This window comes from Epargyreus clarus, unplaced genomic scaffold (assembly GCF_041222505.1).
Source record: "Epargyreus clarus isolate Ecla_fem2 unplaced genomic scaffold, WU_Ecla_fem_2.2 ptg000012l, whole genome shotgun sequence".
NCBI lineage: Eukaryota > Metazoa > Arthropoda > Insecta > Lepidoptera > Hesperiidae > Epargyreus > Epargyreus clarus.
Genome location: NW_027332220.1, coordinates 1 through 103841, shown reverse-complemented (window position 1 = coordinate 103841; position 103841 = coordinate 1). Strand labels below are relative to the sequence as shown.

The window sequence follows — 103841 nt, the reverse complement described above, 5'->3', positions numbered from 1 at the left end:
TGCTTTCAGATACATTATTAAATAATCGTAAAAAAATATATTTTGAAAATAACATTTTATTTGTTAAAAGTTAGAGTTTTATTTACAAAGCTTGTGTCATGAGACGTTATGCTACTTGAAGGAGCTCTAAGCGTTTAAGCTTATTTATAGATTGTCACTTTTGAGTTTATTTTCATGTTTAAAATATATAGTAACAGTTGAAGTGCGCACATAAATATAAAACAGAAGCTTTACGTTCTAATTAGAAGTACATAAATACGATAAAAATATAAATCTACATATGTATTATGTACCTATGCTTAGATATATGCAAATATGTTTAGTATTTTTTGTAAAATACTTTTTTTTTTAATTTTCGACGAAAAATAATTATTTGGTTTTCTTCTAAGGCTTTTGCTTATTTAATTATTCTACTTTAATGAGTAATAAGTAATTTGACGTATCTTACAGCTTGACTGTGCATCCCTAGCAAGCGTAGTCCTTATGGGATCTGCTATACCCATCTATAAGTACGGAGTGAGCATGCGGATGCGCCGTCGCGCGGCGGCCATCGCGCGGAGGGAGGGGGGGACCGGCGCCGGCGGCCCGCGGCCAGCTGCAGCCGCCAGTCCGCGCCGAACACCCGTCCTGTGTTGTTGTGTGTCGTTGTGAAGTGTGTGTCCCGTGGTTCGCAGTACTGTTAGCACCAGGTCATCGACCGCGCGAGTATGAGAGCTCGCCCGCCCGCGGCTACCTCCACTGACTGACAGAACAGGTAAGTCCCACCCTCTAGCGAACCCGAACGATAACGAGGGTCCCGAAGAACCTGCACAAAAAACGATTTTGTCCTTAGTGTGTTGCAGGTACTTACAAAATACATAATACCCAGTGAACAAGTAAGACTGGTTCTGTTAACTGTATTAATTTACCCGTTTGAGAAATATTGTTAGAACTGTCTAGTAACCTCGTGAAAAAAATCAAAACAAAATGTACACGATGTAGCTGATAACTCACAGTGGATATCTTATCTATATTACAACAAGTAAATGCACTTTATTTGTTATCTGTCAATATCGCCTGGCTGGTCAAAATCAAATTCTCGACTTGGCGATGGCACTGCCGTGCCCCCAAAGAGATAATTTGGAACTTCAATATTTTGGAAACCCAACTTCAAGCGCAGATAAAACTGTGTGTGGATAATCAATTATATTAAAAATACAATTGCATATTGTATATTTAACTATATTAGGAGTAGTCGATTACAATTCATTGAAAGCTATTTAATCGCTATGTCCTTGTTTCACCACCATGATACTGTCGATACCTTAAAGAACACCATTACTGTAATATGCCCAAACTGTAATATGAACACTGTAGACTCAGAACGCCCTTTTCAGTAAGTCTTTTTTCAACTTTTATGTTGCTTTTTGCATTCGCTCCTTGCAGTCCTCCAGTCAACATGTGGCAACATTCTGAACGACTCTCCCGGGGATTGTATCCCTATTTGAGACACGACGCCAAGTAAAACGGTAAAAGAATAAAAATATTAGAAACATTTAATCTTTATGTTACCATTTAAAATAATTTGCATCTTTATCTAGCGTGTTAAAATAGGTAGCAGACAGTATTTGCAAAACACCTCATTAGTTTAAAATAAGGTGATATGAACGTGACAATAACTAATCATAATGTTGCACTGTGCACCGATCTCAAGGCCCTTCTCCGATTCTACACGTAATGTCGGAAAAACCTAATCTGAGACGCTACTATTACCTGCAAACAGTACTGCAAAGTGGTTTATAGATAAGGATAAAGCTCCGATCGATATTACTAATTAGGAGATTACAAAGATTATGACGCAGGCTTAATCTAGTTGGGAGATACCATTACCACTTGTAGTTAGTGACTGTAATGTACCTGCTCCACGTTGTATGGGTAAACGAGGGACGATGAATCATTTCTCGCTTACATAGACAATAACTCTTTATAAATAACGGTTTTCTTATGGGTTTAATTGTTATGCTATATTCAAACATATCACATTAATTCGGTAATTATGCAGTTGGCTACTTTTCTGAAAATCAATGCAATAATTTTTTTTTGCATGAGTGGCTTCAATTAGTCACCATTGATGATATTCCGTCGGGGGAGGGCTAACATGACTGACTGACTGACTAATTGAAGCCACCCATGCTAAAAAATAAAAAACCTAGTTGTTGCAATGTACTAATAAGTACAAACACAAGATAAATAGTTTTTATTTTGTAGTACAAATTACTGAATATTTTGACGTTATCTCAATGATTCTATTGTACGTGATACGTCTTTTGAACGTTGACTAGAATGATGATCAGTGATTTGGCAAAGATTACCTCAGAATAGCTAAATTTATTCCATTTGTAATGTAAAAGAATCGAATCAGAGCACCAGTCCTACCCGAAGTCAATTACAGCCTCGCAGGTTTCACCCATTAGACTACCCTTAAGGACTAAGAGCTAATGATCTCTATTCCTCATAAGTCGCGGCTTTTCTAATTGATGTTTACTCTGTGCCTTTATTTCTGTCTAGTTTACTTACAGCCATTAAGAGAAAAAATTAGAACGTCTATCATTCCAATTATTTACTGATGGCCACTGATCCGTGCGTCACGACACTGAATTGGTCGTACGCAGGCTTCGCTATGTAAAGAGGGCGTAATTTACTTATAGTTACATCGTTAACTGTTTTTGTAGTTATTTCACTTGTGTTGTGTAGTTGCACTTTCACATAAATTTGCATATCTTTAGATGGAATAGATTGCGGAAGCTTACTATATATCTACCATTTATATATCCTCGTTTATATAAACTACTAATTTAAATAGTATCTTGCGTAAGTTTGTGTTTTTATAATAAATTCATTTTCAAGTGCGGATTAGCTTCGCAACGAGCCCGAGATATTAGAAGATATTAGATGTTTTGCTACCAAAGAAATTGTCAAATGTCAAATCTTTGGTAGCCAAAAATTGGTTTATTGACTCCTCTAGTGTTGCAAATGTCCATAGGCGACGGTGACTGCTTTCCATCAGGTAGCCCGTCTATCTCATCATTTAGGTATAATTGTAAAAAAAGGACCCGTAGAACCTGAATTCAATTTGAGGTTAGTTACTGATGCCTCTAGACTTTTTTCCAAATGTTCATCAGAGGCAGTGACCGTTATCAGATAGGTTAAATGATATAAAACTTGACCTAACATCCATGGGTATGGTTTATTTTTATCAATATTTAAAACGTTAATATTTGAGTTGAATATTGCATTACGCAAACTATGGGATAATGGAATGAGAAGATTTTGGCTCTTACATGTCTGCCGGCATCACGATCAGCATACCTTCAGCTTGATGCAACGGTATTGAAGCGAATATCGCCGCTATCATCTCTCTCACGCTCCGTCCATTTTATTACATGAATGCCTTACCTCCTTACATCACCGTTCATCGCATTTAACTCGTTCATTTTACTATTGACTATATCGTATGGTATTGAAGAACAACCCATGCTACTGGCATTTAAAAGGCATTTGAAGAAGCATTCGTAGTTGTTTTGCTAACAAAAGCAATGTGTAGTGGTTCTGGATTGAAGGGTGTTGAAGGAGAGACGACATAAGGCGTTCCAAATTAGTCCTCAGAAATAGAAATGTTATTGTAGTTGAGCTTAGGTACAACTTCAATTTCATTGGGATTACATTTGACGTGTGCTCGTTTGCTATTTAAATAGCATAAAAACATTAATAAGCCATTTACTTGAAGCAGGTTTTTAAAAAGAACGCACACAAACAACTTCAAAGTTGGCAACACGTTGCAAAGTGTAATTGCAATTATCACTGATTTTTGCAATGTCCATATAATTACATAAACTGCTGATCGAGTTTTAGCGGGGCCTTCGTGCAGATATACGCCCGATATTAATATATATAATAATTAATCTATCCATTATTTCGCTTATCAAATCGATCGAAGTATGACATTTTCTACCTCTTCGACATTGTAATGATTCGATGATTGGTTGAAAAAATTGATATAATGATTATGAATAACGATTAGAGAAAAAGAAATAGAGACAATTTTAAAGAAAATACGTAATATAAGCTTTGGAAGTCTGATGTTAAAAAAATACTTAAAATTGGTTAAATGGACGCAAAGGCGTAACTTGTGTGAGTATAAATAATGTTAGGGTAATTTACACTACAAATTACGTTTATCTTTAACAATTAAGTGTTAGTCGTAAAAAGTATGTAACAAAACGACAATGGTACAGGAAGGCGACAACAATCTCGCAGCGGCTATCCTTCGGAACTGCACGACACCTTAATTAGCCCAGCTGCTGTCGCCCCGCGCCTTTCTAAACTTTAAAAAGTACTACTTTTGACGAGTTATTATAACGGTTCCGAACTCGCCCACGTCAACAACTTACGTTTTACGCCCCGTTTATCACATGTTATTAATAAATCGATGCCATTTTGCCTACTAATCTATGTCAAATTATACTTTCCTATACAAAGTGTATTAAAATCATAATACGGCCCCACGCACACAGGTCTAGAAAAAACCAACTTGGCAGGATCACTGCCGTGCCACTTGATGTTATTTGGTCCGCCACGCCCCGTGTCTGACACGTTCAATGTCTGGATGTAATAAAACTTTAAAAACAATGTTGACATATTTATTGAATACAATATTTTTTATATTAATGCATAATGTAAGTTTTAATATTATTGTATTACTATTACGTAGACAACTAATTTTAATTTTAATTTTAATTTTAATTGTAATTTTAATTCAGAATATGTTATTCGCCTAATATACAACACTTTGGTCCGCAGCAAACTAGAGGCCAGCTCATGCGTCTGGAACCCTCACCAATCCACCTATGAGCTTCAATTAGAAAAGGTACAAAAAGCTTTTCTTAGGTACCTCTATAAGCACAAATTTGGTTTTTACCCATTCATGTACCCTACAGCGTTTCTCCTGGGATGCCTCAATTATAACTCGCTCAAGACCAGGAGAACAAGCGATCAATTGGTCACGGCTCTTAAAATTATTCGAGGTCTAATCGACGCTCCGCAGTTACACAATGATTTGGCTCGCTTTTATGTCCCAAACTACCTACGACGAGCTCGGAAGCGCAAATTATTTGCTGTTCCTTCTACTCGTACAGTTGCACATACCCATTCTCCCATACCACGAACCCTGTCTGCTCTCAATGCACTTATTGAAACCTTTCCTGACTTCGACTTGTATGCGGACGAATGGCAGAAAGTTTTGAATGTGTGCCTAAGTTTCAGTGAGTTCCAGTGAGGGCAACTAAATAATCTAATACTGTTATTAATTCTATCATTATTGTTACAATTATTATTTATTTCCAAAGATTAATTATTATTATTTTTGCAATTATTAATTTATTATTATTATTATTATATTTTAAATTGGAGATGTACTATTGTTATTTGATTTGTATCTATTATTTATGTTGACATCAAATTGTTTTATAACATCATTTAATTTGTGTGTGTGTCAATTAGTATAATTGGTTCTGCGAAACCGTTCTATTTGACAATAAATAAATAAATAAATAAATAAATAAACTATTCTGACCAATTGAGATACTCCTTCTTTGAAGTCTGTAAAAAGATGACATTGTAATACAGTAATATAACAAACAAAATTATTTAATTCGGTCTCAATGAGTCAGGGGCTCTGTCATTAGAGATTACTTGCAATGTTGGGTTAGTAAATAAGCGGTCATGGTTTTAAATGCCATTAAAGTCAATTAAAATAATTTATAACCGTAGAAAATTGATGGAAACGGTAAATTAACATTAACCTACTTAATGCGTATACATATAATTTGTTCCTTGCACCATCGTATTTTAACACCCGTTATCAATAAGCTATCCAAGTTTTGTCTACAACAGTAAGATCGAAAACTATCAATGCCTAGTATAAATAACAGGCGTAAGACAGACGATAGATAAGTAATACCTTACAGGCTTAAAGTTACTAAGATTTATAATTTTTTTTAACTTATTTCTTTTAAATTATTTCAACTATACAAACACATTAGTATAATATATATAAATATAAGTTTGACATTATTAGTATGGTTATTTTTAATTTAGTGTGCATGATGTTATTGCGTTAAATAACATCAAAATAACGTTTTATTAAGCAGGGTGACAAATCGACAACAGCAACTATAACTTTTGTTGACAAAGATTGCAACAATACAAAATTCCAAAAAAGTAAAAAATAATCAAATAAATAAATAGGATGCAAGTATAGATGATCTTGATAATATGTATATCAAAAATATTTATAATAACGAATATATTATAATACTTGTAATAGCGAACTTAAATAACGAAGGAAACATTGATCTTGAAAATAAAATCATTAACTCAAAACTCGCCAGGCCGTAACTTCCGAAACGCATTCTCCAGCGAAGCACAAATAACAATACCACAAGCCAGTGTGGAAGGAAACATTAAAATATTTCCCGCCTCGAGAACCAGTATTGAGACCTCAATAGCTCCGAATTAACATAAATACCATGATCTGGCATGGCCGTTGGATCACATGATTCTACCGAAGATATAAATGCCAGTGAATGATCTAATTGAAGTATTATTACATCGTCATCGTAAAGCCATTGTTTCCCAATGCTAGGCAGGAATATCCTCTTAGGCTGAGAGGGGTTTAGGCCCTATGGTGGGCCAATACCAATGTGGGCCAAGGGCTAATTTAATTGGTAAACATCACATACTTTTGAAGCCCTATTATCTATAATTATGTAAATTTAGATGATATACGAGTAGAACAGTAAATATTGATATTGAGACTTTCCGATGCTTTGATATCATATAGACAAAAAATTACATATCGATAGCGAAAATTCTAAATATTGTATATACTAATGTAATCGGATTAGTTCGAAAATAAAAATCTTTGAATATTGTCGACAATAAAGGTCCTCGTACAACATTTTATTCATTTTAATTCATAAAATTTCCGATGTTTAGAACTTTCGATATTAACATTAATATTTCCAAGATTTTGCATCCCTACTTAGAAGGACCACTCTTTTCCCTACTCTTTCCATACATTTCCGAGGCGTTCCAGCTTAGTCCTCAAGGGTAGCGGCGCATCTGTGGCCGACCTCAGGTAGGAATATCTAATCCTATCTGGGGTTGATTACAGATGTCTATGGGCGGCAGTAGCCACTTGCCATCAGGTGGACTGCATGCTCGTCTGCTACTCCTATATTATAAAAAATACTCTAGGGCGGGCAGTGTGACGGTAATACGCCAGCGGTGTGTGCACCCCGCCACCACTCACCACACTTATTATGTAAGCCGTGTCGCCGATGGAACAGTAAATTGACCCCATGTCTTACGTAACCTTCCGATCTTTTGAACACTCCATAATTATGCATACTTGCTTAATATGTACTGTTTGTGCAAAATTTACCGTAATTTATTATGTGTTTTATATTAACCATAAATATGAAGAAATAAGTATACGAAATACCAATTAAAAGTTATTATGTAAAATAATTAACTAATGTTGAAACGACGAGAACAATGAATAAATCTATCTATAAATAAATTTATTTCATTAAATTAACGGTCCATGCTTATGATAACGATAATATTAAAATAACAAAGTTATATTGCTAACGAGGTCCCATTAATAATTAGTAATCTTGTGGAAAAGTGCAATAAAAACAATTTCACAATACACCTAAATTGCAATGGCCACTTACTATCAGGTGAACTGCATCCACGCTAGCTACATTACAAGCAGCTACAAGAAAATATCTGTAACGGCTACTACAATAGTCCATAGTATCTTTAAACCATTTCTGTCAAACAGTTCTATGATTTCCCGTTTAGATTGATAAAGGTTTAGGCCATCAGAAAAGTCCTAGGTTCAAACTTCAGACAAAAGATCTGTCTCCGGTCTGACCACTGCTTACCAAAGTAGGTCACACACTTACAGCTAAGACTCGTTACCTAACCTGAAAGTAGACGCTTCGTACGAAGATCTGAATTGAATTGAATGATATGCTATTTATAGCCAAATAGAATGTGAACGGTACCGCCGCTCGAAAAACCGGACCAATAAAAAGTCATTCATACGGATATGGCGATTAGCGGTGTCTGGCGATGTGAGCTGAATCACCTTCAGTCGGGAACTGGAACAAATTCAGACCAGTACACTACAATCAAGGAATATTATTCAATATACTCATTATGTCTCATTGCTAGGTCTGCTGGGCACGGGTCTCCTCACAGAATAAGAAGTAAGGTTTGCAGTTGACCAAACTAGCCAAACGTTGATTAGTCGATCTTCCGCAGTTTCAAGAATGTTTTCGAAAATTTAAATAAAACAAAATAATAATTTTTAAAAATAAACTTTAATACAGTTACGTGGTCTTCCATGGTGGATCATGGACATGGATATCTAGCCAACTACATATAGATCAGGGGTTCTACCAAAACCGGGTAGAGATTCTGTGAAATTTCCCCGAAACGCAAGAAATTTAATCTAGAAATATCTAAATTTCACGGTTGTACCCCTCGGCTGAACCATACTAGTTCTACCACCTTTCAAAAATCATCCTTTGTGACTAAACGACACTATGTAAACTAATGCATTAGGCATTCCGTAATCCTCACGATCCTCACGTCACCTGACGTCACACCTAGCAACACATCGTGATGTCAGCGACCTCAGGGAAGCAATTTTTATTTGGCCTTATCTGTTTGGGATACAACGACCAATTAGCTTTAGAATTTGACTCATCAAAATCATTACTTAGCAAGTAATGGGTACAAAATATTTTTTAGGAAATTCCTTAATATGACTCACGGTCAATTTGATAGCGGAAATAATAGTTAATAAATGAAAACACAAGTTCAGAATACCTCCGGCTTAAAGGTGTACGCTCATGAGGCCAGCGGAGGTATAAGCTCAATTGTCATCAGTGGCTTTGTGGACTTTGGTGACGAATGGGAAGTAAAATCCCAATTGAGAGTTTTGATGTGCTGGACCATAAAGGAATAAAAATAAATTCAGCGAATTCTTAACAATATTTTTTTCATCTCTTCTTCAGTCACCAAAAGCTGAAATAACTTCACAATATACAACCACTTATCTCCTGGATTTAAGCTTTTCGCAAGCTTACCTTGCAATCTTTGCGCGTGTGAATGTATGTCGTTGCTGTCTTTCCTGTTTAATATTTGTAATGAAAAGTTATCACTTTGTGGTTACTTAAGAGGTGATTGTTGCACTCTTGCTATTATTCAAAATTTTCTGTAACTACTTTTAGTTCATGAACTTCCGAACGATTTTTTATGTTAGTGACGAAATCTGATTACAATAATTAAATGTGCCTTTTACTTTGATTCGAATGTATCGTGAATTTAGTTTACTAATATATTCTGAGACAGGATTACAATAACTGCATACACTGCAGTTAATATGGCTTTCATAACATCCATAACTTGATTGCTTTCCAAAAACTTGACAACGACTTGTTTGTTGGTTTTATTTACCGTATTTAAAGAAGCCAAGGATATCTTGTTTCAGATTTTGTTACATTAATTACGACTCGCGCCGTGATCTTAATTTTTAAGGGGATAAGAGTGAAAATAGTTTAATGTGTACGTCTTAGTGAGGTGCATTGGTTTTATTGCAAATGTCACGGTTTAATAAAATGTGTGATTGGCAGCTAGTGGATGTTTATGAGCTAATTGCACAAGGTGAGCTGTAGCTCCGCGATAACATTGTTGGATTGTACGCATCATGGAAACTACCTATTTTGATCGATGTAAACATAATAAATGTTAAGCCATCATGAAGAACAATGTCGTACCTTGTTTGCACTGGCTTTAATGAAATACTATCTGCCATGTGTATTTTACTAAATAATACGTAAGTGACAATGACAGTTAATATTATCGTTCATCCTCGTTAGGGCATCTTTCTGCCAGGGTATTTCTATTCACCACGCAAGATTTTTTGTGGATGCCAACTTACAAATAAACAAGGCGCCCATCTTCTTCTTCAGGAGTAGTAACGTATTTGTAGACTGAATTCAGGATACCGGATTAAGGTAGAACAACTCTTCTATATGTATTTGAGTACAAATTTCCGTTGTCATCATTGAGCACTTGCCATCAGATGACCTGCTTGCATTTACATACACAATTTTAAAAAATATGACAACATTTAAATTATTAGTACATTGAAAAAATATGTATTGAGTATTCAGGATGAGATGAGAAATAGATTGAAACTCGTAACAGAATTCGCGCTTAGAAATCAGCAAACACTGCAATCATACAGATTGATCGTTCAATTTCAGCAGCTTCTCTGCTCGCTCTCGAATGTTATGTGTGTTCTGTATGATTGTGCACGTGTGGCGAGTGTGTGGCAAGCGCCCGTTTCACTGATCCCCGAGCGTCGCGACGCTTCCCTGGAGACGGGTCACACTCGTTTCACTTACATACTGCATCGCGCTTGGACATCTATTCTGTACATTCATCAACAACACATGTGGTAAAAGTCTTCAAAGTATCCAATAAAATAACTCTCATATCGATTATTATTTGAAAAGTTAAACAGTCTGATTGGTTTGCTAATTTGGAAATTAAGTACTTGATTAAGTGCTTCAGACTAGTAAATTCCCGAAACTTGAGACAAAAATACATCTAATTTTTTACGCTCTGTTCCTTGTCCATGTTTGCATGAAAATGCCAATTTTCAGCAGTTAGCCACGTGTGGATTTCTTTAAATACCACACGCATTCCTGATGTTTCAAAGATAACGTACCGGTACAAACCTATTGTTTGTTTTAACGAAGCAGCATTGAAAGGTTAGTGTTAATAATCCCTAAAGTCTACAAACTTGCACGTTCAAGCCATGTAGACTCCAATCCTTATTTTGAAAGCCCTTTGCTCAGACAGTTAATGGTTAACGATGATGGCATAGCATTCATCCAATTCAATGATCTCTCTTCAACGAGTCTGTAGTTACGTGCGCGTTACGTGCGCCGCATTGTCCGCGCTCTCCCGTCGACCTGATGCTGCGATAGCCACGCTCGCTTCCGTGTTGTGATCATCATATTCGTAAATCTATTTAGATTTGATTCGACTACTGTAATTGAATATTATGTAAGAAGTGATAGACTAATGGTGTGAACTTTGGCTTTTGGGTTTTAACCTCAAGTTTGGGAATTTTGTAGCTATGAATCCGTTGTAGTTATGAGATTGATTAGAGAGGTAGACACTGACCTGATAGGTCTGTGGTGTAGGTCATCAGTAAGCAAGAAACAAGTTCACAGTTTTATTTACTTAAAACGTAAATATTTATTAAATCATCTTATACACGTAAAATTATTTTTACACTTCATTACACCGTGGTGTGAAGTCAACCTTATTTATTTTAGCACTCAATTCTAAAGAGATAAAAGCAAATCTGCATAAGCTTAACAGTATTGAAATTACGCAAGTGCACTTTATGCTTAAATATAATTATATTAATAAACTTAGAAACGGCCTCGAGAGCTGATGCGGTACCAGATAGCACAGATACGATGCGAGCGACTGAGTCACCATGCGACCGATTGGGTATTGGATAACGAATATGAATCTCAAAGCTTATTGATAGTTGATCTTTTGCTGACGTGCAAGTAAAAGTTTAGTATAAGTGTAGTATAATTTGAGAGTTAATTAAAATTTTAACGACCAAATGACTTGGAAGAGAGTACATTTTGCACAATCGTCGATCAAACTGGTATTGAACTATTGTAAAGATTTATTAAAAATTACCCCGCCCATCTCCCCCCACCCCATAGAAACCCTCTTATCGCAGAAACCCCATACATATAGTCTTTCACCCCATAGAAATTGCAAAACTGGCAAAAAACAGCTATATATTAAGTAAATCTTAAAATTTAATCAACAAAATACTTTTCATCATTTTCTAAAATTCCCATAAAGTTTTAGAATATGATGGAATGGATGAAGAAAATTTATTCAATGTTTGTATTCAATGTTTTGAGTATTTCCACGAATTGAAGAAAACGTGTCGTCATATACTGCATCGGAAGTGGATAGTTATTGCGAGCAGAAAGTGCAGTCCTTAAAAGTGCTGAAGTGGGTCAGCGAGTGGACCGGTCTACGCTCTAGTCTAGAGCGACGCAGTCTAGGACACGGTCGGCGACTGGCCGCCTAACGTCGCTTGTCTAAAGACTCTTACGCCCGTTGATAATAATAAATCCGAACCATTTTTGCGTAACAAAGTTCCATATTTGAGAATTTTGTAAACTTTTTCGAAATATTCGCAATTCGTCGAACTTTAGTAAGCTATCTAAATTGCTTTGGTTACCATTTTCTGTAACTGTGTAATCACAGTGAGAAATTGCACTAATTATATTAACGTATATATAACATTTAAGTACCAAGCGTGTCCGTAATTCACCTGATGGTAAATGTCTGCCTGGTAAATAACTGTCGCGTATGACATAATATACATATATCTGTAACCAACTCCATATATAACAGGAATTCTACCTCAAGCCAATCGGATTTTGCCGTTACCTCTCTTGAGTACTAAGATCGTCGTCTTATATGTAAGTCAGCCGCATCAACGCCCTTCCAAGATAGATGCGGTGGTAACTTTCCGGTCGAAACACTTCACAAATATTGCAAGTACCCTGTCTGAGATAAATTCGAGACCTATTTTAACAACAATTTTACTCATAGAACATAGCATCACTACCTTTATTTTGTGGTATCACGTATCTCCTCTTTAAGAGGCGCTATCAAAATTTATTTCGATGACTAGCCAATGATAACCGGTTTAATTACCGGTTTAATTAATTAATAGTTTCCTTACTTCAGAATACACATGTGGGCTTATAAAAAGTTAATCAGTTTTTGTCGATCCAATAACATCCTTGAAACCTATGTTTTTGTTTCATAAAAAATGAAACTAGTTAAAAGTTCCTTGTCTGGTTTTTCCATTTTTTGTCTCGAAAGGGCATACAATATTTGTTTCGAAGAATACTTTGCATTGCAGACTGGTTTTGCTAAATGTCAATAAAAATTTAACTTATGCTTGATTGACTCTTAAGTTTGGTTAATTAAAAAATAACTGGATTGTTTTCTTATCCTTCGCAGTCATACTTGCGGTTTTCATCATCAACCCATTACTATCACACAGCTGGGCAGGCGTCTCTTCTCAGAACGAGAAGGATTAGACCATAATCAACCGCACTGGCCAAGTGCGTATTGGTAGACTTTACATACCTTTGAAAACATTTTTTAAAGAGTTCTCAGGTATGCAGATTTCCTCACGATGTTTTCTTTCACCGTTTAAGCAAGTGATAAATAATTTCTTATACGCTCATAACTTTGAAAAATTAGAGGTGCGTGCCTGAGATTACAACCTCTATCACCGCTTGCAGTTTTGATGCACATAAATCAGCGGGGCCCATCTAGTATTCCGTAATTGAGTAGGATGTAACCTCAGGTCTAGAACTGGTATAGAATCAGTTCCCAGTGCATATTTCAGAGGATCGTGCGCTTTCTCCTACCCCCCGACCTCTTGCGTGACGGCATCCACGCCAATATGATCTCTAACCTCCTCCGCGCTGTAACCACATTCCGTCGCATGCCTAAATGTCAATGATGGTCGTGTCACACTGTCGTGCTGATTTATAATATCGACGACCGTAAAATATACCGTGAGATAGATTGATAGAGGCGCTGGTAAAACAGTTTGACCATATTGGACTGTTAGTATAGAATTTCAAATGTTTTCGAGCTTATAAATAAAATGAATTCTGTATAATGTCACTGGCGCTTTTAGCAATCATCGGTCTTAACCGACTGGCTACCGATGTTCATAATTTGTCAATTATTGGCTAGAATAATTAGCAAATTTCGAGCGAAAATTGTTGGCAATAATTGGTTATGAATTATTAATTAGGAACAGCCTTTTGACAGTCCGTGACAATAGATATATTAGAGACAACTCGTACTCGTACTCGTCGAGAGCTACAACATATTATGAACAAATACAATCAAACCTGTATACATCTGTAACAAACATTTGATGTTGTATCTTCCAAGAATCGAATACTGATCCTTATAGCCAGCTCGTAATACCGACAGTATCGACACCTGTTCCTTCAATTTTCTCTCGAATCTAGTAACAGTACAGTGGGGATGGATCCTAACGGTTGTTGCATGGGACATTGGAGACGTGTCGGACACTTCCTGCGACATCCGAACCGGTTGCAGCCATCGGTCTTTGTGTGTTAGAGCTATCGCATTATGAATAGCATATTGAAACGTGTCGACTGTAGACACTTCCGTCACATCAATTATACACTGTGATAGGTAATATTAATGTTCGATGATTCTTGTTCTTATTTCATGTATAGCATTAATTTAATTCGTGGCAACAATAAGGATTACGCTTTATCCATTCATAAGGTTTACATTTTGAAATGATTTACGAGTACATCGAAACGGAATACCGGGTGACATAACAATTTTTGCCTAGCAAAGATCGAAAAGTGATGTCCGGTATTGCCCGTTATGATCTATCCAATTGTTGCCTACCAAAGATTGGCAATAGCTTGTATGAAGAAATTGTCAAATGTCGATCTATGATAGGAAACATGGAATGTCCTATATGGAGTTGTTTGTAGATCCATTGTCCGCAGTGACCATATACTATCATGCTCGTACACATAAAAACAATGTTAACACAAGAAGCGAAATCTCCGGCGTCGCTGGTGGCTGCGGATGCGAAACGACACACATAGTGATAGTGGCGACCACCGAGACCACTCGTGTTGGTTTAATTAGCAGCTTTCCACCGCCGCCCGCGCACTGACTCAGCGGAATGAGAACTGGGAAAAGTGAGAAACTTAACACATTTTATGACATTAAAAACATGCGTGTAGTGCAGAAATAACAAAAAATCTGCGTGTAGTCCATCTGATATTTATTTATTTAATCAAACTTACATCTAACATTACAGGCTAACCTAATACGTTAGTGTAGTGAAATAAAACTAGTATAGTATAGTTATTGGTAATAAATTAAAATTACTTAAAAATTCAAATTTGGCAAAAAATCATTAAACATCAAATATTAAATTAAACAATAGTCCAAGAATAATAACAATATAAGAATCAAACATAATGTCAAACTATAATATCAATTCAATAGACAAATAATAAAAAAAATGTGACCAACTCCGTACAGAAGGGAGGGCTAATTACATAGGTATGCGTTGTTACTCCTGAGCACTGATATGGTCGCCTCATAAATATATGCTCGACTTGGAGGCGCACTGCTGTGCCCCCAGATTATGAGGCGTCAATCAACCTCGTAGACGGAAAACCTAAGTATTTTTTTTTACTTTTGATAATTGTTGAAACACGCCTAGTCTAAAGATAATTGCGATTATTTCGAATCACTATATTATAATACAGCGACTTTTATATTTATGCATTTGCATTCTATGGCGTTTGTACACTAGTACAGAAATAAAAACGTGTTTATAAAGATCTATATGAAAGTCACAAGATTATTTCTTAACATCACGTTGTTTACATCGCCCTCTCGTCGCGACGCGAATCTTTATTTTAGAACACATATATTATACGTGGGTGGTAATCAACTGGTGACGTTTTCTCCGTTTTGCTGGAAGCGAAATATGAAACGATATTTGTGTAGAACATACAAGGAAATCTGCAAATTACTCTTAACAAGAAAATGTAACCAGTTTTGAGAATTGAAATTGTTGCGTAAATTAAGTTTTGCCAAGTCTCCGTGCTAAAATGACCCCAAAATGTTTGAAATACTTATATCTTTATTACGTAAATTACGTAGTATTAGTTATTTATACGTATATTTTCTCTAAAAAATGTTTTTTATTTGTCAAGAATTCAAAAATAGCAAATCAGCGTTTTTTGGCATCATCTAATTTCAAAACGTTGAAGTATATCAAGCGAAAACCAGTTACTTACGAGAACAATTCATGTAAGTTTAGCTGGTAAGAACTTAAGAATTAACTACATTCATTGCATTTGTTTCAATCGTGACCAAAATCGTATGCGATTAGAATAATACATGGGATTAGTATGTACAATGTGTTACGTAATCTAACTTATACTTCGCACTTGTTAAAGTGCTTCTTTAATGTGCTTCTGAGAGTCACTTCTTTAATAGAAATGGACCCTTAGTATGAGTTATTACGATATTGCCAAAATTACTGTATTTGCATTTTTTTATTATTTATTTGTATTACAAATACAAATACAGATATATCTATATCTGTATTTGTATTTGTATTTCCCATACATTTCCAATCAGTTCTGATACAGTCAGCTAGAGGCGCTGAGTGGAATTGTATGGGCAAATACGTAAAGAAATACAAAAACAGTCATTTTTGTAAAAACTCACACTAAGGGTAAGTGTGCATATAGAACTAGGAGTCTACCTTTATCAATTATGTACTTAGGATCGACCCACACTATCGGTGTCGGTCGGCTATCGTCCAGTCTCAAATTCTTCAGATTAGATTATATCGTAGTTCAGCGGTAGTGTAAATTCACGTTATACCATTTAAGAATTTGATCGGATCGAGAGTAGGGACGCCTTACATTTTCGTGTACAAAGCCTAAGTATTTCAAACCGTTAAGTAGTTTCTTCGCAACGGGAGGTATTGCACCACATATCTTATATATAAAATTCTCATGTCACAATGTTAGTTACCATACTCCTCCGAAACGGCTTTACCGATTTTCACCAAATTTTATATGCATATTCAGTAGGTCTGATAATCGGCTACTATCTATTTCTCATACCCCTAAGTGATAAGGGTTGTTCACCCTTAACATTTTTTATTTATATGACAACACAACGGTTGCCGGGTCAGCTTTAATTATTTACAGAAAAGATTGTCAATAGATCCGTTTTCGTTTGAAAATAAATAAAATAAAAAAGACCATTTTCTTTGCAGTGTGTACAAAATTGAGGTTGGCGTGAAGCCAGATTCAAAGTAATATAATATTCGCTACTTCGACTATGAATGTACGTGATAAGTGTAGTTCTCGAGTGCGGTGCATTCATTGAACACCACACTAAATAGTTAGAGACGATTTCTTGTGTTTACACATTTTTGTGTCGCAGAAAATTACATTAATTTTAGAGGTTGGCAAGACGCCATCCCGTAAAGATTTACGCACAAATACTCGTATATATCAAAGTAAAATATTTATTTTGAAAGAATATTTATATACTGATTTATTTTGAGCGTAGTTAAACGGCCATAACATCTTCAGTTTCGTATATCGTGGTATTGTGAAACTACACCTATTTTTGTAAATATTCGGATTAGTTACATTTCTTGAGTCAGTTAATCAATAAACTTAAACATAAACGCTTTCTACACTCACAGACCCACACAGAGCCAAATACTCAAACAGACCCAGAAACCTAAATTCATCATTGAGGTATCTGTTTGGCCGGGGATCGAACCCGGGATCGTCTGCGCGTGAGTCCGGTATGGTGATCGTTCCGCCACGCGAATCGTCAATGCAAACACATTGTATTAAGTTGAGCTACTGCTGCAAAGCTTCGTAATAGTGATAGTAAAGTTGTTCTTATTCTGTCAGCGGCTGGCGGGGAGCCAACGGTTGAAGAATACTGACTGTTTGTTGGTTTAAGGGTATTGTATCCGACACGCATGCATGTTGGGTTTAGACAAACGACCTGGACTCCGGGGGATACGGAATGAATCAGTCTTAGTGTTCACAGATCTTATTGTTTGCAATTAATTGTAGTGCGTCATGACAAGTATTTAATCTATTATCTTAATAAAACTACCACAGATAACCTAATAATTTAAACTGTATCTTGAAACTTTGAAGCATTTAATTTGACATGAATTAAGGAAGTTATGTCCAAAATTCCGCCTTCAATTAACATAAGGATGTTAAATAGATAGTAAAATAAGAATCAGTTTTTGTAAACTCTAAAATATTTTCGATCATAGAAAGGGCAAAAAACTTTTATAACTTGGTTGTTTATCGTTTCCACAATTTTAATTTACATATGGCTGTGATCGCTCTTAAGTTCTGTTTTAAACTATAAAGCTTATTAGGTCTGACACTAAACTTTAAGAATCTTGATTCGCCGCTACATATTGCCCAAACTGTATACTTCATTGTTGCCTATCCTTTGTAAGCTGTGAATGCCACTTGTACTCGTATCGAAAGTGATTGATCGCCACTCGGCGATCGAGTTAGGATGGAACGAGTACTTATGCCACTATTTAAGATCCGATACGGCTATAGTTGGTACAAGGTCATTAGAAATTATAGAGACGGGTGTAACTAAATAAAACTTAACAAAAGACGAGGTGATTTCAACTGTTTGAAAGCTAATTTCGATTTATAATGGGTACCTATAGTATTCAAAACTTAGTATAAATTGACTTTCACATATAAAGATGTTAAAAAAATTTATACAGTGGCATGAATCCCTGTAAAGGTGTAGCAATTTATATTATTTATAAACTTAAGCTAAGGTAACAATAATTTTAAAATTTCAATTAGTATTTGTTAATAGTACAGTTTACATTTTCATATGCTGATACCTAATTACAGTTACAATAACAAATACATTTAAAGCACCAAAAACCATATAGTGTGAAAGGTAACAATTATTCATGAGAATTGCAAATTGTGATCCAAATTTGGACTACACTTTTTAGGGTTTAAATTGTGTCAACAGAACTCTATTAGTATGGCTCCGCTGTATGTCCGTCTGTCACAGGACTAAATAAATGTCGACACTTAAAAAGTATATCTATTATTATTTATTAGAGATCCCGTAACGACAATAGTAATAAGATAGAAGGATAATAATGAAAGGCTTTGCTGTTTTTACTCGATGCGAATAATGACAATATATTTAACTACCTCCCTTCTTTATTGCTAAATTCTTTTAACCAACTTTTCAAAGAAATTGATCTATTCTTCACGTAGATTTTAATATAGGCACTCTATCCCAGGTGCGTTATCGACCTCGGCTGCCATCTAGACATAATCTTTGAAGCAAGGCGTTGCACAGATTTATGTACCGGTTAAACAAGACGCGAAAATTGCCGCGACAGGACACGGCGGGGGGTGCGGGGGCGGGGGGCGAGGAGAGGGGGGGTTGAGGGGGGGTGCTATTTCTGTCTGCGCTGCAACACTCACGGCCACCGTTGACACTTGCACGTCGAACGGCTTGAATATACGAGCTTTGTGACCGCATGCGAGTGCTCTATTTCGAGGGTGTTAATAGCCTTGCCCATATATGTAGATAAACGTTACAGATATCCTACGTATAATTGAATGATCTATAGATCCTCCTATTTGAACACCTCAAATAACTTTTCACTAAAATGTACCCAACTAAGTCTCTCTCCGATGTGGTGATATTATTGAAATATTTTGAAGAGTAATTTTCTATCCGTCAAATAATTATTTATGTAAAATAGTAATATTGCTTTCTTGGTGATTTTGGTAACTTAAATAGCTTTAGAAAAACTTTTTGCTTAACCAACCTTTTGAAAAAGCTTTTGTTTAACCAGTTTAAACAAAGAGATTGATACGGTAGAGTATAATCCGCCCAACACATTTTCTGCAAAAAAATGGTTCTGAATAGCAGTTTAATTAACCTTTATAAAATAATTGTTAAAAATATTATACTTTAATGGAACCATGTATACTTAAATTATATATGTACTTAAGTAATACTTTAACGATAGCGTAATTACGTTGAAAGAAAATAAATGAATTTAACTAAATTTTATTATGTTTATATTCTTTTATTTAAAATGGATTGACGTTTATCTTTTATCTTTTTATTGCCACAAATGAATTAAGTTGTAAAGTAGAAAAACATGTAAATTAATCTTTCCTTCCGTCTTCACTGATAACTTAAAAATCTTATAAATAATGATTAGAAATAATCTCTTTGCGATTACAGATATCAGGTTATCTATTACAAATAGGCATTTAAAAGTTATAAAAACTTAAAATAATATTTGCAATTAAAACATATAACATTATGTATTAATACAAAAGCGACATAATTTCGTGCTAATCCTTGATTCTGTTATACTGTTAGAAAACATTTCTTAACAGTAACTAGATTAGGCGCTGCTGTGTTCCGGTTTAAAGGGTGTGTAAAGCGAGAAATACCTAATTATGAGGTTTTCAAATCTTCAGGGGTAGCATCACATCTGTAGCCGACATCAGTACATTCTTATCTGGAGTTCAATATACATGTCTATGGACGACAGAAATCTATTTCTATCATTAGGTGGACTGAATGCTTCTTTGCTAAATATTGATTGTATTCTATTCGAAGCCTCAATTCATTGCAATGAGTTGCATTTTACCCTGTATTAAGACAAAACCGCGGATGATATATTTGTGGTTGTTTACGTATAAAATTTCGCGCGACGAATGTCAGCGCAAGTAGGTCATTAGTTCGATTGCGTAACGCTCGCGAATAACGCCCGCTCGCTTTTCCATAATGATCGTATTCAATTTACAATGCACTTAACGCCTTACGGCATACAAAATGGTAATGCAATGAGATAAATGATAATAAAACATCCTCTCGAAACTTCGTGTTAACAAATTGATAATGTTTAATGTTACTTAAATGTGATCATTACATGAATTAACTGTGCATTTGAATTTAATGTTTCGTCTTGTGTATTTATATAAAATCACAAATTTTAGATTTTACTTTTTTTATTATTGAAGACACGTTTGGGCCGGAAGTCTAGAACTTTTCGAGGCTGGAATAAGTTGAGATTTGGTGTTTATGTGACTATTGGTCACCCTTTGATAAATCCCCGCGAGTGATATTCGTGGCTGCGCTCAAAAATTTCATCATCATCATTTATTACTTTATCTCATTTTATCTGGGCAGCATATTTTCACAATATCGAATATTTCTATTTTAAAATTTCAATGTAACCTTTGTTTATGTTTTCGCATCTCTACTCTGACCGTATTAGTGTGGTAAAGGAGACATACTTATCCGAGGCATTTCCGATCAGTCCTCAGGCGTATCTGTGGGTAACCTCCGGTAGAAATATCTAATCCTATCTGGGGTTGATTAAATGGCCTCCATAGGCGGCGGTAGCCACTTACCATCAGATAGATGCATGTTCGTCTGCTACTCTTATATTATAAAAAAAACTGTGTGTTTGACTTTCAAACAATCTGTATTTCAAATTTAAATGTTACTGTACTAGCTACCACAACATTAATAACATGTACCGCTTCTTCTAACTTTAATTATTCGAGAGATTGTTCTGTATAATTAGAAAATAGATTACGCAAGTGTACGCAATAGTATGAAAGTGCAATTTCTGATCGTTACTTTTATGCATCGTGGTTAGCGATAGTGCTCATGCATGCACTGTACGGGCTGCGTGGAACGCTAGGATTTCATAAACCTAGCAAGTTAACAGCCTTCAACTTCGACCCCACAAGGTATACCACTTCTGTGCACGGATCTCCTGAGTGAGAGTGATTTAGCCTATCGTTTACTATGCTGGTCAAGTACGGATTGGTAGATTTCACAAACCTTTGAGAACTTTCAAATAATGTGAAGGTTTCCATATGATAGTTTCCTTCACCCTTAATGTAAATTATAATATCCACGTATCTTGAGATAAAATCATACGTGCATGTCTTAAATTAAAATTCAGACTCCTTTTGAGAGGCCGAGAGCAACAATGTTTATTTAATAATATTATCATCCTAGAGGGAATTAAGTGATTTAGTCATTTACCATTCCAAAAACTGTCTGGGGAAAAAATCCCTTTACCTTTTCCTGAAGGTCTGAAACACACTCACACTTGTAGCAGACAAAAATATAAGATTCTAAATTATAATTCCACCACACTTTCATATATCAATCACGTCCAGTTTACTATAATTTGGTGTAAAAGTAACGATGTAGGCTCTTAATGTACCTGCTGGATGTGCCATCAACCAGCATAGTCATATCATATGTATAATGAGCTAATGGTCGTTTGTCTCGTAAACTGACACAGCTCTACGTTACGGGTCATTGTGTATTCGACACCGCCACAGCGCGCAAAATGTGCGCAAGGCATGGCGCATATTTTGCGCGCTATGCCTTGATTTAACAATGCATAATGTTTCGTGTTTGCATTGCATATAAACTTTACAGATTGATATTAGATAGAAATAAGTTATATTTTAGAATAATAATATACAGCCACTTGTTATATTGTTTTTGCTTATTTACGTCACTTGGCATCATATAGGATCCCTATGTCATCACATATCAAAGGACATCATAATTATGTCTTCGATAAAGTCGCATCAATTTAGTTCAATGTGCCATTATTTATAGTGATATTTTCGTTAAAAACAACAAAATCGATATTTTGATTAAATAAAATAGAGTAGTACACTAGTAATAAACTCTACACTTATTAAAAAGCAGTAGTTGCATTTACATTCGTAATTTTTTTTCATCTAATACAGATAGTTATATCTTAAATAAAGTCTAGAATTACTCAGATTTTTCTGATCTGTCACTCATTATAATAAACTAACTAGGAGTTTCTTAATGAAAGTTTTGAAGGAGTAAGTTTTATCGCCCTTACACATCTTTGTATCTATCTAGATTTATCTGATCTCTCTCATCACAATAACGTAAAGGTTCTTGTAAAGTGCATAATGCCATCTGCTCTATGCCTTGTATTTCGTAAGCAGTGGCGATGTGGCAAGGGACGGTTCACGCTCTATGAATGCACTGTCAATTGACAACCGGTTCATCATCGACACACAACTAAGGATTTCCACTACATAACTATACACACATACGAAGGTAGAATCATTCGTGGTTCGACTCCGGCGACACCACCGCCACACCTATTTCTGCCTAATAACAGCAGTGTTAAAAGCGCTGCTGTGTTCTGGTTTGCAGGGTGTGGTAAAGGAGGTCACTTTTCCGAGGCGTTCTAGCATATTCCTCAGGGGTAGCGGTGCACCTGTGACCGACCTCAGGTAAGAATATCTAATCCTATTTGTCCATGGATTAGATATTCTTACCTGAGTCCATGGACAGCAGTAGCCACTTACCATTATCTGGACTGCATTCTCGTCTGCTACTTCTATGTTATTAAAAAAACACACAATCTGATTTAGGCAGTTTATCACACGAGGGGCTTCATTTCCTATAACAATTTAGATTCCATGCTACCACGCTTTTTATTTAACAATTTTAAACAAATTATTACGAAAACAAAAAACCCGACCGCCTAATTAACAGAAAAGAGGAAAACAAAAATAATTAAACCAATAAGTTCGGAGTGCGTTACCGAATTAAGGTATACAGTCATTACCATAGAAAATATATAAATATAACATAAAACGTAGTTTTGGTACGTTTTCTCTAATCGTTAATGTAATTAAAAGTTACATTCGCCCGCTTTGATTTTATTTATTTCTATAGTTTATTATATTTATTGTTACAGTAACTGTTATTTTTAAAAGAACCGTCAATTCAATTGGCTTCTAAAACGTCACAGCTTTTAGGGTAAAATTAGTGTCAAATGCAAAGTGATCACCAAGTAAGGACGAAGTTTATTTATTAGCCTGTCACTAACATTGGCATGTGTGGTTCTTTGCAGGAAATGCGCACATCCGACGCGTCCCGCCGGCGCCACGCGTGAGGCGTGACTGACCGCGCTGCATAGCCAACGAGTGAGTAGCAATGTTTATCTACCCTCATATACCTTTCAGAATATATTAGCTCTTTTGCACACCTCTGTTAACGGCCCGCATGTGGAATAATAGGAAATGCATTATCTTAACATTCATGTGTAAACCTCATATTATTTTGTACTAGTTTTTGCCCGCGGCTTCGCCCGCGTTTAAAAGAAAATAATATGACATACTAACATACATAAAACTGAAATATCATACCTTCATTGGAATGGCAGTGGCCCCATCTGGCGAAATTTGGTCGTACCAACTCTGAAACCTTCGTGGGCTCATGGACAACAACTTTGCTAAAGATCATCATTTGATCAAATGCATAGTTTACTTTTCAATTCCTACTAATATCGATTAAAATAATCGAGTTTTTTGGTCCAAAAGATCGATTCTCCGATTTATCGATCTTAGATCGCCATCCCTACTTCCCGTGGGATTTCCGGGATAAAAACTATCCTATGTCCTTTCTCGGGTCTCAGACTATCTTTGTACAAAATTTCATTAAAATCGGTTCAGTGGTTTAGGCGTGAAGAAGAGACAACCAGACAGACAGACAGACAGACAGACAGAGTTACTTTCGGATTTATAATATTAGTAAGGATAAGGATGTCAGCAGTAGCGAATGAGCATAAAGTTAATTTATAGAACGAAATATAGAACGTGGTTAAGATTGATCTCTCTACTTATGAGTCAGAGTGCCTTTAGAACCCTTTGAAATAAGATGAGGAAGGGCTACACTGATGTTTTACTAAGAGATTAAATTTACCTTTTCGTTTCGTTGAAATACACGCTATGGTAGGACCCCTGCACTGTAAAATTTGACTACTATTTTAGAATGAAAGTGACATAATTCAAAAACAGTGATCAAAATCAATGCATTGTTATTTAAAATATGTATCAGATAGTATGTAAAAGTCATTAGTTACAATTAGCTCTACACATAGATATATTATACTAACAAATGCCATTAGGATAATATATCTATGAGTTACCATTTCATTTTCGAATTACCTGTAGTAAGGGGTAGACATTTCTTGCCTGAACTTAATCCGTGACAACACTAATTCAAATTTAAAAAATACGTACACATTTCATTGTTAACCAAATTCTCCACCAAAAAATACTAATTCCGTATTTCTGCGGAAGTGTGCTTTTTTCTCTCGCCATTCTAATCTTCTTTAATGTGCGCTCTAAGCATTTCTCTTCAGACCAACCTGTGTAAAGTGATAGCTGTGTAATTAACTGCCGCCACGTAATGATCGGCCGCAGCCGGCGATGGTACTGTTATCCAGAGAACATGCTATATTCTAATTTGGTTACGTCTTACCTAGATGTTCCACTGATAGTTATTAGCTATAAGCGATAGGCATCCAATGACAATGTTAGGTTAACAAAAATATAAATGTTTCGATAGTGGTTTGGATAGAAAATTTTATGGCAGTGTAGCGATACACCTATCTGCCGTAATGTAGTGGTCGCGATACTGTTTTCGGATTTAATCCGCGTGGTAGCATGTCTTAAATGTCGTACATGTTCACAGTTAGAATTCCTGTTCTATTTCGATTTGGATTTTAAGAATGTTTATGAGCGGCAGTGATCAATTAAGACCATATGCTTAAAACAAGCCTTTTAAACCAAATCTCTAGGGTATATATTGACATTTACCGTATGATGACTCTCAATAACAACTTTCTTTACAAACCCACCTGCTAGTCATAAAACTCATCGTTATTCAATATAATTATATCATATGAGCCATATCGCTATACTTAGCGCCAATAAATCAAAACCAGAAATAATAATCTTCGCTCGACTAAATCTAGAGGGATACGCCCGCGATAAGACAAGTTCCTCAGAAAAAACTATGAATAATTTGATGTTGTATTAAATTATTACTGCGTCACTTTTTAAACCATTTCTTATAGATACATATAATATCGCGTGTGCCCCAATTTCCCACCGCTGATGTTACTCGCAATCTGTAATTCATTATTATCACTGACGACTTATCGAGATGCATTCATTAGCAGAACTCATTGTTTATTGTGTTGTAAATTGATTCATCAAAAGAGTAGAACGTAATGAGTACCTAATGCGGTTTTTCGATTCGGGTATACATTTAATAAAATTGAGGGAGAAGGGAAATAGAAAAAATATTGTAACTGACAATTTGTAAGTGCCACCGTTGGCCTATACAAAATAAATATATTTCATTTCATGTCATTTCGTTTCATTTCTATACTAGACCATGCAGGGTTTATCTTTGCACATAGATTAGTATGTCTTTGCATGGAAATGTTGTGAAGTCAATTGTATTTTTTTTATAATATGTAGTGTCTCCCTAAACATATTCACCAAACTGGAATACAACAGACCTAAGCACACATAATGGTTTTGTCTCCAAAAGTGAGAAATTTGAGAAAAAAATGCATAGCAAATTTTCCAAAAAAAATAAATAATAGTTGTCAAATATTTAACTTTTGTTGGCCATTTATTGATTGATATATTGTATTACTAACGGACATAAGTCGGCAGTAGTTCGACTATAGAATAGTCATAGATACTCGTTTAGGACGTACATGTGTACGTGCGTGTTCATAAAGTTCAAGCAACGTGTTCGTAACATGAAACACCACGCAACTGTAAACTAAGATCTAGTCCGGCTGCTAACGGTCACCGAGCGGACACTCGTTTCTACGTCTAAGTAGGAAGATACATTATATACCGTGTTATCTCTGCCTATGTACCTATCTGTTTCGAATGTAGCTATGATATGTCCATGAATATTTCAAAGAGGAGCGGTCCTATGCGTATGGGGCGACCATTTTAGTTCTCAGAAGTAGCAACCTGTACCCTTACCATGAGTTTTCAATACATCCCACAATTTTTCGTTACGTTTACTCAATCCATTATTCTGTTCCGTTTGCTTCAGTAGGATGAGTTGTCAAGTGACGATGAACTTTTTGTCTTAAAAAAAGAGAGACAAAATACATAAGACTCCATTTTGTCAATTTATACGTTTAATGTTTCGTTACTGTACGTTTCGTTTGTTTCGTGTACTACAAGGAGTTGGATTATCAGATGTCCACGAGCAGCAGTGGCCACTTATTATTAGGTGAAATATGCTCGTTTGCATATAAAAATGTTATAAAAAATCAATGTTATAAAAAACTTCTCCGACTTACAAAGCTTAATCTTTAATCAATGGAAAACAAATAAGCTATGTGTATAGTTCTATATAAATAGCCTATTCAAGAAAGTTTTGGAGTGTCTAAATTTAAAGCAGTTTTCGGACGGATTAATTATATTCCATATAATTTAATCATTGTATCAATTTAATAAAATTATTAGGTTAAAGTTATTGAATCACATTGGCTTCTAACCACCATTTAAGTACAGTTTAGCAACAAACAAAAATCTACACTAGAGCAAGCAGTACAGAATTATCCAAAGCGTCGTCAATTACAGTTACAAACAACAACATATTGAGGAAAATGGGGAACCACTTGTAGCTTAAGCATACTGGAACCGGATCGTACTTTACCGTATTATTTATCATTTAAGATTGTTGAACGTCGCCATTCGTTCCGCTAGCGACTGCCCACTTAGCTCTACTTAGCACTGTGTAACTACATACATACATACACACACACACACACACATACATACATACATACAGGTATTAGGTTCGTTAGCGTGTAGGACACATATGTGATAAATGTGTAACTGTGTTGTTTACTGCCAGGTGCGTGTCTTTGTATTTAGTTGAAGTTTCAGATGCTAAGTCATAGCTAGAGATGCATTGGTGCCAATAAGATGCCAGGAGATGGTCCTTGTGTATATTTGCTGGTTTAAACTAACTTTGTCGTCAGAACTGATAACCTAGTAATTTGTGGGGTAGCAAACTACCTAAATCTTGTTTTTGCTAACCATGAAGCCAGTTTGTACCATAAGATATATGTATGCAGTATTAACCGCTTCATAGAAGGCAATCTGCAATCGTATTTTTTAAAAATGAGTTTTTAGAATACGCCGACACGTTTAGTTTTAATTATATTTTTTAACAATACATCAGCAGTATGCAGTATAGTTTCATACAGTCAATTTAATTAATATAGAGAAACTCATGAGAACACGAACAACATGTCTTACAATTTGTATTTTACGTTTGTCGTATATTTATAAAATTAAATAGACAACATAAATGTTGTGAAGTAATGGTGGTGATTACGAAAAATTGAGCCAGAAACCGAGAAGAAGATAATTCAATCTTGATGGAAGGTAACAGTTTTAAGCAATTATAAGGGCGGCGACGATTTTAAGGGTACTGTACCCTTACCATGAGTTTTTACGTTTTGACAAATATGACTGTTTTGGTATTTGTTTACGTATTCGCCCATACAAATTCCAATCAGCGCCCCTAGCGGATTGTATCAGAACTATAGTGTCAGTAACGTAACATTAAATGTTTAAATTGACAAAATGGCGCTTTATGTTTTGGTCTCTTTTTGCGAACATGTGAGGCAGACAAAAAGACTTGAGCACTTACTTATTGTTACACTTACTTAGTCTACTGAAGCAAACGGAATAGAATAATGGATTGAGTAAACGTAACGTAAAATTGTGGGATGTTTTGAAAACTCATGGTAAGGGTACTGTACTGTGACGTAAAGTCCTCGGTAAGATGACGTAGGTCAGCGGAGATGCGGCGCGCCGTCGGGCGAGGTGCCGTTGTGGCCCGCGGCGGCCGCTAACTGTACCACTGCCATAGTTCTATTGTGACCAAACAGTTATATATTATAGGTTTTCCGGTGCATTCCAATATTAATGTTTAAACATTAATGCGATGCTTGGACTCTTACTTTTGTATGATGGGTAATATTTATTTAGCAAACAAACAATTCATAATTTATTGTTAGTATTACATACGAGTAGATGTAATAATAACCTCTCTTCCTTTGGGCAGTCGGTTAAGAAAGCATACATCCAGTTGAAAACAAGAAAACAATATCAATGGACATAAACTAAAACGAACTAAACTGAAATGACCTAAGAGTCTAAAGTAAAAATTATTCGTATTGTAGTTTGTTTTACTGGATTTTGTTTTGATCTAAACGTTATTTTTTTATCTTTTTAACAAGTTTTATTAGGTAGATTGCTCTCAACTTAAGTTTTTATACTGTGCAAATAAACCACAATCTTAAACAAATACTGCCGATGCTACACTTGTTTATATTAAATGTGAGTTATTCTTTACTATTTGGTTAATTTTTGTTTTGTAGTTCCTTAATTTAACTAAGAAAATAATTTAAAACATCCAAGAAACTAATAACACGTATTAGCGAATCCTGTGACTTAGACATGCCTCTTCGCATAGGCCTCCGATAGCTGTTTCCACTGCTTCTTATGATATTCACCGTCCATCCGTCCTCCGTGGTCCATTTTATTACCAGCTGTCTTCCTTTGTTCTTTTGCCGACTAGGGTACCATTTCCTTTACTATTATATCCTAGTGGCTCATCATGCGACTATTATTGTCCTAATAACGTTGAAGCTCTAGTCATTTTTCTCATGTTATTAAAATTTCAAACATTTAAATCTAAGCAGCATGTACACTCGTACGAGTGTCCGTTATTTTCGCAACCCGAAGCTTTATTGCCCAACTGGCGAGTGATGATCCGGCGGCGACTGGCGAAACAATAGTTTGGAGCAAGGCTGTCGATCGCGGCCGGCACATTTCACCAAAGAATGTTATTCCATCTTCGTATATTGTTCGTGGAACTTGGCTCGTATGGTTTTTAACTGATAAGTAGTTTATTAGGCAATGAATGTAAGTCGAGGGATATATGGATGACCGCTTCTGATTTGGACGCGTTAAGTCTTCAGCACTAGTTATAATGACTGGATTTCGATCGTTAAACTTTGTATTCAAAGTTTTTATTGTTCAAAAACATCTGACATTCGGTAGACATTTTAATCATCACCATCATCATCGACCCATTATTGTCAACGAGAAGGATTAGGCCATAGCCCACCGCGCTGGCCAAGTGCGTATTGGTGGATTTCGCATACCCTTGAGATGTTTTTTATAAATCTTTCAGGTATGTAGGCTTCCTCATGATTTGACGTTTTCCTTCATCCTTTAAGCAAGTGATAATTAATTTCTAATACGCACATATTTTTTGAAAAATCACATTTGAATTTGGGATTTGAAACTCGGACCCTTCGATCGAGAGGCCAAGTTTCTTAACCACTAGGCTATCACTGCCTATGACATTTTAATATTAGATGATAGTACGTCGAAGTACGGATAAGGTGACAGTGACTAAAATCTTCCCGATAAGACTTATGTTGTTTCGCTCGTTTTCGTAGTAAAAGCGAAATTCCCAAAAAATGCGAAAGCCTGTACAACATCTCACAGAGCTAACACAGGCTGCACTCCCCTCTTTTATATATAATATAAAATATAATATATGAAAGATAGAGATTTCTTTGATGTAAGTGCAGTGGCACCTTTCCGCTTTCTAGCACTAGCGCTGCTATTTTTGCCTAAACCCACAATATGAATTCTAATTCTTGTCAATGTGAGTTCTTGTATGGAATCCGTGGAGATTCTCCTATCCGTTCCAATTGCTATCGGAGTTAACAATTAGACGGCGGTGCCGGCACCAGAGCGTGACTTATTCAGCGTTTAATTAATTTAACAGCTAACTTGTTTATATATCGTAAATATTCTAGGTATTTACGGAGCGAGATGGCGAGATACACTGTTGGCATGCCCTCATGCCAATTTTAAAAGGAAAAAAATGGTGGGTTATAACGGGTATTTGAAGACGAATTTTCCTTAACAAAAATAAAAGGGAAAGTTAGTTTAAATCGAATTATTAAAATGAACCTTTTCACATCAATCATTGAAAACTTAAATATGTAGAGTAGAAAAATGAGAGTTTTAATAAGAGATGAGAAGAGTTAATTACTGATCTGAATTCATACATTATAATATTGCATTATATTTTTCTCTCTTCTTCTTAGTTGTTGATTTCAACATTGCCACTTTATAGTTTTATAGCAACAAAAGAAAAATATAAATCACATATAATTGAGGAGAACTACAAGGAAACTGGGATTGTCGATGGGGGGATCTTTAAAGGAACATAAGGAATTCCATTCTAATCACGCTTAAACCGCAAAGCGTGCCTGCCAGTTGTAATCATGACGTAGCAACCTTGTACGTGACGCGCTGCTCAGTCCACGTCATCGCTGGCTGTTTACTGTTCTAAGGGGCTTGTCTTACTGTCTAAGATTAACGACTTATGACCGTGCCAGTTTATTAGAGTCAAGCTAATGTCTGTGTGCTTTTGCTGAAGCGTGATTACCATTCGAAAGTTTTTCTTTCTTACCAATGTCAGCTGCTTCAACGATGTAGCAATCTCGTTGTGAATACATTTTTACTCGTTATTAAACATATTTTTGTTAACTTTAAACATATGCCCCGTAGCTATTTTCATTCTAGATTTTTAAATTTGTTTTTGTCATCCAAATACAGCAAAGCTCTTTCCGCATCACGCTGAGATACTCCGCTGCATAAACTTTGAATTGATCTGTGAAATATCAATAACAACTTGTAAAATAAGAACGTGTAAGAATATTTTTTAAGCTGCTTTTCAGATAAGTAAAATATATATTAGCCTCTTTCAAGGTCCCTACAGGATTACAAATTTGTACAACAGTGCATCCTTATGATTTCCAAAAACAAAGATGTCCCGAGTAAACTCAAACATAGATTATACTCCTGTTAGTTATTGTTTAGTAGTAGTAGTTATAGTTTACTACTCTAAGGTCGAACTAGCCATCAAGGTGTGGTATGCTCAATCGGTATAATAGCAGAATGCATTCCCGGTCAGAAATAGGTCAGCCGGCCGTTTGGCGGTCGCGCGCCACTCGCCACGGTAAGGATGGCGATCTGAGATAGACTAATCAAGGAATCGATCTTTTGGACCAAAAATATCGATTATTTTAATGAAACCCCAGTAATGGACCGATTCAATGAATAGATCTTTCATCCAAGAATATCGAAAGACGATCTTTTCGAAGTGGGTTGAATGTGTTAGAGACATTTTTTTCTGATGGATACTTATTTCAGTGTTTGTTTGGTCCTGATGACCTTTTTTCTGCTATCTCCGTCCATTTTAGCTCCAAAAGATCGAAGATCGATTTTTTGGACCTCATTTTTTGTGATTTATTACACTTTGATTCGAATCGATTCAAGAATCGATAATTTTTGGAAAGAATCGCCATCCCTACGACACGGTTCCTATGTTGTGAATAATCGAGGCCCAATCTATTGGTCTGCTTTGTCACTCGTTTTGTGTCATTAATTTCATTGCGACATCCTCGTATTGAAGATCGATTGGCGTGAGGTCGGAGCTTTCTCGAACCTTCTATTAAATTAGGTGCCGCTTTTGTATCACATCTAGATAATAGTACGCCTTAAGCTTTGTTGAGTAATTGAGGAGAATGAATGAGTCATTATCTTAATTTATTCAATACCAACACCCAAGCCGGGGGCGTAAGACGTTAGACTTTCCATTGAGAACAATATCTAGCTTTTTAATTGTGAAAAATCTTGGATTATTAAAGTTTCAAATTACTGATTCCTTCAGGTTATCATCATTTGTCGTTTTGTTGTCTGCAATATAATTTGGTTTGTGGTTATATGCACAGAGTGCGTTACGAAATTTATAATAATATTGGATATGTTTCCTTACCAGTGCAAGTGCAATCCACCCGAACAAAAGTGAAGGGACAGTTCTTTTCACAGTCATTGCGATGACGTACTTCAGTTCCTTTCAAATTCGCCAATGAAATTAGTTCGTGACCCACAAACATGTTTACGTGTTCTTTTATATCTCGCATCATTCTTACGCAAAGCAACATGTTTTGAAAGTGAAGCTTCTTTAATCCACATGTTCTTATTGTGGTGCATACAATGTTACAGTTACCATTACGTGGGCCGTGGGTTGCGTCACACTACAACTTTTGGCAGCTCGTCAAAGCTTGCATATTGCAACGCGCTCGTAACTGGCTACTTTATTGTTATCTGTTATCTGTATATAAAAGCGAAAGGATACTTACTGACTGAGTAATTTATCACAGAACCTAAATTGCTCAAGCTGGATATGAAGGACAACGGGCTAGTTATATGATTTAGGAAAAATCGTTTGAAAATCTAATAATTTCGCAAGAACTATGAACATAAGTATTTGGCTTTTTGTAATGTTATTGTTTATGTCTTGATTTAAGCATTTTGGAAAATTAAACACAAATCAAACAAAAATTAAACAAAATTAACAAATAAACTTAAATGTTTTACTATATTATTTTAAAGTATGTTCGTTTGTTCGTACGATGTCACCCATTGTGCAATATTTCAGAGTTATATGTTAAAACTTACATGCATATGCTAGAAACTTGCCATAAAGCATTTGATTGGTGTCATTGCCAAAACTATTGTGGTGTTATTGCTTGCTTGGGGAATCGTTGAATTTTAATATTTAAATGACACAAGTTACAGCAACCGGTTTAGGTTTGCTACTAACGCAATTTACAATTAAATTGATACTTATTTTACATGTAACTGGGTAATTCAAGGGAGTGGTAAGGTAAACCTTTGAAGATCTTAAGATAGAACGTTTGGCTTATTCAAAGGCTTGTCTTATACAATCTTTGTTGTATATGACATTTTAGTAGATGAATTGTGAAGCAGTGGCGGGTCCAGAATGTTTTGGGCTCGACTTAGCTGAAGAGTGAAGTGAACTTTCCAAGAATTTGTTGTCAAAAAAGGCTTACTGTATAAGAAGTTTTGCAGTATCCAAAATTAGTCAAAAGTCTGTAAAACATCTTGTTTTTGAAATTTAACCACCTTTAGAATGTGGACTTAAGTAGGTACATGATTTTAGATTTTTTGGGATATTTCAACCCAAGAATCCGCTACGAGTATGAGCTTTAATTGATCTGATTTCTCTCCTATTTTCAGTGACGTAAATCCTAAACACGATAAAATATTAGATAATAAATTTAACCTTTAGTCAGATCCGTGCTCATTTTAGAATTAGAAAACGTGCAAGATGAGATGAGATAGAGGCAGTAAGATAAGATATCTGCCGGGTGTTGGGGCGGAAGTTGCACTTCTTGTAAAATGGAACAATGCAGCAATATATCACCTCTCGCGGTAGACAGTACGAGGGGATCGTAGGTAGGCTTTCGTAACCAATCGCGAGGTTTTCATTGAATATAGCCGTTTCATCTTTGAATTTTAAGTTTTTAAATGTCTCGGGTAATAAAGGGCTATAAGTTTTTTGTCTAAGTGTGATATAACTCCAACCAAATTAAGTGTTTTGTTTTCAAAGCTGATCCAGTAGGATCCAGTGCTACGAGTAAATAATTTTTGACGAAGATTTGTGACAAATATAATGGCATCATTGTCTTTTCCATTGATTGCGCTTCAAGCAGTGTTCAACAGTAAATAAATGTTACATGATAAGTTTGAAGTATTGTTAGAAGAACGCGATTAATGAGTGATTCGATGCTTCAAGTTACATAAATCAAAAACAATTAAAGATTCGTTTTGACGGCTAGATATTGTGTAGGTATGTAAAGGTACATGTACAATACTATTGAACTTTCACGGGGCTTCGTGTGCGGGCGGAGGGGCGGAGGGGCGGGGGAGGTTTGGTAGGGTGTTGTGACGTAACTAGAAAGCATTGTCACACCATTGTCGTAATCCGATAGTTCGATGATGCGCGGGCGCAATGCTTTTGTATCGCTATTGCCACGCCTCGTGAGGTCGAAGGGTCGAGCGCGGTTCGTGCGCACAATGACGTTCTTATGCAAATTAACAGATTGGTTATTTAATTGCGGTTTAACTTACGATAAATATTATAAAATAATTTGATGGGTATATGGTATGGGTTTATGGGTATATGGGTTTATGGTATTTTTTTAATATTTATTTTTATAGTAGTACCAAATGAGCACGCAATCCATATGATAGAAAAGAGCAACTTCCAGGGATATCTACAATCAACCCCAGATAATGTTAGAGTTCTATCTGAGGTCAGTCATAGGTTTATTGTTGTCCCTGAGGACTAATTAGGAAGCTTGAACGCATTATATGATTATCAGACAACTCTCTTACCACACCCTTCAAACCACAAAGCATCAGCGCTTATCACTATTGCTATTAAGCAGACATACCGATACATACTTAAAGGTAGAACCACTCAGTTTTACCTTTAAGTATGCATCAGTCGTGTAAATAAATTATGGGAGAATGTGTAAAGTGAAACAGAATTTATGGCATATGCCGGCAGGCGGCGTGCGCGTAAAATGCGGAGTCAGTAACTAATTTATGTATGTAATTACAGGGCGCGTAAAGAATGTGTACACGTGCATATGTGATGCAATACGATTTGTGTAAATAATTTATGGAAAATCGATGTTAGGATACGCAACAAAATATTAATATAATAGGAGTTGGTACTTCAATGTACTTTTGACAACTTGTGTCGTATACTGATCTCACAAACGGTGTGGTTCGGGTTCAATCTCTGGCTTGCCCTCATGAATTTAGATAATTTCTGATCTGGGCCAGAGTGCTAGTGTATTCGTCATTATGTAGGTCAATAGCACCCACGACACGGGAACCTAAGTGTGGGGTGTGGGGCTATAAGGGTGGAAAGTGTTAAACATATATTATTTTCATGAAAATAACTGTTATCCTTCGTGGTTTGATTTCAGAGTCTTCAACGCTATACTTAATCCAGCCTTATAAGAACCATGTTAAATATTGCTGTGTTCTGATCTGAAAGACATAGTACCTAAGGTACAGATAATATGAGGCGTTTGAACTTAGTCCTCAGGTAGCAAAGCATCTCTACCAAACCTCAAATAAGACTTTGATCATATTCATAGAGAACCGTGGACAGTAGGTGCCACTTAAAATTCTTTGGATTGTTTCTTCATTCGCTACTTATCTGGTATTAAATAAAGTTTACATTTATTATGGTAACTGTGTGTCGATCAGCTATTACTACATAAAATACTATTTCTCAATATCATCCTTCGTACTTTACTAAAGGTAAGTCTTGATCTATGCCCGAATAAGCATTGTCATGTGGTTGGCATTTGAAGCAGTGGCCAGCCTCGACGCGGGTGAAAGGTTACGTCAGCTGTGAGATATGTGACTCTAAGCATCTTTGTCGTCTGAATATGGCATTTGTATTTACTGTGGACGATTGACACATCTTTTTGGGCAGCTGTTTTGAGTTTGGTTATGTCTTAACTTGAAATAGAAATACGAGTATGTCATGATTTGAGGACTTTTTGGGTCAAACTGATCGTGACTTGGAGATGTTAGAGACCAACACCACGTCATAAATGAAAGAAAGAAATATTTATTTGTAAAAAATACTACAACATTATGTGACGTAAATAATAGTAAACATAACTTTAAAATCAGAACATGGCAGCAGTAAAATTTAACAAAGATGAGTGTGGACCCTCCACACTCATCCCCACCGCGGCGAACCACGTCCACTCACCACTGATTTTCAGTGTGTCCCAATTCGACGAGTAGTTCGGTCGGGTGGTGCGTTTGCAAAATGGAATATAAAGAAAAGATACAATGACGGCGTATTGGGTGCAACACTTTTTAAATCCCAATGCTGAACATATGGCTGGATACTAATATTTGGAAAAAATCGTGCCATAACACAGCGGTCATCTATAATTCTAACTGTAATATGGTCTATAGGTCTATTTTTTTGCTGTGTGTTTTATTCAAACTGAATGTTTACTTTCTAATAGGAAATATAAGAATTGATCTTTACCATGAATTAATAATATTTTTCATGCAAAAAGTTTGTGACAGAATTCACAGATGTTTGGCATGGATAAACACGCTAAATAGAGACCAAAGCGCTTGACATACAAACAAAATTTACTATAGCTAATATTAGAAATACAGTAAATTTAATCTTGCATCAGTTCTGAACCCTTAAGTCCCCGAACTACCACAGCAGCTTTACTGCAGCGGTTGTCAAGTGCCAGTCGCTACTGGGTGAGGCAACGTGCAGCGGCCCACTGCCCGACTGCCCCACTTGGCAGCGCTGGCTCCAACGCCTTACGTAACGCTTCCGCAGGATGGACCGTGTCCTTGCTCGGTCACTGAGACTTGAAAATCTAATGTGGTTTTAATACACCGACGGATGTTTACCCACTAATCGCGTTCAAATTGCCAGATAATTACCATTTGTCTAAATACAGTCAGGTCGAGCAATGGCGACTATTCTAAAACTTCAAAACTTAGTAATGAAATGAAATTACAGTATCTATTGCATCATTATTGTCCCACTAATGGGCAAAGTCATTTTAGAATAATTTGGTCATATACCACCAGGTTTAGCACCAGCATCACACATTTTTGAGATTTTTTTTAAGATTCCTCGGGTGTGTAGGCTTTATTTAGTGAACGAGTACATTGTAACTACGTAGTTCACTTTCTTTGGCTGAATATACTCGTATGTTTATTATATACGTATTTACTTCAAAATAAACCTATATTTCCTGCCGTACCTACTACGATGATGTCACTTTTTGTGTAATTTATAATAATCTAACTAAATTAGTTACTTAATTAAATTTAAAATTTAATATAAGTGGTAGAAAATTAAATTTTACTTATTATTACAAAATTTTAAATTAATTCACTATAAAGTTAATTCGTGTGCCGTATTTGACTTAATTGCCGCATTTAATTAAGTTGATTGTCGTTTTGATTTATTTTGACTGTTCCACGAAATGGTGCAATTGTCTTACTAATTTATTTCCCTTGGCAGGTACTGTATAAATATTTTATGTCAAGATAGCAAACACTAATCCTGGCCACAGCATGTTAGAAGCTAAGAAGTTCCTTGTGAATAAAACAAATGACACTGATATTCTACTTCATGTTCAAACTTCCTTAAGGGTTCGGACTCCTTTTAAAAATCGATTATGACTTTGTTAAATGGCAACAATATTGTGCAGAAACCTACATGCATGACAGTTCTTAAAAATCTTTTTAAGAGTGTGTGAACTTCTACCATATGCACTTGGTCAGTGACAGTGGTACGTTCTTGCCCCCTCTCACTTGAAGAGGAAAGTCCAGCAGTGGAATAGTTATAGGTTGACGACGAAGATGCATCTTACTCCGAAATAAAATATACTCCGAAATATCAAAAGTGCGCATATGGCGTTCAAAATCTCAGACTCCTTTGAGAAGCCGAGTTTCAAACTATCACTTGTAAGCTCACCTCAATATCAATAATTTAATTTCTTTACGTCGATTTCTGCAATTCGCAAAAATGACTCAATCGCAATCACAGTTGGTGTCGTTTCATAACGTTAATCGCATTTGGTAACTGTCTTATTAGTGGTCGGTCTGCTAAACCTTGGATAGTCGTGACTACAGTCCATATTATTATATTGGGTGACTGTTTTGATGTTATCTTCTGCTTGTGTCATGTAACATTGAACACATTGTTATGTTGGAAAGGAAACATTTCAGATTTATTGAGGTTAGTAAAGTATTTGTTAAACAGCACGTTATCGATATAAAAAGAAATCTCTTAGGTTACTAGATACTTTCGATAATTCTATGATCATTCTGTTACCTTTTTAACACGCTTTTATTAGCTTGGGTTGTATGTATGTATGTGCTTTTCGAAAATTGATAAGTGGAGCACTCCACGCTTTTTTCTCAATTATACACTTGGGTTATGGGCAACGAAATTAAAAACAACGATTGTTTGGAACTAGTAAAGACTTTATTCTTCCTCAATACAGCGACAGACATTTGCAAGAACCATAGACCAAGGCCATAGAGTTAAATTTTATTTTTCCTAATACTCCCACTACAATTTAACTCCATTTACAAGTTAATAACAAAAAAATCAATTGACATCAAATAAAATCTGATCTCTTAAACAAGTAAAACTTTGAGTGGGTAATGCTTTAGTCAAAATGTCTGCTAATTGACAATTACTTGGAACATAATTAATTTTAACTAAACCCATATCAACGGTTTCCCGTACAAAGTTATATTTGACATCTATATGTTTAGTTCGCTTATGAAACCCGGGATTGTTTATCAATCTGATGGCACTCTGATTATCTACATATAATGTGATACAATCATAACTTTCACCTAAATCAGACAATAACTGCTTCAACCACAATATCTCTTTAGTACATTCACTAGCAGCAACATATTCAGCCTCTGTAGTGGAAAGAGCAACGGTCTTCTGCTTCTGGCTGGACCATGTGATTGGTCCCCCATTCATCATAAACAAATATCCTGTAGTGGATTTACGTGTATCAATATCATTAGCAAAATCTGAATCTGAATATCCAACAAGATCATTGCTTTCTCCACTGTACTTTATACACAAATTTTTAGTCTTCATTAAATACCTAATTACACGTTTAAGAGCATTTACATGTTGTGGACCTGGATTGGTTACATATCTGCTTAATACATTAACAGCAAATGAAATGTCTGGCCTTGAGACAGAACACAAAAACAATAAACAACCTATAGCTTCTCTATAAGGAAAATCAACAACAATTTCATCAGAATTCTTTGAAATAATAACATTGCTATCTGCAGGAGTGTTAGCAGGATTTGCATCACTCATACAAAACTTCTCAATAATCTGATTAATATAATTTTCCTGATGAATGTATATATTGTTATTAATATGTTCTATTTGCATGCCCACAAAATATTTGAAATTTAATATTTGAATTTGAAAAGCTTGTTTTAAATATTCAATTATCTCTTTTATAAGTTGTTCATCTGATGATATTACAAGGGCATCATCAACATAAATTATTAAGAATACTTTAGTACCATTAAAAAGGCCTATGTAAATACACTGATCAGCCTGAGATTGGACAAAACCATATTTAAACAAGAACTCGGTAAATGTTTTGTTCCAACATCTAGGTGCTTGCTTTAAACCATACAGTGATTTATTTAATTTCAATACAAAATCACCTTTAATTGACAAACCCTCAGGTATATCTATAAAAATATCCTCTTCAAGATGCCCATTTAAAAAAGGCAGTCTTTACATCAAACTGTTGAATTCGTAAATTATTCTTTGCAGCAACAGCAAGTACAACTCGAATAGAATCATAACGGGTTGTTGGAGAAAATATTTCTTGATAATCAATATCTTTTATTTGATTAAATCCTCGTGCACATAAACGAGCCTTATAGCGCACAATTTCATTATTCTCATTCTTCTTTAAGGTAAAGACCCATTTCGTAGTAAGGGTTCGTTGATCAGACCTTTTAACTGCAGTCCAAGTTTTATTTTCTTTATGTGCTAACAACTCTTCTTTGATAGCTTCTGACCATTTGTTCTTTTGTGGACTATTCAATGCCTCTGCATATGTTTGAGGCAATGATAGCTCTACAAGATTTGCTTCATAATTTCTATTGATACGTGGTCTCAAATTAACTGTGTGTGCTGTTGTATCTAACAATTCTTGTGATGGTTCATAGTCAGGGTCATCAGTGTTACTCCCATCACAACTAAGCATGCTATCTTCACTATCTATTGCCGAACTATTCACTAGAGTATCATCTATTAGGAAAAATAAAATTTAACTCTATGGCCTTGGTCTATGGTTCTTGCAAATGTCTGTCGCTGTATTGAGGAAGAATAAAGTCTTTACTAGTTCCAAACAATCGTTGTTTTTAATTTCGTTGCCCATAACCCAAGTGGTTATGGGCCCAGGATACTCTGAAAATAAAAATACAGAAGAAAGTTGCATAGAAAAAGTTACAATCGTATTTGAAAGAAATTTGACAGAACAAATGCAACATGGATTCCACGCGGGCAATGAATCTAGAAAAATTTGATGGAAATAATTTTCGTCAGTGGAAGTTTCAGATAAAATGTGCTCTAAAAGCGAAAGGAATAGATATTTCGAAACCAAAACCTCATGGAGAGTGTACAGAATGGCTCAAAAATGATGGCATGGCAATGTTCATCATAACCTCTTCGATGGATTTCAAACAGATAACTCTTATAGAAAATTGTGAAACTGCCGCTGAAATTATGTTAAAATTAGAAACAATCTACGAACAAAAAAGTGAATTGTGCAAAATGTTAATCCACGAAAAATTCTATCAGTACAAGATGTCACCATCTGACAGTATAGCTCAACACATTTCAAAAGTGGAAACCTTAGCTAAACAATTGAAAGAAAGTGGTGAAGCTATCAGCGACATGGCAATCATAACTAAGATACTGGGAACTTTACCTTCGAAGTATAGAGCACTGCGACAAGCATGGATGTCTTTGGATCCAAAACAACAGACTATTGTTAACCTAACTGCACGTTTATTAGATGAAGAGGCGAGCTTAGCAGGTGAAGAAGAGCAGGAGACAGCTTTCCTTGTTGCCAATAAAGGATGGCAAACAAAGCCAAAACAAAGTAAACAAGTAGCGAGTGACAGAAATACAAGTCAGAGTAATAAGTCAAGTAAACATAGGTTTGAATGCTATAACTGTGGTAAGAGGGGGCATTTCGCTAGAGAATGTCGTGCTCCTAAAAAATCCAATACTAGAAAACCTCGGCAAGAAGGTGCAGATATGTTAGCGTTTTATGTGGAGAATAATTCATGTAATACTGAAGAGAATATTTGGATTTTAGATAGCGGTGCCTCTGCCCATATGACTTTTAGAAAGGATTTCTTTTTGGAACTCTCTGAATGTAACCAGAAGACATTGACATTGGGAAATAAACAATGTGTGGAAGTATCTGGCATTGGAAAAGTATTGATACAGAGATATGTCAATAAACAGTGGGAGACTAGTGAACTGCATGATGTGTTATATGTTCCAAGTTTAAGAAGAAACTTATTCTCTGAAGGGGTGATAATACGAAAATTATACTCTATTGTGAAGAAAGACACAAGTGCACTGATTTACAAAAATAATAAGGTTGTGATGAGGGCAAGTATTAAGGAAAACAATTTGTACGAGTTGAATATAAAAACAGTAGTTCCAGATACATGTAACTTAGTTCAAAATAGTCAAAGTGATATGAAAATGTGGCATGAAAGGTTAGGACACATTAATCTTAAACAAATTAAAAACATGAGTGCAAATAGTGTTGTGACAGGACTAAAAATGATTGACAATGGACAAAGTAAGTTTGTGTGTGAAGCGTGTGCATATGGGAAGCAAAGCAAGTTCCCATTTCACAAATCTGAGCGAGGTGAACTACAGCCTGGTGACCTGGTTTATTCCGATGTTTGTGGACCTATGAGTATCTCGTCTGTTCAAGGTATGAGATATTTTGTACTTTTCAAGGATGCTGCAACGAGTTACAGGCATGTATATTTTATTAAACACAAAAGTGATGTCTTGGAAGTCTTAAAAAAGTACAATGCTATGATTAAAAATAAATTTTTGCATAATATCAGAATATTACATACCGACAATGGAACAGAGTATGTAAATAAAGCTTTTATTGAGTATTTAGACAGAGAGGGGATAGTTCATGAGCGTACTGCTCCATATACTCCAGAACAAAATGGACGGGCAGAAAGGGAAAATCGTACCATAGTAGAGAGTGCACGTTCAATGTTATATGCGCGTGATGTTCCATTGGAGCTTTGGGCAGAAGCTGTACAATGTGCTACATATATATTGAATAGAATACCCTCCACTCAAACTCCAAATACAACAGCTTATGAATTGTGGAACGGGATCAAACCACAATTAGGACATGTTAGGGTGTTTGGTAGTATTGGCTATGTTCATGTTCCAGATCAATTAAGAACAAAGTTAGAGAAGAAAAGCAGGAAAATGATACTTGTTGGCTACGACAACATCAACTATAGAATGTATAATATGGATACAAAGAAAATAACTATTTCTAGAAATGTAGTGTTTGATGAACATCATATTCCAAGCATAAGGAAAAATATTGCACAAATAAGTATTATTGATGAAGAAGATTCAAATATAAATGGAAGTGAAGCACAAGAATCTAATGCGCATAATAAATTGGATGATACTCTAGTGAATAGTTCGGCAATAGATAGTGAAGATAGCATGCTTAGTTGTGATGGGAGTAACACTGATGACCCTGACTATGAACCATCACAAGAATTGTTAGATACAACAGCACACACAGTTAATTTGAGACCACGTATCAATAGAAATTATGAAGCAAATCTTGTAGAGCTATCATTGCCTCAAACATATGCAGAGGCATTGAATAGTCCACAAAAGAACAAATGGTCAGAAGCTATCAAAGAAGAGTTGTTAGCACATAAAGAAAATAAAACTTGGACTGCAGTTAAAAGGTCTGATCAACGAACCCTTACTACGAAATGGGTCTTTACCTTAAAGAAGAATGAGAATAATGAAATTGTGCGCTATAAGGCTCGTTTATGTGCACGAGGATTTAATCAAATAAAAGATATTGATTATCAAGAAATATTTTCTCCAACAACCCGTTATGATTCTATTCGAGTTGTACTTGCTGTTGCTGCAAAGAATAATTTACGAATTCAACAGTTTGATGTAAAGACTGCCTTTTTAAATGGGCATCTTGAAGAGGATATTTTTATAGATATACCTGAGGGTTTGTCAATTAAAGGTGATTTTGTATTGAAATTAAATAAATCACTGTATGGTTTAAAGCAAGCACCTAGATGTTGGAACAAAACATTTACCGAGTTCTTGTTTAAATATGGTTTTGTCCAATCTCAGGCTGATCAGTGTATTTACATAGGCCTTTTTAATGGTACTAAAGTATTCTTAATAATTTATGTTGATGATGCCCTTGTAATATCATCAGATGAACAACTTATAAAAGAGATAATTGAATATTTAAAACAAGCTTTTCAAATTCAAATATTAAATTTCAAATATTTTGTGGGCATGCAAATAGAACATATTAATAACAATATATACATTCATCAGGAAAATTATATTAATCAGATTATTGAGAAGTTTTGTATGAGTGATGCAAATCCTGCTAACACTCCTGCAGATAGCAATGTTATTATTTCAAAGAATTCTGATGAAATTGTTGTTGATTTTCCTTATAGAGAAGCTATAGGTTGTTTATTGTTTTTGTGTTCTGTCTCAAGGCCAGACATTTCATTTGCTGTTAATGTATTAAGCAGATATGTAACCAATCCAGGTCCACAACATGTAAATGCTCTTAAACGTGTAATTAGGTATTTAATGAAGACTAAAAATTTGTGTATAAAGTACAGTGGAGAAAGCAATGATCTTGTTGGATATTCAGATTCAGATTTTGCTAATGATATTGATACACGTAAATCCACTACAGGATATTTGTTTATGATGAATGGGGGACCAATCACATGGTCCAGCCAGAAGCAGAAGACCGTTGCTCTTTCCACTACAGAGGCTGAATATGTTGCTGCTAGTGAATGTACTAAAGAGATATTGTGGTTGAAGCAGTTATTGTCTGATTTAGGTGAAAGTTATGATTGTATCACATTATATGTAGATAATCAGAGTGCCATCAGATTGATAAACAATCCCGGGTTTCATAAGCGAACTAAACATATAGATGTCAAATATAACTTTGTACGGGAAACCGTTGATATGGGTTTAGTTAAAATTAATTATGTTCCAAGTAATTGTCAATTAGCAGACATTTTGACTAAAGCATTACCCACTCAAAGTTTTACTTGTTTAAGAGATCAGATTTTATTTGATGTCAATTGATTTTTTTGTTATTAACTTGTAAATGGAGTTAAATTGTAGTGGGAGTATTAGGAAAAATAAAATTTAACTCTATGGCCTTGGTCTATGGTTCTTGCAAATGTCTGTCGCTGTATTGAGGAAGAATAAAGTCTTTACTAGTTCCAAACAATCGTTGTTTTTAATTTCGTTGCCCATAACCCAAGTTCATCCAATTTATTATGCGCATTAGATTCTTGTGCTTCACTTCCATTTATATTTGAATCTTCTTCATCAATAATACTTATTTGTGCAATATTTTTCCTTATGCTTGGAATATGATGTTCATCAAACACTACATTTCTAGAAATAGTTATTTTCTTTGTATCCATATTATACATTCTATAGTTGATGTTGTCGTAGCCAACAAGTATCATTTTCCTGCTTTTCTTCTCTAACTTTGTTCTTAATTGATCTGGAACATGAACATAGCCAATACTACCAAACACCCTAACATGTCCTAATTGTGGTTTGATCCCGTTCCACAATTCATAAGCTGTTGTATTTGGAGTTTGAGTGGAGGGTATTCTATTCAATATATATGTAGCACATTGTACAGCTTCTGCCCAAAGCTCCAATGGAACATCACGCGCATATAACATTGAACGTGCACTCTCTACTATGGTACGATTTTCCCTTTCTGCCCGTCCATTTTGTTCTGGAGTATATGGAGCAGTACGCTCATGAACTATCCCCTCTCTGTCTAAATACTCAATAAAAGCTTTATTTACATACTCTGTTCCATTGTCGGTATGTAATATTCTGATATTATGCAAAAATTTATTTTTAATCATAGCATTGTACTTTTTTAAGACTTCCAAGACATCACTTTTGTGTTTAATAAAATATACATGCCTGTAACTCGTTGCAGCATCCTTGAAAAGTACAAAATATCTCATACCTTGAACAGACGAGATACTCATAGGTCCACAAACATCGGAATAAACCAGGTCACCAGGCTGTAGTTCACCTCGCTCAGATTTGTGAAATGGGAACTTGCTTTGCTTCCCATATGCACACGCTTCACACACAAACTTACTTTGTCCATTGTCAATCATTTTTAGTCCTGTCACAACACTATTTGCACTCATGTTTTTAATTTGTTTAAGATTAATGTGTCCTAACCTTTCATGCCACATTTTCATATCACTTTGACTATTTTGAACTAAGTTACATGTATCTGGAACTACTGTTTTTATATTCAACTCGTACAAATTGTTTTCCTTAATACTTGCCCTCATCACAACCTTATTATTTTTGTAAATCAGTGCACTTGTGTCTTTCTTCACAATAGAGTATAATTTTCGTATTATCACCCCTTCAGAGAATAAGTTTCTTCTTAAACTTGGAACATATAACACATCATGCAGTTCACTAGTCTCCCACTGTTTATTGACATATCTCTGTATCAATACTTTTCCAATGCCAGATACTTCCACACATTGTTTATTTCCCAATGTCAATGTCTTCTGGTTACATTCAGAGAGTTCCAAAAAGAAATCCTTTCTAAAAGTCATATGGGCAGAGGCACCGCTATCTAAAATCCAAATATTCTCTTCAGTATTACATGAATTATTCTCCACATAAAACGCTAACATATCTGCACCTTCTTGCCGAGGTTTTCTAGTATTGGATTTTTTAGGAGCACGACATTCTCTAGCGAAATGCCCCCTCTTACCACAGTTATAGCATTCAAACCTATGTTTACTTGACTTATTACTCTGACTTGTATTTCTGTCACTCGCTACTTGTTTACTTTGTTTTGGCTTTGTTTGCCATCCTTTATTGGCAACAAGGAAAGCTGTCTCCTGCTCTTCTTCACCTGCTAAGCTCGCCTCTTCATCTAATAAACGTGCAGTTAGGTTAACAATAGTCTGTTGTTTTGGATCCAAAGACATCCATGCTTGTCGCAGTGCTCTATACTTCGAAGGTAAAGTTCCCAGTATCTTAGTTATGATTGCCATGTCGCTGATAGCTTCACCACTTTCTTTCAATTGTTTAGCTAAGGTTTCCACTTTTGAAATGTGTTGAGCTATACTGTCAGATGGTGACATCTTGTACTGATAGAATTTTTCGTGGATTAACATTTTGCACAATTCACTTTTTTGTTCGTAGATTGTTTCTAATTTTAACATAATTTCAGCGGCAGTTTCACAATTTTCTATAAGAGTTATCTGTTTGAAATCCATCGAAGAGGTTATGATGAACATTGCCATGCCATCATTTTTGAGCCATTCTGTACACTCTCCATGAGGTTTTGGTTTCGAAATATCTATTCCTTTCGCTTTTAGAGCACATTTTATCTGAAACTTCCACTGACGAAAATTATTTCCATCAAATTTTTCTAGATTCATTGCCCGCGTGGAATCCATGTTGCATTTGTTCTGTCAAATTTCTTTCAAATACGATTGTAACTTTTTCTATGCAACTTTCTTCTGTATTTTTATTTTCAGAGTATCCTGGGCCCATAACCACTTGGGTTATGGGCAACGAAATTAAAAACAACGATTGTTTGGAACTAGTAAAGACTTTATTCTTCCTCAATACAGCGACAGACATTTGCAAGAACCATAGACCAAGGCCATAGAGTTAAATTTTATTTTTCCTAATATATACAATTTACTGTTCCTTAATTGATTCCTAGATTGAAAATTATTTTCTACTTTTTAGTTGATTTTATCATAAAATCGTGTTTTTTAGTTTTGTGAGCTATATTTATTCTTTATGAAATTGAAGTGGTAAATAAGTATTCAATCCGCTTAGTGGTGTGTGGTCACTATCATCCACGGATATCTGTAGATAACTCCATATAAAGAAGTGGTTCTAACTTAAGTCACTCACAAATGCGTAAACACTCCTGATGATGATGATGATAAGATGGTCGCCTGATATTTAGAAGCTCAGCTGTCGTCCCCACTTTTCCACTCAAATCAAAACTGATTCCCGGTAGAAACAAATGTGGCAACAGTACCTCCTCCGGCCCAACTTTACTAGGATTACAACCTTACAAGTAATTAGAAGAAAATCAAGAGATGCACATAATATACATATTAATGTATCATGTAGATTTTTCAAATACTAATAGGTACGTTGTATCTTGAAGAGGCATTACGCAAGAATTTAATATTGATTTATAATGATTAATAGGAAATATGTTTTAAACAAATTGATACGACAAAATTGACAAAGATGTTTATCTTTGCCATTTAAATGTTACAAGCATATAGTTAATATGCAAACAAATAACATTAGCAAATCTTCCAAGACTTCGATAAATGCATGCACGAAGCATGCATAATGTTCTTTCACTAAATTTCATTTACAAACATTCTTGTTAAATGTTGTTGTAAATTGAATTCTAATGTGTGGACGTCTAGTTTATTACTGTGTTGGTAGCCGGGTTCGTGTCGTCACGATCATTTCGTTAATTGCATACATCCGATGTCCGTGTACGCATCGGTGTTATTTTATGAATAAAATGGTATTGGTGAATTATTTACAAGTGGAATATAAATGGCAAGACGTAAAATAAGAGATAAATAATTGGTTCGATAGTTTTTCGTCTGGTTAGGGTTGAACCTGGTTCCTTGCATGATACACCGTCATAGTAACTACTTTGTGGTAGTCGGAACATCGACGTTCAACGACAAGTAGTAACACGGAGAATCGGAACACAAATTATATTTAACATTAATTATTAAAAATATAATATCATTAGTACCTAATAATACATTGATGAATATAAATAAAACCAAACAAACCAAACAACCAAACAAGACTAATTGAATTTACATACAAATAATGTAAATACATTTCAAAATATCCTTGTATCTCTTTGGTAACATACTATAAATGTAACAAAATGAAAACATTATATCACCAAAAGTAACGACCTCATGAACAACCCATTACTGTCCCACTGCTGGGCACGGGTCTCCTCTCATAATCAGAAGGATTAGGCCATAGTCCACCGCGCTGGCCATGTGTGTATTGGTAGACTTCACATACCTTTGAGGTTTTTTTTTTATATAAATCTCTCAGGTATGCAGGTTGCCTTACGATGTTTTCCTTCACAGTTTAGCAAGTGATAATTAATTTCTAATACGCACATAACTTTGAAAAATTAGAGGTGCGTGCCTGGGATTTGAACCTCGGATCCCTCGATCGAGAGGCCGAGTTTCTTAATAATCCGAGACGATTTATAGTAACGACCTATGACCGTTAAATATCGAAGTCAATTAGAAGGTAATAAAATAACTGCATTCCTAAAAATACATTCTAATAGACAGTAATATAAACATGTTTAAAAAATCTATTGTAGCATACATTATGTAATATCGATTACTCGTACAATTACAGGATTTACTTAATCGTAAGAAAGTTGTAGAACCACTAGCAGAGGTAGAAAGTGAGAAGGCAGTAGATGATAAATACTTTAAATTACACTTGTAAATATTCACGTATTTAGTGAATAGCAAACATCCTTAATGTGATTCCTTAATTAATTACATCGACATTTAGAAAACGAAATCATATTAATGATCTACATGATATGTAAGAGAACAAACTTCCGCATTGAATACATTATTTATGTCTAAACACGTTTCAGGGCTTAGTACTGTTGTGTGGTAGAATAACATGGAATAAATGTGTGGAAAAAGGGATTCTTGGCTGTTGGCCTTTAAGGTTCATACACTATCTCTTTTAGAAGGAAGTGCTTTCCTCTCACAGTAAACAAAACAAAATACAGCATCAATTCTGGATGTCCCACATTTTTAAAGGAAAAGGTACTAATATGGTTCGACCGGGGAAGTGCTACTTACCGCCATGCCTATTTCTAGCAAGAACCAGGTCTTATTTTAGTTGAATTAAAACTGAATTACATAATAATTATTATGACGCGACTCTCGTAGTCCTCAGGAGTAGCAACTAATAAGTGATCGGCTACAGGCAGAATACTTGTTTTATATAAAAATGTTTAAAAACGTCTATTAGATACCGTGAGATAAACTCCAAGCTCATTTTCTGCTTCAATCCTACAAAAAAACATGTGTCGGCTGTTGAACCTACTGTGACCTATGTAAATGGTTTATGTAACATCTACAACATTCCTAGTAATATATTATTTAACACTTACGTTCCGAAGTAATATTTTGAAGAGTCAAACATGAACAGTAGTTATAGAATGTCGTCGAACACGGAAGCGTACGTTCTCTGCGAAGAAGGGATATGTGTGCATAAAGGTCGATCCCCACTTTACTGCTGGCCGGCTCGATACTTTCCTAACAATTCTATCTACAAATAGATGTATAGAATTTAGATGGATTCCGTCAATCTTAGACGATAAATCCTTAAAACTTGATGTCTTAAATCGCTACTTGTATCGTCTATGTCCGCGTTTCCCAACCGCGGTGTAATCTCCGGACCATACATAAATCGCTCATTAAATGCAAAAGGGCCGCAAAACGAAAAATCAGCAAACCAGTTTTATAATAAAAACGTGATCTAGTACACGGTATATTATAAAATTAAAAAAGATGCATCCAATGATGTATAACACTATTATTAATCTATATAAAAAAAATTTTTTTTTTGCTCTTCATTTTATTAAGGGGGTCCGTGAAAACTGTGCTTGATTTCCTAAGGGTCCGTGGACTGAAAAAGGCTGGGAAACGCTGGTCTATGTCATCATAGATCCCTCCATCCCCAAAGACTTCGCAGACTTAATTTCAGTAACGCCAGTAATGCTGCTATAAAAGGCTCTATTATAAAATTGATTTTTTTTCGGCAAATCTGACCTCTACTTAGTACCAACTAGGAAGATCAACCTCACGGAACAACGTTGGCATTAGCTTAGCAGCATGGGATTTAGCTTGGTTGTACTTTGTGCGTTATATGCAAATTCACATGCCTACCGACTGTGCTGTGTAGTAGTTGGGCGGACTGAATGAAGTCTACCTTATTTCATCCACCCAATATGTTATATAAATATCTCACTCAGACATGTTATAGGTTAGCTGAGCTCGTTGAAGTCTAATGAAACTAATATAAGTCTAATGAATGACGTTGATGTTAGGATGTTACGTATCCCCAGGACAGCTATGAGAACTAATGTGTCAATACTCAAGGAACTCAAAATCTCAACTAGACTTTCTACAGGGAGTCCTTGAGTATTTCGGCCATATTGCCCGGAAGAGTAGCGACAATCTCGAGAAGATAGTCATCACTGGCAATGTCTGGACTTTGCCGGTGATGACTATCTTCTCGTGATCTTTCCCTGGGGAAAGAGACCGCGCGGACGTAGTCCGATGCGCTGGTCGGATCAAATTCGCACCACTCTAAATAGCAAGATGCATGAAGCCATCCACGTTGCTGAGAACCGGCACCGTTGGCGCAATATAGTCCGGGACAAGGTGATCCGTGGAGGGGGTCACGACCCTCAGCATTGAGGACATCGACGCAAGGAGGAGGAGGAGGAATGACGTTGAAAACCATCAAAATATCGTACCGATCTGGACCGGAACGGAATCTAGGATAATGTGTACGGGCCCTACAACGACCGCTAATTTGATTCCATGCAGAGGCGTGCGACCGCCGCGACCGGCCCCGCCGTCCCGCGGCCCCTCGCGGGATGCTGCGCTCTCTGCACTCAATGCTAAATACATGCATTGCTGACTATAATCATAACTAATATAAATGCGAATGTGAATTTGTTTAATTCCAATAATTCTACGGCATACATTAGCGGTTGTCTTAAAATTTTGTTACGTTGTTAGGGGATCTGAAAAGGACATAGCATTTTATCCGGAGAATAGTACCAATCCTTAGGGGAAGATAAAACCCTCCCCACATAACACACACACACACATACAAATATATGTGTAGATAAATGCATTTGTATGCAACAAGTTTTTTTCCCGACGCTAATTTTTTCCGGGCTATTTTTTTTAGATGATTTTAACATCCGAGATGCAGTGGCCCTGTCTACTTTTAAATAGTGGGCATAATTAAGCAGTCGGGGTTTTTGTTTTTTGATAATTCCCTATTTTTCAACGATACATTTGTGAAACAGATGTTGATTTTTTATATTTTTATTTTCCTATATTGTGTCTTATGAATATTATTTTTAAAAGCACTTAACACTTGTGTTGCAGCTCCAAGGAGTTATAACTGTTTAACGACCCATTCTCCATGTTCCGCCTTTTATGGCTGCCTTTGATGAGCCTTTATGTTCCGAGTAGCGTTCCCTCCACATTACTCATAAAACATCACAAAGTCGCATAATTTACATCATGGCTTCTAAAAACAGCTTGCAAGGGTTTCTGTAGGTTCTGGTAGGGAGGTTTGAAAATTCGATAATATTGATACTTATATCGATACAAACACTTGCCGATACGATATTATCATATAAAATTGAAATATCGATATAGAAAATTTTATACAGCACCTTATAGGGCTAGTTCGGTATATAAAAGGTCATTAAAATTTCTAAAAAGGTCACCTTTGTAAGCGTAAAAAAGGTTCTCGTAATTGTATTAATACACCGCTTATTGCGCTCTACTCTGGCCTGTATGTATTATTTATTTTAAAATTCGAGTGAAAGTGCTGGCAAAAGGAGTATTTTATTCTATTTTGTGAATTATCGATAATATCGAACGTGAAATTTCTGATATGATCATCGATATTTTCAAAATGTTTCATCCCTACGTACTGGTTGCTAAACAAATACGGGAAGACATAAAATATAGTCGTTAAGTTGGAAGCATCTATTCGTATACCTTTTATAGGGAACCATGTTAACTCTGGTAATAATATACAATACGTGTAGTTTCACATTTACTGTTTGCTAACTAATCAATAGAGACGCCCAACGCAAATAGAAAATCCATCGACTACGATTCACTGAGTTCTTAATACGTATATTTTTAGGGTTCCGTACCCATAGGGAAAAATGGAACCCTATCTAGCCTCTGTTGGTCAGCCTGTCCGCCTGTCACAGAGCTTTATCTCGTGAACCGTAATAGATAGACAATTGTTTTTTTTTACAGATTATATAGTGGCGCTATAACAACACATAATAAAAATAGAAAATAGAACTTGTAATTAAATGGAGGTTGCCATACTAGAAACCGCTATTATTCGGCGCTATTATTACGCTTTATCTATGGAACAGTAATAAGTAGACCGTTCAAATTTTTACAATGTCACACTCCTAAGGTTGCTTTGATACGAAAGACAAAAATAAACTGTGGTACGGAACCCTCCGTGTGTGAGTTCGACTCGCGCTTGGCCAATTTTTTATAGCAAAATTATTTAAATTGATTTATTTTGCATATACCTAACAGGAAGTTCCGCTTCCGTGAAATATTATTTTATGTGAATACACTTGAATAAAAGTGCGTAATGCTAAAGAATCGCTTTTTTCTAAATATCGTAACTGGATAACTAGCATGAAAGTTAGAGAAATTATCAATTTACATATCGATATTTATATCGAATGGCTAATATAGATATATGCATTACGGATCTGATCGACAATTTGAACTGATATTGGATATATCGATTTTCAGGAATACTCACATACGAAAACTTTTTTCGCCGTTTTTCACAGATTATTAATTTTAACGTCGTTTTATCGAAATTCTAAAATATTCTTGCTGTCCTAGTCGGACCAAAGGTTTCGATATTTTTATTTATATATCTCTTTATAAGAGCTAATCTTGAGAACCCGTATAGGTATCATCATCAACCCATTACTGTCCCACTGCTGGGCTCGGGTCTCCTCTCAGAATAAAAGGATTAGGCCATAGTCCACCGCGCTGGCCAAGTGCGAATTAATAGACTTCACATACCTTTGGAAACATTTTTTAAGATAATAATATCTCAATTATGTTTCCTCACGACGTTCACCGTTTTAAGCAAGTGATAATTAATTTCATATAGGTATATGGCATAGATTAGTAAAGATTACTCACTCCTAACAAGAAAATGTAAACAGTTTAGACAATTGAAAATGTCACTGTCTTCTGTTTACGTGTTTAAAAAATATTAAATAAATGTAGTTTTTAGAGCATTTAAGAATGAAACGATATTTCTCCGCACTTTTTCTCTGATTTTGTGTTGTGTTGCACCACTTACTTTCACATGTCGGCATTGTTCCGCGTAAATTACACCATGACAGTCGGAGACGTTATGGGAAAACGGTCAGCCATTTTACATGTGTCAGCCATTTAAAGGATTCCTTCAATTACAAGGTGGTGAGATATCTATACTTATCTATGGTATACGGATACAATATGTTTATACACGGTATGGCATCTGGTGTTCGCAGCATCACAGCAAGACTTCTGGTATTCTTTGATCGATAATGAAGCTATTATTGGTTCGGATTCTTGCTGTAAACCTCCGTCTCGTGAAGTATGTCTTTGTTGTTCGTTTGTTCTGTGCATAGCTAGATTGTTGTTATGTTGTCCAGTTGTTCTCTTAGCGAGTTCCAGCGAGACAACGATAAATGGCACTTATCACTTAGCTAAGTTTTGTTTTGTTTGTTCTATCAAAGTTGAAGGAGGTAGAACTTTGTGTAGCGACGGTCACACCGTCACATCTATTTCTGCCTCATAGTTGCATGTTTGTGTTGCTATTTATTAAGTATTTTGTAAGATTCTTAAAATTATTGAAGGTGGTAGAACCCTTTGTGGTTTGTGGTTCGACACACCTATTTATGCCTCATAACAGCAGTGTTAGGCGCTGCTGTGTTCCGGTTTGAAGGGTGTGGTACGGGAGACATACTTTTCCAATTCGTTCCAGCTTAGTCCTCAGATGTAGCGGCGCATCTGTGGCCGACCTCTGGTAGGAATATCTAATCCTATCTGGGGTTGATTACAGATGTCCATGAGCGGCAGTAGCCACTTACCATCAGGTGGACTGCATGCTCGTCTGCTACTCCTATATTATAAAAAAAAGCTTATTTCCACCTAATGGTAAAAGCCGAACGCACAAAACGCCATAATCTATTCATGAATCAAAATTCATCATTTAGTTATCTGCCTGAGATCGAACTCTGAACCTCTGTAGCCTCTGTAATCTGTATATCAAGCCGGTAGGTAAAGTTGCTTCTGTACCTCCGTCACGCGGATCTTGTGCTACTATCCCTACTACTATACTATAGTTTTTAGCAAAAACTAAAATTGTCTGTCTTGTTTCAGTCGTGCGTGACCGGGGCGCGGCGGCGCCACCCTCCGCACCCTCCGCTCTGAACGAACGACCCGCTACCACTTAGAGGTAACTATCTACAATTTGTATCCAGTGTTAATTTATATCCAGTGTTGTTACTATACCATGACTTGTTAGAAATTACTGTGGCGTCCCTAACCCCGGTACTATCAGAGTAGAGGGCGGCACAGTAGAAGTAGCTGGATAGGATATATGTATAAGAAAATAAACTTTCTAACGTCTATGTCGTTGCGTATAATTTCGTCAAAATTAGCTTAATTTTTTAGGAGGTTAGAAAATAACAGCCAGTTATTTTAGTCTCATTGGTTTACCAGCGTAGGTCTGCCCACTACAAAAAAAGTGGAAATCGTTGAAAACATCAGAAATAAAGAATTCTTTCTAAAAAGTGAATATTTTAATACTCTTAAAGCTTCACCAATCTTAAATCATCTGAAGAAACAGGTTGTAAGAAATAATGGCTACTGTCAACTCTACCACTTATAAAACAGACTTCAAAGCGAGATAGTCGTGTAATCGTTCAATTCGGCTCAATTTGCAGCCGTGGCCTCGCAGGCCTCGTCGTCATAATAATACGCAAGAAAGTGAAAACACTCCACTTGTGTTTACTGTGTAGTGACTCCATGTCTTACCTTGTACGAGGATAGTCCTGTTAAATGAACTTTATTTCTTACAAATTTGGACATTCGCCTAAGACTCATATAATACCTTTTTTTTAATATATGAGTGGTAAGTGGCCATTGCCACACATGGACATTTGTGAATAAATCCAGATAAGCCTAATTTAACACCTGCTTGGGTTTGGATACCTTACTAGCTTTAAGCAATAAATTGTAACGCTTCGAACAAATATGTTTCCCTTAGCACACCCTTCAAAATGGAACTCAGTAGCGGTTAACGCTGCTGTTATTAGTCAGATGTGACGGCGGTGCCTTTGGAATCGCCTAACATAGGGTTCTACCACCTTTGAATTGAACCTATAGGTACACCTGTTCGTTTCCTGTGTGTATTACACGTGTAATAATATGTGTATGTACCTATCGTGTATTCAATCGCAATTTTAATAAGTCCTCTGTATTTGTCGTTGTCAACACACTCAACGATACAAATACTAGTGTCTGTTAGAATAGAAAACGTTTATCCGTTTAAATAAAACGTACCAAGCAGGAGTGTTGAGTTTTAATTGCCTTAATGAATTTGAACTCAGCCGAGTCATTGGCGGCTCCCGACTGACCTCTGCGGCGAGGTCGCGCGGGAAATGTATCACACTCGGACAGTAAACTTATACCGGATATAAACCTGTTTTTATGTATCAGTTCCTTTTGTAACACAAAAATTACAAGTAACAAGAATGTCCCTTTGATTGTAAGTGGCCTATGCCGCCCATGGATATCTATAATCAATCCCAGATAAGATTAGAGCCCTACGTAAAGTCGACTAGTTCGGAACACCGATGTTATGTCTACCTTACTGCACGAAATATCTGTAGCTTAGTAAATCTATGAACATTTATTAAAATCAACCAACTCTAAATAATATCGAAATCGAGACAACGCGAAACTCTATCACATTATATCTAAGTGTCAGAAGACAGTTATGATGTCCTAAATATTCACATGCCATCATGGTTACACGAATGTGTTGTGTGGAACTTTTTATCACATTACTGCAAGTTCTATAACACACATAATACACGTTACTTCAAACAATACAATTATCACAAACACATTTCGCACGAAACCAGTCAAGCATCGTACTGCGCGCAGTCGCCAGGGGGCGCGGCCGACGACCTCGCGCAGTTTGCACGATGTAGTATATGTTATACCATAAGTTCTAAGAAAGGTATTATAATACTAAAATGGACCGTTTATGAACCGTCTAGCATTTCTCTAAACTAAGTTGTTTTACCTCTAAATTTTACAGTGTGTGCATTTGTATAGTAGTATACTCGCCTTGCAAATTGGTTATTTCTTGCTTCCTTGCTTGTGAAGAGAGTTCGATTCCCGGTCTAGCAACACCACATTACCATAAAGCCTTTATTATACTACTGCTGGGCATGGCTCTCTTCTCAGAATAAAAATATTAGGTCATAGTCCTCTCCACTGGCCAAGTGCGGATTGGTACATTACGCACAACTTGATAAAACTCTCAGGCGTTGTTTTCATCACGATGTTTTCCTTCGTCGTAAAAGTATGTGATAATTAATTTGTAATGTACGAGTACACAAAACTTGGCAGTGCATGGGTTTTGATCCTCGGACCTAGTGCGGAAATATAACATACCTACTACTTGGCTATTACTGCTTATTGCAGACACCAATCATTTAAAAAGTGTTTTTTTTGTTTCAAGTCTGGGAGTTTGTTTATTTCTTTTTATGTATATCCATGGCACCCACGACATAAAGAAATTCATAGAATCCTAATTCCAGGGTATGCGCATTAGACATCCCATCATATTAATACATTAACTTATTGGACTATGCCAAGTCAAGTTCACAGAGAACAAATTTGTTCAGTGAAATCCTAACCAGTCTATTTTAATAATGAATGCACGCTCATTGGAAATCATGACTTCATTTCTGGTAAATTAATTGACGTATCCAATTTTATGAAACAACGCTTACTTGCGCAGGCGCATGAGATCGCGTCACATTTCTCATTTATTAATTGACTCCCGTCGTGTTGCAGATGAGCTTTTCCGTGCGACTGCACTCGTAAAATGTAGCTATTTTTATGCAAGAAATATTGTTAAGTTTAAGATACAAATAGCCTATATGATGCTTTGTATAATTCTCTATATGCAAAAGAAAGAACCCAAATACGGAGATATTGGTTTAAAATAGAACAAAATATATTATAGAACTAGAACTAGAGAATTAGTATAAAAATAAATTCTCGACCTTATACGCGACTCAAAAATGTCGGTAGTCTATGTCACTCCCAGAATTAAGACGAATCTAACGTTCATAATACACATTGAAATTCGCCAAGCTCTTTGAGTTGCAGGCTGTAGAATGAGACGTACTTGCGTTCGAATAAGGGTAATGTTACTCGAACGCATCCTCAAAATTTAAAGGACAATTATTTAAATCTTCTAGAAACTACAAGGATAAATGGGTATACATAGATAAACTATCGCATTTATAACTTAGTTTCCGCTATTTAGTTGAAGCCGTTGTCATAAAACTGCTTACGATTATTTTGTCATTACATCATTTATCGTTGATAGCGATAAGTGTTCAGATAACAATAAGTACCGGTAACTAAGGTACCTCTCCTTCACGAGAATTGAACCATTGAATTGATTAAATGATAAATTTCAATTCATTGAAGTAGTTACGTACAGGAGAGATAAGAAGAGGATGTGATATTGAACATCTGTTCTCAACCTCAGATAAGATAAGATTCCTACCTGAGGTTAGCCACAGATGCATTGCTACCCCTGATTGCAATGTTGGACGGCCTCGAATACGTATGTCTCCCTTACCACACTCTTTACAGTGGAAAATAGGAGGGTTTTACTACTTTTATTAAGCAGAAATAGGTGTGGCGGTGGTGTCTCTGGAGACGAACCATAAAGAGTTCTACCACCTTTTTCTGTTAATATTTTTACAACAGAATAAGTAGCAATGTTAAGACTCTAATACCGAGTCGCATGCCAATACAAAAAACTTATTTATTATTTATTTCCCATTTTCCGATAATGGAATGTTTTCTTATAAATACACGGTGTTTAGTCAGTGATTGAGAATTGTGATTTTCCAGAAGTATAGTTAATTCCGTCACGCTAAATAAGCTTGAAATTGTATAACAATTTGGTTTTTGCGACGAATCTCAAGGCATCTTCACAAAAAGTGCACAGACTCGAAATTAGTGGGTATTATTACCACTGAATAATGTATTTATACCTTTTAGAAATAATAATAATTATATAACTCCCCATGTTATGAAAATGCTTTGCTGTGGTACATAATAAATGGCTTACAAGTATTTAATAATAATGAGAGAAATAACGCTTTCTTTTTTACAACTCTACACTAGGATTCCCTGTAAACACACACAACGACGAATATGCAACATACACCTAGACCCAGACGAGAAATCTAAATTCATAATTTATTTTCTGGCCAGGGACTGAACCCGGAACTGACTGCAGTCAGACCGGTATGGTGACCGCTCCGACACGCGGGTCCAATTGCCTAAAGATTTTTAAGTCGTTGCGCAGTCTCATTAAACGGACTGTACTTGATTGTAGATTTTACAATGTATATCTATGTATATGTATTGTAGGTATGCCTTTGATAAAAGAACAACAATGTAGCGCGCACGACATATGTATGCGCAACTGACCATTGCGAGCTAGCAAGCCGGCAGGGGTCTACATACGTCACGCATATCGCAGTGGCGACTGATTTGTCTTCCTTGATCCGATGCAATAATTATGCCACTCGTGAATGTAACGAGAAATGCGGTTCGCTTACGTACCACCACTTGGTGGGGACTGAGGAATAATGGGGCAGTCAGCTGCCAATATTTGTACTGTATGTGTCACAATCAGTGTAACCGATATTTAAAGTATGAAGTAGCTCCAGCTCCAAATGTACCATTAGATTAAGTTTACCATTGTAAATATTTTTATTTTCTTAAAAGATGTGTGTTATGGAGTTTCTTTTGCCGCTTCTTTTCCATAACGAAACACCTTGTGAAATGGCGGTTAATTTTTTGACATTTAAAAAGAGCTCTACGAAGAACCACTTTTGAATAAAAATAATGTTTTTTTTTAAATATATTTGTTTCATCAATAAACATTTTAACAAATTGCATTCGTAAAAAACAATGTATTCGAGTGAGTTTTTTTCCAAATCCTATTATAATAGTGGACATTAATAATTATAACATAAAAATAATTAAAACATAATTGGCACTGACCTTCTGAAGTTCTACACCTGTCCTTTAATTTGTTTATTCATTTTAATTCTAAATGTAATCATAAAATTATATCTTGTTTCGAGCAAAAAATAACGACGTATATAATACGTGGACTTTGACTTTGGTCGCTCGTACATAAAATTATCTCAGCAACAACCGTTACTTTTGAGTACGTACTATCGGTTCAGTTAAATGTATATAAAGCAACTCTTCCAAATGTTCCTCTTATATCTTCTCAAATTTTTCAAAGGTTCAAACTTTTTCATGTTTTAACGAAAGCGTTTACTAATTTACACATTAAAAGGTAATGAAAATCTAACTTTCAAACTATCATTGACTCCGTATGTGAACTATCTGCCATGTATTGTTGTGATATTTGCTACCAAACATAAACAAAGTTACGTTTAATAGTTTCATTGTTCTGCAATTGACACCCGAGTCGCGACCACATTACCACCGCATTAAATGGCGCGACGCCGCTGAATATTAACTACCAGCCGTCAACCACTAGCGCTAGGGATGCATTCTTTTCAAACAAGATAGATTCAAATCGAAGTGTAATGAATCGATTCAAAAAAATCTAGACCCACAGAATCGTTTCTCCAAAAATCGATCTTCGTTCTTTTCAGCTACGAAAGGGTGAAGATAGCGAAAAAAAGGTCATCAGGACCAAACAAGCGCTGAAATACGTATCCGTCAACAAAAAATATCTTTAATACATTAAACTCTTGGAATTCCAAAAGATCGATTTTCGATCTTCTAGGATTTTCATCCTCCTCCTCTCGGATCTTCCGATCGAATCACTGAATCGATCCATTATTATGATCCATTATCGATCTTCACGATTCAAATAATCGATTTTTCGCCCAAAAAATCGTTTCTTCGATTAATCGATCTTAGATCGCCATCCCTACTCAGCGCCCGTGGAGGAACGTCCTCGCGCGTGCCAGCCTTACCAATAACCAGGGCCACACACGCTAATATAGCTCTTAATACGAGCACATATCACCGAGAGTGGCCTACATGTGGCGCTGCTTACGTCGTTGTCGCCCGACGCGGCCGTGACCGTTCCGGCAGACCTGCTGCGGTAAAGGTCGTACACGATCCATCACTTGATTATCCTGCACGCAAAGACGCTACGATTAGAGACCTATTGCACTGATCTGTCACAAATTCACGACTGTAGCTATAGGTCAGTCGATAAATTTCGAATAAATCGAGGGCTAATCCCCTCGATTTATTTTAACGTTAATAAAGATACATTATCTTGTCTTGAAATACTTCTTTCACCAGAATGACCACGTTGAAATCAAAGAAATTTTCTTCAAATAAATCCGTCACAACAAACTATTCTGAAGCTTTGGGTGAAACGTCTGTTTGTAGCCATTGATCAAGCTGTTGATACACACATACCGCATAAGTAAAAGTGAGTATCTTGTCAGACGGCAACACAAAAAACTGCTTACTACATACAGAACAGGAAATATCCGTACTGAGGCCAGAGGCACAGGCACACACTACCGACGAGCTATCCTACGAACAAAACATCTAGACTGGCATTAGTCACCCCGCCTCGCTCGCAATTTGTTACCTCGCTAATTTATTGGCATCTTGTAATAGCTTTGAAAGCGTTCTTGCGTCAGCTTCGTCTGTCATCTCCTAGACTACGGTACGATCCTATCTGCTGCACACCTGCAACCGAAACCATAGCGATCTGTACACATAGACCGTGAACCCTCGTAGGTATAAATTGATAATAATTAATCTGTCTATCTATCAATAAACATAAAAGTGAAAGAATAGGTAGCACTAACTTACTCTTCAACTAAGTATCGCCGAGCTTAAACTACTGAAGTTAAAACCATAAAATTTAGATTTAATTATTTAAACACTAAGAAAGGGCATATGCCGTTCCTAAGTTGAATATAATTTGTTGGCAAATTTGTTAATTTTGAAGCAAACACTATAAAAATGTATTTGCAGATAAAATAAAACTTGTTTCAACATTATTTAGTAAATCTACGGCGGTAAAATAATGGATGACTTTTTTTAATTGTATTGTGTTAAATATAGTTTATAATTACAAAGTCGCGGGAACATATAATGCGAAGTTTTTAGGCACCATCGAAATTTATCGTACTAATTTCGAATATAATACGAAGCTCCTTATCGAAGCGTGAAGCAAACTGGTGATTCATTAAATTACTTATCGTAACCATTTTTTTGCGGTTGACGTCATTCATTGTAACATAAACAATGCTAGAGGAAACGGGTAACAAAGATAACACTTTTTATAATATAATTAATATTTAAAGTAATCGTGTCATTGCATTGGCCCTGGGTCTTGTGGACAATGTCGTTTGCTGTGGGTCAGTGGTCGCGGCGAAAACAATGAAACACCATGCCGCTACGTTCACCCATCAAAACATTCTAATTATATTCCCTCTAAAGTATCACACGTCTTTGATTGTTGGATGTTGGCAGAATGAAGGCGTGAATGAAATGAAGATTTTTAATTTGTTTTTTTTTTTATTTTAAAATATATTTTTTGTAGGAGTAGGAGTAGGAGACGAGCTTGCATTCCACCTGATGGTAAGTTGCTACCGCCGCTCATGTACATCTGTACTCAAACCCAGATAAGATTATATACCTACCTGAGATCTGCCACAGATTCGCCGATTAAGAGGATTAAGTTCAAAGTTAAAGTAAGGAAAGCCTCAGAAAAGTTTGTCTCCTTTACCACACCCTTGCTGCTATTAGGCTGAAACAGGTGTAGCAGTGGTGCCGGAGTTAAACCATAGAGGGTTTTACCACCTTCAAATTATGGTTTTGGGACAGAACCGCTGACTCAGCTTTGTGAGAGCAGCAAATTTGAGATAGATTCTTTTTATATCTTAATAAATGATTTGGATTTGATTTATTTATAGTTAATTTTATGCCATCAAAAACATACTTGAAAAAATAACAAGTTTCATAACTTAATTCTTCTCCCGTAAAGAGTTGTGAGATCCATGTGGTACCAAGTCGATTAATTTTTCAGTCCCTACTTAAGAGACCTTCTATCTTAAATTATTTCTTAATTAACTAACCTAACAACATTATATGAGACCATATCAATAGTAAAATCTTTAATGTTTTAAATAAATAGATTGACTTGGCAAATCATCATCACAAATTATACAAAGAAGTTTATAGAACACTTTCATAACCTTTAAAGGCCTAAGGTGGATGCATAATCAAGGAGATTGATTCATATTAAACGAATCTAAACTACGACCTCTATAATATCGGTCGTCCTGCTTTATATTTATAACCCATTTCAATATTAATGACTACATCGATGCTACTTAAAATAACAGGACATTTACATAATGGGTTATTGCCAAACTGTGAACCAGTTGTAGTTCTGAATTGTTACATCAATATATTTTTTGACCTCTGATACTCAGAATGAATGTTATCCGTATAACAAGGCAAAGCTCAGTTAGCGTATTATAATAATATGGAAAATATTTAATAATTGTCCAAGTGCGAGTCGAACTCGTACACGAAAGGTTCCGTACCACCAAATATTTAATTATTTTTATTTTTAGTGTTTATTGTCATTGCGGCCACCACTATACATAGGTATTCTTTAAAAAATCCAAATCTTTATCTATTACTGTTCAAGAGATGGAGTCCTGTGACCGCCTGGCAGATAACGGACGCTTAGTACTAGGGTTCCGCTTTTAAGGTAGGGAACCCTAAAAACAATAATTAAGAGACTTGTATAGTGAGTTCGTGAGGTCGTGTCGTGACGGTGGTTGTTTTTGTATCGTGATCATCTTCAGCACTTCCAGTTTGTGCGGCGCTGATCTCATCATTACCTAGTAATTATGCTCAAGGCATCTCCGAACTGATGGAACACACGATACGAACTTTACAAAACAACGATATGGCAACGTTTTTGCTAAACTCATTTTATTAAGCTCCAATTATGATTCTCTACGTCGCTTATTTGTTTTTGTGTGTGCTCTTTTTTATGAAAATAAAGAAACAAACGAGCGTACAGTTCACTAGTTGGCAAGTGGCCACTGACGACCATAGACGTCTATAATCAACCTAAGATAGGATTAAGTATTGCTACCCGGAGGACGAAACTCAAGCGCCCCCTATAAATTTCTCTCCCTTGAATCTCCCACACCCATCAAACCAGCAGATTTATACTATACTACTGTTAAAAGGCTGAATTAATCGTTAGTCTAATCTTGGACTGATTTAGGTTAGTTGTGGTTTAGATGAAGACCTTTCTTCTTTCTTTTCGATTCTCTATTTAACTTCAGAAATATTTCAGAAGGTAGTTCGACTCCGGCGGCACCACCGCCACACCTATTTCTGCCTCATAACAGCAGTGTTAAGCGCTACTGTGTTCCATTTTGAAGGGTGTGGTAAGGGAGACATACTTTACCGTTCCAGCTCAGGGCTGCACATCTGTGGCCGACCTCCATGGGCGGCAGTAACCACTTACCATCAGGTGGACTGCATGCTCGTCTGCTATTCCTATACTTATTATAAAAAAAAACTAAACTAAAGCTAAGAACTACTATAGAAGCCACAGTTTATAAATGGATACATTGTATGGTATTAATTTAAAGGTTTATTCTAAGCAATGATGTACCGACCGGATAAAGATCCGGTTGCCGCATCAGATAGCTGCTGGAATGTTGTCCAAGCTACCCTTGTTATAGTGACTTCATCACGATGATCTCACCATCGTGTGCTCATCATGGTTTTAGGAGCTTGCAACTTTGTAAGCTTAACTTTGTAAGCTTGTAGACATATATACCTAGTACGTAATAGGTTTTTCTCTAAAAGTTAATGCTAATCTATCGATGATATCAATGATGATATATTTGGTCGCTGATCGCCTTTCTTTATATTTTTGATGCATTCACGGTTATCTGAAAATCCTTAGGGGTAGCCACGAATCTGTAGCCAACTTCAAATACCTAAGAGTCTCATTTTATCGGGGGTTGATTACAGATGGGCGATAGTAGCCACTTACCATATCACCTAATGCACTGCTTGCTGGTTTAGGTACTATTTTAATAATATAGAAAAAAAAATGCTTGCTTTATGTAACATGACGAAAGCGCAATTTTAGTTACTTATAACACAAACTGCGTTCATAAAATTATACTTTGAAGATATCTACAAAAATATAAAGAGAAACTTTTAAAATATCTAGAAGCAACCACGTCAACACTTAATGACACCGTATTACTATGCGGAATAAAAATAATTATGGTAATTATTCAAATCGGAACAGTCTAGCGCTACAGCGCTAGTACACGGGTACAACAATTAGGTGTGAGATAAGTTGGAAGGTGTCAAAGCTGGCACGGAATGGGTGCCGGCTGTCTGTACCCGTGGGTGTAGACCTCTCCGCCGAGTTCTTGAACAGACGCTTCTAAAAGAATTCATTATTACAATGTTAAATGTTAATACTAACTGACTTACGTATTAGGCGCCTATCACAATCCTCAGAAGTTGTAACGCCTGTGTCGGCTTCAGTAGCAGAATAGTAGTAGAAGTGGTAGAATTCCTATTATATATTGAGGTGAGTACAACCGTTGGCGGCAGTTACCACTTACTATCGGGCGGACTGCATACTCGTTTGCTACTTCTATATATACATACTTATATTACCTTTGGTTATATTTTTATTTTTACTGCACTTTAAGATTTCGAAACTTTCAGAAAAGAACCAGTTCAATTCGACCCGCATTCAACATGCTCGTACTAAAATTTTCTTTGTAATAACTCATACACGACGACACCGTCGCTATTTAATATTCATTGATAATACAGTACAATAAACCGTTATTTAACAAAAACTGTTCAGTAACGGTTACATCGTTATTAATCTGATATTAGAACCGATAGCGAAAAGCTGTTTTGACATTACAAATAGACACTTACACTTTATTTATTTGTACAGATTATAGTAAATTATATATTCGTAAACCGTTTTGTAAAATAATTTTCTGCCGCAGCATTGGCCGGAAGACATGAGCCTGTCACTGGCGAAATAATGGCGTCTGTCCACGGAGGGGCAACAACCATTTATACGAGTGCGCAGGCGACTAACTGTTCAAGCGAAACAGGATAATTAATACCAGCTGCTGGCGGCGGAAACGCGCCGCATTCGTTATGTCGCCAACTTACTAGGGATGTCATTTCTTATTCGAATTGAAGTCGAAACAATCGATATACAAATATATCGCAGATAAGTCGTCCCATTCCTTAAAACGCCTTTTTGTGTAATGAAATATAAATATAAAATAAACTAGAATAAGCGGAATAAACATTTTTTTATTTTTTGCTTTTATCCGCTTCAGAAGGTGGTAGAACCCTCTGTGGTTCGACTCCGGCGACACCCCGTCACACCTATTTCAGCCTCATAAAAGTAGTGTTAAGCGCTGCTGTGTTCTGGTTTGACGGATTTGGTAAGAGAGACATACTTTTCCCAGGCGTTCCAGCTTTAATCCTCAGGGGTAGCGGCGCATCTGTGTCCGACCTCAGGTAGAAATCTAATCCTATTTGGACTTGATTACAGTTCTTCATGGGAGGCAGCATCCACTTACCATTAGGACTACTCGTCGGCTACGCTTATATTATAAAAAAAGGCAGAAACCCTCCTTGTAATGTCGATGTTTGTGTATCTAAATTCGTTTCGCTAGATCGCATCATTATTTCGATTTTTAAGTTTAAGATCGATATTTTTGGTACAAACGTCGATTCTTCGATTCGATCGATCTCTAATCGCCATCCCTACTTCAATAACGTTTTGGTTGCCATGTCCGATATCAGAAAATCGTTATCTAGTTCTTGTAATGTGCCACAGTCGCATACAATAAAGCTTTCATTTATAAAATTCTTAAAATTTCAATAACTTTTCGAGAACAAAATAACGCCTGTTTTTATTTTTTAACCATGTACCAGAATGCCACGGTATAGTTAATTTCTTTATGCTGAATTATCTCCAAAATAAGTTAATTTTACTTGTTATTGTGTCCCTAAAACATTGAAAGTTATTTTGTACAAGGCGTTGAGAATAATTTATCTTCTTAGGTGAAAGGAAAGAAGGTTGTACGTGTTTCATCTGTCAAATTTGACGGCAAACTGCCCTGACAGATATCACACAATAACACTAGAAATTAAGTTACATTATTTAGGTTAAGTTAGGAGTAATGATTGTCCTAACTACTTGTAGACAGTCTAACAAATAGCAATTTTAAATCGGAGTATTGGAGCTTCTCACTAAGTTGTAGCGTCTATTTCAATGTTGCAGTAATCATCATCAGTTTTCTTGTTCCTTCAAGATAAATGGAAAGTGTAGGATGTTGAAAATCTAATGTGAAGAGATACCGGAGAACGATGCGCGGGCTGCGGTCGCCGTTCAGGTCCATAATATTTGTGCTCTGCTCGCCCCATGTAAACAGTAGGGCAGCTGAGAAACTTAGATAACATTTAGAAACGGCCCTGTTGTCACATACATATTATTTAGATTAGCATTCATAAGTAGTTGTGACATTAGAATACATGATTGATAATTCATGTTTATCATTATGTTTATAATCGCCTATATGCGATTATCTCATTTCATCTTATAACAAGTGAGTTAGCTGTCAATAATTAAAGTTATTGTGTTTGTTTGTGTTGCAGGAGATGCGGGGGTGGTGCGCTCGGTGGGTGGGCGGCGGGCGGGCGCGCGCGCGCTGGCTGGCCGCGCTGCTGTGCTGGTGCGCGCTGGCGGCGCTGGCGCTGCCGCGGCTGCAGGCGCCGCGCCCCGCGCCCGCCGCGCCCGCGCCGCCCGCGCGCCTGCTGCTGCAGTCCGAGCCCGCCGCCTCCACCGCCGCGCCCGCGCCGCCGCCCGCCGCGCTGCCCGCCACCGACGCGCGCGTGCTCTCCGAGGAGGAGCTGCGCGCCGACGCCGAGCGCCGCCTGCCCTCGCTGCCGCTCGCCTACTGGCACCGCCACAAGGACGACAAGAACAAGTTCTACAAGAAGAAGGACTGCGCGCCCTTCCCCTCCGTGTACGACCTCGAGTTCCACAACACGTACTGGCAGTCGCTGCGCGCCAACGACTCCGTGTTCCACCTGTACGGCGCGTACATGGACGCGCGCAACACGTCGCGCATCGGGCCCGCCGTGCGCGTGCTGGCCGTGCACGACCGCATCAAGCCCACGATGCCGGTGCACTGCCAGCTCTGGTTCGAGGAGCGCGACGCGCCCGTCGTCGTGCGCAACCTCGAGTACAAGTACGTGTGGAACAGCAAGTGGGGCAACTACCGCGACCGCGTGCTGCAGCCGTACCTGCTCGCGTGCGTGCTGCCCGCCGAGGTGCGCCACCTGGTGCCCGCCTCCGTCTCCATCGTGCAGAACCCCTGCGACCGCGCCACCAACAACCTGCGCGTGCACTACGACCGCCCGAAGCCGCCGCAGCAGCGCAAGGAGTTCGCCGTCTGCGTCAAGGGGCTCGACTTCCTGCACGAGGACCTCTCCGTGCGCCTCGTCGAGTGGATCGAGATCATTCGCATCCTCGGCGCCGACAAGATATTCTTCTACGAGCTGCAAGTGCATCCGAACATCACCAAGGTGCTCGACTACTACAATCGACTCGGCGTAACGGAGGTGACGCCGATAACGCTGCCCGGCGGCCAGCCGAACCTGCCCGGCCTGCAGCACATGTATCTGAAGAAGAAGACGACCCACAAGAGGCAGATGGAGCTGATCCCGTACAACGACTGCCTGTACCGGCACATGTACAGCTACCGGTGGCTCGCGCTGCTCGACATCGACGAGGTGATCGTGCCGCTCGAGGACCCCGACTGGAGCTCGCTGATGAAGCGCGTGCTGCCGCTGGCGACGCCCGCGGCGGGCAAGCCGGCGCGCTCCTCGTACCACGCGTCCAACCTGTACTTCCTGGACTCGCTGCGGCACGAGCACGGCTGGGAGGAGGGCGTGCCGCGCTACCTGCACATGCTGCAGCACGTGTACCGCACGCGCAACTTCACGAAGCCGGGCCAGTACGTGAAGGCGTTCCACGAGACGGAGCGCGTGCTGGCGCTGCACAACCACTTCCCGCTGGCGTGCCTGGGCGGCGCGTGCTCGTCGTACGCGCTGGAGACGCGGCACGCGCGGCTGCAGCACTACCGCGCGGACTGCGTCACGGCGCTGAGCAAGTCGTGCGCGGAGCTGCGCGCGCAGCCGGAGCGCGACCCGGCGCTGTGGCGCTGGCGCGCGCCGCTGGTCGCCGCCGCCGACGCCGCGCTCGCCGCGCTCGGCTTCCTGCCGCCGCACCGGTGATCCCCCACACCCAAACGCATACGCTTAGTCTCTTAATCCTATACAATACTAGAATAAATCGTATTTTTATAGTTCACTCCGATATTTTATTTCTGACTCCCCTCGACTGCCTTCTTGTACGATTAAAATATACTTAAAAATATGAATGGAATATACCTCGAGACTTAAACCTCGAGAAATCAGTATGGCTCCGACACCTGTACTGCCCCAGTAAAACCTGTCGGCCCGCACTAATGTAAACTAGTACATTGTAATTTTGATTTTAATTTCCGTTTAAGAGAAATAAATTTAATTTTACTACCTAAAAGTTGATGTATAAGGTAGGTAATATTAAAAGTTATCTCACTGTAAGAAGGGTTTAGGCCATACCGCACCTTTGAGAACTTATTTAAGAAAATCTCACAAAAATGTAGTGTGTAAGTTACCACATGTTGTTTTCCGACACCGTTAAAATAAATTATAATTAATTTCTAACGCACACAACTTTGAAAAATCAGTGGTGTGCATCTGGGTTACGAACCCTGGATCCCTAGAAATTGTTCACAATCACATAGGATGTATGGGAAACTATACGTTGACCCTGTAGCCTAATCACTGTCGTTTGCGTTTTTTTAACAGAAGAAATGCTTGATAATCGACACTCAGTATTGTCGATTTTCCATAATATTATCTTATCTATACCCTTACATTAAATTCAAACCACTAAATATCACTGCAACATCTTAGTTTTATCAAAATTTAAAACGCTATCGAATAAATAATTTAATGCATAGTGCTACTCCACTTAATCTTCATAAAATGAAATAAGCATATATTTTCAGCGCCATCTACATGTTGTGTTATGAACTTCAATGTACTTTCGTTCGTACTATAGTTAAGTTAGAACTCATATAGATTACAGCGCCATCTCTGAGAGGTTCTAGGACTGAGTATTGGTAGACTGACGCTTGTATTTGTTTTCATAAATTGCACTAGATGGCAGTGTTAAAGCATATATTTTTGCAATATGATAAAATTCTAAACAGTATTAATTGATAGGTAATTTTAAAAGACAATATTTCTGAAATCCTTACGGAAATAATAAAAAATATGCGCAGTTTTATTTAATAGATCACGATACTAAAAAAATATTTTATAAAACGCAAGTATATCTTATATTTCCTCAATAATAATTATAGTTCAAAAAACTAAAAAACACGCTTTTATGATAAAATCAACTAAAAAGTAGAAAATAATTTTCAATCTAAGAATCAATTAAGGAACAGTAAATAGTATAATTGTGGAAAAAGTGTGGGGTGCTTTTCGAACCTGATAAATGGAGCACCCCACACTTTTTCCACAATTATACTATTTACTGTTCCTTAATTGATTCTTAGATTGAAAATTATTTTCTACTTTTTAGTTGATTTTATCATAAAAGCGTGTTTTTTAGTTTTTTGAACTATAATTATTTATTAATTTTTAGTATTTCTCGTTATAGCGACCACCATTATTCATCGTTTGTAAAAAAATCAAGTGTCTATCTAGTACGATTTAAGAGATAAAGCCCAACGACAGACGAACAGACCGCAGAGGGTTTCGTTTTAACCTTTGAGTACGGAATCCTAAAAATCATTCTACAAGAGCGCATTATAGATATGTTTCAGAACATTTGAGTTATAGGGAAATAACATTATTATTTTCTAAACTAAAAATCACGATATAAAAGTTACGCCTATTGAAACTAAATAGCAATAATTATTATTTGCAATCTAAAGTTGCGATGAACTTTGCTGAAGGTGTTTGAAAAATCTCGCCTCGAAAATCGTTAATCCAGAGGATGTTGATAAGGACAATGGTACAAAACTATTAATGTTTAAAATATTGAATTGTCATCGGTCCTTAATAAGTATGCCAAATTTCGAGTTAATCCGACGTTTTGAAGGGGGTTAAAATCATGTTCAAAGATTCCGTTACATACTAACATACCAACATACATACGTCTGAAGCTAATAAAAGCGTGTTAAAATAGTATTTGATCACCCTTTGATTTTCTGTATGAACCTCCTAAATAGTATAATAATAGTGTTGTCACAAAGGAACTTAGGTACTTACTTCAATTAATAGTTTAACTCATTGATTCATTGGCTTAACTACGTTCCGCGGCTTCCTTATTGTTATCTCTCAATCCGGCAGAGCATTCAGTAGCGGTTGACCACCAATACAATGCCAGAACACAATACACAATAGATACAATACTATTTTGGGACAAATTGTCCTTCAAATTGTGCAGCGTAGGGGAACCCGGTCTCAAATAAACAACGATTTATCGCGTATTTTATTATTCAGAAAATGATTACAACAGGTAAGTAGGATTCTAAGTACACAAAAATATAATACGAGACTTATAGACTTATTTTATGTAAGTGGCTATCAAGCATACAATGCACCTAGTGGCTATTGCCTCCGTGGACATCTGTAATCAACTCCAAGATCGGATTAGAGCCTCATCTATGGTCGGCCGCAAATGCGTCACTACCTTTGAAAACTACGAGTAGGATTGCCTCTGTTAAAATTAAATATGTATAAACTAGAGATGCGCCGGATAGTGGTTTCACCGAATAACCGAATACCGAATAATATTCGGTTTAACCTTTAAATAACCGAATATTCGGCCGAATTATTCGGTTTACCATTTCTTTATTGTCAATTTTAAAAACGCTTTAAATAAACGCTTTCTACACTTACAGCCCCACATTAGGATTCCCTGTATCGTGGGTGCCATGGACACACACACAAACACCCAGAAACATAAATCTAAATTCATCATTAAGCAATCTCTCTAGGCGGGGATTGAACCCGGGACCCTCTGCGCGTCAAACCGGCATGGTGACCGCTCCGCCACGCGGGTCGTCAATTTGCCAGTTATGTGTGTTCATTCACACTTTAAAATGTTGATTTGAGTTTTAAAAATTATTACTGATTTTAGGTTTAAAATAAATGTTGACTATACTAACTATAGATTAAGTAATAAATGTGTTGACTTGAGATTTCAAAATAAATGTGGATTTGAAGTTTAATGATTTTATTTTTTAGCTTCATTCAACATAATTCTTCATAGGATTTGAGTTTGACTTATAATATAACGTAAATCTTATATAAGAAGTTTTAGTCCTGTACAATGTCATGTATACAAGAAAATAGAAATACTCGAACCGAATATATTCGGCACTAAAACCGAATAATTACCGAATACGAATAGCAAAAAAGATGCCGAAACCGCCGAATACCGAATACCAAACGAATATTCGGCGCATCCCTAGTATAAACCTTTAGGTACCACACTCTTCAAACAAGCCACCTCTTTACGCTGCTGTTGTTGGGTAGACATGAGTGTGGCGGTGGTGGCCCGGAACTCAAAGTCCGACAAAGTGGACCTTCAAATTGTACATATTCATATAAAATATTGTTATATTATGCCATTACTAGTTTCGTATCTTTCGTCAAAAGTTCCATGTTATTTAGTTCGTTTTATCTGCTGTTTTATTTTTATATTATTGAAATACCGAACCTAATCAGTCATTAAAATATTTACTTAAAGCATAATTTTCGACTAACATCCTCAATAAGTGACGAACAAATGATGTTTGTAAAGCTGTCGCCAACCAGGCTATTAACTAAGCACGAAAACATAATTAAGTAATGATGAGATAATAAAATGACAAAGTAAATAAGTTTGTATATCGTTAATTTTCTACAAACTTGAACAAATTATTACTGTTTAAATAACTGATGAAACAATTGTAAATTACTGACTTAAATAGTAAACATTTTTATTTATGCTGCGTACATCAATCATTCGTAACTATATTTAGTTAATATTTACTTAATTAGTTGTCTCCGAAAGATAACAGAATCGCCTGTAGTCGAACTCCTTTAGAATCGGCTCCTCTGCCTGCAAAAAAGAAGTATATGTTATCGTAATATATAAATGTCATCCCTTTGTTATACCTTAAGCGACACAGAATGTTATCAGAACGCATCTATGATCGATTTATCTATAGACTAGATGTGGTCATTTGAATGTGGTAGAATCCTTTCTACTTCGACTCCGGAGATACCACCGCTACACCTATTTCTGCCTAGAACATCAGTGTTAAGCGCTGCCGTGTTCACCTTAGTCATCAAAAGTAGAAACGAATCTGTGGCCAATCTTAGGTAGGAATCTAATCATGTCTGAGGTTGAATACAGATGTCCATGGGCGGCAGTAGTAATTTTCTTATAATATAGGAGTAGCAGACTGGCATGCAATCCACCTGATGGTAAGCTACTGCCGCTCATGGACATCTGTAATCAACCTCAGATATGATTAGATATTCCTACCTGAGGTCGGCCACAGATGCGCCGCTACCCTTGAGAAGTAAGCTGGAACGCCTCGAAAACGTATGTTTCCCTTACCACACCCTTCAAACGAGAACACAGCAGTTCTTAACGCTTCTGTTATGGGACAGAAATAGGTGTGGCGGTGGTGCCGCTGGAGTCGAAGCACAAAGGTTCTACCACCTTCAACCCTTCTTCACCTTCACCTTATTCCTTATAAGTAGCAACGCATCTGTGGCCAATCTTAGGTAGCAATCTAATCTGATCTGGGGTTGACAGATGCCCATGGGTAGCAGTAGTCACTTACCATCAGGTTTGTTACTACAAAATTTAAAAACAATGTCTACTGCGTAGTCTGAGTAAGCCGTAACTTGGTAAATCCCACGAGTCACGACACATTGCAGCAAAACTAAGGCAAGTAGGTCTATTTTGTGGTTTCGTTGAATTGTGCGCAATACGAGTCATGGTTTAGTTTAATCAATTTATTTTCAATAAAATCACTTGAGAATTGAAAATGAAACACAAATCAATAATTACATATCAATGTATATTTTCAATATTTCCGTCTGCGCTCTACACTTTGACTTAAGATATTCTATGATTTAAGACAATTCTTTGATGAACGTTTTTTTTTATCGTAATGCATAAAATTGTTTCACTTATCCTTTTATTCCTTTGCAGAAACATATTTTAGGTTTTATTATCGTGTTTAAATCAGACAGACATGTATGACCTTTTTATATACATCTAAAACGCACACTTATTGTAATATATAATGCGCTATTGTAAACATGCATCATTTCGCTGACAAAATGTTTAATTTGCTTTGGTTTGGGTGCAACAACAATCAGCGAGCGTGGCGACGCTGCTGCGAGGCTTCCAGGGCTGGCTCGGATAGCGTTTCATTATTATGCAGTGAAACTAACAAAGTACACATTGTACACGATATTCACCGTCCGTCTTGTGGTCTCTACTAACTAATTGACTTGCAGCATGACAATGATACATGGGAAAAGACACTGTGTGGTAAATATACCTGCCATTTGTTTTGAGTAAATATCTACCCGAACTCTATTAGAACGGAGATTAAATGAATATGTTTGTTGTGTTGGTGCAAGTATATTTATTCTAGATTCATATATCTGAAACTCAGATGAGTTCTTGTTTCCATGGCACTAACATACAAGTAATCTTCATATTTATTATAGTGCATAATCAAATGTTATTACTATACTTGTTATTGTCAGTGAATATTAAGTAATATACACATAATTAGAATATCTTTGTAATACGTAAAATCTGAAACAAATATTGAACGAAAGAAATCTTTAATTCGGAATGTATTATATATTATACATACACAAAACAAAGATTTAACTTAAACGTTAAAAGAAACAAAGTAATACATATTATATATACATATTTGCATATAAGCAAGGTATCCGAAATATACAATTACACCGCATTAGGTAAATGCCGTGTCTCGCATCATGGCGCTGGTTTTCAGTTGGACCATAGGTAGAGTCAATGACTCACGCTCACGGGTCATTACGTGAAATAGGATTTGTCAAAGCCCAATACGAAATAAAGTCTGCTAGAATTAGTAAGAGGTTTATCCATTCAAAGATTATCGGATCATTAATTGGTAATATTGGGTGCAGGTCAGCGGTGGTCACCACACACGGCTCACGTGGCTACCGACTGAACACATCCAATGTCAGATAGACTACAATGCCTGCATATCAAAGCTAATCATAATAACATCATTATGTTATTTCATTCTATTAATGTACCTAATAATTACTGTGGGTTATCAAGAGCATTATTTATATATTTCGCTATTAATGGAAATTTATCCGATTTTATCTTTATCACATACTTATTGAAGGTCATCGTGGATTTTATTGTATGGATAATCTTAAGGTTCATGTAGCTTTTGTGTTATTGGAATAGAGCATGCAGTTCATCCGAAGATAAGTTGTCACTGTAGTACCTACGAGTATAGTGTACGTGATGATAGTCAAGTAGGATGAAACTTAAAATTTATGAATATACACGCAAGTAGTGTTGTCGTAAGGCAGGAATAAGTATGCGGTACTTACGAGTACGAGGCCCGGGTGACGTGTCAGTCTCTTCAAAATGCTTAAGCTCTTGTGTAAAGGTTTCAGAAACAATGTTCGTAGTTTATGCAGGTACCGACCGAAAGAATGGAAAATATTCGAAACTGCGAAGCGAATCTGCAGGTGTTGTCTAGTTTACCTGTACCGATAAATACAATTGAAGTATCAAAAAAAGTATCTTATTAAAATTATTGTCTGTCTTTCTGTTCGTTGCGGCTAACCTACAACATGGTTGGACTGATTTTGATGGAACTTTCCCGGGCAGTTTGCTGATGATACTTTTATATGAATATAAGAAGTAACTTAGGCTACATTTATTTTAGAATAAGAATAAGGGTTCTGCACAAAAAAAACATGAAATCCCCAGACTATTTACACATTTAAACGCAAATGAAACCGCAGGACACAACGTAGCAAATATAATAAAATGATCAGTAGCGGCCCTGGGGCGCTCCCTTACCGAGAACAATGGGCAGCGCGGAGCGGCGGCGGAGCTCTCGGCGCCTCACTCACCTGCGCTCGCCCGCGCTCTCTGCTACCTGCTACCACAACGCCCAGCGGACTCTCTGTAAGTACCACCTATTTATTTAACGGACACTTTCGGCCTTTACAACAACTTCGAAAAGTGTGCACTTCTTTTACCTATTTCTGCTTCTTAACAGTAGTGTCAATCGCTGCTGTGTTGTGGTTCGAAGGCTGTGTCAAGGGAGACATACTTTTCCCAGGCGTTCCAGCTTCGTCCTGAGGGGTGCATCTGTGGTCGACCGCAAGTAGGAATATCTAATATCTGGGGTTAATTAGTGATTACACATGTCCATGGACGGCAGTAGACACTTACCATCAGGTGCACTGCATGCTCGTCGGCTGCTCCCATATTATATAAAAACAAGTGCTTTGAGAAACCCAGTCGTAGGTAAAATACAAAGAGTAACTCCCGAGTCTAGCTTTGTTCCCAAAAGTGAGACGGACTTATGGACATATTCTACAAGGACGCATATTACTATATGTATACTATGCCTATTAGGTAATTATCATACTATCACGATATATTATTGTCCCACTTCTGGGCACGGTTGTCTTTTTATAGCGAGAAGTGTTTAGAGCGTGGTCCACCTCGCTGGCCAAGTGCAAATTTGTGGCCCTCGCACTCCGTTGAAAACGAATTTCAAGAATTCTCATGCGTGCGTGTTTCCTCCGTTTTTTCATCGTTATTGCGAGTGATAATAAATACATATAACTTTGAAAAAACAGGTTCTCGGATTCGAACCTCGGACCCCTGATTGAGAAGCCAAGTTTTAACCACTAGATTTGATAGCATATAATGATAACGTTAGAAATATATTCAAATTATTTAATTATGGTATTATTCTAATTAATTATTTTGTGCTATTTTCATGATATGTTATTTTTATAATAATAGGTATTCAATGTTCATTTATGGCATTATCACAGGCTGGTACGATTGTATGAGTCAGCATAAAAAGAAAAAGAATGCTTAAGAGCAACGTTAAGACGTTTGAGTTGTATTTTGCGCGAGAACAAAAATAGTTGTAAATTGGATCCAGAAATAGTTTTATTCTATTCATTTGAGAAGTGGAATAATCTAAAAGTATAATGTAGAGACTCTTTATTTGTTCAAGAAATAAATCAGATTTTTTTCAAAACGACAAATATTTTCCTCTCAGCATTTATGATACTTAGTGATAATAAATCTAAATTATAAATGGCAATGGATAAATAATTTCAGTGGGTACAGGTCAGGCCTTAATAGTCACCGGACAGTTTCTTGATAAAACTATGACTTGTGACCCGACGATAAAGATTAAACATTTATTTAAATATAATAATTTCCTTAGATACACGTTTTCGTCCGAAAATCTTTTCATCCTCTAAAATGTCGAAAATAAAATATACCCCTCATTATTAATTCTTATGTTAATATAATAGAAAAATATAAAATATACCCAAATAATATAGATTTTTATTCGTTTTCCAAAAAAACGAATTGTCTATTATGTACCTATATGTATCAGTAACTTTACAACTTTAATATAACGTTATGTAATTAGATGGACAATATAATGACTTGATACCATCGAACTGATCTGTTCGTGGAGACAAAAGCTTGTGAGAAAGCCTCTTCAATGGCTACTATTACACTATGAGGGCTTGAGCTTAGGGCACATTGCTTTTTCTTTCATAAGTCCAATACATTCTATATGGTAGAGCCAAAGCCAGACAGTGAACTTCAATAGTATGCTTTTAGTTTTTTTAACTTTGTAACTTTATTTGTATGTTGAATATAATTATAATATATTATACACATATAGTATGGCAGACGGCAGTAATGTGGCGAGCTCCGTAGAAGGTCCTCCGAACATACCGACTGGCCACTGCACGTGACACTCACCATATACGAGCAGAATATTACTGGGCATGTCATTGTTATTGTTATAAAACTATACCTAACACTATTTGTATTGTTATAACAGGAAAAACAAAATACAAGCCTACCTCAATGCAAATAGCAAACGTTAAAAGCTATGATGAAAGTTTCAAAGATAGTAAATTTTTCCAACAATAATTTCTAGCCCAACCATGCTATAAGATTCTTGTACAACATCATACTACAGGAACACATCGACACCCGTAAATAAGTACATAGGTGCGCCAATGGAACTGCCGCGCAAACGTCGGGGAGTGTTGCGTGCAGACCTACACATGTACGTTAGAATACTTTATATATCATTGGTAGGTATATCAAATATTAAACCTCTACAAGATAATAAAAAGGCAATAAAGAATAAGGAAACACTCCTCTATTTCTGCGTCTAACAGCCCGCACTTGGACTATGACCTACTCTGAATGGTCACATTTATTTTTGTTTTATTATATTTCTTCTAGAGGTCGAAACAAACGCTCTCTATCAACTTTATTCAAGAATCTTCAAATTTAAATTAGACTCCTGCGGCACCACCGCTATTATATATTTTTACTCTGTCCCTAGTCCCTACTAACAGAAGTGTTAAGCGCTGCCGCGTTCTGGCTCGAACGGCGTGGTAAGGAGACATGCTTTTCCGAGGCACTCCAGCTTAATCCTCAGGGGTAGCGGCGCATCTGTGGCGGCCATCTGTAGGAATCTAATCTTATTTCGGGTGGATTGCAAATATTCATGGGCGGCAGTAGCCATTTACCATCTGGTTGACTGAATGCTCGTTTGCTACTCCTATAATGTACAAAAAATCTGTTTCTTTGATCGCTCTAACTTAATAGCATTAACTTGATATGGTAAACAATATTTACGTAAACCAGAATGTTTTTAGTCCTTGCAACAGTGTTACAATTTCAAAGGTAGTGGATTTATCTTTATCGCAGTATATTTGTCATCTCGCCGGGTCCCAGGGGTCACACAGATGTTTACGGCCACAACTTGACAGAACTCAATAGTTGCTCGTAATTACCTACTTAAGGCAATTACTGACCACTGTTTATTTGCACACAGGCGGAGGTCGTGGCCCATTAGTCCGCAATTAGGGATCGTCGGAACCTATTATTCAATTCAGACGACAAGACTATGAATAACTTTTGGTTAAATTTATATTGTAGTGTAGAGTCGACGGGGGAGAGCTACTTCATGCGAAATATTGATTAGACGCATAGGGGTGACCTGCCTAACATAATATGCATAGGGTTTTATATTATTTTCAAATTCCCGGTAAGGGATATTTTAATACTTATTATTAAAAATAAGAGTATGTACTCTAGTGCCACTACAATGTTTGTTAAGTACAAATATTTTCTAATGATACTTCCGGAATGCCAGATTTATTTTGATGTTTTTCTGTTTGCGCGATTATTTTATCTTCGTAGGACGTCACACTATACCTTAAAATGTACAATTAGGCTTCATTTCCTTATAATCCTGAATTTTCCTGAAAATAATAAAAACGTTTCAATCATATATCATTCTAAAATTGTATGTATTATGTAAACAGAACATGAACATAAGTAAATGATAAAAAACATTTTAAATAATGGCTGTAGTATTTTTATTTGTATCCTATCAGCGCTGCGGACTTTGTGTTGCAGCTGTGTGATAGCATTCTACATGCAGGATGCTCCCTACTCTTACACTACTCTTACAACGGCAGACGCGAAACATTGGCCAAGTGCAAGTCGAACTCGCACACGGAAGGTTCCGTACCAATAATATTTTCATATTTTTTATTTTTAGTATTTGTTATTATAGCAGCCATTTAAATAAAAACATTGTGAAACTGTCTACCTATTACGGTTCAATAGATAAAGCAAAAAAAGTCGAAATTTTTCTTGTATAGCAACCCTCATTTAATTTCAACTTTTCATATTTTTAATATTTCTTGTTATAGCGGCCACCCTTATACATACTCTGTAAAAAATTAGGTGTCTATCTATTACGGTTCAGGAGATAGAGCCCTGTGGCAGGCGGACAGACAGCGGTGGCTTAGTAGTAATAGAGTTCCGTTCTTACCCTTTGGGTGCGGAATCCTAAAAACGAGTGTATACTTAAGATATTACAGATCCTATGATCTGTAATATCTTAAGTAACCAAAACTTAAACTTAAACTTAAAAAATCAAAAAGGAATCAAAATTTCGTTTGCTGGCGAAAACAGTAATTTATTAAAGAAATTTAAAATACCATCATTTTCTTACAATGCCGAGAAGTATTATAAAATGATGGAAATTATTTTGTTGATTGGCATTTAAAGTTAAAAGAATTAATTACTTTTCGTTTTCTTAATATATTCCTAACCCTAACTCATCTCACTGTAAGGTAAGTGGTATGAGTAGGTAGTAGGCATAGTGATAAAATAATTGAAGACCAATAGTAATGACAACTACATTTTGTAACCAGATAAGAAATAATAATGGTTACCTCTAGAGTGCTGACGTTATTCGAACAAACGGAATTGTGTACCTGTATTGTAATATAGTATTTAAAAGCAGCTCAGGTAATAACGCGCCGTGACGTCTATGCGCCTACCTGAACATTTTTTGAAATTTAGTTGCTTTATATTATTATTATGGTTGCTTTTGTGTTCATGCGCACCCTTCATATATCAAGTGCCCTAAACCGAAAAAAGCCAATTAGAATTCTGGTAGTTAAAGTTAGTTCGGTGTACGGTTTTAACAACAAAAGTAATATATTATTATAATAGGTATACCGGCATGGGTCCGCCCGCCCCCTTGCCCGCCCTTTGTTTCCCCAATACCCAATTTTAGGAAAAAACACTAGAAAGGAAGAAAATAATTTTATCATTTGTAAAGTCAAGTGAATTTGATATTATCTTGTCCTGTCAATATCACATATTTAAATTAAAGCGTTTGTATTTTTCATTGAAAATCTTATAAATGTTGGTATCTTAAAACGGTTAAATTGCCTAATCGTGGCATGGGAAATCTAAAAAAAAAATCCAAAACCATGATATTCCTTACATCTGTTAAAACGTCTTACGTCTGTCTTATATATATAAACCGTTGCAAAAAATAATATTTCCCCCGAAAAAAAGTATTTTCGAAAACAATTGCTACACATTTACTACTTACATTGCCTTCTAAGAGCAACAGGGCCTTTGTGTACGACGTTGAGGGACTTGAACAAAAATAGTAAGACACATTATGACATAAAACTAATAAGAGACCGCCCAAAATGTAATTCTATAGTACATGCCTTCACGAGGAATAGGTAAAGAAGATTGGAGATGCCGACGACGGCACCGAGAGTGGTGCAGAGGCCAGCTGACGAGAGCTGGCCGCGGCTCCCGGATGCAAGCGATACGCGGGTCAGGGCCGCGCTATCGCTGCCATTACCGCAGATTACCTCGTTACTAATGTGTTTGCTGTTTGTCCACCGCAGGGCGAAGGGCGCGTCGTGTTTGCCGAGTGCAGGAAAGTTTCGCGGATACCCGCCCCCCGCCGCCCCGCGCGCGCCCCGCGGACCAACCCCCCGCGGCATATAACGGCGCTGCCGCCCTAGCTCGCCACACTCGTCCCCGGCGCCTCTGCAACACACTGCCTGTTCAGCCCAGCTCTCACAGACATCACGATGGCCGCTAAATTCGTTGTTCTCGTCGCCTGCCTGGCTCTGGTAAGTTATCATTCAAGTAACCTCTAAAAATTCCAATAACAATCCTTTCATGATTAAAAAAAATCGAATATGTAGTCTAATATTTTATAATAGGATTTAACTTTTAAATTTATAACAGGACAGGACATAGAGATGCTCCAAATTTTCTAATGCAAATGTTTTTCCACCGGTCTAAATGTAAATTAAACATACCCAAAGATAATTCAGAATCAAAATCAGAAGACACTATAATAAACTAACAATGATCTAGTGCTTTCTCTAGCCATAAACATAGCGATAACCATGTTTAAGTTATAGTGATTGAATATTCTAACGATGTATTTGTGTCAGGCGTCCGGGCGTCTGGTGCGCCGCGACGCGCCCGCGCCGTGGCAGGAGCTGGAGAAGCACGTGCAGGACTTCCAGAAGACCTTCAGCGAGCAGCTCAACGCGCTGGTCAACTCCAAGAACACGCAGGAGGTCAACAAGGCGCTCAAGGAGAGCTCCGACTCCGTGCTGCAGCAACTGTCCTCCCTCTCCACCAGCTTGCAGGGCGCTGTAAGTATCCTAATACTTAATTCACCAACAAGCCAATTTTTTTTCTATAAGTATTGTGATAGCCGTGTGTAGTATAAATTTTAGCTTTTCGTGGGAATTTTCACACTTCAACGGGGAATTATGTACTGCCATGGGAGAACGCGACAATAGTTTATCAAGATACACCTGGGCAGCGCGGTGAATCATTTTCATGCTCTGGAAAAATAGAACTATGAATACTATACAAAGTCCTCCAAACGTTTTTACTCGTAGTAGTTATTAGACGGATATAAAAGACGTTAAGTATAATCCTACGGCTAGATTTAGACAGGATTCCAGCCTTATTTGGAGTATAGATGTCCACTAGCTGCAGTGATGACATAGCGCTCGCATGTTATTGTCTTCCTGCTCATTTACTACATTTTAAACTGAACATTATTTAACAATCATTGTGTAGTTTATTAAAAAACCTAACATTTTCTTGATTACTCAAAATTAAAACGAAAATTTACCCAATTAATTGAATAGATTTACAATATTGATAGCAACTAAAGCGACCTCCGAGAATAATTTTGTAAAACACAAAAATATTCCGATTTTCATATGACCAATAGTGCGGTCATATGTTTAGGTAGTCACAAAATTGGCAGTTACTTCTTGCGTTATCCGCGACCGCGACCGCGACCCCTGCCAAGGTCTAGATAACCAATTGCAAGCTAACGGTTATCGCCCGTACACCATCCCCGATATCGCAGCTTTATTCCACACATTTCTTTCGCTGATGATGTAACTTGGGAGTGATGATGTAAGAATAATCGAAATATGCTTGACGACACTTACGCGAAGTAGACAATAGGTTGAAAACTAAAAATAAGAAAAGATATTCATATTTTTGAAGCTAAGAAATATTTTTGAATAAGATTTACGATTAACTGTAGGGAAAAATAAGTTGTAGATGAATTATTATATTATTAGGCTCTAATCAAAGATAACGAAATTTTGGTACATTTCTGGAATTAACATGTTCAGATTTTGTTGTGATTCATTCATTATTTGAATAAAAATTACATTTAAGATATTGAAAAACGACAATAAAGAATTGTTTACATTTTTATATTTTTTAAACGACAATTTGTAAAGCTTCAGTCATACAAAAACGAGTATCAGTTTGGCCAAAGATCGAATCCTGAACCATTGCCTGATGCGATGGCGACACTTCCATTATGCGGGTCGGAAGTATTTGTATTCCGAATAAACGTAACGTTGTCCGTGTGTGCTTCCAGGTGAGCGACGCGAACGGCAAGGTGAAGGAGGCGCTGGAGCAGGCGCACGCCAACCTGCAGCACACCGCCGAGGAGCTCCGCAAGGCGCACCCCGAGGTGGAGCAGCAGGCCACCGCGCTGCGCGACAAGCTGCAAGTCGCCGTCCAGAATACCGTACAGGTACGCACCACATCAGACCTACCTAGGACCCTTGCAAGCAATGATTTGTTTAAAAAATTCAGTTAAAGTAGGAAATCCTTAAATCCAACAAAACTGTCCCTAATAATATGGCCACCCACGGTACATATAATAAATTATATAATATCGATATTTTTAAATAGCGTTTTACAACTGTCCATAACCCAAGCATCACAAATGGTTCTTACACATCTCTTTTGTGCCCGAAAAGCTATGATTGCTATTGCGAAGCTATGATCTACGGACTTAGAAACGACAGTGGTTCGACTCCGGCCGCACCACCGCCACACCTATTTCTGCCTCACAAAAGCATTGTTGAGCGCTGCTGTGTTCTGGTTTGAAGGATGTGATAAGGGAGACATACTTTTCCGAAGCGTTCCAGCTTAGCCCTCAGGGGTAGCGGCGCACCTGTGTCCGACACCAGGTAGGAATATCTAATCCAAATAAAAATTCAAACTAATACTGCTGCTCATGGGCATCTGTAAATAACCGCTGTTAAGATTAGATTCCTACTCGAGGTGACAAATGCGTTGCTACCCCAGGAACTAAGTGAAGAGGCCTCCGTATATCCGCGAAGTACGAGTATGTCTCTGTTACTACTCCTTTCAAATCAGAACACAGCAGCGTTTAATAGAGCTGTTGGGACTTTGACGCCGAAGATCACTGAGAGGGTATTAGTGTAAAGCATCGTGGTACTCCTTCTAAAGACATCGTGGCATGTTTCGAGGATCTTTTTTATTAGATTTTTACTCTCCGGGAATCTCTGTAATCTCGAGAAGAACACACTGATACTTCTTGCGTTACTCGGACCTTCGATAGAAACGAATATCTTTGTCCACAACAGATTGACATATTCTTGTGGTCGCAAACGCCGAGTTTGCGGTTTATCTAAATGACAAGCACTGAGAATTGTACAGTACAGTGCTAACAGAACCTTGTAGGTTCTTATTTCATTGAACATAAAAACAACCAATCACGAACCATATACATTAGACATCTCTTTAATAAGAGTTATATACCTATTTTCGTATAAATTATATCTTATACTGTCCATGGTTAAGTACTTATAAAAATTCTATCGTTACAGGAGACCCAGAAGCTCGCCAAGGAAGTAGGCGCCAACTTGGAAGAGACCAACAAGAAGCTGGCTCCCAAGATCAAGGAGGCCTACGACGACTTCGTGAAGCAGGCCGAGGAGATCCAGAAGAAGCTGCACGAAGCCGCCAGCAAGCAGTAAACCACGTCACCGTTATCATAATGTGATATACTGATTAATAAACCTAGAGATGTATTTTTATAAAAAGGTATTTTATTGTCGTCAACCCTTTACTGTCTCCTGTCTAAAGGGCACGGGACTTCTCTCAGAGTGAAAGGGTTTTAATTGATGGCCAAATGCGGCAATCCGCACTATATACCAATCCAACTTTACATAATTATATTATAGAAAGTTATTGACAAAATTAATAACTTTCAGGCGCGTAGTGCACGCCTCACGACTTCACGATGTTTCCCTTCAACATTAAAACAAGAGATAATTTCTATACTAATACTCACATAACTTGGAAAAATTAGAGTGGCATGCTCGGGATTTAAACCTTGAACCCACAGACTGAGTGGCAGACTATCGAACCACTGGCTAGGCTTCATTCAAATGTTCATATGACTCCTGCCGTGACTGTTATCAACCCCAGATAGGATTACATATTCCTGCCTCAGGTCGGCCACAGGTGCGCCGCTAACCCTGAGGGCTAAGCTGGGACGCTTCGAAAAATTTGTGTACCTTCCTTACCACACCCTCCAAACTAGAACACAGCAGCGTTAAACACTGCTGTTATTAGGAAGTAATAGATGTCACCGGAGACGAACCCAAGGTCGTTTCTAAGTCTGTAGATATATTTAAAGCTTTTGGGGCACAACAGAGATGTGTGAGAACCATTTATGGTGCTTGGGTTATGGACAGTTGTAAACCGCTATTTAAAAATATCGAATATTAACTTATATGTATGAATAATTTGGGAGCTTTGCATATTTGTTAAGGAATATCCAGAATATTTAAAAATCCACGAGCAAATTGTAAGCATGAGTGTAACAGCTAGAAATAAATTCAAACTGTATTTGCCATAAAGCAAATTAAAATTGTTTAGTAGAAATGCGTATATAAGCGGTATAAAATTTTATAATAAACTACCTACGAAATAATTTTAAAGAATTGACTCCTTATACATTTAAAAATAAAATATTTGACTGGCACCTTAATAAGTGTTTATACGTGTTAGGCGAATACTTTGCATACAAGGAAAATAGTCATGTAACAGAGAAACACGGAAAATAGTATCTAATCAGCTGTTATATTGACTTATTTATTAACATTGACATATAATTTTACTTTGTTAAGTATTTTTAAATTAGATTAAATATATGTAATATTTATATATTATACAAAATAACAGAATAATTGCTGTAAACTAAAATAATTATTATGAAATTGACATTGCACACTATTCTGATAGTAGAACGTAAGAATATGTAAAATATTTGTTACCATTTATCATAACTACATTCTGGCAATACATATTTTCATTTCATTACGGCATTAGGCTTGGTTAACAATGATAATTGACTGCGTGAGCGGTATCTGCATTTATTGCAGTATTGGCGACTGCGAGGACTGGAGCGTTTGGAGTGGAGCCGTCTCCACTGTCAGGGAGTTCTATCTGAGGGAGAGCGGTGGGGGCGGTGGGGGCGGCGGGGAGAGCGGGCGCGACGGGGGCGCGCGGGCGGCGCGCGCGCAGCACGGCGTCGCGCACGCGGTCCCACACGAGCGGGTCGTCGGCGTGCACGTACGTGTTAGTGATTAGATACGCGCGCAGCTCCGGGTCCGCCTTCGCAGCGCACAGCACGTCGCCGCGCAGCAGCAGGATCACGCGGTCCAGCGCGTGCGCCGCGCGGAACTCCGCCCTGCCCCAATTCGACTCGAGGAATTGCCGCGACAGCACGACGATCGTCCGCCGCGACTCGCTCACCGAGCGGGCGATCTGCTCCGGGATCATCCCGCCGATCTCCCAGTCGCGGTAGTGCAGACACAGTTGCAGCGGCCGGCGCCCGCCCTCGAGCCGCGGCACGAGCTCGTCCTGCACGAAGTCGTCGTCGTGGTGCGAAAACGACACAAACGCATCGTAGCTCTGCTGCAGTTCAGCGGGATCCGGAGGTTCTTCGAACAGAAAGTCAAGCACCTCGTACCTGCGTAGGACGAGCCGGATTTCCTTAGAGTATCGGAAAGCGAGCGCGCCGAGAGTGGCCAGCGTCAGCCCGACCGCGGCCAACGTGCCGCCGAGCACGGTGGCATCGCGCATCGAACACAGTCGCGCGGCGGACAAACCCATCACAAGTTCGCCGTTATGACACAGTATTTTCGCGCCGTCTTTCAATTGCTTCCAGTGTCTCTTAAGGGCCGCAATGGAGTCTCGATGTCCGCAGTCACAGTCGAATCGGTTTCCGGCAAGTCGAATCGTAGCGTTCGTCTCGAGCAGAGAGATCGGTGCGATGCTCAAGTTGTTGTTTCTGAGATCTACTGTTAGGTCGTCGAAGGGCCTGAGGGCCTTGGGCGCGACCGTCAGTCCGAGTCCGGAGAGGTCGACGAGGCGAACCACTGACGGCAACGTAGCGAGGTCGTCGGGGACGATGTGGAGACGCAGTTGCACGGCGGTGGCTCCCAGCGGCGCGAGTGGCGGCAGCTGGCGCGGAGTGGTGGGACAGTCCAGCTCGAGCCGCGCGGTGGCGGGCCGCAGCGCGCAGGCGCAGCGCGCGGGGCAGGCGGGCGCGCCCAGCGTGCAGGACAGCGCGGCGGCCGACACGTTGTTTAAATGTTCGCGGTGCAGCGAGGCAGGAGCGGCGCACTGCGCATCTTCTAAGTGGAAACGTCTGGCGAAATGGGGCTGCCTGAGTGCTCTCACGAAATTATATAAGTTGCAGTCGCAGTTGAACGGATTGTTGTTTAGTCGGAACGAAGCTTTTTTTGACTTTGGGTCGAGGTTTGCCAGGCTGTCAGCGAGAGACAACTTTGAGATGTTATTGTGTTCCAAATTAAATACAGCAGTGCGAATAAAATTTAACTCAAAATTCTGCAAAAGAAAATCAATATTATTTATTGTTCAATTTCAAGTTGCCAATGACACTAGTTTTAGGGTTTACAAAATGTATTAGTGTGGGTTGCATGATATATTATATTTATATAACAATAACTTTGACGGCAGTGATGGAACGTAACGTTTCTGTGTTTTTTTTGTTACCATTATTTATTTGTTACCATTTAGTCGACATCGACAGCTGATATGGAAGTTGACAAAAAGAATAACTTTATACGTTTTACGTTTTATAGGTTTATGCGTCACTTACTGATAACTGCGTAATGTTGTTATGGGAGAGGTCGACACTGGTCAGGCTCATGAAGCGCAGGTAGGTGAGCAAGCTGGCGCTCGTCAGCCCGTTGTTGGCTGCCCACAGCTGCTCCAAGGAGTGTAACGGTGCCAATAGTTTTCTACACAACATATCTATATTGAATACTTGTATAGAGAACGTTATAGCGTTCTGGTCGGCATGTCCCTATTACAGGCAGTTAATGTAAGTTATAAGGTCATCAACAATTCCAATTTTATATCAATATTTTTAAACGATTTCGGAAACCGTTCTGTGTTCGCCAGTATATTTTTTGTCAAATAATTCGTTATAGTAAAATTTATTTTTATCTAAGTAGTTTACTACTTAGATATAAAATTTAACTCCACATTTATCCAAAAAATATCTAAGTAGTAGTTTACTAATTTAAAAATATCTAAGTAGTAGTTCACTACTTACATATTTTTTGGATGACTAAAAGAATTATAATTGGAATGTCTTGGATTCGTGTTTGATTTAGGTTTGATTAGGTACATAATATTAGATATGAATTAGGTATAAAATAGGGGTAGGATGGCTCTTAATTTACTATAAATTAATACCCCTATCAGATAAGAACACGACCTCGACTGAACAGATCAAGAAACTCTGCGGTTTTATCTTTTATTTTATTCGGAGATAAAGGTACAATATCACCTAACATGATAATATTATGCAGTCGATACTTACGGGTTCAGCATCTTAAGCTTATTGTGTGATAAGTTAAGCTCTTCTAGAAAGAAGAGGTTCTTAAATATATCGGTCGGCAGGAATTGAAGACTATTTTCGCTCAAATCGAGCTCCTTCAAGCGTCTTGCCACCGCGAACAGATTGTGCGGCAACGTGGTCAGGCGGTTCCGCGCCAGCACCAGGAGGCTCAGGGCCGGCTGCTGGGAGAGCAGCTGCGCGGGCAGCTCGGCCAGCCGGTTGTCCTTCAGCGACAACGTGACGAGCGCCCGCGAGCCGCGCAGCAGCCGCTCCGGCACCGCGCGCGCGCCGCACGCGATCAGCTCCAGCACGCGGAGCTGGCGGAAACCCGAGAACGTTTCGGGTTCCAGGCTAAGCTCTGACATGTTCTCGTTGCTAAATGTTATCTGAAAGTTTACATTCGGTTTAACCTGTTGAAATATTGAGTTATTTCATCTGTATTTTTGGGAACGAATGAAGTAACCATAAAGGAGGAGCTCACCGTTTTCAGGAATTGAAGGTGGCGCAACGCCTCGCGAGGTAAGTATTGCAGTTGAAGGTCGACCAATTCTAGCTCCACTAATTGTGTTGTTGCAAGTAGCAAAGTACTGGGCACCGACTTCAATGCTTTAGAGTTCAAATGCAATTTTTCCAAATTGATCAGATCTGTCGAAAAATATACATATTGTAGCTATGACCAGCAGCGCCTGTGACTTTGTTCGTGAGGAATTATGATATAACACCATGCATTCAGTTCAAGGCAGTGATAGCCTAGTGGTTAAGAAACTCGGCCTCTCCATCGAGGGGTTCAAGTCTCAGGCACGCACCTTTGATTTTTCAAAGTTATGTACTTACGTATTAGAAATTAATTATCACTTGCTAAACGGTGAATGAAAACATCGTGACGAAACCTGCATACCTGAGAGACTTATATAAAAATAAATATAGTTCAAAAACCTAAAAAAACTCGCCTTTATGATAAAATCAAAAACTAAAAAGTAGAAAATAATTTTCAATCTAAGAATCAATTAAGGAACAGCAAATAGTATAATTGTGAAAAAAGCGTGGGGTGCTCCATTTATCAGGTTCGAAAAGCGCCCCACACTTTTTCCACAATTATACTATTTGCTATTATAGGTAAGTTATGCCCAGTACTATCGATGTATAGACTATAGACACGAGAAGCTTACATTCTTATTGTATGTATAGATTACTAACCATTGCTTTTATCTTTTTGTTCATTATAATTTGTTTATGAAACAGATTTAGTCCGATAAATTAAGTATCTACGGTTACTTAAACAACTAGACAGTTTGTTAGTTAGTTCTATAAGTACCTATATATATCTATATATTACTTTCGAATGCCCCCTCGTTAATTTTTTCAATCGATTGACCTCCCAGCCTAAGGCTCCGTAGATTCGACAGCCCCTCGAAGGCTCGCGCGGGAACCTCGACGAGGCCATTTAACTCCAGTTTCTGTAGACGCCCCAGCGCAGGAGGCCAGCGCCCCGTCAGCCGCGGCACGTTCTGGACGATCAGCCCGCGCAGCTCCGGCAGGACGCCCAGCGCCGCGTACGGCACCACTGTTGTACTCGTTGCATTGGCTGCATAAATATTGAAGTTTTATTGAAAATATTCAGTTATTTGAAGATGATAGAACCCTTTGTGGTTCAACTCCGGTAGCAGCATCGCCACACCTATTTCTGCCTAATAATAACAGTAGTGTTAGGCGCTGCTGTTTTCTGGTTTGAAGGGTGTGGTAAGGGAGACTTTTCTGAGGTATTCCAGCTTAGTCCCGAGGGGTAGCGGCGCATCTGTGACCGACCTAAGGTATAAATATCGAATGCTATCTGGGGCTGATTACAGATGCCCATGGGCGGCAGTAGCCACTTTCCATCAGGTAGATTGCCTGCTGGTATGCTATTCCTATATTATATAAGAAAAAAGTTATGTGGCGACTTTCAATATCTTGAACAAGTTACAAACTTTAACTAAACTTTCAAACTGGAAATATATGTATAATAAGTCGATCGTTTCACTAATGTGGTTCATTCACACCTTTAGTGGTTAAATTAAATACAGGGAAATACAACTAACTTTCGTAAGAGATAAACAAATAACTGGCATTGAGGCCGTCGACGTGTTCGGGGCGTAGCTCGTTGGGCACTTGAGAGAGTCGCAGGTCGGCGCAGCGGCCGCCGGGCAGCGCCGGCACGCAGCGCAGCGGCTCGTGCAGCTCGCACCGCTCCACCACCAGCAGCGGCAGCCAGGGCGGCGGCCCGCCCGCGCCCGCCCACACCGCCGCCACCACCCGCTGCACCTCCTCGCACCGGAACCGCCCGGCACCACCACCGCTGCCCGGCTGTGCAACAGATGTCACCATCGTTCATCTCATCTCGTGCGATACGCACCCGCGTTTCTCTCAATGGGGATAAGTAAATTTAATCGCTCTGCCCTTCACCTTCGTGAACTACGGATACCTAAGTGCGTATTGATCTGCTTTTAATCACTGAAGGCAGGTAATTATTATGTAAGTATTTCTATCTAAGTATATTATACAATTTATAGGCGAAGTCTCGGATTTGCACTAAGGTTACACTGGCAACATTCAACCTTATCTATGCTAACATTATCTACTTAAATGTCGAAAGATGCCTTACTCATTCCGTTGCTCGTATGTAAAGCGTACCTCGCATTCGATTTCGATGGTTGTGCAGCGACTGGAGGAGAGCGTGAGGCGGCCGGCGGGCAGCGAGCAGCGCAGGCGCAGAACCTCCATGACCGGTACGCGCTCGCAGCCGAGCTCCGTCAATACGCTGGTATTTACGCCGTCTGAACTAAACAAGAAACGGATATATATTTGCCGGGATACGAGATATCCGACTAAACATAAACAATAATAACAATAGCGCCGCACTAGTAAGGTAAGGTTGCGCAAGTGTTGCATCGCTGTAGCGCCTAAATCGTACCACGACAATGTCGTTTATCTACAAGAAGAAACGTCTGATAACTATGCAGATGCTGTGGAGTATGGACATAAAACATTGAATTGTCCGAATAAATTTAAAGTCAAAGTAAAGCAGGCTGGACTCATATTGAAGCGATATTTCTAATGGTGTAGAATGAGCATTAACTAAAATTACGGTTATTTTAGCTAAGCAACGCACAAAACGTTTTGGTCTTTCCTGACGATGGCCATTGTTCCGTTTCAATGTCGCCCTTTAGGTTCAGCGGTACCTAAGTACAGAAGATGGTTAAAAATGGGCCAGGGTAATAAACGTCTCTACGCAGCGCCGAGGACGGCCACCAGGGGGGTTTTAGTGTGGTAAAAGTCCCACATAGTGAATGCAATCCCGACTCGAGATCGTAAAGTCGAGATTTTTTTAACTAGACGGGATCCCGAGATTTTCGGGATCTCGTCTAGTTAAAAAAAATACATCACTGTAAACGATGAAAACTGCTTGTTGGTTATAGTCAGTTTGGAAACAAAAGCCTTTATCCTTTAATTTAACTAAAGTAACGAAATAATTAACAGTTTTACTAAAATAATCAAAGCAAGGTATAGTATAGTTAAAGATTAAAAAGTAGTTATGGGTGATTTTTAAAATAACTTCTTAAAAAACAAAGTGTATCAAGTGTACTATCTGCCAACCGGCATCTAATATCCCTTGCAATGTAGCCATTTGCTGAGAAGGACCTCTCCGACTCAACACTGGTTGGCAACAGCGTGATTAAGCAATTATATTATTATTGTATACAAAGTGCAAATATCCTCCCCTTGGTCCCCCACACTCAAAAAAATCCATTTCTTTTTTATAACTGACTCTTATTTATCTAAGCTTGTGGATCTGGATACATGTGTGAAATCAATTTTAGACGCTCCCAGAGTTTCTTCTAATTCCCGTTGAAGTGAAGGATTACTTTGTGTAGCAGTAGAACTTAAATTTAAATCCTCTGCAATACAAAGTGACAAATCATCTTCGTTTAATTCTGTCGAATTAATAGCTACTTGGTTTGGTTCTTTAGTATATAATCGTATGATTAAACTTTTTAATTTCTTTCCTTATGAGATATTTACTTGTCAATTGGAAAGTCTCGTCGCCTTTCCATTGCTCCAAATCGTCTTGATAATTATGCGGATATTTAAAATATAACAACGCTGCAGTTGCTTTTATGCGACGCTCGGAGATACGATTGACCATCGAAGATACCAACTTTTCTGAAAAAGGAGTTTTAAGGTCTTCCTAGTTTTCGAATCATGAAACGCAATGTATGTTATGCACTGACGAAATCAGTATCTCGACGGCATAGTACCTCAATAGTTAATTTTACTGGCTGAAATGTATTTTCCAAATCGATAAAGACAGCATGTTATTCAGCTGTGAAAAAATAGTCTGAATTGGAACTGAGTGAGAGGTCAATTAGGGTCTTAGCTACACACTGCTTTACTCTATTGTATGTAGTTATCATGTTGCATAGGCTAGACCAACGTGTCTTGCAGTCAAGAGCCAGTTGAATTGTTTTGCGGATGTGTGTAACATCGCTGACCATTGCCGCCTAATACCGTAAAGAAGTTTTACTTAGTTAGTAAAAATTAAAAGCCACTGACTTACTGACTTCGTAACTCTTGTAATATTTTAATCTTAGGATTATCGAGTCGGTGGACTGCGAGTTAATACTAATACAACTACCAATAGGCTACTAAATTTAGTGCTTAAATTTTGAATTGCTACGCGGGCACTATACTTGCGGTAATGAATGGTGCTACAATCTTACCGCTTAAGAGTTTGCGCAGTCGGCGACTGCACGAGCGTGACCGCTTGCATCGCCACCAGCGCCAGCGCTTCCAGCCAGCGCCGCATGTCGCTGTCGCTGCTCCTTCGATCTGCTGCGTGCTGCTTCACGCCGCTTGTCTCCGCTGTGTCTTCCTTCACCCTGGATCGCCGTTATTTATTTATTTTATTTATTTGCACTTAATTATACCTTGAATAACAATGGTACAAAAGGTGTGCTTAACGCTAGAAGCATTCTCTGCTAGTCTACCTTTAGTCTAAGCAGAAAACGTGCAATAATATTAAAAATTGAATGATATATGACACCGCTGCAGACTGTGGACATTTTAAACAATCTTTACCTGTTTACAATAAAGTATAAATTAGGTAAACTTATTTTATGTATATTTTAAATATGACTCAATTAGTGGCAAACCACATGAGTATCAAAAGTAAAATACGTCGCGTTGAAGTGCCTACGTCTAACAGGAAACTAATATATTTAATTGCTCAAGTGCATATCCAATAAATAAACTATTGTACCTGTTACCTTATTTAATACTAGCTGTGCTCCGCAGTTTCACCCGCGTTAAAAAGAAATTAACAATATCATAAACAAGAAAAATCATCAAGACTAAATGATCTTTGTAATGGGCCTTCTAGAGCCATGATTTAATTTCGAGGTCTTCCTTTAGGATATACACGTAAAATAATACAAAAACGCTATTTTAGCCCCCTAAATGTGTTGCCTTTGGTGAACCGTCCCCTTCGTTCCCGAAAAGCTACACCTCTGTTATGCCGCTAAATTACAATACAAGAAATAGTCTCTATAACTCTTCGATCACTAATAAGAACTAGATACACAATCAGCGACAAAAAAATGGCGCGACGAAAAGAGCACCCAAATAGATATTTGGGTGCGCTTTTAGGTTAGTAGTGTTTGAACGTTCGGAGAATAAACATGCCTCAGTGCTCGTTCAAAACTGCAAAAATCACACGTCTAGTACGCTAACAAATGATGGAATATCGTATTTTCGGTAAGTATTATTATTATAAGTAGGTAATTGCTATCACTCAATTATAAATACTGCTATTTCGTTCGTAAATAATTTATTTTTAAGTTTTAAAAATTATCAACAAAAATCAACAGAATGTATAAACCATTTAAATTGTAAAGTCTGTTACTAAACGTACAATTCTTACTATTGCAAGCCCACTTGATTTGTTCGGGTTACATGGTGACTCTGTTCTAACTTGAATGGAGACGCTATTGTTTTATATTTTTTTCTTTTTGACGTGACAACGTCTTAAATTAGGTTGCGGCTGGGAGTCACTTATGAAAAAGTGTAACGCCCGGTAACGTTACGATGAGTCACCGAACGAGAGAGAGGCCCGCCGAATGCCTTGCGTCTCTCTCCCACTCAACAATGATCGGTTATGTTAAAATTTTGGTTGGTTGGTTGGTTGGTTGGTTGGTTGGTTGGTTGGTTGGTTGGTTGGTTGGTTGGTTGGTTGGTTGGTTGGTTGGTTGGTTGGTTGGTTGGTTGGTTGGTTGGTTGGTTGGTTGGTTGGTTGGTTGGTTGGTTGGTTGGTTGGTTGGTTGGTTGGTTGGTTGGTTGGTTGGTTGGTTGGTTGGTTGGTTGGTTGGTTGGTTGGTTGGTTGGTTGGTTGGTTGGTTGGTTGGTTGGTTGGTTGGTTGGTTGGTTGGTTGGTTGGTTGGTTGGTTGGTTGGTTGGTTGGTTGGTTGGTTGGTTGGTTGGTTGGTTGGTTGGTTGGTTGGTTGGTTGGTTGGTTGGTTGGTTGGTTGGTTGGTTGGTTGGTTGGTTGGTTGGTTGGTTGGTTGGTTGGTTGGTTGGTTGGTTGGTTGGTTGGTTGGTTGGTTGGTTGGTTGGTTGGTTGGTTGGTTGGTTGGTTGGTTGGTTGGTTGGTTGGTTGGTTGGTTGGTTGGTTGGTTGGTTGGTTGGTTGGTTGGTTGGTTGGTTGGTTGGTTGGTTGGTTGGTTGGTTGGTTGGTTGGTTGGTTGGTTGGTTGGTTGGTTGGTTGGTTGGTTGGTTGGTTGGTTGGTTGGTTGGTTGGTTGGTTGGTTGGTTGGTTGGTTGGTTGGTTGGTTGGTTGGTTGGTTGGTTGGTTGGTTGGTTGGTTGGTTGGTTGGTTGGTTGGTTGGTTGGTTGGTTGGTTGGTTGGTTGGTTGGTTGGTTGGTTGGTTGGTTGGTTGGTTGGTTGGTTGGTTGGTTGGTTGGTTGGTTGGTTGGTTGGTTGGTTGGTTGGTTGGTTGGTTGGTTGGTTGGTTGGTTGGTTGGTTGGTTGGTTGGTTGGTTGGTTGGTTGGTTGGTTGGTTGGTTGGTTGGTTGGTTGGTTGGTTGGTTGGTTGGTTGGTTGGTTGGTTGGTTGGTTGGTTGGTTGGTTGGTTGGTTGGTTGGTTGGTTGGTTGGTTGGTTGGTTGGTTGGTTGGTTGGTTGGTTGGTTGGTTGGTTGGTTGGTTGGTTGGTTGGTTGGTTGGTTGGTTGGTTGGTTGGTTGGTTGGTTGGTTGGTTGGTTGGTTGGTTGGTTGGTTGGTTGGTTGGTTGGTTGGTTGGTTGGTTGGTTGGTTGGTTGGTTGGTTGGTTGGTTGGTTGGTTGGTTGGTTGGTTGGTTGGTTGGTTGGTTGGTTGGTTGGTTGGTTGGTTGGTTGGTTGGTTGGTTGGTTGGTTGGTTGGTTGGTTGGTTGGTTGGTTGGTTGGTTGGTTGGTTGGTTGGTTGGTTGGTTGGTTGGTTGGTTGGTTGGTTGGTTGGTTGGTTGGTTGGTTGGTTGGTTGGTTGGTTGGTTGGTTGGTTGGTTGGTTGGTTGGTTGGTTGGTTGGTTGGTTGGTTGGTTGGTTGGTTGGTTGGTTGGTTGGTTGGTTGGTTGGTTGGTTGGTTGGTTGGTTGGTTGGTTGGTTGGTTGGTTGGTTGGTTGGTTGGTTGGTTGGTTGGTTGGTTGGTTGGTTGGTTGGTTGGTTGGTTGGTTGGTTGGTTGGTTGGTTGGTTGGTTGGTTGGTTGGTTGGTTGGTTGGTTGGTTGGTTGGTTGGTTGGTTGGTTGGTTGGTTGGTTGGTTGGTTGGTTGGTTGGTTGGTTGGTTGGTTGGTTGGTTGGTTGGTTGGTTGGTTGGTTGGTTGGTTGGTTGGTTGGTTGGTTGGTTGGTTGGTTGGTTGGTTGGTTGGTTGGTTGGTTGGTTGGTTGGTTGGTTGGTTGGTTGGTTGGTTGGTTGGTTGGTTGGTTGGTTGGTTGGTTGGTTGGTTGGTTGGTTGGTTGGTTGGTTGGTTGGTTGGTTGGTTGGTTGGTTGGTTGGTTGGTTGGTTGGTTGGTTGGTTGGTTGGTTGGTTGGTTGGTTGGTTGGTTGGTTGGTTGGTTGGTTGGTTGGTTGGTTGGTTGGTTGGTTGGTTGGTTGGTTGGTTGGTTGGTTGGTTGGTTGGTTGGTTGGTTGGTTGGTTGGTTGGTTGGTTGGTTGGTTGGTTGGTTGGTTGGTTGGTTGGTTGGTTGGTTGGTTGGTTGGTTGGTTGGTTGGTTGGTTGGTTGGTTGGTTGGTTGGTTGGTTGGTTGGTTGGTTGGTTGGTTGGTTGGTTGGTTGGTTGGTTGGTTGGTTGGTTGGTTGGTTGGTTGGTTGGTTGGTTGGTTGGTTGGTTGGTTGGTTGGTTGGTTGGTTGGTTGGTTGGTTGGTTGGTTGGTTGGTTGGTTGGTTGGTTGGTTGGTTGGTTGGTTGGTTGGTTGGTTGGTTGGTTGGTTGGTTGGTTGGTTGGTTGGTTGGTTGGTTGGTTGGTTGGTTGGTTGGTTGGTTGGTTGGTTGGTTGGTTGGTTGGTTGGTTGGTTGGTTGGTTGGTTGGTTGGTTGGTTGGTTGGTTGGTTGGTTGGTTGGTTGGTTGGTTGGTTGGTTGGTTGGTTGGTTGGTTGGTTGGTTGGTTGGTTGGTTGGTTGGTTGGTTGGTTGGTTGGTTGGTTGGTTGGTTGGTTGGTTGGTTGGTTGGTTGGTTGGTTGGTTGGTTGGTTGGTTGGTTGGTTGGTTGGTTGGTTGGTTGGTTGGTTGGTTGGTTGGTTGGTTGGTTGGTTGGTTGGTTGGTTGGTTGGTTGGTTGGTTGGTTGGTTGGTTGGTTGGTTGGTTGGTTGGTTGGTTGGTTGGTTGGTTGGTTGGTTGGTTGGTTGGTTGGTTGGTTGGTTGGTTGGTTGGTTGGTTGGTTGGTTGGTTGGTTGGTTGGTTGGTTGGTTGGTTGGTTGGTTGGTTGGTTGGTTGGTTGGTTGGTTGGTTGGTTGGTTGGTTGGTTGGTTGGTTGGTTGGTTGGTTGGTTGGTTGGTTGGTTGGTTGGTTGGTTGGTTGGTTGGTTGGTTGGTTGGTTGGTTGGTTGGTTGGTTGGTTGGTTGGTTGGTTGGTTGGTTGGTTGGTTGGTTGGTTGGTTGGTTGGTTGGTTGGTTGGTTGGTTGGTTGGTTGGTTGGTTGGTTGGTTGGTTGGTTGGTTGGTTGGTTGGTTGGTTGGTTGGTTGGTTGGTTGGTTGGTTGGTTGGTTGGTTGGTTGGTTGGTTGGTTGGTTGGTTGGTTGGTTGGTTGGTTGGTTGGTTGGTTGGTTGGTTGGTTGGTTGGTTGGTTGGTTGGTTGGTTGGTTGGTTGGTTGGTTGGTTGGTTGGTTGGTTGGTTGGTTGGTTGGTTGGTTGGTTGGTTGGTTGGTTGGTTGGTTGGTTGGTTGGTTGGTTGGTTGGTTGGTTGGTTGGTTGGTTGGTTGGTTGGTTGGTTGGTTGGTTGGTTGGTTGGTTGGTTGGTTGGTTGGTTGGTTGGTTGGTTGGTTGGTTGGTTGGTTGGTTGGTTGGTTGGTTGGTTGGTTGGTTGGTTGGTTGGTTGGTTGGTTGGTTGGTTGGTTGGTTGGTTGGTTGGTTGGTTGGTTGGTTGGTTGGTTGGTTGGTTGGTTGGTTGGTTGGTTGGTTGGTTGGTTGGTTGGTTGGTTGGTTGGTTGGTTGGTTGGTTGGTTGGTTGGTTGGTTGGTTGGTTGGTTGGTTGGTTGGTTGGTTGGTTGGTTGGTTGGTTGGTTGGTTGGTTGGTTGGTTGGTTGGTTGGTTGGTTGGTTGGTTGGTTGGTTGGTTGGTTGGTTGGTTGGTTGGTTGGTTGGTTGGTTGGTTGGTTGGTTGGTTGGTTGGTTGGTTGGTTGGTTGGTTGGTTGGTTGGTTGGTTGGTTGGTTGGTTGGTTGGTTGGTTGGTTGGTTGGTTGGTTGGTTGGTTGGTTGGTTGGTTGGTTGGTTGGTTGGTTGGTTGGTTGGTTGGTTGGTTGGTTGGTTGGTTGGTTGGTTGGTTGGTTGGTTGGTTGGTTGGTTGGTTGGTTGGTTGGTTGGTTGGTTGGTTGGTTGGTTGGTTGGTTGGTTGGTTGGTTGGTTGGTTGGTTGGTTGGTTGGTTGGTTGGTTGGTTGGTTGGTTGGTTGGTTGGTTGGTTGGTTGGTTGGTTGGTTGGTTGGTTGGTTGGTTGGTTGGTTGGTTGGTTGGTTGGTTGGTTGGTTGGTTGGTTGGTTGGTTGGTTGGTTGGTTGGTTGGTTGGTTGGTTGGTTGGTTGGTTGGTTGGTTGGTTGGTTGGTTGGTTGGTTGGTTGGTTGGTTGGTTGGTTGGTTGGTTGGTTGGTTGGTTGGTTGGTTGGTTGGTTGGTTGGTTGGTTGGTTGGTTGGTTGGTTGGTTGGTTGGTTGGTTGGTTGGTTGGTTGGTTGGTTGGTTGGTTGGTTGGTTGGTTGGTTGGTTGGTTGGTTGGTTGGTTGGTTGGTTGGTTGGTTGGTTGGTTGGTTGGTTGGTTGGTTGGTTGGTTGGTTGGTTGGTTGGTTGGTTGGTTGGTTGGTTGGTTGGTTGGTTGGTTGGTTGGTTGGTTGGTTGGTTGGTTGGTTGGTTGGTTGGTTGGTTGGTTGGTTGGTTGGTTGGTTGGTTGGTTGGTTGGTTGGTTGGTTGGTTGGTTGGTTGGTTGGTTGGTTGGTTGGTTGGTTGGTTGGTTGGTTGGTTGGTTGGTTGGTTGGTTGGTTGGTTGGTTGGTTGGTTGGTTGGTTGGTTGGTTGGTTGGTTGGTTGGTTGGTTGGTTGGTTGGTTGGTTGGTTGGTTGGTTGGTTGGTTGGTTGGTTGGTTGGTTGGTTGGTTGGTTGGTTGGTTGGTTGGTTGGTTGGTTGGTTGGTTGGTTGGTTGGTTGGTTGGTTGGTTGGTTGGTTGGTTGGTTGGTTGGTTGGTTGGTTGGTTGGTTGGTTGGTTGGTTGGTTGGTTGGTTGGTTGGTTGGTTGGTTGGTTGGTTGGTTGGTTGGTTGGTTGGTTGGTTGGTTGGTTGGTTGGTTGGTTGGTTGGTTGGTTGGTTGGTTGGTTGGTTGGTTGGTTGGTTGGTTGGTTGGTTGGTTGGTTGGTTGGTTGGTTGGTTGGTTGGTTGGTTGGTTGGTTGGTTGGTTGGTTGGTTGGTTGGTTGGTTGGTTGGTTGGTTGGTTGGTTGGTTGGTTGGTTGGTTGGTTGGTTGGTTGGTTGGTTGGTTGGTTGGTTGGTTGGTTGGTTGGTTGGTTGGTTGGTTGGTTGGTTGGTTGGTTGGTTGGTTGGTTGGTTGGTTGGTTGGTTGGTTGGTTGGTTGGTTGGTTGGTTGGTTGGTTGGTTGGTTGGTTGGTTGGTTGGTTGGTTGGTTGGTTGGTTGGTTGGTTGGTTGGTTGGTTGGTTGGTTGGTTGGTTGGTTGGTTGGTTGGTTGGTTGGTTGGTTGGTTGGTTGGTTGGTTGGTTGGTTGGTTGGTTGGTTGGTTGGTTGGTTGGTTGGTTGGTTGGTTGGTTGGTTGGTTGGTTGGTTGGTTGGTTGGTTGGTTGGTTGGTTGGTTGGTTGGTTGGTTGGTTGGTTGGTTGGTTGGTTGGTTGGTTGGTTGGTTGGTTGGTTGGTTGGTTGGTTGGTTGGTTGGTTGGTTGGTTGGTTGGTTGGTTGGTTGGTTGGTTGGTTGGTTGGTTGGTTGGTTGGTTGGTTGGTTGGTTGGTTGGTTGGTTGGTTGGTTGGTTGGTTGGTTGGTTGGTTGGTTGGTTGGTTGGTTGGTTGGTTGGTTGGTTGGTTGGTTGGTTGGTTGGTTGGTTGGTTGGTTGGTTGGTTGGTTGGTTGGTTGGTTGGTTGGTTGGTTGGTTGGTTGGTTGGTTGGTTGGTTGGTTGGTTGGTTGGTTGGTTGGTTGGTTGGTTGGTTGGTTGGTTGGTTGGTTGGTTGGTTGGTTGGTTGGTTGGTTGGTTGGTTGGTTGGTTGGTTGGTTGGTTGGTTGGTTGGTTGGTTGGTTGGTTGGTTGGTTGGTTGGTTGGTTGGTTGGTTGGTTGGTTGGTTGGTTGGTTGGATGGTTGGTTGGTTGGTTGGTTGGTTGGTTGGTTGGTTGGTTGGTTGGTTGGTTGGTTGGTTGGTTGGTTGGTTGGTTGGTTGGTTGGTTGGTTGGTTGGTTGGTTGGTTGGTTGGTTGGTTGGTTGGTTGGTTGGTTGGTTGGTTGGTTGGTTGGTTGGTTGGTTGGTTGGTTGGTTGGTTGGTTGGTTGGTTGGTTGGTTGGTTGGTTGGTTGGTTGGTTGGTTGGTTGGTTGGTTGGTTGGTTGGTTGGTTGGTTGGTTGGTTGGTTGGTTGGTTGGTTGGTTGGTTGGTTGGTTGGTTGGTTGGTTGGTTGGTTGGTTGGTTGGTTGGTTGGTTGGTTGGTTGGTTGGTTGGTTGGTTGGTTGGTTGGTTGGTTGGTTGGTTGGTTGGTTGGTTGGTTGGTTGGTTGGTTGGTTGGTTGGTTGGTTGGTTGGTTGGTTGGTTGGTTGGTTGGTTGGTTGGTTGGTTGGTTGGTTGGTTGGTTGGTTGGTTGGTTGGTTGGTTGGTTGGTTGGTTGGTTGGTTGGTTGGTTGGTTGGTTGGTTGGTTGGTTGGTTGGTTGGTTGGTTGGTTGGTTGGTTGGTTGGTTGGTTGGTTGGTTGGTTGGTTGGTTGGTTGGTTGGTTGGTTGGTTGGTTGGTTGGTTGGTTGGTTGGTTGGTTGGTTGGTTGGTTGGTTGGTTGGTTGGTTGGTTGGTTGGTTGGTTGGTTGGTTGGTTGGTTGGTTGGTTGGTTGGTTGGTTGGTTGGTTGGTTGGTTGGTTGGTTGGTTGGTTGGTTGGTTGGTTGGTTGGTTGGTTGGTTGGTTGGTTGGTTGGTTGGTTGGTTGGTTGGTTGGTTGGTTGGTTGGTTGGTTGGTTGGTTGGTTGGTTGGTTGGTTGGTTGGTTGGTTGGTTGGTTGGTTGGTTGGTTGGTTGGTTGGTTGGTTGGTTGGTTGGTTGGTTGGTTGGTTGGTTGGTTGGTTGGTTGGTTGGTTGGTTGGTTGGTTGGTTGGTTGGTTGGTTGGTTGGTTGGTTGGTTGGTTGGTTGGTTGGTTGGTTGGTTGGTTGGTTGGTTGGTTGGTTGGTTGGTTGGTTGGTTGGTTGGTTGGTTGGTTGGTTGGTTGGTTGGTTGGTTTTGGTTGGTTGGTTGGTTGGTTGGTTGGTTGGTTGGTTGGTTGGTTGGTTGGTTGGTTGGTTGGTTGGTTGGTTGGTTGGTTGGTTGGTTGGTTGGTTGGTTGGTTGGTTGGTTGGTTGGTTGGTTGGTTGGTTGGTTGGTTGGTTGGTTGGTTGGTTGGTTGGTTGGTTGGTTGGTTGGTTGGTTGGTTGGTTGGTTGGTTGGTTGGTTGGTTGGTTGGTTGGTTGGTTGGTTGGTTGGTTGGTTGGTTGGTTGGTTGGTTGGTTGGTTGGTTGGTTGGTTGGTTGGTTGGTTGGTTGGTTGGTTGGTTGGTTGGTTGGTTGGTTGGTTGGTTGGTTGGTTGGTTGGTTGGTTGGTTGGTTGGTTGGTTGGTTGGTTGGTTGGTTGGTTGGTTGGTTGGTTGGTTGGTTGGTTGGTTGGTTGGTTGGTTGGTTGGTTGGTTGGTTGGTTGGTTGGTTGGTTGGTTGGTTGGTTGGTTGGTTGGTTGGTTGGTTGGTTGGTTGGTTGGTTGGTTGGTTGGTTGGTTGGTTGGTTGGTTGGTTGGTTGGTTGGTTGGTTGGTTGGTTGGTTGGTTGGTTGGTTGGTTGGTTGGTTGGTTGGTTGGTTGGTTGGTTGGTTGGTTGGTTGGTTGGTTGGTTGGTTGGTTGGTTGGTTGGTTGGTTGGTTGGTTGGTTGGTTGGTTGGTTGGTTGGTTGGTTGGTTGGTTGGTTGGTTGGTTGGTTGGTTGGTTGGTTGGTTGGTTGGTTGGTTGGTTGGTTGGTTGGTTGGTTGGTTGGTTGGTTGGTTGGTTGGTTGGTTGGTTGGTTGGTTGGTTGGTTGGTTGGTTGGTTGGTTGGTTGGTTGGTTGGTTGGTTGGTTGGTTGGTTGGTTGGTTGGTTGGTTGGTTGGTTGGTTGGTTGGTTGGTTGGTTGGTTGGTTGGTTGGTTGGTTGGTTGGTTGGTTGGTTGGTTGGTTGGTTGGTTGGTTGGTTGGTTGGTTGGTTGGTTGGTTGGTTGGTTGGTTGGTTGGTTGGTTGGTTGGTTGGTTGGTTGGTTGGTTGGTTGGTTGGTTGGTTGGTTGGTTGGTTGGTTGGTTGGTTGGTTGGTTGGTTGGTTGGTTGGTTGGTTGGTTGGTTGGTTGGTTGGTTGGTTGGTTGGTTGGTTGGTTGGTTGGTTGGTTGGTTGGTTGGTTGGTTGGTTGGTTGGTTGGTTGGTTGGTTGGTTGGTTGGTTGGTTGGTTGGTTGGTTGGTTGGTTGGTTGGTTGGTTGGTTGGTTGGTTGGTTGGTTGGTTGGTTGGTTGGTTGGTTGGTTGGTTGGTTGGTTGGTTGGTTGGTTGGTTGGTTGGTTGGTTGGTTGGTTGGTTGGTTGGTTGGTTGGTTGGTTGGTTGGTTGGTTGGTTGGTTGGTTGGTTGGTTGGTTGGTTGGTTGGTTGGTTGGTTGGTTGGTTGGTTGGTTGGTTGGTTGGTTGGTTGGTTGGTTGGTTGGTTGGTTGGTTGGTTGGTTGGTTGGTTGGTTGGTTGGTTGGTTGGTTGGTTGGTTGGTTGGTTGGTTGGTTGGTTGGTTGGTTGGTTGGTTGGTTGGTTGGTTGGTTGGTTGGTTGGTTGGTTGGTTGGTTGGTTGGTTGGTTGGTTGGTTGGTTGGTTGGTTGGTTGGTTGGTTGGTTGGTTGGTTGGTTGGTTGGTTGGTTGGTTGGTTGGTTGGTTGGTTGGTTGGTTGGTTGGTTGGTTGGTTGGTTGGTTGG

The 103841-nt window shown here is 38.5% G+C and overlaps 3 protein-coding genes and 1 long non-coding RNA gene across 7 annotated transcripts; 2 read left to right on the top strand and 2 right to left on the bottom strand.

Annotated features, from left to right (window-relative positions):
• The first annotated feature begins 583 nt into the window (after positions 1–583).
• Positions 584–69303, top strand: LOC140745992 (uncharacterized). Of its 2 annotated transcripts, XM_073077967.1 has the most exons (4): positions 584–754; positions 23786–23858; positions 54924–54999; positions 67584–69303. In XM_073077967.1, the coding sequence occupies exon 4, from the start codon at positions 67587–67589 to the stop codon at positions 69225–69227; it is 1641 nt and encodes a 546-aa protein (XP_072934068.1). In that variant the 5' UTR covers positions 584–754; positions 23786–23858; positions 54924–54999; positions 67584–67586; the 3' UTR covers positions 69228–69303. The 2 variants fall into 2 exon arrangements, with proteins under 2 accessions (XP_072934068.1, XP_072934069.1); XM_073077968.1 differs by lacking the exons at positions 584–754; positions 23786–23858; positions 54924–54999 and adding an exon at positions 63360–67321.
• Positions 69304–71767: 2464 nt separating this feature from the next.
• LOC140745991 (uncharacterized) lies at positions 71768–76273 on the bottom strand. The gene is made up of 3 exons (XR_012102736.1): positions 76168–76273; positions 75690–75846; positions 71768–73161 (listed from the first exon to the last, which is right to left on the bottom strand). It is a non-coding gene; the product is annotated as an uncharacterized LOC140745991 (long non-coding RNA).
• On the top strand, positions 76124–85115 carry LOC140745990 (apolipophorin-3). The gene is made up of 5 exons (XM_073077966.1): positions 76124–76275; positions 81606–81836; positions 82167–82373; positions 83636–83794; positions 84900–85115. Exons 2-5 carry the CDS (start codon positions 81795–81797, stop codon positions 85047–85049), a joined length of 558 nt encoding a protein of 185 aa, XP_072934067.1. The 5' UTR covers positions 76124–76275; positions 81606–81794; the 3' UTR covers positions 85050–85115.
• Positions 85116–85758: 643 nt separating this feature from the next.
• LOC140745989 (uncharacterized) lies at positions 85759–94519 on the bottom strand. Of its 3 annotated transcripts, none has more exons than XM_073077963.1 (9): positions 94070–94519; positions 93712–93870; positions 91625–91772; positions 91033–91297; positions 90291–90539; positions 89436–89599; positions 88937–89340; positions 88208–88349; positions 85759–87933 (listed from the first exon to the last, which is right to left on the bottom strand). In XM_073077963.1, the coding sequence occupies exons 2-9, from the start codon at positions 93795–93797 to the stop codon at positions 86416–86418; spliced, it is 2976 nt and encodes a 991-aa protein (XP_072934064.1). In that variant the 5' UTR covers positions 93798–93870; positions 94070–94519; the 3' UTR covers positions 85759–86415. The 3 variants fall into 3 exon arrangements, with proteins under 3 accessions (XP_072934064.1, XP_072934065.1, XP_072934066.1); XM_073077964.1 differs by lacking the exon at positions 94070–94519 and adding an exon at positions 93979–94040; XM_073077965.1 differs by lacking the exon at positions 94070–94519 and having other exon boundaries at positions 91625–91767; positions 93712–93958.
• Positions 94520–103841: the final 9322 nt, after the last annotated feature.

Bases quoted from the DNA above. Each gene is read 5' to 3' on its own strand.
- LOC140745992 (XM_073077967.1), top strand. From the start codon at position 67,587: ATGCGGGGGTGGTGCGCTCGGTGGGTGGGCGGCGGGCGGGCGCGCGCG.
- LOC140745989 (XM_073077963.1), bottom strand. From the start codon at position 93,797: ATGCGGCGCTGGCTGGAAGCGCTGGCGCTGGTGGCGATGCAAGCGGTC. The intron at 89,341-89,435 runs GTGAGCTCCTCC...GTAAACTTTCAG, and splicing joins ACCTTCAATTCCTGAAAACG to ATAACATTTAGCAACGAGAA. The intron at 88,350-88,936 runs GTAAGTATCGAC...TATGTTGTGTAG, and splicing joins AAGCTTAAGATGCTGAACCC to AAAACTATTGGCACCGTTAC.
- LOC140745990 (XM_073077966.1), top strand. From the start codon at position 81,795: ATGGCCGCTAAATTCGTTGTTCTCGTCGCCTGCCTGGCTCTG. The intron at 82,374-83,635 runs GTAAGTATCCTA...GTGTGCTTCCAG, and splicing joins CCACCAGCTTGCAGGGCGCT to GTGAGCGACGCGAACGGCAA. The intron at 83,795-84,899 runs GTACGCACCACA...CTATCGTTACAG, and splicing joins CCGTCCAGAATACCGTACAG to GAGACCCAGAAGCTCGCCAA.